General features: G+C 38.5%; 2 protein-coding genes and 1 non-coding gene across 4 annotated transcripts; 1 reads left to right on the forward strand and 2 right to left on the reverse strand.

Moving 5' to 3' along the window:
• Nucleotides 1-5,830: 5,830 nt before the first annotated feature.
• On the reverse strand, nt 5,831-37,557 carry POLE2 (DNA polymerase epsilon 2, accessory subunit). Its single transcript, XM_030319039.1, has 19 exons — nt 37,489-37,557; nt 33,592-33,692; nt 32,359-32,434; nt 29,418-29,495; nt 29,194-29,287; nt 25,648-25,722; nt 22,677-22,760; nt 22,012-22,068; nt 21,541-21,589; nt 20,837-20,909; nt 17,022-17,194; nt 16,072-16,161; nt 15,842-15,896; nt 14,759-14,818; nt 14,594-14,671; nt 12,667-12,775; nt 11,445-11,621; nt 9,701-9,768; nt 5,831-5,944 (listed from the first exon to the last, which is right to left on the reverse strand). The coding sequence occupies exons 1-19, from the start codon at nt 37,554-37,556 to the stop codon at nt 5,926-5,928; spliced, it is 1,584 nt and encodes a 527-aa protein (XP_030174899.1). The 5' UTR covers nt 37,557; the 3' UTR covers nt 5,831-5,925.
• LOC115517505 lies at nt 8,810-8,971 on the reverse strand. The gene has a single exon (XR_003969948.1). It is a non-coding gene; the product is annotated as a U1 spliceosomal RNA (small nuclear RNA).
• A 12,798-nt stretch (nt 37,558-50,355) lies between the features above and the next one.
• On the forward strand, nt 50,356-103,775 carry KLHDC1 (kelch domain containing 1). 2 transcript variants are annotated; one of them, XM_030319042.1, is made up of 13 exons: nt 50,356-50,536; nt 64,853-64,923; nt 65,399-65,516; nt 65,946-66,064; nt 73,682-73,760; nt 75,648-75,731; nt 80,731-80,814; nt 81,315-81,373; nt 86,817-86,929; nt 88,353-88,425; nt 94,163-94,247; nt 96,370-96,422; nt 102,484-103,775. In XM_030319042.1, exons 1-13 carry the CDS (start codon nt 50,441-50,443, stop codon nt 102,668-102,670), a joined length of 1,221 nt encoding a protein of 406 aa, XP_030174902.1. In that variant the 5' UTR covers nt 50,356-50,440; the 3' UTR covers nt 102,671-103,775. The 2 variants fall into 2 exon arrangements, with proteins under 2 accessions (XP_030174902.1, XP_032449600.1); XM_032593709.1 differs by lacking the exon at nt 50,356-50,536 and adding an exon at nt 53,407-53,617.
• The last annotated feature ends 3,998 nt before the right edge of the window (nt 103,776-107,773 follow it).

The following is a 107,773-nucleotide window of genomic DNA, read 5'->3' on the forward strand; positions in this document are numbered from 1 at the left end:
ATTACTCTACATACTGCATTTTTAGATTCCTGTGCCATGGTGCAATTGCTTATGCAGAATAACTGTCATAATAATTGTTGTAATTTCCAGTATTTATGTAAGTTATTGTTCACAACACTTCAAGGTAGACCTGATCACCATTTCACAAAGACTATGGGACCTGAGAAGTTACCTGACCAAGGTCACTTAGCTAGTATACTGGCAAGCTGTAATTCAGTTTAAGCTTATCTACATTTTTTTAAGTTTATTTATTTATTTTGAGAGATAGAGCAAGTGGGGAAGTGCAGAAGGGGAGGGAGAGAATCCCAAGCAGGCTCTGTGCTGTCAGCGTGGACCCCACTGGGGGGCTGGAACCCACCAACCCTGAGATCATGATCTGAGCCAAAACCAGGAGTCCCACTATAACAGACTGAGCCACCCAGGTACCCTTAAGCTTATCTACATTTTTTTTTTTTTTTTTTTTACTTTACACCAACATTTCAGATTTCTGGATATGTCACCAGTTTGCCCTATAAACAACTCACATTTGGGGCAAGAGATATGTGCAGGCTATTCGTATATGACCAATGAGCAATAAACATGCAGGACAGTTTAAGTTGATTGATTGATTGATTGTAATCTCTACACACCCAGGGTGGGGCTGGAACTCACAACCCCAAGATCAGAGTCACCTGCTCCTCCAGCTGAGCCAGCCAGGTGCCCCAGGACCTTAATAACAAAAAATGCAACTGTAAGATCCCATATATCACTGATCAAAATGGCAAAGGCAGTTTTTGCAATTACTGTGTTTCCTTGGGGTGGTATAGAATTTAATAAAACCTTTCTAGAGAGTAGTTTGGTAGCTATATCAAAAGCCTTGAGAAGATACATACTCTTTTCATTTAGCAATTTCAAATCTAAGAGTGTGGTCAAGGCAACATTACCCATAATTGTCGAGGTTTGGGAAGAATCTAAGAATTCCAACAATGAGACTGGGTGAGCAGATTTAGCTACTGCCATACAATGGGATTCTGTGCAGTCATTCACAGTGATGTTTTAGAAGAATATTTACTAAGGTAGTTATTAATTGGTAGTTATTAAATCCAGTGATTGTTAGTTTCTGTTCTCATTTTGTTGAAACTGTCCTCAGCATTTAACAGTTAATGTTGGCATTACCTCAGTGGCAACACACTTTACAAGTCTCTCTCCTACCTCATGAGACACTTGACTCTGTATCATGTTTTGTAAATGTTTGCCTCTGTTCTGCTTTGCAGTAGAAATGCCTCTGGGCTGGAACCCAGTCTCTTATCCATTTACATTCTCTCCTTCACAAATACATTTACACTCACAAATACCAGGCTTATATATCAGGTTCTAAACACCGGACTCCTATATCCGGTTATCTATATTAGGTCTCAATGTGAATGATTTAATGTTTAAGTCCCTCAGGTTTAAATAGCCAAAAATCTAACTCCTTTCCCAGCCTCTGCCCCCATCTTACAATCTCTTGGCAGCATTCAAAAACAGTTGACTGCCCCCTCCTTGAAACCTACTTTACTCTTGAAGAACTTCATGCTCTCCCATTTTCCTCCTCTGCTTGTTCTCTCCTGCCCGGTTTCTAACTGTAGGAGTCACCCAAAGTTTGTTCATCAGCCCTGTTATCTAATTGAATTTTTAGGGGACGCCTGGATGGCTCAGTCAGTTAAGTGTCAGACCCTTGGTCTCGGCTCAGGTCATCATCTCCCAGTTCATGAGATCGATCTCCGTGTCAGGCTCTGCACTGACAGCATGGAGCCTGCTTGGGATTCTCTCTGCCTCTCCCTGGCTCATGATCTCCCCGTCCCCCCCTCAAAAATAAATAAACATTAAAAAAAAAATTGTATTTCTTTCCAGATGATTTTTTTTTTTTTTTTTTTTTTTTTTTTTTTTGAGAGGAAGAGGGCCAGAGAGCGGCAGAAAGAGAATCCCAATCAGGCTCTGCACTGTCAGCGTGGATCCCGATGCAGGGCTCAAACTCGTGAACTGTGAGATCATGACCTGAACTGAAACCAGGAGTTGGTCACTTAACTGACAGCCATCCAAGTGTCCCTCTTCACAGATGATCTTAATCAAGGCCACAGCTTTAAATGCCATGTAAGTTCAGATTCATTCTTTGAACAGATATTTATTGCACAGTTGCTGCACCTACTGCTTAGATGGCTTAGGCACTGGAACAAAACAAAATCATTGTGCTCCAAGGATGTGAAGCAACTGACACTCTAGTATGCTGGAAGTATCTTTTGGATTAATCACTTTGGAAAATTTCTGTTGACTGTAATGTCCCATGACTAGGAAGTTCTACTTCCATGTATATATGCAACAGAAACATATCTCTATCAAAAGACATACACTAGAATGTGCATATTTATAATAGCAATATTCGTAATAGACAAACAGTAGAAACTACCCAAATTCTCATCAATACTAGAATGGACAAATAAAATGTGTATATCCACACAATGGACATGAATGAATAATGTGGATAAATGTTATTAACAAGGTCGTGTGAAAGAAACCAGATGCAAAATAATATATATCATATGATCCCGTTGTACAATAGGCAAAGCTTGGCAAGATAAATCTTCCTGCTAGAAATCAGGCTAATGATTGTCCTTTTGGGAGGAGTGGGGTGTTGGCCTGATATCCACTAAAGCAAGTGAGACAGCTCTGACAACATGCCAACTCCTGACTGGCACATGATTGAAGCAATAGTATCATGCAACAATACTTAACACCTTAGAATTTTCTATTCTGCTGTGACCTATTTATTTTAACCCACTGATGAGCTCAACCTTCAATTTAAAACACAGCTCTAGATAGATGATCCTGTATAACTTCTGAAGTGTGGAGTAAAAATTACTGTTTAGTAAGGGAGTAGAAGGGAAACAATACAGGATGGAGTGAGCTTGTCTCTGACCTTTACCAGCTGTGTGACCTTGGCAACTTATTTAATCTCCCTGTTCCTGTCTGTTCACTTACAAATTAAAGGTAATGGTGACCTAACGGAGCCTAAATAGCACAGTAAGCACTTAGCTTAGTGTCTAGCATGGTAAACATTTAACAATGTATTAAAGAATTACAGTGGCAGTTTCCTACCCCTTTCCAAGCCCGACCACCTTTTTTATTCAGGCTTGTCTAAAAATAAAGCCCAAAGTATAAGAACAATAAAAACGGAGCTTTACTGGTTGAATATGGTAGGAGGGGGCCTACGCTCCATGGAAAACACACAAATGTGCACAGGGTCAGAACTGAAACATTCCATTTTAATTTTACCCTGCCTGTGGCCCCCTCACTCTATGAAAACACAGCAGATTCCACAATAGATTTTAGTGATTGAATGATTGGGACCCAACTCATTTTACCTAATAGGTGTATTTTATAGAACACAAGATTACAATTTCTGTGCTTGTAAGGCAGAGAAAGCAATTCACGGGCATAATCCAGTCTGTAATCATGTCGTCTTTGGTGCAAACTTTGGTGATTTCAATTAGTCACCAGTGCTTGAACACTCGGGATGCTTTTCCTGACAGTACGGATTTCTCCAAAATGGCAGACTGGGCTAGGCTTCCCGTGTGGCCATGACTGGCTGATGGCAGAACAACAGCAGGTGCCGTCCTTAGGTGGGCCTGTGCGCTCCAGTCTGCACTTCCTGTGGATTCCCCACTCGAGACCAAGTGTTCGCTTTTCTCATAGAAGAGAAATCTTACCCACTCCCGTCTTGTGAACTACCTGGCCCCTGCTCGAAGGCACACCTTCCTGTGACAGGGCCTCATACCCAGATTTCTGCAGTGAGGTGGGCCACGCTCCAGCTGAGTAAGCACCAAGTCGGGGAGCACAACACCCCTCTGATTTTCCCCAAAGCAGCCCAGGATGCCCTTTGAGTGCTCCTCCTCTACTGCTCCATCTTTCAGACTTCTGCTTTACGTTTCTGGACAACACTGATTCCCACCTGGTTCTAGTTACTATCTTATTCTTGTTGCCTGGTTTTGGCAACTTCTCTGCTCATAGTTAACTACCCTGCTTCATTTCACTTCACCTTGCTAACTCCTAAATGCACCCTGTCTTTCTAGCCATTAAATGTAAAAAGATCTCAAAAAGTTCATTTTATTGAAACAATTATTTGTTAAATGAAGGAGTTAATGAATGAGGGAACACGTATCAATTTCCATTTATAACTTTCGACCCATCGTCTTTCATAGGTAGCTCTCGTTCTCATAACTGGACCAACAACCTTACAGTGTTTATTTTGCTACCACTTTTAAGGCCCAGATTGTACATTTTCCAAGCAATATATATATAGCTTTTGACCTTATGCCTTGATTTCTTCTTTAACTTTTTCTAGGTTATTCTTTTTTTTTTTTTTAATGTTTATTTTTTGAGAAATAGAGTGTGGGCAGGGGAGGGGCAGAGAGGGAGACAGGGGATCTGAAGAGAGCTCTGTGCTGAGAGCAAGGAGCCCGATGCCGGGCTGGAACTCAAGGGCCATGAGATCATGACCTGAGCCGAAGTTGGACAGTTAACTGACTGAGCCACCTAGGCACCCCTCTCTAGGTTATTCTTGAAATTAAAGCTAAATCTTGCTCTTCTAACATCAGGCCTCTACTAATGCTCTCCCCAAATTTTCCATCTTCAAACCACTTCTTAAGTTGCCACTTCACTCTTAACTACTAATTCACTTATCACTACGTTCAGATTAAATTTCCTTGAGGAATTTTCCTTTCAGTATGTCATTTTTATTTTTTATCAGTCTCTATTCTCCCAAAAGCTAATTTTCTTTCAAAGAAATGTCTTCCATTCCAGGCTCTTTGTAATATCAAGATACTCTCACATTTGAGAAATTCTTTGTACCTCTAACAACTTCCTGTCATTCAGATTCATTTCTAGGCTGTTATTGCAATGCCATAAACTAAAAGGTAAGTGAGGGGATGGTATTAAAATAAACACTGTGTCTTCTAAATGTAAAATCTAGGGGGACTATGTGTTTTTAAATTTCCAGTGCCAGAAGATAATTATGAAATTATCATAGTAATATCCTGACACAAAGGTTTTCACTATTAGAATAAATTCTGTGACTTGAAATTTAAACAGTTTGAAAATTGCTGAATATACCATTAGGACTCTTATGGTGATAAAAACCTAAGTTAGACTAAAACAAGGGTTCAGAAAATTTTTAGTTTTTTTTTTTTTTTAACGTTTTATTTATTTTTGAGACAGAGAGAGACAGAGCATGAACAGGGGAGGGGCAGAGAGAGGGGGAGACACAGAATGGAAGCAGGCTCCAGGCTCTGAGCCATCAGCCCAGAACCTGACGCGGGGCTCGAACTCACAGACCGCGAGATCGTGACCTGAGCTGAAGTCGGACGCTCAACCGACTGAGCCACCCAGGCACCCCATAAAAATTTTAAATATTTGTACTTTTCTTAAAATGAATATTGGTATATGGCTAGACAATAAATAATTAAACCTTAAAAATTTTTTTTTAATGTTTATTTTCGAGAGAGAGAGGGAGACACAGAATCTGAAGCAGGCTCCAAGCTTTCAGCACAGAGCCCAAAGCGGGGCCTGAACTCAGGAACTGCGAGATCATGACCTGAGCTGAAGTCAGACGCTCAACCACCTGGGCCACCCAGGTGCCCCAAAACTTCAGTTTTTAACCATAAATGTATAATCAGATTATATCTTCATACATACTTTCACATGTTTCTTAAGACTATGCAGAAAATATTTTTGCTATAAAACCTTGTAAAGTGTACCATGTTTATTATAACTTAATAACAAAATTCCATAAAATACAAATTTAAGAACATTCTAAGTTTATCATAATTTTATTGTAACTTATCAAAATTACATAGATACAAAATTAAGCAGAAACTGATGAATTTTCTGTCTTCAGATGGTCTTAGAATCTCAGAAACCTTGAAGTTTGCTGAAAATAGAAATTCATAAAATTAGTTTGGAAACCTAATTTATTATACATTTCTTAATATTTAATTGTAGTTCATTTTAAAAATAGGTCATTACATGCACATTGTTCCAAATTTAGAAGGGGACACAGTGAAAAATCAGTCTCACACTCCGTCTCTGCTCCCAGAAGCAATTATTTGTCCTTATAAAGATAATGTAATTATATGTAAGCATGTATTGTGGGGGTATATGCTTTAAAAACACTTAAGTGGTAGAAAACAATAAGCACTATTCTACACCTTTTTTCAATTAGTAACAAGTATATTTATAATTTTTAACCTAATCCCTTCCTTTAAGGCTTTGGAATTTAAATTCAGAAAGTTCTGAAGAAGCGCGCACATTTAAATGGATACACGTTTACACTGTTTGTTTTGCTATTACAAAACCTACAGTAAAGTGCTAGTACCTACTTTTATTTTTTTAATTTTTATTTTTTTAATTTTTTTTAAAACATTTATTTATTTTTGAGACAGAGAGAGACAGAGCATGAGCAGGGGAGGGTCAGAGAGAGAGGGAGACACAGAATCCGAAACAGGCTCCAGGCTCTGAGCCGTCAGCCCAGAGCCCGATGCGGGGCTCGAACTCACGGACCGCAAGATCATGACCTGAGCCGAAGTCGGATGCCCAACTGACTGAGCCACCCAGGCGCCCCTTAATGTTTATTTTTGAGAGAGAGAGACAGCATGAGCAGGGGAGGGGAGGAGAGAGAGGGAGACACAGAATCTGAAGCAGCCTCCAGGCTCAGAGCCTGATGTGAAGCTCGAACTCACGAACGGTGAGATCATGACCTGAGCTAAAGTCGGACGCTTAACTGACTGAGCCACCCAGGCACCCCACCAGTATCTACTTTTAAACATAAACCTAAGTATACCTGGAGGATAAATTCCTAAAAATGGAATCGCTGGTATATATAGTCTAGGTGTTAAGAAATCCTGTCAAATTCCCTTCCATAAAAGTTTTTACCACTTTTTATTCTAGCCAACTATGTGTGAAAATGGGTATTTATTTCTCCACTACATCACCAATACTGTGTTTTAAAATAAACAACTGTATTTGAGAGTACATATGGAAACAGGGTTAACCTTATCTACTTTGACTACAGTTTCTGTGATTAAGTCTACAGTATGATTTCACAAATAATCTACTAAACGATTTCTTCTAAGGAGAAACTAAAAATAGCAGGAAGACCAAATTATTCCACCGTATCTTCAAATTGTGTTCTGTTCTCTTGAAAATAAATGTACATCAACCTGTTTGAGCCAGCACTGAAAAGATTCCTTCAATTATTACTACTAAATTATAGTTTGGAAATCATGTCAAAACTTTTCAGCAGCTGAGTCCATAGAAGATAAAGGAGCCAACTATTTCAACTCAACCAACAGTGAGCATCAACTGCAAGTCAAAGGCTATGCTAGAAGCTTTTAAGGAAGACGGGTACACACATGACTTCTAACACAATAATGTCAGGAACTGTCAAAGAGTTCTGCAAAAAGTGCTTAGAACGCAAACAATTCTGCATGTCAATCGGGCAACGTTACCAGAAACAGCTGAAGTCTTTGCCATCATAATTAATACATCAGTTCATTTCCTGTTGTGATTTACTTACTTGTATCCTGACTCATTTTTTAAGAAAAGAGTATAAAATGGCTTGCAGAGATGTCATAAAAAGATAAAAGTAAATGAGGAAATTCAAGGGCAAAATACATGGGAGAGAAGATGAAGCCAGAGCTGCACCCAAAATTTATGCTAGTAATTCCTCTGCTGCTATTAAAGTGGGCTACACATCTGGTTGTACTTCCTAGCAGCTAAAGCAAAGGGAGCTTCTCAGAAGATTCACAGTCTCCCCTAAGATAAACAGTTGCTTGGGACAGACACAGAATTCTCTTGTCCTGAGACCTACTGAAAGTTCCCGGTACTGGTTTTCACAGCAGAGTAAGTTTCATATCAAATCGCAGTTCAGTAAAAGTCATCCTGAAGGTGGACAAAATATGCCCCTGGCAGACACCCCTCAGAGGTGACTTAATCCTGGGATCACAAAATCAGATGCCCTCAGGGGCATCCAGGTGTGACAGTAGGGAGCCATGAGACTGGAGACAGGTGCTTCCTCTTACCTAAGGGCATTCCAAATCATGTCGGGGGTGCGCAGTTTAGGATTCAGTGTGGGTTAGGTAGAGTCAAACATTTGTTGGGCTTATAGAATAGACTAGAATATCTGCGACCTTAATGAGTATCTGTCTGGCTGTATTCATTCCACAAATTAAGCAGTGTCTGGAATGCCGTAAGAGTCAAATATGTGTCAAGTGAGTGAATCCGAGAATAAAATTTACAGTATCTCAAAGTGAATGGACTTAAATCCTCCATGAGTTATTGAGCAGCAAGAACAATGCATTTTTTTTTTCAAGAAATATGTAAGAAACTGTTAATCACGGTTTCAGGGTTAGGAAGCATATGTATTTTTCCTTTCCAATTTTATACTTTTAAACATTGAAATTTTTATAATGTACTCATGTTTGTTTTTATTTGAGTAAATATGTTAATTGCCCCCAAAAATGAAAGACAACTGGGCTGTGTGTTCAAGATTATATTCTCTGACAAGAACCCAGAAGGCAGTTACTTGCTCACTTGGTCTTATCTGAATGTGGGAGCATTTTCAAAATATGATTAACTGAGAAATCGCATGTTAGGATGCCCGAATCCAAGAGAAATAGGGTCAATAATGCATATTCTTGGGCCCTAAACTAGAGACATTTGATAGGTCTGGAGCAGAATCCTGGAACTTAACAGGATTAAGTTCCAGCTTAATCCTGGATTAAGTTCCCGCCTCCAGCAGGGAACACAAAAGCAGTTCCCCACTGCCACAAATTATGCAGCCGGCCTTCCCACATTCAGGGACATTGCAGGGGTTGCCACACCTGGAGTGCAATGGATAAGCCTTGCCCTGGGAAAACCACTTTCATGACCATGGTATCTCCTGGGCCAGGGTAAGAAACTTTTTTGTTTTGTTTTTAAGTGTTAATTTATTTTGGGAGACAGAGAATCCCAATCAGGCTCTGCGATGTCAGCACAGAGCCCAATGCAGGGCTCAAACCCCCGAACCCTCAGATCATGACCTGAGCTGAAATCAAGAATTGGTCACTTAAACCAACTGGGCCACCTATGCTCCGCACCTCAGAAACATAACATTTTTAACAAGGATCCCAGAAGATTTGGATGAGAGTGGTCTATAGATCACCCTTTGAAAACCACTGCCCTCCCAGGTCATTATTCTTTTTTCCCAAGACAGCCTCCCAACCCCAACCCCTCACCATCACCACACACACATCCAGTCCCCGCCCCCCCCCGCCCCCCCCACACACACTTGTTTGCTGCCAATTTAAGGCAGATAACCTAGGTTTTGAGAATCAACCATGTGGAGGACAGGGCTGACCTCTCTGAATAATGATGTCATCAGAAGTCAGCCTATAAAAGAACTAACCCAGCTCCAGAGCTGTTCTGAGATATTCCTCAGAAAACAGTTCTTAATCTGTTTTATCGCAAATGTGCCATCAAGTACATACAATTCTATGTCCCACAGCATGACCAGAAATTCAGCCTAGAACATTCCAAAAGACAATTACAGATATTTTTAAAAACCTCAGCACACCTACAGGACTTGTGATTTTCAGCAATACACTACTAAAAGACACCTCCTTCTTGCTGTTTCTGGGGGTACACTTACCTGTCTTCTACTATCTTACTGGATGGATAAAAAACTTTGAATGAAAATCCACTTCTTGGAAAAGATCCCTTTGGGAGAAAAAAATGCCTGTAAGTGAACACTCAACTGTCCTAAAAAGAATTCCTACTTTTAAAATCAAACTCCTTGCTCATGACTTAAAAAGAAAGTTGTAAGATGTGACTATAAAGTAATGAGGCAGATGTCCCCCCCACCATCTTTGCTGAGAGAAGATATTACTATAAAATGGCTCCACCTTGGGGCGCCTGGGTGGCGCAGTCGGTTAAGCGTCCGACTTCAGCCAGGTCACGATCTCGCGGTCTGTGAGTTCAAGCCCCGCGATGGGCTCTGGGCTGATGGCTCAGAGCCTGGAGCCTGTTTCCGATGCTGTGTCTCCCTCTCTCTCTGCCCCTCCCCCGTTCATGCTCTGTCTCTCTCTGTCCCAAAAATAAATAAACGTTGAAAAAAAAAAAAAAAAATGGCTCCACCTGAAGCAAAAGTCTTTCAAGTTGGCTAGACTGTCTTCTACTAACATGTATCTGGAAATGCTTAGGGTGGCTCTACCTAGCCTAAGAAATGCTGTACTGTGCAATGCTATATACACCTATAAGACACGTAAACATCATGTTGAAGAAAGTTTTCCTGCCCCTGTCTCCCTCCAGTGAAAAATCTAGGTTGATGCCCCTCTCAGGTGCCCCCAAAGCAACTGAGCAGTAATCCCACAATGCGTCCACTACTAAACTCTAGGGCAGAGATGGTCTTTTTGTTTCAGTCTCCGTGTGCCTGCCACCAACTCAGTGTCTGGCCCGTTGCAGGCATTCGTTAGTGGAAGTGTCAAGAAGGGATGGAGCAATGTCAAAGGCAAGTTTGGGGCTTGCCCAAAAGGTATAAATAAGGTAAAAAAGGACAGAATGATGGTGTAGAGAAGGCTGTTTACTGGCCTACCGGATGAGAAAGTGGAAAAATTCAGAAATAAGGTGTTATCAAATAAAGCATTAACTATGAGAACACCCAAAGAGTAAAATTTAAATAAGAAATAGCCTCATTGTGAAAGAATATTGGAAGAGTGAATAAAGGTTCTAAAAAAATCAGGCCACAAATTTCAAACAGTGAAACCAAACTGTTGATTGTTGTATAAATGAGTAACCAATAGTAAGTCATGATGTTTCTAGAAATGGCCTAGACAAAACAAAAAAGTATTAAAATAGGTCTAACATTCATAAGAATCAATGAAGAATACAAAGTAAAAATCACTACTGAAGATAGTTTGTATCACATCAACAATGTTTATGCAGTAATTCCCCAAATATGAAAAGGCAATTCTACTTCTGTAGAAATTGTGTCCGAGTAAGAATTCCCACATTCATCCAGCTTAGGTTTCTGGGACTTGCACAAATTTCCAAAAGTCAAAATCATCCACAAAGGACATTAAAATATTTAAAGAGAATGAGATACAGGCTCTGAAAGCAATTCCCAGAAAGGAATCCTAAGGTAAGTTACCTTGAAGGGGAAAAATACTCATTTGGATGTATAAGCTTTGGTGTATTCTTTTTTTTAAGTTACATTACTTTACAGTCACATGCTATCCTGAAAGTTGAAGAACTTTCTGTGTGTACCACATTAATTCAATGTTTCCTTAATAGCATATTTTTACTCCTAACAGTGATTTTACTAAATTTTTTAATTTAAAGAAATGACACTCCAGTCTTGACGAACTATGCCCATATAAGGTCGATGACGTTCTTACCGGGTTCATACAGAGGCACTCTGTATTGGTCACAGTGAAAGGATCGTATTTGTCTGCAATGACCAGGAGATCAGGCACAGGGTACACTCTCAGAGCATAGTCATATGCCCAGTACACTGGGCAGACATAGAGGGGGAGAGGGGTCAGGTGTCCTTGGGATAAGATCGTCTTTACAAACTACAAAACAATGATATAAAACAAACTTCAGCTCATTTGTAAAAGTTAAAATTGCTAACAAATAACTTTACATTAAATATCAATTACCAGAAGGACTTAGAAAATTTGAGAAACAATTAGAAGAAGTTTAAATCACAGAACTTTGAGAAACACTGATATGAAATGAAATTAGCTATCCTGTATTTTAGGAAAAAAATCTGTAAGTTTTCATTTAACACCACTAATCATAAAAGCTACTCCCCCAAAGTAGTCACACTGGAACAGTTGTACTTTTAACTGTATAATAAACTCAATTATTAATTATGTTCATCTAAAAATAATTCCACAGCTTGAGTAATGCCAAGAATAAATACGTAGCCCACATAAACTTTAAATATTATAAAATAAATACTAAAAATGCTCTGTAAGATGTACCTCCACATTTCCCAAAATGGTATATGGGGATCCATGTACCACTTCAGGGAACCCTGAAGCTACAAGATCAACATTACATACCCTCCCGATGTGGACAGATCATATAAAATAATGAACGTGATGAGGTAAACATTAAAAAAAAATTTTTTTTAATGTTTATTTTATTTTTAAGAGACAGAGAAGGAGTGGGGCAGGGTCAGAGAGAGGAGACACAGGCTCCAGGCTCCAAGCTGTCAGCACAGAGCCCGACGTGGGGCTTGAACTCATGAACCGTGAGATCATGGCCTGAGCCGAAGTCAGACGCTTAACCAACTGAGACACCCAGGTGCCCCGAGGTAAATACTTTTTAAAATAAATACATATGTATTTTGAAGTACAACGTAAGATTTATGAGTTTTAAGGCAAAATGGGAAGACTCAAAGAAATTTCTGGTTCATTCTGGGCTTCCCTCTGCCCATTAGGGGATACTTCAGTGAGAAAGTTGAGAAACACTGACTTAGTAACAAAAATTAACTTACTGGCAAAAGTACTTTGAACCATAAACATAAAAGGTCAAATTATTAAGTGACTTAACAGTATTTTATATAATGCAACACTTATGATAGCTTAATAAAGAAGACTCTTAACTTACATGATTAGGAATATCCAAATTGCTACTAGGGAAGCGGACACAGTTTCTGCACATTTTATTCACTAAGTCCTCACGGAAGACAATAATTTCTTGTGTACAGTACTGAATTCTGAAATGAAAGCAGTAGTTGAATTTGACTTCCTCAGCAAAAAAAAAAAAAAAATAAATAAAGGAGATAGTTTAAAAGGCAAAATGTTTTATGATACAAAGCTATTCCCACTACCCATCGTTTACCACAGCAAAAATTCAGCTGGACTCTATCCTTCCATTCATTCGACAGTAATTTACTGAGCTCTCCGTATGTGTCCAGCACTATCGTAGGGATGAGTGAACAAAACAAAAAGATCCCAGCCCTGATGCAGTTTATATTCTAATGGAGGGAGGGCAGTCAGAAAAAATATCAATAAACATGATAATTATATGGGATGTTGGGAGATGACTAAGTGTATGGGAAAAAGAAAAACAGGCTATCAGGGATCATTTGTGAGGTAAGAAGGGCTAGATGGCTGGAGGATTAAACAGGATGATGAAAATAGGTAGGGCTGATAACGGAGTCTGATTTGAGCACAGACATGAAGGAGGTGAGAGAGTCAAGCAGATATGCAGAGGAAGAACACTGCAGGCAAAGGAGGAACACAGGACAGGCAGAGGGAGCGGCTACAGCAGAGGCCCCGAGACAGAGCATGGCTGGCATGTCTGAGGAACAGAAAGGAGGCTGTGGTGACTGGAATAAATGAGGAAGAGAGGAGCAGGAATAGGAGGCCAGATCATGCTGGGCCCTGACTACCACGGCAAGGATATGGCTGTTACTGAATGGCACAAGGAGCGCCCAAATTTCAGGATCAGTAAGGCGGAGGTGACATGCTTATGTGTCAGAGGATCACTCTTAACACAGCACTAAGAACAGACTACCGAGGGGCAGGGGTAGACACTCGAGACCAACGAGGAGGCTATTACAGTAATCCAGGCTAGAGCAGATGGTAGAGGGTCACAGAGGCGGTGACAGGTGGCCAGATTCTGCATATATTTTGGTCTTCCTTCACATTTTTGAAGGACTGCCTGAAACACTACATGTGAGAGAAACCCAAAAAGTTTTGGCCCGAGTGACTGGAAGGACTAAGGTGCCATGAACTCTGATGAGGAAGAGTACAGAACAGGTTGGGAGCTGATAGGTGGGAAGTAGATGAGAAGCTCAGTGTGAGGTTGTCTACTAGACACATACGGGGGATGATGAGCAGGCATCTGGATGCATAAGTCTGGAGTCTGGAAGAAAGGTTTGAGCTGAAGATGTAAATGTGGGAGTTGTCAATACACAGATGGCACTGAGAGCTTTGGGAGTAGCTAAGGTCACCAAAGGAGTGAATGCAGGCAGAAAAGAGAGAACCAAGGACTGTAACCTCTGACTATAGTAAGTGGCATGTGCAGTAACACATAATCTGTTTCCCTCTTCCATTGTAGCTTTTCTTAAAGGATGTGTAATGAGAATATCGATTTTTAAATCTCCATCTGTTTTTCAGCTTCTAAATTCATTATCAGTGAATTCAATAGTGATAAAATATTTTTAATTTTATTTTTTTAAGTTTATTTATTTATTTTGAGAGAGAAAAGCATGAGTCAGGGAGGGGCAGAGAGAGAAAAGGAGAGAGAATCCCGAGCAGGCTCGTCCCTGACAGCAGAGAGCCCGATGTGGGGCTCGAACCCACAAACCGTGAGATCATGACCTAAGCCGAAGTCAGAAGCTCAACTGACTGAGCCACCCAGGTGCCCAGTGATAAAATATTTCTAAAGTTTTGAGAAACCTAAAATAAAGAGAAATTTTCTCTTTATATTTACCTCATAGTAGTCAAAGTTCGGAGACAAAGTTTAAGAAGCAAGTTAGTTTTGAAATGAAATGAAAACAAGCATAACACAAAATGGTAATATTTACCTGCAAGGATTGGTAGTAAAAATTGAAAATGGTACTCTTTGTCTGAATTCATCAGTGATGCTTTCAGCAAGTGGTGGCCTATAGAAACAATTTATGTGGTGTAGGATAGATTTTTAAATTTGACAAAATATTTTTAGCTGTTAGAAAAATCTAAACACAACTTACCTTGGTAAGATGGAACCAAATCCAGGATCCTCTGGACCAGGAACAAACACAAAACGACTACTATAGCAAAATTCAATATAATTCATTAAAAAAAAAAATTATTGCAACACTATCCAGTAGTCTAAAGTCGAGTTACTGCCTTGAATTAAATAATAATTTTTAATATTTTTTAAATTTCATGCATTTTTTTTTTTTTTTTTTTTGGGACAGAGAGAGACAGAGCATGAACGGGGGAGGGGCAGAGAGAGAGGGAGACACAGAATCGGAAACAGGCTCCAGGCTCCGAGCCATCAGCCCAGAGCCCGACGCGGGGCTCGAACTCACGGACCGCGAGATCGTGACCTGGCTGAAGTCGGACGCTTAACCGACTGCGCCACCCAGGCGCCCCTAAATTTCATGCATTTTAATAAATGAACTAAGTCTCCAGACTACCACTGTCCAGCAGACCTTTCTGCAGTGATGGAAATGTCTCTATGTGCACTGTCTAGTTATTGAGTGCTTGAACTGTGGCGAGTATGAGTGAATTTTTAATTATATTTAACTTTAAAGAATTTCACTTTAATTTTTTTTGAGAGACAGAGTGAGAGAGTGCTAGAGAGAAAGTGCTAGAGAGAAAGTGGGGGAGGGGTAGAGGGAAAGAGAAACTTAAGCAGGCTCCACCCCAGCGCAGAGCCACAGGGCTCAATCTCGCAGTGGTGAGATCATGACCTGAGCCGAAATCAAGAGTCTGGACACTTAACTGACTGAGCCACCCAGGAACCTCTAAATAATTTAAATTTAAAGAGACACATGTGGCTAGTGACCATCATATTGAAGAGTACAGCTCTAGACAAAGTACTGTCACCAAGAACTTAAAAATATAGTTGAAAGTATCACTCTTTCCTTTTCAATATTTTTCACTATAAATCTCTAGTACAGTATAACATACATTATCATGATATGAGGATAATTTTTTCTTCGCATACTAATCTTCTCAAACTTTTGTTCCATTCATTTCGTAATAATCATGGATATAAAATTTAGAATTCATTTTTTGTTTGTTTTTTAAAAAACTTTTAAAAATATAGCAATAGAAATCATTACCTTTGGTGGATATTTGGATATTCACATATTATGTCTGCCAAAGTTTTTAAGGAATCTAAAATTTTAAAGGGACATTAAATTTAATTTGCATTTAATGCACATAAAAGTCAAATTATATTTGCTTAGCTACAACTCTACATCTTTTAAATGAAATTAAAATATTATAGATCATTTCTTATCAATTTCATTTATATAAATGTAGAAACATTTATTCAATAGACCTTCAATACCTTTCAAAGCTTGAACTTGATTTTTTCCATATGGTGCAGATGAAAAATTACCACACAGAATAAAGCAGGTTGGAGGTGCTGGTGAATAACCTAAAAATAAGAGAATAAAATGAATATCACTTTTCTAGTCTAGAAATCAGATTAAAAACCCTTTAACCATGAGGTTTTTCTTTTGTTTGTTTTGTTTCCTAAGTAAACTTTGGGCCCAACATGGGACTTGAACTCAAAACCCTGAGATCAAGAGTCACATGCTCCACTGACTGAGCCAGCCAGGAACCCCTAACCATGAGTTTTTAATAACAAAAACTTACTAGTTTAATAACACCTTATTTTAATAACCAGTATTTTTAAACAATAGTAACAATATTGCCCATTTATTGAACACTTACTATATGCCAGGCCCTGTAATAGCTTGATTCTCACAACATCCCTATAAACTGAGAGAGAGATTAAGTAACCTGCCCACGTTATCAGGCTGCAATTTAAACCCAGTTCTGAGTGGCTCAATCAGTTGAACATATGATTCTTGGTTTCAGCTCAGATTATGATCTCCAGGTTCATGAGATAGAGCCCTGACTTGGGCTCTGCACTGACAGAGTGGAGCCTGCTTGGGATTCTCTACTCCCCAACCTCAAAATAAATAAATAAAAAAACATTTAAAAAATAAATAAATAAACCCAGTTCTGTCAGACTCCAAACCCAAGCTCTTATCCATTCTTATGCTATACTTAGGACTAATTCTTAGCTCTCATGAACACACATACGCATGCACAATTATTTTTCAAATGTAAAAATTTAAGTTTTTTAAGATGGGCTCATTTAAAATATCTCACTGCTGAATCAACATTTACAGGAAAATAGACTACTCAAAAAGATACATTTGTAACAATTTAGTTTTAAGACATGAACCCTCGTTCGAGTTTAAAAGGGTAGAAAAGAACGGCACCCACCAGAAAACATGGTGTGAAGTTTTCCCAACACTTCTCCTTGGTCTAACCAAACGTCAGATATAAACACAAACATGGCATCTTTATTCTCTTCTTCTAGTTGTTTTAGTTTTGCAGAAGTCTTCACAGATGTATTAGAAGGCCCTCCAAAAAAATTAATATTTCCATAGTATGCCCTAGGTAATTATGACATAATTATTAGCTTCTATCCTATATTCTGTTGGAGATGTTTTTCTTTCTTTCTTTTTCTTAAAGATTTTATTTTTTTTAATTATTTTTTCAACGTTTTTTATTATTTTTGGGACAGAGAGAGACAGAGCATGAACGGGGGAGGGGCAGAGAGAGAGGGAGACACAGAATCGGAAACAGGCTCCAGGCTCCGAGCCATCAGCCCAGAGCCAGACGCGGGGCTCGAACTCACGGACCGCGAGATCGTGACCTGGCTGAAGTCGGACGCTTAACCGACTGTGCCACCCAGGCGCCCCTAAAGATTTTATTTTTAAGTGATCTCTACACCCAGCATGGAGCTCAAACCCACAACCTCGAGATCAAGAGTCAGGTGCTCTACTGACTGAGCCAGCCCCATGTTGGAGATGTTTTTCTAATAATTTTACAAATTTAGTTTCTTTCTACCTAATGAGGTTATTTTCTCATCATTGTAAATAGTGCCATGAAAATGTACTACTTGTAGCACTTAAAAAGCAAATAAGTTTATTTAAATGCCCTAAAATAAGAAAAACAGAAGCAGTGAATAAATACTTAATAGGCTGTTTCTGTGTCTTTTAAAACCGACTAAAGCAGGGGCGCCTGGGTGGCGCAGTCGGTTAAGCGTCCGACTTCAGCCAGGTCACGATCTCGCGGTCCGGGAGTTCGAGCCCCGCGTCAGGCTCTGGGCTGATGGCTCAGAGCCTGGAGCCTGTTTCCGATTCTGTGTCTCCCTCTCTCTCTGCCCCTCCCCCGTTCATGCTCTGTCTCTCTCTCTCTGTCCCAAAAATAAATAAACGTTGAAAAAAAAATTAAAAAAAAATAAAATAAAACCGACTAAAGCAAACATTAAACTTCCTATGTAATTGAAAGTAGGAGGAATGCACATTTGATTTAAACAATATCTAATAAAAGTGCTCAAAATAAGTACTAACCATTTAACCGAACAATTCCATGTTTAGAAATTTGTTCTAAGGGATTAAGGAGGTCTACAGAGACTAACATACATGGCAGAATTATAAAAATTTGGATGTTACAAAGCAATGTATGTGTCCATTATTAATGTCAAAAAAAAAAAGGATATAAACATGCGTAGTCACACATAAAAAGAAACTCTCTCCTTGGATGGATGGATGGATGGATGGATGATGTGGTTCCTAAGTAAATTATGTACATATATAAACATATCTCAGATTACAATCTTAAATCCTTAAAAAACCTCATTTTAGGAGATTTTATTTTCTTTATTTTACAAAAGAGAAAAAAAGGTTCAGGAGGGTTAAGTGATTTGCCTGCGGCCCGTCCCAGTTAACAGATGCAAGTGCTCAGTTTCAGACCCTGTCTGAGAGCCAGGGCCAGAGCTTCGTGCACTACTCTGCACTGCCGCCTATCGTCTCCACTGCCTGGCAGGCTCTGTATGAGGCTGAAACCGAAGGGTTACTGCTCACGGCCAGCTTCCTTGATTATACCTCTCATTCCAAAGTAGTAATTTTGAAGCCTGTATGGAAATAAAATGTCAAAAGCGACAGAAATTTTGCTCGAAATAATATCCCAAAGAAAACCTACCATGTTGTAAAAAGCCACAAACTGGCACTAAACGCATTCACTTAAAAGTGAGTTGGTTTGATGAGGGCTTGTGTCCTCATTTGCATGAACGGCACTTTCCCCTAGGTTGCCTCAACAGGAAGAGAAGTTGCCCTGACAGTAACTTCCAGCCAGCAAACGTGGCCTGTATACCTTGATTTTGTACAGGTATACTAGGACTAGAATCTTAATTCTTACACTTCTTGAAATCACTTTCACCACAGACAGAATCTCAAGATTAGGAGGCAACTTTAATTCCCCCAAAGGTGGCAAACTCAAATGTTCACAGGCTTCAGGAAGGGAACACTGAATAAGGAAGCAGCAACCAGCTGAGGCCTCCTAGGTATGAGCTAGGGTGCACTGACATGTCCTGCCCAAAGCGCCATCACTGCAGTGGAGTGATAGTTGGGGGAGAATTCAGGGACCATGTTGCCAGATCTGTTGTTCAAGACGACTCAGAAATCTAGACTTTTATGAGAAATCTCTTAATTTTTTTTTTTCAACGTTTATTTATTTTTGGGACAGAGAGAGACAGAGCATGAACGGGCGAGGGGCAGAGAGAGAGGGAGACACAGAATCAGAAACAGGCTCCAGGCTCTGAGCCATCAGCCCAGAGCCTGACGCGGGGCTCGAACTCACGGAACGCGAGATCATGACCTGGCTGAAGTCGGACGCTTAACCGACTGCGCCACCCAGGCGCCCCAGAAATCTCTTAATTTTTAAACAACGGAAACAAAAGGTACCTCAAAGGGAAATACCTCAAAGGGGAAAAAAAGAAAGAAAGCTCTTCAGACTACATTCAACCCACAGGCCACCAGCTACAACTTTTACACCATCGTTTAGCCTCTGCTCAAAAACCTGAGTGACAGGGGTGCCTGGGTGGCTCAAGTCAGTTAAGCATCCGACTTCAGCTCAGGCCATGATCTCACAGCTCGTGAGTTTGAGCCCCGTATCAGGTTCTGTACTGACAGCTAAGAGCCTGGAGCCCACTTTGGATTCTGTCTCTCCCTCTCTCTCTGCCGCTCCCCTGCTCACACTCTGTCCCGCTCTCCTTGAAAAATAAATAAACATTAAAAAAAATAAAAAAAAACAAAAAACAAAAACCCTGAGTGACAGGGAACTCTCTCTTCTCAGAGAAGGTCCTTTTGGAATGGCTCTAACATTATGATGCTTTTGCTTACATTAAAGAGCTTTTTCATCTGCCTCTTGTAACCTTTTTTTTTATGTTTATTTATTTTTGAGAGAGACAGAGAGACAGAGTATGAGTGGGGGAGGGGCAGAGAGAGAGGGAGACACAGAATCTGAAGCAGGCTCCAGGCTCTGAGCTGTCAGCAGAACCCAATATGGGGCTCGAACCCACAACTGCGAGATCATAATCTGAGCTGAAGTCAGCCACTTAGTTGACTGAACCACCCAGGTGCCCCTGCCTCTTGTAACTTTTAATCATTAGTAGAAAAATAAGGCTTTATATTAACATGAAAATTATATTCTTCTAAGTGTCTTCCTATCTCTTACCTCAGTTGAACTTCTAATCAACCCCATAGATAAGCGAGACAGGAAGACTGGAACACGTGCCCATAAAAGCCAAGGTAGGGAGATACGAATACAACTAACCAGGAATCAACGTGCTAGTTTTCAGATGCACATATAACCCAGTCTTCCAACTCTTTCTATTACTCTTTGCATTCTTTTTTTTTTTTAATTTTTTTTTTTCAACGTTTATTTATTTTTGGGACAGAGAGAGACAGAGCATGAACGGAGGAGGGGCAGAGAGAGAGGGAGACACAGAATCAGAAACAGGCTGCAGGCTCTGAGCCATCAGCCCAGAGCCTGACGCGGGGCTCGAACTCACGGACCGCGAGATCGTGACCTGGCTGAAGTCGGACGCTTAACCGACTGCGCCACCCAGGCGCCCCTACTCTTTGCATTCTGACACAAAGCCTGAGTAACCGACAAATGATACACACTCTTAAAACCACTACTGCCAGTATTATGAAATTCTTGTAGGGCTTCAGCCAAACATTTTATACCTAGTAGTACTAGAGGGTTCAGTGGGTGGAAATCCGAAGGCATTGACATGAAACACCTGATCTTCAAACCAGCCTGAAAAAAGATAAGTAACAAGTCACTTTCATTTGTCCAATTCTTCTTGTCTGAAAGGAAGAAAGTTATGGAAGACAAAGCAGTAATGCTAAGTTGCTGTCTCATCTTCTGTCAACTAACTACAGAGGTTGCCAGTCCCACCTAGCTACAGATCCAAAGGTAGTCTCAGTTCTATATTTTTAAAAAGTCATGAAGTAGAAACAGACTCAGAAGTAAAACTTTTCACTTTTTAATTTCACAATACATGTTAGAGTACGGAGACATGAGGTACAAAGATTAGGAAATGTCTCACTTTATGACCCTAAGTAAAATCTGGTTTGTTTGGGTTTTTTTTCAATTTTATTAAGACATCATTCACATATCCTTACACTTCACCCTTTAAGGTATACAATTCAGTGGTTTTTAGTATATTCTCAAGTTGTATAACCATCACCACTAATTTCAGAATATTTTTATCACCCCAAAAAGAAACCCCAGGCCCATCACCAGTCTGAGTTTTTTAATGTTGTCAAAAGTATGCTCTTATAAACAATGTTCTCCCAAATGATACCATGTTAATACATTTTAACCAATGTAGAAATGGTTTTACTGTAGAACGATGAGGAGGACAGCAAAAGGTATACTGACTTACCTTCTGCTAAGACAAAGCATGACTCTGTGTATAAACCACTATGGAACTGGTATACAGCAGTTGAGGAAAATAATTCTATTTCTATGCTTGAGGTGGTGATAAAGTCAACATAAATTCTGGGCTCAAAGGACTTCTGACTAATAAATTCAAAGACTTCACATCTGAAACTGTGAGTAGATCATAGCTTAAAAATTTTTAGGTTTAAATTTCCCCATTCTAAGATGTAGCTTGGTAATAATGTCAGTATAGATCATTCTTAGCATGGTATAAACTTCCTCACTGACTTGTTTGGATTCTCCAAATAAGGGAGAATTACAGTTTCTTTTGTCTCTGGCTAGAATTATGTCTCAATTCCTGCATCATCATCATACGTAAGTTACAATAGGAAACCAAATAGGTTAACTTAAGAATGATGTGTAATCAATATCCCCAACTCATATAACATAATTTTAAAAAATATATAAAGGATATAGCTTTACTAATATCCAGTTGTACGGTTCCCGTAGGATCTTCCAGAAAAAATTTTCCCTAAAAAAGTTAAAAGAAATATGTCCACATTTATGTAAAAATGGATACTCTGACAAAATAATTAAAATACTGACAACTTTGACAACAGAATACAGTAGAGTACAGTGGATTTCTCAAAACTAGCAATTCCTGGCCCACGTGTTTCCATTTGCTAGTCTGGTAGCCTCAGATTAATCACTTGATGGAGACTGAGACTCCTAAGAGGGACATGGAGAATGACCTCTGCAGATCAAGAGACGGCAAGAGGGATGCTCGGTGGTGGCCGTATGGGCCTCACCAGGTGCCTCCACCTAAGAGAGCCAACAGTGTCCTTCTCTGAGGGAGCAGGATGTGGTCTGCAGCCTTGCTTGTTAGAAACTCAGTACTCTCAGTTCCAGCAGAGGTCACTGAGGACTAATTTCAGGCTATGCAAACTGGCGGCCTGTCAAAGACATTCCCTGATGACTACTCAGGAAACCAAATGCAGATGCAAAGGCTACTTGGTAACTGAGGCAGGAGCCTTCAATGAAGAATACATCCCTGTACCCTCTGCAGAAATGCTATACAGAACTGACATTTCATCAGTCCAAAGGCTGAAAACAGTTTGATGCTTATTAAGTTTAACTTACCTCTTTTAACTGGGTTATCATTCCAAGAACAATCACATCTCCGATTTTGGTTGTACTGCCCAATAGGGTTTCTACCGTTTTAAGCTTAAAATGAGACAAAATAAATTCTTAAAGGTTGAAAATTTGTCCTTTGAAGAAACTACTCTTTTTATAAATAAGTGAATTTTTAGTGTGCATTTCAGTATTTTCACCTACTTTAGAGTAGAAAATCAGATAAAACTCAGATATAATTTATCCTATAAAAAGCTAAAATACCAACTCAGGCTCTTAGCAATGAAGTCTCATCTCATATTACAGGAGGTTCCGCCTTATCCAGTTTTGCTTTTCATAATTTCAGTTACCCTCTGTCAACCATGGTCTGGAAGCAGATGGTTTTCCTTCTGATGAATCACCAGAAGGTCAATAGTAGTCTAAAGCTATGTCATGTTTACATCATTCACCTCCCATCTCATCATGTAGCCATTTTATCATCTCACATCATCATAAGGTGAGTTTGGTACAGTAAGATATTTTGACAGAGAGACCACATTCACATAATTTTTATTATAGTATATTGTTATAATTGTTTTACTTTATTATTATTGTTGTTAATCTCTCACTGTGCCTAATTTATAAATTAAGCTTTATCACAGGTATGTACGTAGAGGAAAAAACATAGTATATACAGGTTTTGGTACTATCTGTGCTTTGAAGCATCCACTGGGGGTCTTGGAACATATCACCCTTGGATAAAGAGGGACTACTGTATTCTGAATAATGATAAGTACATTTACCTTTAAAATATAGAAAAGAATATAAATTTTATTTATTTGGTCAATACATCTTGCAAATTAGTAGGCTATTTAAAAAGTTATACTAGCATTTCAAAAGGTTGTCATTATTATTTATTTACATCCTCAATCTGACCATTATATTTTTATCTTTAAGTTAAAGGTAGTAACAATTGGGGCACCATTTTAAAAAATCCTTTCTGATGCTTTTCTATACACAGTCTTACATATGTATATGTATATATATGTATATACCATAATATACCATTTCTAAACACATACAGTTTTTGTTTTATTTGCAAAGATTAAACCATATTATTACTAATATTATACAACTTAACTTTTTAAATTTAATATCTCTTAGAAATCGTTTTATTTAACTATGCATAGATAAACTTCATTCTTTTTAATGGATATAGATATGTACAGTACATATACAAAAATTTATGTTACCAAGTTCCTATTAAAGGACACATAAGGTGCTCAGTTTTCTGTTGGTAAAAACAGTGCTTAATGTTTCTTGCACCTCTTGGCCTAGTGCATGGGTATAACTGTTGCACATACTTCTACAAATTCCAGAAACAGAATTGCTGAATGAAAGGGTGTATAATGTTTCATTCTTAGAGGAATTACCAAGTGAAGCTTCTTTTTGTCTGTAAAATTTTTTTTATTACAAATACTGCCTGTTTACTACTCAAAAATTTTAAAAATATAGAGAAGGAAAAATAAAGTCAGATATAATCACATTAACCCATAACATTTTTTTTAATGTCTATTTATTTTTGAGAGAGAGAGAGACAGAGTGTGAGTGAGGAAGGGGCAGAGAGAAAGGGGGACACAGAATCTGAAGCAGGCTCCAGGCTGTAAGCTATCAGGACAGAGCCCGATGCAGGGCTCAAACTCACGAACTGTGAGATCATGACCTGAGCCAAAGTCAGACACTTAACCAACTGAGCCACCCAGGTCTCCCAAATAATTTAGCTAAGTCTTAAAGTTAGTTTGGGAAAAAGGAGAGGAGAAATAATGCTTCTGGGCTGTGGGCAACTAAGTTGCCACAGGAAACCTAATATATATAAGAAAACACATAGATGGTCTTTGGTAGGGAAATATAAGTAATGTCAATTTCCAAAAGTGAATACAATTTTTTCTCTCATAAAAGTTAAAAGCAGAAACTGTCAAACACTATAAATGTTTTCTCCTATGTTGCTACCATCGAACCTTAATTTGTGCATTGTGTAGTATTATATTTTAGTATCAGACTACTCATCATGACTTCTGATCTGTCATGGCAGAGAATGTAATGAACCTTAAAAGAGGCTGGGCCTCTTCAGAATCTATACGGAACCTCAGAGAACTGGCAGGGCCTAGAAGTAGCAAAGGACTGTCTCCCGGCAGGACTCTGTGTGCTAAGAGAGGAATAAAGCCACAGCCGGGCTGACAGTGACTAGGTGTGTGGCTGGAACAAGTAAACAAAGGGCATAGGAGTACAAAAGTGGAAGGAGCCCATGTGACAAAAAACATTCTCCCTCCCACCTCTTCCTCAGGCCCCAGCAACCCTGTGGTCTGTCTGTGCTGTCTCATTTATCCTATAAATGTTATTTCCTTAGTGCCTTAAGTAAACTTTTTACTCCAACGGACAAAGCACATTTTAGATGAGTAAGTGTGTGGGCTAGACAAGGACCAGGATTTTGGAGTTTGAGTGAGAGCAGGAAGGGTAATGTTGAGAGTTGGTCAGAAAGCCAGTGTCGTATCCAGCAAATGGACCAGAAGGACCAGGGATCTGTGTTGGTGGCCAGTGACAGTCTGGGGGCTACCGTAGTCTCAGGGCCTTCCCTCCCTGCTGCCTTTTTTTTTTTTTTTTTTTTTTTTTTAAGTAAGCTTCATACCCAGTGCAGAGCCCAATGCAGGGCCTGAACTCATGACCCTGAGATCAAGACCTGAGCTGAGATCAAGAGTCGAACACTTAACCGACCAAGCCAGCCAGGTGTCTCAGGGCCTGTCCCAAAGAAGGAAGTAGTAGCTTCTATTAGAGATTTGCAGGGCCCAGGACACAGACAATGGTCTTTCTCAACAGTGAGAATGCACAGGTCAATTAGCTAGCTAAACAGTTACCAGCGGTCCATTCTCATTTAAATTTCAATAAGTAAGAATTAAGCAATAAATATTTAACTTGTACACTTAACGCCTCCTAAATAACTAACCTGGAATTTGCTTCCGGTTTCATCAGGATGAGAACCTATCACTGGAGGAGTAAATAATTCATGTCTGTGTGTCCTCTATAAAAAAGACAGATTCACATGAATTACTGAATCAGACATTTTAAACTAAAATTCATTAAAACAGTACTCTGACAAAATCTTGTCCTTAAATGAATGTTAATATTGCCTATTCGCAATAAATTTGAAAGCCCACATGTTTTAATATACAAATACCCAGAAGTGTAATTTGGAAAATAAAAAAATTATTTCAAAGAATTTTTTTTAAAGAAAAAGCTCTATCGTATAGCTGCCAGCAGCACACTCTGGACTGAGTGTCAATACAAAGTATGTATGAAGACAACAAACCAAGGGTCACCCTCAAAGCACAGGGGTTTGTGAGACAGGAAAGTAGAGGGCCACCATACTACGAAGGACCCCAGGCAAAAGGGGGCATTTAACGAGATCCTAAGTGATAAATAAGACTTTGCTAGTGAGAAACCATACGAGGCTGAGACAAGACATTTCAGGCAGAGGATGGGATGTGTCACAAGAAAGACTTACAAGAGTAAAGGAGTGTTTGGGAAGTGACGCAAAGTGTAGTATAGTTGGAATCTGAGGTACACAAAGCAGAATGTCAGACAGGGCAAGAGATTAGCTGGAGCCTCTATTTGGGGAACCATATCCCCTGCCCCACTGTGGTCCATGTGGTTTAGGCAAGGCTGGTGTCTCTTCCCCCTTCTATAAATAGGCCTAGTGAATAAGTACCCCACCTCTTGGCCAGTGAATGGTCCAGGCTCAAGCTAAGAGCCACTAAGAGACCTTTGCTAGAACTACCAGAAGAGAGGAACTTTCTCCAAGTGCAGCTGAGGCTACTAGGGGCCTCTGTCATCTCGTGTTTGAAAGTAAAATCAATTTTTATAAAATTGCCAAGAGATGGAGACAGGTAGATGCCTCAAGACGTGGGATATCCTGGATCCAGCCATGCTTGAAACTGGTGGACCTCCAGACCTCTCCACAAATCAATAAATGCCTCTTTCTGTTTTAGTCAGTTTGAATTTCTGTAACCTCCAATAAAAGAGCCCTGACGATACCGACTTTACATGCTAAGTCAGGAAATTTATCTGGTAGACAATAGAAAACAAAGATATTGAAATAGGATAAAAATAACATCAGATTTGCTTATAGGAAGATAACTGTGATAAAATGTGAATGGACGAAAATGCAATGCTTTCATTTCACAGATAAGAAAAAATGAGGCTCAGAAGGGTTACGTGACACACCCAAAATAATATGATAGGCTTTAAAATCTAATTTTTAAAAAGAAAGAAAAAAGAAATGTGGTATTTACTTGGGCATCTTCTCTGTGAACAGCATTGTGCCAAGCAAGTGTGGCAGGGGAAATACACAAGGAGCATCTCATAACGGGGATAAGCACCCCGAAGGCAAGGCAGGGCCAACTCCAGTAAATGATGCACAAGACAGACTGACATAGTCAGTGCTTTAAGGCAGAAGGAGATTGCATCCGACTCATCAAGAAGAGTTTCAGAAAAGAGGAGGAATTTGAGAAGGTTAGGAGGGTTTCAATAGCAGAGAAAAGTGGGAAGGGAAGAGCAGCCCAGAGAGTGAAGAATAAAAGCAAAGTTACAGAAGAAGAAATGAACAATAGTTATGTTTCATTTTTCGCTCTAGTATGGTACAATTAGAGGAAAAGTAGAGATTTTGGCCAAAAAGGTGCGATGGAAGATCTTAAACACTACATATATATAGTTTGTATTTAATTCAATAGGCAATAAACCTCCTTGAAAGACTGCAAAATCATGACAATATCAGAGCTACACATCAAGGAAGACTGATCCGGCCACATTACGTAGGTGATGGAAGGAGAGGACAGGCATCCTCAGGGTTCACTTTCTTCATCCTTTTTCAGAGCTTACTCGCGCTGACCATCCTGTCCTTAAAACCTTCTCCCGTATACCACCACCCTGGCCTGGCCCCCACATTCTCCTTTCTTCCCTTCTCTCCCCACCACCCCATAGGGTCTCACCCATCCCTGCAGTTCCATCCACTCCTCTGGGCAGATGCCCCCTAAATCTGTCTTCCCACATCTCTTTCTTTAGCTCTATATGTACTTTTCACCTGATTTCCCACTGACAACCTTAATTCAAAAATGTTTAAGACAGTACCTGTGTCATCTGAATCATCTTGCCCAAACATTCCCTTTTTCTTATTTGTTACCATGTTATTCTACTGTCCTACTCTCTGACTCAAAACCTTAATCATCTCTGAGTCTTTACTCTCTGCCTTCCCCTTCACATCCACTCTGTCACCATGAATGATGGCTTCCACTGCTCCAGTGTGGTCCCCTGTCTACAACCGTTGCCACTTCCTTCCCCCCAGCTATCATTTATGGCAGGACTAATAACAGACTCCTCTAAGGCTTCTCTTCCATTCTTTGTTGTTGTTTTATTTTTAATGTTTATTTCTTTTTGAGAGAGAGAAACAGAGCATGAGCAAGGGAGGGGCAGAGAGAGAGAAGGAAACACAGGATGTGAAGCAGGTTCCAGGTTCTGAGCTGTCAGCACAGAGCCTGACACACGGCTCAAACTCACGAACTGTGAGATCATGACCCGAGCTGAAGTCGGATGCTTAACCGACTGAGCCACCCAGGCGCCCCTTCTCTCATATTTTTAACCCATCCCCAAATCTGCTGGTAGAGAAGGGCTCAAAAAACCCAGCTGTGATGGAGTCTCTCTGGTATTCCAAGGCTCCTTGTACCAAGAAAACAGAGTCCCAAACGCCAAGAGTGGCATCCACAGCACTCTGACCACCTGGCTCCCGCTTGCCTTTCCAAACCAATCCCATGCTGCTCTTCTTCACGAGCCTTCCTCTACACACAAAAATGGACCCACTGCTTATCATTTCCTGCAGAGTTCACTCTTTCCCTTTGCTGTGTCTTTGTTCACACTGTTACCACTACCTTTTCCCCGTTTCACAAGATCAAAGCAACCAAGACCCTGATTTTCCCAATGAATACATTCTGTTTATATCTCTTTTACAGCACATAAAACTCTACTTTATATCTTGTTTGTGCAAATGTCTTTAACTTCATAGACTGTAAACTGCACAAAGCTAGCATAGTGTAGTAGGTAAAGGCCAGACTCCAGAGTCAGATGAACTGGGTTCAAATCCGGTCTGTACTTACTATATGTGATCTTTGGTAAATTTCCTAAATTTATCTAGGTCTCAGTTTCCTCATCTGTAAAATGAGGATAATAGCTTTTATACCTACACTGATGTTGTGATGATTAAATGAGGTAAGTAATGTCTGTAACATACTGGACACAGTGCTCAGCATGTTAAAAACCAGTAATAAATGTTAGCTATTTTTATCATCACATTTGTTAATTGTTAATTGTATCCTCCATCTGGTCTCAAACACAGGCCAATAACAGTCTATTGAACAAGCTTTGGGCCACAAAATTCCATCCTTTAAATTAACTCTGAGTGTTACCTAATTTTAAACAGTCTCATTTTCTACCCTCAGCTTACCTGGTGCAAAATAGTATATCGTTCACGAAACAGCTCTGCTTTATCTCTTGCGGTCCCAAATAAATTTGGTGCAGGGTGGTTGGTCATTAATAGACTAGAAAAAAAAAAGGAATGCTTATTTATAACTATCATAGTACACAAAGGTAGGCCAAAAATGAGCCATGGGCTGTATGCCTTCTCAAAGAAATGTCCATCTGAAATTAGCTTAAAATCAATATACTTACGGAAGAAATTTTTTTCTTTCTGAACTGTATACAAAGCGTGGAATATCAAATGCTCCTATGATATTGAAAATATGTTCCCTGAAAAACATCCCACAAAAACACAGATCTGATTTACTAACACATACAAATTCTAGGTGAGCACAAAAACTTGTATTACAATCTTATGGCATATAAATTAAATATACTTTCCACAGGTCATATACACAATTTCTTTTTTTTTTTTAAGTTTATTTATTAAGTTTGAGAGAGAAAGCGAGTGAGAGAGTGGGGGAGGAGCAGAGAGAGAGGGAGAGAGAGAATCCCAAGCAGGCTCCACAGTGTCAGTGCAGAGCCCAACATGGGGCTCGATCCCACGAACTATGAGATCATGACCTGAGCCGGCACCAAGAGCTGGATGCTCAACCAACTGTGACACCCAGGCACCCCCACAATTTCTTATAGTGTCATAATATGGGGGTAAAATTTTCCTTTCAGAGACAAGAAAGCATTGCCAATACTCTCAAGAAAAAAAAATCAAGCTAACTTTTTTTTTAATTTTGAGAGAGAGAGAGCACAAGAGCACACACAAGTGGGGGAGGGATACAGAGGCAGAGTGGGGGAGAGGGGGACAGTGAGTGAGAGAGAGAGAGAGAGAAAAAGAGAATATGAATCTTAAGCAGGCTCCAAGCTTAGTGCAGAGCCCCACTCGGGCTCAATTCCACAACCCCAGGACCATGACCTGAGCCAAAATCTAGAGTCAGAATGCTGAACCAACTGAGCTATCCAGGCGCCCCTAATCAAGTTAACTTCTTTTTCTTTCTTTCTTTTTTTTTTTTAGTTTTCTTTGATTTCCAAATCTCTTTCTTTTGCTTTCATTCTTTTTCAAAACATCTTTATTTATTTTTTAATTTACATCCAAGTTAGTTAGCATATGGTAAAATAATGATTTCAGGAGTAGAATCCAGTGATTCATCCCCTATGTATAACACCCAGTGCTCATCCCAACAAGTGTCTTCCTTAGTGCCCCTTACCCATTTAGCCCACCCCCCACCTACAGCCCCTCCAGCAACCCTCAGTTTGTTCTCTATATTTAAGCATCTCTTATGTTTTGTCCCCCTCCCTGTTTTTACATTATTTTTGCTTCCCTTCCCTCATGTTCATCTATTTTATGTCTTAAATCTCACATATAAGTGAAGTCATATATTTGTCTTTCTTTGACTAATTTCACTTAGCATAATACCCTCCAGTTCCATCCACGTTGTTGTAAATGGCTAATCAAGTTAACTTCTAATTAAGAATGTCATCTGTTGAAAAAGAACATGTACGTATAAAATAGTTATGTCTTAAAAGAAGTCTCTCCCCATGGGTACTACTTTTATGAGCTATAATATTAAAGAATATCATTTCCAACAATTTTCTAATCCAAAATTATGCAATGTTATGCAAAAGTGTCCCAGGAACCAGGTATAACATAGAAAAAGAGCCCCCCCCCTCCCAAATACTGGCATATTCTTGACACAGTGTTAGAGAAGGAAATTCAACAAAATAACTTCCTTTCAGTGTTAATAACATAACCACATTTGAAAGAGGTTTTAAAAAAACTGACAGCACTATTGTAGAAACAGTCCAACCTAAAAAAACCTTCCCTAAAATTTTATGTTAATCTACCAGATTGAATATGGTCAAAAACGTTCTTGCTGCATTGGTGGCAGTACCTAGCGTAGAGCAGCCTAGAACGGGTGGACGTGAAGAAAACCTAGATTCCAGGTACAGTGCTGCTATTTTCTAGCAGATCGATCTTGACAGGTTACTGGGCTTGTCACGCCACCTCTTCATCTATAAAAACGAAAGCCTCTCTTCTGTGATAATTAGTAACTTTCTGACAACTGAAATTGCAAAGACTGTTTACCTTTTAGTCCCACTGGACCTCCACATTGGCTAACTGTGGCATATAAAGGGCTAGACAGAAACAACAGTTAACTCAATGCTTATTTTATGATTATAATCCTTACACTTCCATACAGTCATTTTGGATTTCTGTTGATGGCTGTACCCGAGTATCTTAAATAATGAGTTTGCAAAGTTAAAATTAAAATTCTTCAGTTTTCTTTGTTCTTAGCAGCTCTACTATGGTAACGACTCTTTTCAATGATCTCCGTTGCCCCAAAGAGGAAAAAACTGTTAAAGTTATTACTCTGTCCATTTCCCCAGTTGTTTTCCTCCCAGTTAAACCCTGTGAATCTAGAAAGAAGTCATATTCAAAAGAGGAAAGGGAGGGCACGGGCTCGTTTGTGGTTCAGTCAGTTAAGCGACCGACTTTGGCTCTGGTTGTGATCTTGAAGTTTGTGAGTTTGAGCCCCTCATCGGACTCTCTACTGTCAGCACAGAGCCCACTTCAGGAACTCTGTCCCCATCTCTCTTCCCCTCCCCCACTCTCTCTCTCCTTCTCTCTCAATAAACATCAAAAGAGGAAAGGAAAGATGGACGCTTGGAAATAAAACCCAGAAAAATTACTGCCATATGAATTTATCAGCTCTAATAGCATGACTTAGTGGCAAGAATAAAAAAACTAAGGTTCCACCCTCTTTGCTATTCACCATGTGACCCAACATAAGTCGCTGAACTCTTCTGGATGCAGCACTTTCCTAAGAGCAAAAGCAAAGTATATGTCTAAATATTCAATTCAATCCAGGAGTAGCATGCAGAATATAAAGTCAGATCAGATGGGTAGTGGCAAAAGTTGGTAATGGCATAAACAAGACTCTAATCTCAAATCTTAGGGAAAAAATAGTAAAGATGAGTCATTTAATGAGGTTTATAATGCAAACTATCAATTAAAAAGAAATACCAAGAAATAACCACTGTACAAATGCTGACCACTAATTATTTCCCCAAGAAAATAATTTAAAACAAGATTCATAGCATCTCCGGCAGGGGGGAAGAGTTCATTTTATCCACATACATAGTTTCATCTACAGACTGACTGCATTCCTGGACTGCTGCTTCCACTACAGATCGTTCAATCATGTTTGATGACACTGAAAAGAGAATTTAAAGTCAAATTTTAGAAACAGACAAAAAAATTACTTATTTCCACAGGTAGCTTTTTTCTTAAAAATAATCTGCAAACACCAACCCTGAGATTCTCATTACCTAGTTCTTATGACAAAGGGTTAGGTCAGAACAATAACAAAAGCCATATCTCAAAAACCTTAAATCTTCTACACCCAAAGACACTTGTGGTATCATAATACAAGTCAAATGCCTTACTTTTCTAAATACTGTTTACTAACAAATTCAGTTATGCAAACACTTCTGTAAACTCCTAGGATTAAGAAGGTTACATTAGTATAACTTTCTTTTTTTTTTTTTTTTTTTAAATTTTTTTTTTTCAACGTTTATTTATTTTTGGGACAGAGAGAGACAGAGCATGAACGGGGGAGGGGCAGAGAGAGAGGGAGACACAGAATCGGAAACAGGCTCCAGGCTCTGAGCCATCAGCCCAGAGCCTGACGCGGGGCTCAAACTCACGGACCGCGAGATCGTGACCTGGCTGAAGTCGGACGCTTAACCGACTGCGCCACCCAAGCGCCCCAACATTAGTATAACTTTCTATCACAATTGCTATGTTTCCATAGGCACGATAGTAACAATTATAACAGCAACCACTTATTAAGCCCTTAGTAAAACGTGACACTATGCTCAGGACTTTACAAGCATTATTTCATTAGATTAGATGTCCTTATGGATAGATTGTTGTTTATATGCTCATATCTTAAAAGGGGGAATGGGTGCCTGGGTGGCTCAGTTGGTTAAGCGTCCGACTTCAGCTTCAACTCTTTGTTTCCCCCAAACTTTTAGGAGTACTGAATCTAAGTAAGACAAAGTAGAAAGCACACAGAGAGACAAAAGTGACCATGAGGACTAGATCAAAATCAGGAGTCAAGTGCTGGAAAGCTGGCAGTAACACAGCTCCTTGAGTGGGAAGAATTTTAACAGCCTGGGGGGGAAATGTCCTGAGTTCCAACAGAACTAGAGGTTACCCCTTGGGAAGAAGTGCTACCTACCATGCATGTGTCTCATAACGCAGGAAAATTTTAATAGGGAATCTTCAGCTTCCACTTAAATCCATAAATCTAACTGAGGACATAGAACTCTAGAAATGATTTAAGAGCTATCGGAAAATGTTACTTACAGGGTTGCTTTTCAACTGCATCAATGATCTTTTCCAGCACATCTTCAAGTTCTATTTCACTGATAGGTGTAAGAGCTTCTGTGAGGTACTTAACAGCTTCACTGAGAAGGAAAGAAAAGATGAGGCATGTCATTGGTAATTGAGGCTACAAGTTTGATGCCAAAAACTGGCACTTATCAATCTAGCACTGAAATTAAGATCTACTCACTCCTCTCTGCAAGTAGTGCTCATCTCTCCTGCCCTTTCTGAACAAATTCTTCCTTCTATCCCCTGCCAACAAAACCATTCTTAAAGCCCCAAATCACAACCTTCTTTTAAGAATGCTTCCTAGGCATGGGGTGCCTGAGTGGCTCAGTTGGTTAAGGGTCCAGCTCTTGATTCTGGCTCAGGTCATGATCTCACAGTTTGTGAAACTGACCCCCAGATCAGGCAGGCTCTGTGCTGACAGCGCGGAGCCTGCTTGGGATTCTCTCTCTCCCTCTCTTTCTGTTCCTCCCCTGCTCTCTTTCTTTCTCTCTCAAAAATAAATAAACTTAAAAAAAAAAAAAAAGGCGGCTTCCTAGGCCAGCTCTCTCTGCTGCAATCTCCCCTTCCTTCTGAATTGTTAAAATTCCTATACATCTCAGGTCTGATACATCACATTAGCTTTGTACTATTTATCACCTGACATTTTTTTTAATCTCCTTAGATTTAAGGAAGACTTCATTTGCTTCAATGTCCTGAACACAGCAGACACTTAAGCATATATTTATTAACTTGATAATGCATTTGCTTAAATTCTAGTAATTTCATCGTTGTTTTCCATTTTAAAATTTAAAAATTAGACTAGAAAAAATTATGATATATGACTAGTCATAGAAGCAATGTTCATATTGAAATCACATGAATCCCCCCCCATGACTCCAAAAGAACTCAATAAAGCTGAACTTTAAAAAGAAAAAAAAAATCTGCATGAATCCCTGATTTAGATGCCAAGAGGGCTCAGAATGAACACTGTCTAAACAGTTAGCTAATTGCATGCCATTCTGTGTTTGTAGCACACAACTTCACACTTCACATCAATGTTATTGTTATAGTCACCCCACTAATTGTTTTTATCTTGGGTTGCTTATTGATTGTTTCATGTGTGGGTATTACCTCTCCAATTTATCATAGATAAATTGGTCCTTGAAAACTGGAACCATGCCATCCTTTGGCAGAATGCCAAACAAATTTGAAGGTGATCCATTAGATATTTAATGACTAAGTCCCTAAAGTCACACACATTTTGGGTGAATTGGGACAGCTCTTAGGATAGCTCAAAGCCTATAGACCTATAGAGGACCTGGCCCCTGCCAAATCTTGTTAGGCTCCCTCAGTGCTCTCCTGCCTCAGAGACTTTAAATGGTCATTTCTCCCCACTCTTTTCTTCATCTAGTGAAGTCATCTTGAACAGTCAGCTCAAACCACTTCCTTAATGATGGACTTCTTTAACTCTAGAGTAGTTACCTTGTTGTACATTATCAGAGCGCTACTTTCCTGGGATCTTTTTAAAGTTGAAATTAAATAACTGAATTATTTAATATCCATGGTAGAAAGACTTCTAAGACAACCCCTAATAATCCAGGCCTCCTGGTATTCACATCCATGTGCAACCCTTCCCCTTGAGTATGGGCTGGACCTCGTAACTTGCTTCTAACAACAGAATATGGTAAAAGTAATGGAACATTTTACTGTATTGCAGTTTAAAAATTTTTTTTTTCAACGTTTATTTATTTTTGGGACAGAGAGAGACAGAGCATGAACGGGGGAGGGGCAGAGAGAGAGGGAGACACAGAATCGGAAACAGGCTCCAGGCTCGGAGCCATCAGCCCAGAGCCTGACGCGGGGCTCGAACTCCCGGACCGCGAGATCGTGACCTGGCTGAAGTCGGACGCTTAACCGACTGCGCCACCCAGGCGCCCCTGTATTGCAGTTTTAGAAGAAAAAATTTTAAAGCAACAAGATGTCACAAAACTCTCTCTTGCTGGCTTTGATGAATTAAGCTGCTATACTGGAGAGGACCACATGGCAAAGAACTGAGGGTAGCCTTCGGCCAACAGGCAGCAAGGACTGAGGCCCCAAGTCTAATAGTTCTGGAGGAACTGAATCTTGCCAACCACTGAATGAGCTTGGAAGCAAATCTCGCCCAAATGACCTTTGAGATGAGAGACTGAGAGGCCCTGAAGCTGAGGACCCAGCTACGCCTACCTGAATTCCTGACCCACAGAAAACGTGAGTTAGTAAGTGTGTGCTGTTTTAAACCTCTAAGTTTTGGGGTAATTTGTCACACAGCAATAAATAACTAATACACTATCTATCCCCCAATTTCCACAGTGTCTTTCTCTTGTACTCCTTGCTCCAGCACAGTGATCTTATGATAGACTAAAGCCTGTAAAGCTATACAGATCTGGCCCAGATCCTGTACAGATAGCATTTCAGTGTATTTCCGACTAAATTCATTAATGAATGACAGCTTAATATTCTAAGGGAATAAATTCTAAGGGGTCAAATTCTAAGGGAAAAGAGAACAGTTTATTGATCAATTGCTCATATTTTCAAAATGTCAGAGACGAACTGAACAAAATTCATTATTTTCTCTCCACCCTTGCCCTTGTTCACCACTAATCCAAAAGCAAAGTTAAAGTCTCGTAAAAGTCGAGGTGTCTGGGTGGCTCGGTCAGTAGCGCATGTGACTCTTATCCTTGGGTCTTGATTTGAAGTTCCTCCATGTTGGATACAGAGCCCACTTAAAAAAAATTAATTAATTTAAGAAAAAGTCTCATAAGGGGCGCCTGGGTGGTTCAGTAGGTTAAGCGTTGGACTTCGCTCTCAGGTCATGATCTCACCACGGTTTGTGAGTTCAAGCCCCACACTGGGCTCTCTGATACCGCGTGGAGCCTTCTTCGGATCCTCTGTCCCCTTCTCTCTCTGCCCCTCCCCTGCTTTTCCTCTGTCTCTCTCAAAAATGAATAAACATTAAAAAAATTTTTTTAAGTTTCATAAAACTCATTATTCCAAAACCAAAAACTTTCCACATACAGCAAGAGCGATCAAAGCCTGGTACAAAAAAAGTACATTCTATCCAGCAGGTATTTAAATATGTCTGTAAAAAACATTGTATTCTAAAAGACAACAACAACAAACAGATTTAGTGAGGAAAATCTTAACAAGAGTGCATTCTGTAGGGACTAGAAAACATGATTATGGACAGGAAACCTGACTATCGGAAAAGTTCCAAAGGAAATGTTCAAGGGGGTTGGAGGAGGAAGACCTAGGAAAAGATCTAGTAACATGCTTCAAATTTAAAATTTAGCCACTTCTTAACTCTCTAGGAATTGTCACTCAGGAGTAATGCCTAATCCAAAATTTAGAAAGGGGAGGGCTCACAATTTTCTCAAAACTGTAGGTTGATAACTACGGACACGCATGTGGGCTTTCCCAGGTTGCTCAACTGACGACTCGGTAACTACGTGTAGTCGCTCTATTATTCCCATTTTGCGGAGGCAGAGACTAGGCGGGACGCGTGGGGGGAGGGGTGGAGAGGGGAGGGAGACGGATACCGAGAGGCGCTCAAGTCACAATGCCAAAAAACCGCTGCTGCGACACAGCCGCTTCTCCGGCTCCTTGTGGCACTTTGCAGGAGGAGACCGTGTCCCACCGGGGAGTAACGTTTCGATTCCACGCGAACGTCGGGAAATCGAAGTCCTCGAAGCCTGTAAGACCCTGCCAGATAGATTTCACTCCAGACTTTTTCAAGGGTCTCTGTAATTTAAGGCCAAGCCTACGATCGGCGCGCGGCGCGTCCCTCTGCCCGGCGCGGTCGCCTGACCCTGGCCCTCCTGGTCCTTCCCGTAAACTGCCCCCAGGGAGACTCACCCCCGGAGCAGCAAGCCACGCAGCTTGAAGGCAGTTACTGCCCGGTTCCTCAGCCGCTCAGGCGCCATGTTCGCGTTTTGGCGCCACGGCCGCTGCCCCGCCCCTGCCCCGCCCCTTCCCGGGATCGCCCCGCCCCCGCGCGGCCGCCTCCCAGGCTTGGGTGCCGCAAGCCCAGCCTGGGCCCCAGCCCCCGAGCCGAGAGCTCGGCGCCCCCGTCCTGGCGCGTCGCAGCCCGTGACCCTGTAGGCTAAAAGAAGAGACGACCCCGCACGCTTTTGTTGCCCAGAGACTGAAAGGAGAAAGCGTCCTTTCCTGGTGTCTGGTTGGTAGTGTGCTTCCCTCCCCCACGCGCGGTATTGACCTACCGTCACATCGCTGCCCTCATCGCTGTCATCTTCCGGGACTCCCATCCGGCTCATCCCAGACCCGGGAGCCCTGTGTACTCCTGCTCTCTACTTCACACGGGTTCTGGAAACATTATAGGGTTTTCCCCAACATTCACTCGAAGCTGCTACAAAAATCACCACCATTGCCACCCACCCCGCTTTGTATTAGAGAACTTCCTTTGTTCCATGCAATGTCATAAGCATGAAGTATATTAACTGTCGTATTGCTCCTAAACCGAATGAGCTGTGTGCTATTTTTTCAACACCCTCATTTTACAGATGAGAAAACTGAGACGCAAAAATGGGAGATGCTTCCCTCAAGATGAAACCTTCACTAAGTGGTGATGCCAGGATATGAACTTAGTCTGATTCCAGCAAGCGAATTTGCCACACTTTAAAACCACTTGTTTCGGGGCGCCTGGGTGGCTCAGTCGGTTAAGCGGCCGACTTCAGCTCAGGTCACGATCTCACGGTCCGTGAGTTTGAGCCCCGCGTCGGGCCCTAGGCTGATGGCTCAGAGCCTGGAGCCTGCTTCCGATTCTGTGTCTCTCTCTCTCTGCCCCTCCCCCGTTCATGCTCTGTCTCTCTCTGTCTCAAAATAAATAAACGTTAAAAAAAAAAAAAAAACACTTGTTTCAGTGAGTTGAACAAAACCATAGAGTGCTTATAAGTGAACACGCAGCCTTATAAAACACGAGAACAATTTCTGAGTACTGATATATAGTGACTTCCAACGTACATGATTTACTTCTTTAAAGGTATAGTAAAGGAGGGGCGCCCGGGTGGCTCAGTCGGTTAAGTGGCCCACTTTGGTTCAGGTCATGATCTCACAGTTTGTGAGCTTGAGCCTCACGTGGAGCTCTGTGCTGACAGCTCAGAGCCTGGAGCCTGTTTCAGATTCTGTGTTTCTCTCTCTCTGACTCTCCCCTGTTCACACTCTGTGTGTGTCTCTCTCTCAAAAATAAACATTAAAAAAAATTTAAGTATGGTAAAAGGAGAGAAAATAAGAATATATACATGTATATGTATTTACTTGGGTTTGTATTTTAAAACTCTTGAATGTTACACTAGACACTGAAAAAAATGGTTAACTGTAAAGGAAAGGAGGGTATAGGATAGAATGAGACTTTCTTTTTGGTAAGACTTTCAACTGTAGACCCATTTATATGTCTTACATATTTAAAAAAATATAAAGGAAACACGTAAACTTAAAATTGAAAGCACACCCAAATCAATACACTTAACTGTGCATTAAATTGGAAATATAACATCTTGGAGAACACTGGTTATTAAGCACAGTTTCCTGTATATTTTCAATAAAATATATTCTGAAGGCAAAAAAAAAATTGCAAAGAAAAATTGAGCTCTTATGTAAGAAGGGAGAAGAAATAAAAATAGATAAACATACAGTCTGATTCTCATTATTTGAGGTAGTTATGTTGCATAAAGTCACCACCAACACTGAATTAGCAAATAGTTAATCATTGCTACCAGAGGGAATATAAAGCCTCTGGTCATATTTTCATCAATGGTTAGGTACATAACCTTGTTTGATGGATGCTTCCATTTCAAGACACTTTTAATACATATTATTGATGCATTGACATTGAACTCAAGACCAACAGCACTATTATTCATGCCTGAAGGAAACTTATCTAACACATGTATTAGCCGCTCAGGCGCCATGTTGTGCCTTGAAACACCAGAACGCACTTTAGCACTATGCTTGGAGGCCATTTTAAACAGCAAAATCACCAACAAAAATCACAAAGATGCAGAAAATGTAGCACTAAATATACCTCGAAAAAGACACCTGTTTATATGTGAGAGATGAAAAAAGAAACCAAAGTGTCGTCTTGTTCAGTCTCAGCCACAAACGTGTGTGATGGGCAATGAAAATTTTGCACTGCTCTGTGCATGTCTTCGAATGACTGTGAAAGCCCCCAGTATGATTTAGGAGTTACAAATAAATTTTATCAATTAGGTAAATTCACAAATATGAAATGTACAAATAATGATGACTGTATCTGCTTAACCACTAGATAGATAAACAGAAAACAAATGGTTACCTATGGGTAGTAAAGTGGAGGGAATAGGGATATAAAATGTTAAAAACATCAGATAAGAGTTTTAGGGAACAGATATTTGTTCGGTCCCAAAGTGTTACCCTACAGGTTACTAGCTAATAATACAAAGGATAGAACTTACCTTTTACAATGGATCATTCAGAGGTTACCACTTTAACCAAGTATCACACTTAGCATCATTAATAGTGGGCTACTTTGAAGTTTTGTTATTGTTATAATGCAGCATGACATATACAGTGTTACCTATGAAGCATGCTTGCCAAAAAGGTTAAGCTAAATTTAATCAAACCTAGATCTAATTTCTGGCTTAAGGAAATACAGAGAGGGAACTAAGCCAAATTACACCATGAGGACAATCAGACAAATCCAGAATGTGGGACAATCTAAAAGCCAACTGGCCTATTCTGTTAGTGTCAATGGAGGAAAACAGATGAAAGCAACCATTCAGATTGTGGATAGCCCCCCAGTGATTTTTGCTTCTGGGTGTTCATAACTTATATACTTGCCTCCCACACTGAAGAGGACTGACCCATAACACTAAAAGGATATTGTAGAAAGGACAGCTTATAGCTTCCAAAACCAGGTCATAAAAGATATTGCTATTTCCATCTTGCTTTCTCTTGGGTCACTAGCTCTTGGGGAAGCCAACTGCCCTCAAGAGCCTTTATGAAAAGTCCACGTGTTAAGATATCAAGGTCTCCTGCCACAGCCAGCACCAATTTGCTAACCATATCTCCTTCACCTGGCTACCTCATAAAGTCCTGATACTTCAGTGAACAACTCTATGCTGATGACTCCAAAATCCGTATTTCTTATTCCTCTCTGCTTTAAAACCAACTCAATATGCCCGCACGTGAACTCACCATTATCCCTTTCAAATCTGTTCCTCTTCTCTTGTTCACCACCCGAATTCATTACCTTTTCATCCACTGACCAAGCTAGAAAACTAGGCAGCATCCTTTCCTCCCTCCTCTGCTTCATCCCCCATAAACCAATCAGCCACCAAATCCCTTGAGTTCTACTTTTTTTTTTTTTTTAAGTAATCTCTACACCCAACATGGGGCTTAAACTCACAGATCTCACTCTGATATCAAGAGTTGTATACTCCGCCAACTGAGACAGCCAGGCACCCCAGGTTATACTTTTTAAGTATTTCTCAAACCTGTCCACCTGTATCTCCGTGAGGCCTCATTCAGGACACCAGCCTCTCTAGCCAGCAGCGCCTGACCTGCCAACTGGTCTCTTTGTCTCCAATCTTGCCATCAGAATAAACTTTCTAAAAATAATTATTTCACTTCCCAAGTTAAAACACATCAAACTCTTGATGTTAGGATAAAATGAACAGGACATCTTTCTTTCTCCTCTCATGTTCCATCTTCCAGGAACACTTCTCTCCCTCTTCCCCTCTGTTTGCCTGAACAACTTCTGCTCATCCTTCAGCTTCTAGCTTAGACTGTATGTTCTCTCAGGAATCTTCCCTGACTCTCCCAAACCTGAGTTAGTGGCTTTCCTATGCACCTCCAAGGTGCCCTTGACTTTGGCTATCATCACACTTTCTACATAGTATGATAGTTGTCTGTTTGCTGCTCTATAGCCCCCACTGGACTTTAAGGTCCAGAAAGACAAGTGGGACATTTCAAAAATACAATATCAATATTACTAGCAATAAGAAAATGATAGAGTGAGGACTTTTAGAAACTATTTTTTTTTACATACATTGCACATATGGGAAGAGTGCTATTCAATGAGTTTTGATGAATGCGTAAACCCATGTAACCATGATCCCAACCAAGATATAGAACATCTCCATCACCCCAGAATGTTTCCTTATACTCCTTTTTACAAATCCCCTCTCCTTACCCGCAAACACCCACTTTCCTGCTTTCTATTGACATAGATTAGTTTCGTATATCTTAAACTTCATGGAGATGAAATCACATAACATATTTTTTTGTGTCTTGCTTCTTTCTTTCCCTCCAGATTTATGAGGAATTACTGACAAATAAAAACTGTACATATTTAAGGTGTACAACGTGATGTTTTGATATATGCATACATTGTGAAATGATCATCACAATCAAGTTAATTAACATATCCATCACCTCACATAGTTACCATTTTATGTGTGTGGTGAGAATGGTTAAGACCTACTCTCTTAGCAGATTTCAAGTATGTATTACATTATTATTATCTTTAGTCACAATGCTGTATATTAGGTCTCCAGAGTCTATTCGTCTAACTGAAAATTTGTACCCTTGACCAACATCCCCTCTTTTCCCACACCCCTTAGCTACTGGTAACCACATTCTACTCTCTGTCTCTATAAATTAGATATTTTTAGGTTCCACATATAAGTGAGATTATGCAATACTTGTCTTTCTGTATCTGGCTTATTTAAATTAGTATAACGTTCTCCAGGGTCACCCTTATTGTTACAGTGCAGGATTTCCTTCTTTTTTTTAAAGCTGAAATATATTCCATTGTATATATATTTATATATCACAGTTTTTTTATCCATTCATCCATTGACAGACACTTAACACTGTTCACATATCTCAGCTATCGTCTAATACTGCTGCAATGAGTGCAAGAGAGCAGATATAGCTCTTCAAGATAGTGATTTCATTTCCTGTGGGTAGAAGTGAGACTGTTGGATCATAAGGTAGTTCTATTTTTAATTTTCTGAAGCACATACATATACTGTTTTCCATTATAGCTATACCAATTTGCATTCCCAAAAGCAGTGCACAAGGGTTTCCATTTCTCCACATCCTCGTCAGCACTTATCTTTTGATGTTTTGAAAACAGCCAACCTATTAGATATGAGGTGATGTCTCATTACATTTTGATCTGCATTTCCCTGATTCGTGATACTGAGCACCATTTCATATACCTGATGGCTATTTGTATGTCTTCTTTGGAAAAACGTTTATTAAGGTCCTTTGCCCATTTTATAATAGGTTTTTTTTTGTTTCTTGCTCATTTTTGCTATTGAGTTGTATGAATTCCTCACAGATTTTGCATATTAACCTTTATATTGGGTATATAATTCGCAAATGTTTTCTCCTATTCTGTAGGTTGCCTTTTCATCTTGCTGATTGTTTCCTTTATTGTGTACAATCTTTTTAGTTTGATGCAGTCCTCCTTGTTTATTTTTGCTTTTTCTGCCTGTGCTTCTGGTGTCATCTCCAAAAAATCACTGCCAAGACCAATGTCAGAGAGCTTTTCCTCTATTTTTTTCCCTAGGTATTTATGGTTCGGGGTTGTGTGTTTAAGTTTAATCCATTTTGAGTTGATTTTTGTATATGGTGTAAGTTATGGGTCTACTTTGATTCTTCTGTATGTGCTGTTCAGTTTTCCCAACACTGTTTGTTGAAGAGATATACTTTCCCCATTGTATATCCTTGGCTCCTTTGTCATAAATTAATTAGCCATATATGCATGGGTTTATTTCCAACCTCTATTTTGTTCCATTGATCTACATATCTATTTTTATGCTAATACCATATTGTTTTCATTACTATAGCTTTGTAATATAGTTTGAAATCAGGAAGATATACTTTTTTATAGTTATCAGATCGGCAAAAAATTAATAAGGTAGATGATATCAAGGATTAAAAGCAATTGGACTTGTTATCTGCTGCTGATGGGCATATAGACTGTTACAATTACTTTAGAAAGCAAATTAGTATTAACCAATAAAGTTGAAAAAATAGCTACTTTGTTACAAAGAAAGAGTTGAATAGTTCTGACAGATACTTTGTGGTGCACAAACCCTAGAATATTTACTAATAGCCTTGTTGTTATAGTAAAAATGAGGACGAACTTAGGTGACCTTCAACAGTACAAAGGACAAATATATTCTGAAATGTTCATACCATAAAATGTGATAACAATGGAAAAACAGAATTACACCCCTACACACATGAAGTAGCCTCAGGCGTATTTTGGGTGAATAAAACCAAACCATAGAACAATATATACAGCATGATTCCATTTATACAAAGTTCAAAAAATAATCTATGTGGTAAACTATAAAGAAAAGCTAGGGAATAAGTAATGTGAAATTCAGCCTAGTGATTATGCTGGGGTGGTGGGGGCAAGGGGCTGAGAGGAAGAGACAGCAAAGGGGTTATCTTCTTCTTCTTCTTCTTCTTCTTCTTCTTCTTCTTCTTCTTATTCTTTCTTTCTTTTTTTGAAAGAAAGTGGTGAATACAGAGATGCTCATTTTTGTCATTTTTTTTTTTGCTTTAAAATATTGTTTGCCGTTCTTCATTATTAAATACAAGCCATTAAAAATTGCAACAGCTCTGAAGGGAAGTTGGGTCTTGTTCATGCCTTTTTGTTGTCCAATATTGATGGGGTTAGTTAGACAAGGAAAGATGCTCTTAGACCCAAGTTTGGGAGTTTGGGAGAGGAGTTTGGAAGCCTGAGTTCATCTAAATAATAGAGAAGAATTTAGCATTCCTTGGGGACAATCTTGGAGGGAAAGAATGTAGAGAGGAGTCAGCAAAAGGTTCTGAGGCTGGGGACTAAGAGAAGGCCAGGGCAAAGGTGATCAAGTCTCTCTTCTTTTTTTTTATTTTTTGAAGGTGGGAGAGGGACAGAGAGAGAGGGAGAGAGACACAGGACTTGACCCACAAACTGTGAGATCATGACCTGAACCAAAATCAAGGGTCAGTCACTTAATTGACTGAGCCACCCAGGCACCCCAATTCTCTCTTTTTCTTTTTCTTTGAAATATTTATTTAAATTATTTTATTTCATAGATAATCACAATACCCCCCCCCCCCCAAAAGCAGCATTACTTTGAAGAGTTACCAAAATTTAGGAAGAAACAAAGTTCTTATTTATTTATTTATTTATTTATTTATTTATTTATTTATATTTTTAAATATATATCCAAGTTAGTTAGCATAGTGCAATAATGATTTCAGGAGTAGATTCCAGTGATTTTTCCCCTATGTATAACATCCAGTGCTCATCCCAACAAGTGTCTTCTTTAATGTTCCTTACCCATTTAGCTCATCCCCCACCCACAACCCCTCCAGCAACCCTCAGTTTGTTCTCTATATTTAAGAGTCTTTTATGTTTTGTCCCCTTCCCTGTTTTTATATTATTTTTGCTTCCTTTCCCTTATGTTCATCTATTTTATGTCTTAAATTCCATATATGAATGAAGTCATATGATATTTCTCTTTCTCCGACTAATTTCACTTAGGATAATGCCCTCTAGTTCCATCCACATAGTTGCAAGTGGCAAGATTTCATTCTTTTTGATTGCCAAATAATACTCCATTGTGTGTGTGTATACATACATATATATATATACACATACATATATACACATATATAGTATTTATATGTATATATATGTACAAATTGTATATATACATATATACACAAATACATACATACACACATACATATACATATATATGTATACATATACATCCATACATACATATAGACATACACACACACACAAATATATATATACCACATATTCTTTATCCATTCATCCATCGATGGACAGTTGGGCTCTTTCCATACTTTGGCTATTGTCAATAGCACTGCTATAAACATTGGGGTGCATGTACCCCTTTGAAACAGCACTCCTGTATCCTTTGGATAAATACCTAGTAGTGCAGTTGCTGGGTTGTGAGGTAGTTCTATTTTTAACTTTTTGAGGACCCTCCATACTGTTTTCCAGGGTGGCTGCACCAGTTTGCATTCCCACCAGCAGTGTAAAAGAGATCCTCTTTCTCCGTATCCTTGCCAACATCTGTTGTTGCCTGAGTTGTTCATTTTAGCTATTCTGACAGGTGTGAGGTGATATCTCCCTGTGGTTTTGATTTGCACTTCCCTGATGATGAGTGATATTGAGCATCTTTTCATGTGTCTATTGGCCATCTGGATGTCTTCTTTGGAGAAGTGTCTATTCATGTCTTTGACCATTTCTTCACTGGATTATTTGTTTTTTGGGTGTCGAGTTTGAGAAGCTCTTTATAGATTTTGGATACTAACCCTTTAGCTGATATGTCATTTGCAAATATCTTCTCCCATTCCGTCGGTTGCCTTTTAGTTTTGCTGATTGTTTCCTTCTCTGTGCAGAAGGTTTTTATCTTGATGAGGTCCTAATAGTTCATGTTTGCTTTTGTTTCCCTTGTCTCTGGAGACAGGTCAAGTAAGAAGTTGCTGCGGCGGGGGTCAAGAGGTTTTTGCCTGCTTTCTCCTCTAGAATTTTGATGGCATCCTGTCTTACATTTAGGTCTTTCATCCATTTGATGTAATCCATTTTATTTTTGTGTATGGTGTAAGAAAGTGGTCCAAATTTGGTTTCTCTGCATGTCGCTGTCCAGTTTTTGCCAACACCATTTGCTGAAGAGACTGTCTTTATTCCATTGGATACTCTTCCCTCCAAGACCCTCTTCTTGACCAAATTCTAGGCAAGTTCTCCTGAGCACTATTCTCAGCTAAGCTTCAACCTTGGCCGATGGAAACTGCTTACTCTCTGCAGAAATGATTTCATTCCCCACCCCCACATACATACACTTAGAGACTTAACACTAGCATAGTTTCTAATAGCTCAAGGCCATACCACCTAGAATGACCCAGGACCCCTTAGAGTGCCTTCTGGGGGGGGGGGGATAGCTCAAGGCTGTCAGGAGATTTTGTTTGTTCCAGCCCCAAAGCTGGTGATAGGCAGACAGATCCCCTCATAAAAGCCCCCTCTTGGAGCAGTTACTTTGGAAAGTTTGTGATTATAAATACTTTCTCTGCCTTTAAGATGTAAACCTACCACCCAAAAAATGTTTCTCTGAAGACCAGAGAGCTGTCTTTTTGAAATGCAAACATTCAGGGAGATAACTGTCCCTCTCAATCCCAGTTCCTGAGTGGGGAAAATAAAGGCTTATCTTTGGTGGGTGTCTTGCTTTAACTTGCACCAAGATAGAAGTTTGTTTTCTTCTCTGGGTAGGCTCCAATTAACAAGCCCAGAATGGCTTAGTCACATGGCTTAGCACTTAGCACTCCATGCCTTCCCTTAGCAAACCCAAGCCCTTCAAAAGTCTCCTGCCTTCTGTTTCCACAAGTTGATTTCAGGTCACACTGGACCCTCTTCCTTATTGCAGTAGTTTACTACTGGGGGGAAAATAATCTATCTTCACCTCTGTAACTAGTGTCTGACTTCATCTTTGACAAAGGCTACAATGATGGCGTGGCTAGTGGAGTTTTAGAAACAAGGGTATACGATGTTCCATTTGAAATGATTTCTTTCGGGGCGCCTGGGTGGCGCAGTCGGTTGGGCGTCCGACTCAGCAGGTCACGATCTCGCGGTCCGTGAGTTCGAGCCCCGCGTCGGGCCTCTGGGCTGATGGCTCGGAGCCTGGAGCCTGTTTCCGATTCTGTGTCTCCCTCTCTCTCTGCCCCTTGCCCGTTCATGCTCTGTCTCTCTCTGTCCCAAAAATAAATAAACGTTGAAAAAAAAAAAATGAAATGATTTCTTTCTATGCTATAAACCCCATCATTTTTTTACTTTTACCTTTTATGTCAGTAAAATTTAGTAGAAATGCAAATGACTTTGTATTGCTCTTGAAATGACTTTTAAGAGTGGGCTTTTATCTTATTTAAGTTTTTTTGAAGGAGATGGGTTTACGCATGTTCTTACTTTTTAAGAGTAGGCCTTTTCAAGAAAATAAGGCAGCGCTTCTGATTTTCATGTCTGGAGTGATTGCGTAGAGAAGAGATGTAGCATGCTCCAGCGAAGAAGATTCATGTATCTGTGAGTGGAATTATTCTGGTAGCAGTAGGAGTTTTTAAAGCCAGAAGTGACTATGAGATTATAATCCTTGTAAGAATTCATGGAAATCCTCGAGAGGGCTTTGGAATTCCGCTGCCGGTGGAAAGAGGGTTGCTGGGACAAAGACCACCAGTAGGCATGTGGGTAATATGGTAATAACAACAAGCTACTACTGCTAACACCATTTACTGAGGGCCTACTTTACACCAGACCTGTGCGATGTGCCGTCCATCTTGCTGTCTTCAGTCCTGACTTCCCTGTTTGCCCCACAAGCCAAAGTAAATGTTCTAATAATTAAGTTATATTGTTTACTCCCTGCTTAACACCCTTTGGGCCTTAAAGTTGAGACTCCTTAGCATCAGCAAGGCTGTGTGATCGCCTGTCCCACCTTTATCCTTGGCTAGTCTCTACTCTCTAGAAGTATTCTAGTCATCCTCAACTATTTACACAACTTGTAAGAAAATGCAAGTGTCTCTCTTTGTGCACTCCCTTCATCAATAGATCGCAAATTTCCTTCCCATTTTTCTGCTGTATTTTGTCCACGTTTCTACTATACCACTTCTCCTCCCACACGGCATTCATTTCTTTATGTATCTTTCCCTCTGATTGGATTTTGAAGCCCCTGTGGTAGAACTATGTCTTATTCATCTTAAAATTCACTTTGTCTTTTTGCTCATTTAATCCACAAATATTTATTTAGTACCTACTTGGTATCAGGGTCTGGGGAGTCAGTAATAATAAGATGCCTTCAGAGTTTCCCATCTAATAGAACCTGAGAACCAACTATCTACATTAAGCAGGTACTTAATGTGTACTGAATAAATGAATAAGTGAATGGAACTTGCTCTGAGTAATGGGCATTCACAAGTTCTTCAAGCGCATTTATAGACACTGGTAGAATTATCATCTTCCCTCCTGACTGTAGTTTTACTTCGGTAGCATCATTTACTAACAAGGGTTAGCCAGCTTTGTCTGTAGGAGGTCAGACAGTAAATATTTTCAGCAGTATGGACTATATGCTCTTTGTTGCAACTGCTCAACTCAGGCTACTCAACCCTGCAATTATGGTATAAAAACAGCCATAGTCAACACTTAAATGAATTAGGGTGCCTGTGTGCCAATAAAACTTTATGTACAAATGATGAAATTTGAATTCTTATCATCTTCACAAGTCACAAAATGGCATTCTTCTTTTGATTTTTCTCAACCATTTTGTTTGTTTGTTTATTTATTTAGAGTGCATGAGAGCGGGGAAGGGACAGAGAGAGAAAGGAAGAGAGAATCCCAAGCAGGCTCCATGCTGTCAATGATGAGCCCAAGGCCAGGCTCAAACTCACCAATTGGGAAATCATGACGCGAGCCCAAATCAAGTGTCCCAGGCTTAACTGACTGAGCCACCCAGGCACCCCTTTTTTCCAACCATTTAAAAATGTAAGACCATGGGAATGCAAGCTGGTGCAGCCACTCTGGAAAACAGCATGGAGGGTCCTCAAAAAAACTAAAAGTAGAACTACACTAGGACCCAGCAATTGCACTACTAGGTATTCATTCAAGGGATACAGGTGTGCTGTTTTGAAGGGACACATGCACCCCCATGTTTATGGCAGCACTATCAACAATAGCCAAAGTATGGAAAGAGCCCAAATGTCCATCGATGGATGAATGGATAAAGGAGATGTGGTATACACACACACACACACACACACACACACACACACACAATGGAGTATTACTCGGCAATCAAAAAGAATGAAATCTTGCCATTGCAACTATGTGGATGGAACTGGAGGGTATTTGTAAAATTAGTCAGAGAAAGACAAAAATCATATGACTTCACTCATCTGAGGACTTTAAGAGACAAAACAGATGAACATAAGGGAAGGGAAACAAAAATAATATAAAAACAGGGAGGGGGACAAAACAGAAGAGACTCTTAAATATGGAGAACAAACAGAAGGTTGGTTGCTGGAGGGGTTGTGGGAGGGGGGATGGGCTAAAAGGGTAAGCGGCATTAAGGAATCTACTCCTGAAATCATTGTTGCACTGTATGCTAATTTGGATGTAAATTTAAAAAAATAGTAAAATAAATAAAATAACATGAAAAAAATAATAAAAATGTAAAACCATTCTTGGCTGTGGGCTATACAAAAACAGGCACAGACTTACTTTGGACCCCAGGCGGCAGTTTGCTAGAATACGTTTCAGAAAATCCCTAATTAAAAAAAATATATCACACCCCCCCATTCTTATGGATAACCATCTTTGCTGGAGGTTGAGTGGAAAAGGAAACCCACACGAAGCATTAATTAATATACTGATTTATGTCACAGCAGCATCAATAGACCAGAAGCCTATTTATCCAGCGAATAAGAGACAGAGTTAGATTGTACTGCCAAAATCACGCGATCCCGAGTGGGAAGAAATCAGCAGGTGGCAGGGTTCCGAAGCCACGGCACCTCCCTCACAGTTCAGCCTAGAGCATCCCTAACGGGCGACGCCACCCCGGGCCAGGCTTCCCGGGCGGGCTGCGGGACGGCGCAGACGCACTCGTTCCGCCTTCCCACCAATCTCGGCCCTCGACGCGTTCCGTTCGTGCGTGGAAGAGCCCGGCGGGAGGAGAGGCCGCTCCGTGGGCAGGGGCCGAGGCGCGCCCAGCGGCTGGACCGGGCGACGGCGCGGATGGCGGACTCGCAGCCGTTCTGCGTGGCGGAGGAGCGCAGCGGCCACTGCGCCGTGGTGGACGGAAACTTCCTCTACGTGTGGGGGGGCTACGTGGTAAGGGGAAGAGGCGGGACGGGGCGGACTCGCGCTGGGAGCCCGCCCGGCCTCTGGGCCCGAGCGGACGCCGAGCGCCCGCCCACACCGGCCCCGAGACGGGGGTCGGTCCGCGGCCCGGGCTCGGCGCGTCCGGCGATCCCCTCGCCCGCCCGCCCCTCCGCCGTCGGCCGCTCTCCCAGCCGCGCCAGGGCTTGACGCCGCCCCGCCGTTGCTTCCACTTTGAAAGCCTTCAAACCCGCGTTCTGGGGCTCTTCCCACTGTCCGCTCCCCACCCTCCCCCCGACCCCCCGCAGCTGTCCAGTAACCCCCGGGCTGACCGGCACTAAGTCTCTGCGCGATTAATTATCTTTAAATGCTTGCGCAGACTTAAAGGCACCACGAGGACGCCGCGCTGTATTGTTTTGTAAATATTTCCTTATTGCAAGGTTGCGATTCGGAGTATTGAAATCGCTGAAGCATTTGACTATTTCTAAGCGATTTTTAGTGGCATTCCTTTATCGGTGGGTAATTACGAAGTTTTTTTCGAGTCTCAGAATAGACTCGTATTAGCAACAATTTAGTAAAAATTGCTTAAATACGCTTATTACGATGGAGGTTTGAATGTGTGTATTTGTTTTGTTTCTATAATCATAAGATTATAGAAGCAAAGATTCTAAAGCCAGAAAACAGTTCAGGAGTATATGCCAACCCCATCAGTTTACAGTTTTTGGTTTTTTGTCTTTTTAAAGAGAGCCATCTGGAAGTTCTTTTGCAAGTAGAACCCACATTTTCTGACTGTCTCGATACGATTATATGACAGATGTAACATTACTGACTCACTCACTGAAATAAAGTACATACTATCTATGTTAAATGATTCTCAGATCCAAGTTGGTTTTTGTTGTTTTGTTTGTGTGTTTATTTTTAATTTGGTGCAGTATCAGGACGGGAAAATTAGAACTGACCTTTGAGTGCCTACTATCCTGGCATGTGCTAGGAACTTCATATTCCTAATCTTATATAATCTTTACCGTGCCTTTGTAAGGTAAGTAATACCCCGTTAAAGTAAGGATGATGAGTCAATGGGAATGAATGATGCCATTTGACCTCAAGGGTAGGAGATTCCAACCTAGGTATATTGGATTTCTAAAGGCTATTTTCTGTGATAAACTAAGGTAAACTAGATGACTATGTTTCTTCATGTCTAATCCTTACACCATTTGTTCTTTATGAAAAAGGAGCCTAGATCTATTGATGGTTTATGTAGAAGAAATATTTTGATTGTTTTTTTTAGCTCTGCACTTGAAGATGTAGAGGTGTCAAACTTCATCTGCTATATTGATTCTTAATATTGTAAAGTTAAGTGAAAAATCTAATTTAACATAGTAACTGCAATATCTCGTATCTGGTGACAGTATACATTTCTTTTGGGCCTATAAATGAAAATGTCTGAATATTTTTATCTCATTTTAATCTTTTTTTTTTTTAATTTTTTTTTCAACGTTTATTTATTTTTGGGACAGAGAGAGACAGAGCATGAACGGGGGAGGGGCAGAGAGAGAGGGAGACACAGAAATCCGAAACAGGCTCCAGGCTCTGAGCCATCAGCCCAGAGCCTGACGCGGGGCTCGAACTCCCGGACCGCGAGATCGTGACCTGGCTGAAGTCGGACGCTTAACCGACTGCGCCACCCAGGCGCCCCTATCTCATTTTAATCTTGAAAATTATGTAATTAATTAGATTCCAGGTGTTCAGGTGGCAATCAGTGAATAGAATCACTTTGTTTTCTACTACTTACCGATTCAATGATACGATGCTGTTAAGAACCACTCTGAAAAGTGCCATGCAGATTTAGAAAGAGTTTGCTACAGGCATACCTTGGATATTGCAGGTTTGGTTCCAGACCACCACAATAAAGCAAGTCAAATGAATTTTTTGGTTTCCCAGTGTATATAAAAGTTATGTGTATGCTATATTGTGGTCTCTTATGTGTGCAATGGCATTATGTCTAAAAAATGTACATACCCTAATTTAAAAATACTTGATTGCAAAAAAGTGCTAATTATCATCTGAGCTTTCAGCAGGTCCTAATCTTTTTGCTGGTAGAGGGTCTTGCCTTGATGTTGATGGTTGCTGACTGATCAGGGTGGTGGTTGCTGAAGGTTGAGTGGCTGTGGCAATTTCTTAAAAAGAAGATGATGAAGTTTGCAACATCAATTGACTCTTGCTTTCATTAATGATTTTTTTTATAGTATGTGATGCTGTTGGATAGCATTTTGCCCACAGTAGAACTTCTTTCACAACTGGGGTCAATACTCAGACCCTCCTGCTGCCTTACCAAGAATAGAAAATGTCATATTCTAAATCCTTTGTTGTCATTTCCACAATCTTCACAGAGGCCTCACCGGCAGTAGATTCCACCTCAAGAAACCACTTTCTTTGCTCATGCATAAGAAACAACTCCTCCATCTGCTCAAGTTTGATCATGAGACTGCAGCAATTCAGTCCCATCTTCAGTCTCAACTTCTAATTCTAGTTCTCTTGCTATTTCCACCACATCTGCAGTTACTGCCTCCAGGGAAGTCTTGATTGAATCTTCAATTTGTAAAAAAACAAAAAAACAAAAAATAAAAAAACAACACAGTATCAAGGGGGACTTGGGTGGCTCTGTCGATTGGGCGTCCGACTTTGGCTCAGGTCATGATGTGGCGGTTTGTAAGTTCGAGCCCCACGTCGAATTCTGTGCTGATCGCTCAGAGCCTGGAAACTGCTTTGGATTCTGTGTCTCCTCCTTTCTCTGTCCCTCCCATGTTCATGCTCTGTCTCTGTCTCTCAGTAATAAAATAAACGTAAAACAACAACAACACAGTATCTGTGAAGCAGTAAAGCAAAGTGCAATAAAACAAGGTATGCCTGTACTTTTTAAATTCCAGGAATTATCAGCAGCTAACGAATGTCTAAGGCATGAGTGGAAGGAAAGAGAGTGGGAGGCAAAAAAGAAGACCTAGCATATCTCGAGGAAAAGTAGAATCCTTCCAACAAGTGTTTTATTGAGACCCTTCTGAAAAGAAGATAGCTGAGAGCCCTTGGAATCTGGAGGTAATCCAGTAGTCAGTAGTTAAGAATAATCCAATAATTTCAGATTGTATGTTCTAATCACAGTTTTCTTCCTTATTTTTTTTCTTTTCTTTAAGTTTATTTTGAGAGAGAGAGTGAGCACAAGTGGGAAAGGGGCAGAGAGAGAGGGAGAGAGAAAATCCCAAGGAGGCTCCACACTGACAGCACAGAGTCCCATGTGGGGCTCAAACTTAGGAACCACGAGATCATGACCTGAGCCGAAGTCAGATGCTTAGCTGACTGAGCCACACAGGTGCCCCAGTTTTCTTCCTTATCACCAAAAAACAATATGTTGAAATTCATGAACATACATCCTAAAACCTGAATAGTCCACAGATAACCATCTAGATTAACTCATTATTATCCAACATATTCTATAGGACATTGCATCTGAAAACAATTCTACCTCTCTCTAGAGATGAGAGTGGCAGTGCTGAAAAAAGTAAGTGGCAAATTTTAATTGGTGCCAGAATATTCTTTTTTGTAATGTTTATTTTAGAGAGAGAGCGAGTGAGCATGAGTGGGGGAGGGGCAGAAAGAGAGGGGACAGAGGATCCAAAGTGGGCTCTGTGTTGACAGCAGAGCCTGTTGTGGAACTCGAACCCACAAACCAGACTGTGAGATCATGACCTGAGCTGAAGACAGACGCTCAACCAACTGAGCCACCTAGGTGCCCCAATACCAGAATATTCTTTTGCCTCTTCTTCCATATTCTTTCTGTATTACTGAACTTCATGCAATCTTTAGTGCTGCTACTGGGAACACTGAAAAGTTATGAGCAGTTTCCCCAAATTTTGGAGGAAAAGTGCGGTGTTTTAGCATGTTTGTAGCTGGTATGCTTTCTTCTTAGGGCTTAATCATATGAACAATTTTATTTTCATAACACAGTTATGTTAATACAGTTGATGTTGATACATTTTCCCCTAAACTTTTCCTTATAGAAAATATCTGCACAAGTATGCTTAACTACATATTTCTGTTTTGGACATAGACTTAAAGGGAAGAAGACTCAATTTAGAATATGTTTTCAAAGAAGCAAGGTGGGAGGTTTACAGTGCCAGATATTAAAACATACCACAATATTACAATACTTAAGTCAGTGCTCCTGATGCAACATGAGATAGCATGATGGAATGGAAATGAAGTTACATAAACAGCCAAGCAAACCAAACATTCAAAAGGTAGCATTTTAATTCTGGAAAAGCAATTACTCATTCAATAAATGGTCCAGGGATAGCTAGAGGAAAATGATAGTAGAGCCTTAGGATTGAAGAGTTAAATGTAGACAAATTAAGCTATATCATGCCAGAAGAAAAACAGTGACTCTTTTAAAATTTTGAGTTGGGAAAATAAAAATGAATTGGGTAAAACTATGAAGGAAAAGATAGGTAGATAAAACCTTTTTAAAAATTTAAAACTATGTTTTTTAAATACCATAAAGTGAGAAGGCAGATGAAAGACTGGAGGAAACATTTGCAACATCTAGGCAAAAATAAAGATTAATATCTGTAAAAGTAAAAGTATTTCCATAGAAAAATGAGCAATGAGTATGTACAAGAAATTTACGAAAGAAGAAATACAATATGAGTCGTAAGAAAAACCCAACTGAAAAAAAAAATGAGATTTTCTTCTCCTATTTGCAAATATTAAAAAGAATTTTTGAAAAGAGCATGGGGAAATGAATTAGTCTGGTAATGGGAATACAGATCTGTGTAACCTTTTTAAGGAGAAATGTAGTGATGTGAATCAAAAGCCTTAAGTGCATATTCTCTTTAACTTAATAGTTTTGTTTTACATATTCATATATGGTCACATAGGCCATCCATGTCACATGGAAGACATTTGTCCTTTTTAGATGCCCCAAATTTGGACCTCCTTCTTTTATTGTAATATCACCCACCAAATGAGTCTATTTGGGGTATTTATTGTAGTTGTCTACCTTCAACCTAGCCCATATAATGTAAATTCTATAAAGATTGAGATTTTGTTCCCTGTTGTATCCCCAGTATCTAGAAGGGACATAGCTTATGGTAAGTGACCAATAAAAAGAACCTGAGTGCCGTGTACTGTACTCACTTTTCCAGCCTCCCTTGAAGCTAGATTGTGGGCAGGTGGCTTGGACCCAGTTAGATGAATCTGTGCTAGATTTGGACTCACAGTAATACTAAGTAATACGTAGTAAGATGCAAAAATGAGGACCTAAAGAGGATTCTTACCCAGCAATAGAATCTGTAGGAAGAGCAAGGTCCTTGGCATAAAAGGTGGTGCTACAAGTTGTGGTGTCATTCTCCAGTGACAGCGGCAATTAGCTCACCAGACCTGTCCTATGACATGCTTTCAGAGCTTGTCCTAACTCGTGTGGATCAGAGGCTGGTTCTCCAGCTTCTTTGATGACTTTGTGAGTAACTAGTCATTTCTGAAAATTTTATTTTCTTAATTTTAAAGTTTGAAATGTATATACAGAAAGAATGTGTAAAATAAGTATCATTTAAAGGTAAACACCTTTAATTGCCAGTTTAAGAAATCAACTGGAACCAGTACCTTAGCAGCTTTCTGCTTGTCTTTCACTGATTACAGTGCTCCTTCCACCCCACAGGGTACCAGGATCTTGATTTCTTGTTAATCACTCTTTTCATTATGATCTTACCACACATGCATCTGTCTCTAAACAATATATTATTTGGTTTTGGAGTCATAGCGTATGTTTTCTTTTGTGACTTAATTCTTTTAGTAATGCATGTTTTTTAGATTCACACATTGCTTTTATTCAGCTAGTGTGCCCTTGCATGGCTGTACCTGTTTTTAGCTGATGTCCATTCTGATTTGTCAGTTTCTGTGCTATCTGGTTATTAAATATTTTGAAAATCATCCCTGGATTCATTCATTTGATATATGTCCTCTCTAATATTCTGTTGTGTGAATTTACTGCAATTTATTTATTCTGATGTTGAATGTTTGAATGGTTTTCTTTTCTTTTTTTGGTATTGTTAAGCAATGCTACATGGAATATTCTTATAATACATCTCCTATTATACCTGCACAAGGGCATGCACTCTCTCTAGGGCATATACCAAGAGGTGGACTGCTCGGTCACTTGGTATACACATCTCCAAATTTACTCGGAAATGTCACTGCTCCCAAAATATTTGTATCGATTTACACTCCCACCAGCTTCCTCCTTGTTGCACATCCTTAATAACATTCAGTACTATCTGGCCTTATTTTCCCAATCCTGTGAATGTGACGTGATATTTCATTGTGGTTTTGTTTGCTTTTCCGTGATTACTAATGACGTTAAATGCCTTTTCATTTGAACAATTATGAACTATTTGTGTTTCTTCTTCGGTAAAAATGCTGGTTCATGTCTTTTGCTCATTTGTCTGTTGGATTATTTGTTTTTTTCTAACTGATTTATAGGAATTCCTTAAGTATATGGCTGTATGAATTGAATATATCTTCTCAGTTTATAGCTTGTCTTTGTGCTTTCTTGATGATTGTCTTTTGTTCAACAGCATTTCTTCATTTTAATGTAATTTCAGTCTTTTCCTTAAAGCTTTATGCTTTCTGCATCTTTAATCTTTCTCAATATGGAGATCATAAAAATGTCCTATGTTATCTTCCAAACAACATTCAGTCTTGCCTTCCATGTTTAAATCTTTTGTTATCTGAATTTTTTGTTTGTTTAAATGGTTTAGAATAGGGATCCAATTTCATTATTTTTTCAATATGGATAACCACTTGTCCTTGTGTCATGTATTAAATAGTCCCTTTCCCTGTGAACACGCAAACTCAGTCTGTCACACATGAAGGTTTCATGTGTGTATGATATGTTTCCAGGTCCTTTATTAGGTTCAGTTGGTCTGTTTATTTTGACAACCACACCGTGTAAATTGCAACTGCTTTACTAGAAGTTTGAAAATGTTAACATATAAATTTAAATCCCCACTCTATCTTGTTCTTCAAGAATATCTTGTGTTTTTTTAGAGCCTTTTGTGCTTTTGTATAAATTTTCTTTACTATTTTTATTTTGTAGTAAAATATGTAAAACTTATAATTTGCCATTTTTGCCATAGTTTAGTGCACGATTCAGTGGCATCGATTACATCACGATGTTCTACGATGTTACCACTATCTGGTTCCCAAACTCTGTTTCTCCAAATGGAAACTCTATACCCATTATGCAATAACTCTCTCTTAGTTCTTTCCTCAGTCACTGGTAACTTCTAATCTTTTTATGCATTTGTCTTTTTACAGATATTCTAAGTAATTGGAATCATACAATGTTTGTCTTTTTGAGTCTGGTTTATTTTACTTACCACAATGTTTTCAAGGTTCATCTATGTCATAGTGTCAATCAGAACCTCATTCCTTTTTATGGCTGAACAAGATGACATTGTGTGTAAATACCATATTTTGCTTATCCATCATCTGTGATGGGGTACTGGGGTTGTTACCATCTTTTGTGTATTGTGAATAATACTGCTGTGAAATTGGCACAAATATGTGAGCCCCTATTTCCAATACTTTTCAGTATGTAGGAGTTGCAATGCTGGGTCATATGGTTATTCTACATTTAGCTTTTAGACGAACTGTGTAATTGTTTTTCCACGGTGCTTCCTCGTTTGTATAAACTTTAGAGTCAGATTGGCAAATAAAGTTTCTGTTGGGATTTTTTGTCACTGTATTCAAGTCTTCAGATCTTTCGAGGGTGATAGACATGTTATGAAATTGAGTATTCTCCTCTAATTATATAGTATATCTATTTAGGAGGGTTTTTAAAAACGTCTTTTGATAAAATTTTACAGTGTCTTCATAGGAATCTTGTACATCTTTTGTTGTATTCTTAGTTTCTTTATATTTTTTAATTTCTATTGCTAATTTTTTACAAACTAAATTTCCTGATTGTTGCTGGTGTTCTGAAATACAGTTTTTGAATACTTTTGTTTCTTCCCTCCTACTTTTTATTTGTTTTCTTTTCTTTACTGCACTGGTGGATCCAAAGTACAATGTTAAATAGAAGCCTTTTTTTTTTGGTCTTGTTCCTAATCTTAGAAGGATAGTTTTTGACTATTAACCATTAAGCTTGATGTTTGCTTTGGTTTTTGTTTATTTGTTTGTAGATAACTTTTTTCAACTTGAGGAAGTTTTCTTCTATCTGATTTTCAGTGAATGGCTGTTGAACTTTGGAGAGTGATTTTTCTGCATCAGACTGAGACAATCATATTTTTTCTCCTTTAATCTCTTAATGGGATAATTTATACTATTATATAAATATTAACCAATGATGCATTTTCTAGGTTAAATGCAAGTTAGTATAATAGGTTATCTGTTTTATACATTACTGGATCCTGTTTGCTAATTCTTGGGAGGGGCATTTTTACATCTGTGTTTATAAATGGATTGGGTATTGTTCTTTCTCTTTATATTCTGAAGTGGGTTTTTGTAAGATTGAATTAATTGTTCTTTGAATGTTTGGAAGACCACATCTGTAAAGCCATCTGGACCTTTGTAGAGGAGGTTTTAAATCTCTGATTCAATCTTTTTTAAAGCTATGGATGTTAGGATTTTCATTTTTTCTGATGTCAAGTTTGGTAAGGTTCCCCTCACCCCACCTCCAATCTCTATCCATTTCCTTTAGGTTTAAAAATTTCATGGCATAAACTAAAGTTGTTCATAATACCCTCTATTTAATCTCTGTAGTAGCTATAGGTATGTCCCTTTTTTTCATCCCTATATTTATTTAGTAGGTCCTTCCTTCTTTCCTTTTTTGAATAATTTTGCCAGAGGTTTACCAGCCTTCTGAAACACCAGCTTTTGGTTTACTTAATCTTCTCTGTTGTATTTTTTTATTTCATTAATGTTTGCTTTTTATTGCCTCCTACTTTTTTAAATGTTTATTTATTCTGAGAGAGAGAGGCAGAGAGAGAGAGAGAGAGAGAGAGAGAGAGAGAGAGAGACAGAATCCAAGCAGGCTCCATGCTGTCAGCGCAGAGCTGATGCGAGGCTCTATCCCCCAAACACATGAGATCATGACCTGAGCTGAAATCAAGAGTTGGTTGCTCAGCTGATGGAACCACCCAGGCACCCCTTTCCTCCTACTTTCTATGGGTTTATTATGCTGTAATTTCTTGAACTTCTGAAGTTGGATGCTTAATTCATTTTTTTTTGAGACTTTTAAATTCTTTAAGTGTGTTAGACTATATATTTTCTTGTAAGTACCTCTTTAGCTCTCCTCCTCCTTTTGATAAGCAGTATGTTGTTATTTTACAGTCTTAATATTTTATACTTTTCACTATCATTTCTTATTGGCCCATAAGTTGTTGGGAAATATTTTAAATTTCTGTGCTATTTTTGTAATTAGGTTTCTGTTACTAATTTCTAACTTAATTGTGTCATACAGTGTAATCTATGTCTATCTATGTCTATCTGTTGCCAGTCATTTCAAATATGTTGAGACTTGCTTTAAGGACTAGCATATGACCAGTTTTCATAAATATACCATTAGGTCTTAAAAATATATATATATTCTAATTATCAGGTAAAGTGTTTTATTTATGTCTATTTTATCAATCTGCTGATTGTGTTGTTCAAAGCTCCTTTATCTTTTTTGATTATTTTATTTCCTGTTCCATCAGTTACTGTAACGGTCTTTTAAAACTCATACTCTGACTATAGATTTGTTAATTTCTCCCTGTGATCCTGTCAGTTTTTACTTTAATGTATTTTAGGCTGCCTCTTTATATGTATATGAACTTAGAATTATTATATCTTTCTGGATAATTGAACATTTTATTATTTTGTAGTGATCCTCTTTATCTGTAGTAATATTACTTTCCTTAAAATGTATTTTCTCAGTACATCTATACCAATTTTCTTTTGGTTAGTATTTGCATGGCATACCTTTTTCTACCTTCTCATGGAAACTTTGTATATATCTTTATATTTTAGATGTGTGTCTTACAACCTGAAAATAGCTGGATCTTGTTTTTGTCTAGTCTAACATTTTGTATATTTTATCTGAAGAGTTTAGCCTATTTTCACTTAATGTGATTCTGATATACTATTTCATCAAATGTGTTTATATGTTTTATTTTCCCCTCCTCTCTCTTTTCCTCCTGCTTCTTAACTTTTTCATTTTGAGGATTGTTTAAGGAGTTTTTCGTTCTCTTTCCTTTTTTTTTTTTTTTTTTGGTCTTTGCTTGTGTAGAAATTATATGATTTATTTCTAACCATGTGGGAACTACTCTCTTTCAACATGAATACTTCACAAAGTTCAAAGTTAATAGTTTTCCTTCTTCCCAGAGAGTTCAGTTACTTAAGAAGGTTTTAAGTCCAGTCACCCTTTTCCCTAGGTAGTCCTTTCCTGTTTCCCTCTCCTTAAGCATAAAAAAAAGTTTAGCCCATTTTTGTGGGTTTAAATTTACCCATACATTTACTAGTATCTCATCATACTATTTCTTATGACATTTCAGATCTTTAATTGCATATCATTTTTCTTTTGCTTGAAATAGCTGTTAGAATTTCTTTTCTTGGGGTGCTTAGGTGGCACAGTCAGTTGAGTATCTGACTGTTGGTTTCAGCTCAGGTCATGATCTCATGGTTTGTGAGTTCGAGCCCCTTATTGGGCTCTGCACTGATGGTGTGGAGCCTGCTTGGGATTCTCTCTCCTTGTCTCTGAGCCTTCTTGTGCTCTCCCTCTCTCTCTTGCAAAATAAATAAACTTAAGAAAAATTTTTTAAATTTCATTTATTTTTTTTAAGTAGGCTCCACACCTACTGTGGGGCTTGAACTCACTGCTCTGGGATTAAGACTCTGGTGCTCTGGGGGCGCCTGGGTGGCTCAGTCGGTTAAGCAGCCGACTTGGGCTCAGGTCATGATCTTGCGGTCTGTGAGTTCGAGCCCCGCGTCGGGCTCTGTGCTGACAGCTCAGAGCCTGGAGCCTGTTTCAGATTCTGTGTCTCCCTCTCTCTTACCCTCCCCTGTTCATGCTCTGTCTCTGTCTCAAAAATAAATAAACGTTAAAAAATTTTTTTTTTTTTTAAAAGAGTCTGGTGCTCTGGGCACCTGAGTGGCTCTGTCAGTTAAGCGTCAGACTTGGCTTAGGTCGTGATCTCATGGTTTATTAGTTCGAGCCCTGTATCTGGCTCTACAGAGCCTGCTTGGGATTCTTTCTCTCTTCCAATCTCTCTGCCCCTCCCCTATTCTCTCTCTCTCTCTCTCTCAAAATAAATAAATAAACTAAAAAAAAAAAAAGTTGGATGCTCTACTGACTGAGCCAACCAGGCGCCCCTAGAATTTCTTTAAATGAGGGTCAATTATTGGCCAGCTGTCTCAACTTATGTTTGTCTGAAAATTTCTTTATTTTACCTTGGTTCTTAAAATATATTTTCACTGGGTGTAGAATTCTAGGTTGACAGTTACTTTCATTAAGCATATTGGCTAATACTTAGTCTTGGTTGTTAATGGGAATTCAGTCATTAGTTGCCATTTTGTTTGAAGGTGATTTGTTTTTTATCTGGCTCTTGTTAAGAAAATATGTTTTTCTTTGATACTCTGCAGTTTTACTGTGATGTATCATGGTATGGATTTCTATTTATCCTGCTTGCAACTTGTTAGGACTTCCTAGATCTCAAGGATTGATGATGTTCAATGATTTTGTAAAATTCCCAGCCTTTGTCTCTTCAAATATTGACTCTTATTCTATTACATGCTAATGAAATTCTGGTTAGACTTAGTTCTTCTCTCTCTTTTTCCATGTCTGTTTTTAAAAAAATATATTCCATCTCTCTGGGTCATATTTCTGGATAAATCAGTTAACAAATTCTCTTTTTTAGGGTCATCTTCACAGAGCAGTTTTAGTGAAAAGATGGGCTCAGAAGCCAGATTAATCTGGATTGATGAGAGAATGTGAGGTGAAACAGGAGGGACATTCACTGTAGTTAACATGGAAGTTTTATTGTGGAGGGAGCCAAGAAATAGCAGATGGGGTTAAGGGAGAGTTTGTTTGTTTTTAAAGATGAGGGATATCAAGGCATGTTTGGACATCAATAGGAATGATCTGGTAGAGAAGGAAAACTTAATGATGTAGAAAAGAGGGGATAATTTAGGAATGAAATCTCTGAGAAAATGAGAGGGAACTAAGTCCAAATTTTTCACTTCTGTGATTCATTTGTGTTTTTGCACCACCCCATTTAAAGATTAGTGAAAGGGATATATTTTTAGGTTTACTTATTTTTTGAGAGAGAAAGAGTGTGAGCAAGGGAGGGGGAGAGAGAGGAGGAGAGAAAGATATTCCCAAACAGGTTCTGTACTGGCAGTGCAGGGCTCGACTCATGAACTGTGAGAACATGCCCTAAACCGGAATCAAGAATCGGACATTTAACTAATTGAGCCACCCAGGTGCCCTCAAAGAGATTTTTTTTTTCAATCAGGCTAAGGTGAGTCTGTAGTCAGTTTAACAAGTATTATTCACTTATCCATTCACTCCTCAATCAACAAACATTACATTTGCCTTTTATGTGCGAGGTACTGTGCTCCACTCTCAGAACAGAATTCTAACAAGATAAACATGACCCATACGCTCATGCTCATGAAGCTTATAGGTTAGTGGTAGTGGTGGGTGGGTGTGATACAAAGGACTTGGAAGTGAAGTACAGTACTGCAGGAGAGCAATTAACTGGGACCTTAATCCCGTAACCTTATTCTGGGAGATTAGAGAAGCAACATTTAAACTGATTTCCAAAGAATGAGCAGCTATCCAGGCAAATTCCGGAAGAGCATTCCAAGAAGAAAGATGAGCACAGATGAAGGCCCTGTTGAAGCAAGGAATTTGCAGAGATTTAGGAACTGAAAGAAGACTAGAGCATAGTGAGTAAAAGGAAAGATAACCTTTGGAGGGATAGCATGTGCCATATAATGCAGAATCATAGAAATTTTAGACAATCCTGCAAGCAATGGGAAAGCATTGAGGGACTTAAGGAGAATAGTGACAATCTATTTTCATACTGTTTCTGTTGTAAAGGTGTATACATGAGGCTACTGGACCCTGATGCCGTTAAATCTTAGGATCATACAGTTACCACACTCCTTACAATTATTTGTTTACTTATCTATCTAATAGGGCTTCCACAGCCAGACATGAGTGAAAGTTTCCTTGGAATTAATACAATGGTTTTCTTCTTTGTGCATGTGAGTGTGTGTGTGCGTGTGTGTGTGTGTGTGTGTGTCTGTGTGTGTGTGTGTGTGTGTGTGTCTGTGTGTGTGTGTGTGTGTGTGTGTGTGTGTGTGTGAGGTAGGGGGAGGAAGGGGAGAGAGAGAAAGGTGGTGGCAGGGGTCAGATACTTGGTAGTCAAGATACTTTTTTTTTTTTTAATTTAACAAGCCAATGAGAAAACTAACCAACTCTTTTTAGCATGTTAATAATTTACTCATCATACAGTCTTAGAAATTCTTAAACTGCTATCTTTTAAACTAGTTATTTTTGAATTATTTTACAGACTAATAAGTTATGGTGGATTTATGTAAGAATTTGTTTTAATCCCTACATTTTTACACTTAAAATAAGTAAGATTTCTCTATTCTTATTTCTCTTTTCATCACAAATGTCAGAATGTACTATTCTGTTGATGTTATCTGCTTCTTTAGAGATTATTTGGATTCTGAGTTGTCATTTTGACTAAATTTATCTTGCTCCTTAGATTCTATATTTAATGAACACCTAACACTATGCCTTGCACATAGTAGGCACTCAAAAAATATGCTCAGTAAATCAAAATATCTGTTAGAGTCGTCTTAATTATAGGTTATAAAAATTTACTTCCTTATTTCCTTCCTTTCATCCAAAATATATTGCCCTCTTTTGATATCCCTTTTCTTCCTGACTTTGTAGTCTTCAGTATTCTGCTCTGAATGTTACTATTTTGCCATTTTCCCTTACTCCAAATCCCTTTTTAAGGTTTAATTGCCCTGAGTCTTTTTCTTGAGACTCATATACTTGCTATTTTGTATTCTAAACCTTTCTTGTTTGCCCACTTTCTCTTAGAAAATGTCTTTTTTTTCTCCTTTTTTTTTGACCTATCTTAGTTTAAAGAAACCTTCTCGGAGCCTGTTTATGATTTTGTGTCTTGCAGCATTTTAATCACAGATTTCCCATCTTGAGGAACCATTTAATTGTTACTGTGTAATTGGTAAACATAATTTTATGTATTCTGTTTTTAGTCAATTGAAGACAATGAAGTATATTTGCCTAATGATGAAATTTGGACCTATGATATTGATAGTGGGTTGTGGTAAGTAATTTTAAATTGCAGAATGTCCAATCTTAAAATCTGATTTAAATATTTTCATAGACTACAGGGAATTTAAGACCAAACTTAGAACATACTGCAACGTTTAGCATGACCCTTTGCTTTTCTTTGAATGCTTTATTCTCTCTGGCTCTTTCTTTCCCCCACTCCCTTCCTCTCTCTGCTCGTTCTTCATTGTTTACCATTCCTCTCAAGGTTCAGGCAACCCCAGAAGACTTTGCTTTGTTGTACCAGTTAATTCCCAATTCTAGTGCCACCTGAAGATTTTGCGATTTTTTTCCCCAGTAGGTTGAAAAATCTTTACCATGGATTAGAGTTTTTACCGTATTGGCTACCATTGCATTTCAATTACAGTTGTCAATGGCAATTTTCACTGAAAGAGTACTCATGGAGTTCAAAGGGAATTTTAATTTGCCTTTCTAGAAAGTCATGGAATTCCATGTTATTCTTGCTGCAGGACCATGCACCTCATGGAAGGAGAACTCCCTACCTCCATGTCAGGAAGTTGTGGTGTTTGCATTAATGGAAAGCTGTACGTTTTTGGAGGATATGATGACAAAGGATACAGCAATCGAGTAATATTTTCTTTCAATTCAGGAGTGCAGCAAAATGTAATATTCAGTGTATCACTTAATCTCGCGTACAAATATTTAAAGGAGAAGATATATGTAGAAAATCTTAAGCTTACAAGGTTTTAAAAATAGAGTGAAAATGCAGCCATTGTGTTCGTCTCTTCCATGTCTTTCTGCTTCAGAGTTCGCTCCCTGCTTAGTTGGTGTCTATAGGGCAGAGCATGATGAGAAAAGATCCATTTCAGTATGTTTTATATGTCATTTTTGCTTCTAAAACACAGCTTTCTTTTTTTATTAACTTTACAATGAAAAATTTTACCTTGCAAAAAGAAAAAAAAAGTTATATTATTAAGTTTTGGATCACATATCCCTCAGACACAGACTTGATTTTTAAATGCCCTGTCTGCTAATGGTGTTCTTCTCTTTTAAAAGCTTTATTTTGTTAATTTGCGAACAAGAGATGGAACCTACGTTTGGGAAAAAATCACCAATTTTGAAGGACAACCACCCACACCACGTGATAAACTTTCTTGCTGGGTATATAAAGACAGGTAATACGGCAGAATCATCTCATTAAGTACACTTTAGCAAGGGTGGTGGCTGAAATAGAGAAAACTTGAAAGTCTGAATTTTTTCAAGATGTAATTATAAACTTGTTTTGACTCTGTTGGTAATGGCAGTTCTGCATCCTGGGTAAGAGCCATGTCATAAAAATAAGCATTGTGGATGCAACTATTTTTTGTAATAAATTTATTATTTAATTAAAATTTCTAAATAGTTAACACATTCACATGGTTCAAAACTCAAGACCATATTAAAAAGTCTACAGTGAAAGGTCTGGCTCCCACCCCTGTCCCTATCCACTCTGTTCCCCCCCCCCCCCCCTGCACAAATAGCTGCTTCAATTAATATCTTTTGTATTCTTACATCAGTGGTTCTCAACCTTGTCTGCAATTGTAATCACCTGGGGATTTTTTTTTTTTTTAATTTCCAAGCCCAGGTGATACTTTACACTAATTAAATGATCATCTCTAGGGTTATGATGTTTTGAAACTCCTCAGGTGATTCCAAGATGCAGACAGGTTTGGAAGCCACTGCCATCAGTGTTACTTTATGCAAATAGAAGCAAATACGTAGGAGTGTGTGCATGTATTCCTTTTTTCTCTCTCTTCCTTACACAAATAGCAGTGTATTCTGTACACTCTTGTGCACCCTGCTGCTTCCATTAGTTAGCAGTGTACCATGGAGATATTTCATCTTTCTGAATCCCTAGTTAGAAAGCTGATTTTCTTCCTCCCTCCCTTTTTTCTTCCTTCCTTCCTTTTTTTCTTTCGTAGCTGCATAGCATTCCCCTTTGAGGATATACCATGGTTTATATAACCTTTCCCCTGAAAATGAAATAACACTTAGATTATTTCTGTTCCTTTGCTGTTACAAACTATGCTTTAATTAATTTAAATGAAATTTATCCATTGGATAAAATTAGATTGCCTTTATAATTCTGACAAATGTTTAGTTTGCCAAAGCTGTTTTAACAAAGTACCATAAACTAAGGGGCTTAAACAACAGAAATGTGCTTTCTCATGTTTCTAGAAACTGGAAGTACGAGATCAAAGGGTCAGCACAATTGGTTCCTTCTCTAGGTTTTGAGAAAAAATTTATTCCATGCCTCTCCCCTAACTTATGGTGATTTGCTGGCAAACTTAAAAAAAATTTTTTTTTCATGTTTTATTTATTTTTGAGTGACAGAGATGGAGTGTGAGCAGGGGAGGGGCAGAGAAAGAAGGAGACACAGAATCCATGAAGCAGATTCCAGGCTCTGAGCTGTCAGCCCAGAGCTGATGCAAGCCTTGAAACTGTGAACCACAAGATCATGACCTGAGCTGAAGTTGGAGGCTTAACCAACTGAGCCACCCAGGCGCCCCATCTTTGATGTTCTTAGGCATGTAGAGACATCACTCTGATCTCTGCTTTCATGTTCACATAGGATTCTCTCTATCTATTCTTATCTGTCTCCAGATTTTCCCTTTTTATAGACGCCAGTCATGCTGGGTTAGGGCCTTCCCTAATGACCTCATTTTAACTTGATTGCCTCTGTAAAGAACCTATCTCCAAATAAGGTCATATTCTGAGATACAGGGGCAGGGGGCAGGCATTAGGACTTGAACATGAATTTTGGAAGAACACAATGAAACACATAGCAATAGATTTTGCCAATTTTTCCTCCATATAAGTGGGCCATTTTGCATTCTCAACAATGGAATGCTTATTTCTCCGTAGTCTTGCCAAGCGTTTGTTGGCAAACTCAGATTGTTTGTTTGCCATACTGATAGATGAGAAATGTCTCAGTCTTATTTTCATTTTTACTGAAACAATTTTTGTGAGTTTGAATGTATTTTCATATATTTAAGGGAAATTTTGATTTCTTTTTCTCTGAACTATTTGTGTCCTTTGCTAATTATTTTCTATTTGAGTTTTGCTTTTATAAACTCAGTTTCTAGGAGTTATTTATGTATTAAGGAAATTAGTGTTTGACTCTGATATGATATGGTATGAATATATTTTTTCCAATTTGTAATTTTCTTTTGAGTTTGCTTATTACTATGTGTTCTACATGCATTAAGCAGATTTTTAAAACTTACTTAGATAAATTCATCAATAATTTCTTTTTTTACCAATAATTTCTTTTATGGCTTGTTGATCTTGAATCTTGATTGCAAAGTTATACATTAATTCACCAATGTATTTTTCTCTAGTACTTTTGTCATTTTATTTTTTACATTTGAATTGTTGATTCATTTGGGGCTTATTCTGAGAATAGTATGAGATATGGATCCAGGTTTATCTTTTTCTGAATGGCTACCTGTCTGTAACTCAGTTATTTCAGATGCTACCTTTATCATGTATTTACCTAATTTTCATTGGTATTTGGATCTGAGTTTTCTATTCTGTTCCATTGATCTGTTAATGCATAAATACTTCACTAGTTTAGATATTGAAGCTCTACAGAGCATTCTTATAGGACTATTATAAATCATAAGTGTATACCTTAAGTAGTTATCACAAAATGACATACTTATGTAACCACCACTCAAGTAAAGAAAGAACATCATCAACACTGTAGAATCCTTCATTATGTCCACTCCTAATGAGTATGCTCAGCCCCCTTCCTAAAGGAAACCATTATCCTGACTTCTGGTATCCTAAATTAGTTATTGTTTTTTATATTTTATATATTTTTGTTTTTTATGTTGATATGGCATCCTATAGAATTTATACTTTAACCAAAATTATATTTTTGAGATTCATTCATGATGTTGTATGTACCTATGGTTTGTTTTCTTTCCTGCATGTTATTATATTAAATGAAATACTGCAATGTATTTATTCATTCTGTTGTTGATAGACATTTGGGTCATTTCTATTTTTTGACTCTTCAGAATAATATAGCTATGAGCATTCTTCTATGTATTTTGGTACATAAGCGTTAACATTTCTGTTGGGCATGTATCTCTTTATTCTCAATGGTATAATCTGATTTCAATATAGTCTAATTTATCATTTTTTCCCTCATGGTTAGTGCTTTTGTGTCCTAGACTTAATTGATCCTAACCTTACAAAGTATGTTTTTGGTCCTTTGAAGTTTTTCTTGTTCACATATACAAGGAACTGGTAACAGTGGTTGCCCCAGGCAGGGAAATTGAGTGACTGAGAGTAGGAGAAGGACTTACTTTTTACTACACCTCTTTAAAAAGTCATGATAAAATACATGTAACATAAAATTTGCCATTTTAACTATACGTAAGCATCCAGTGCAGTGGACAATTACATTCACAGGATTGTACAACCATCACCAGTACATCAAACCTTGGATTGCCAGTAATGTGTTCTGCAAGACAAGCAAACGTTTCTAATAATTTAAAAAAAAATTTTTTTAATGTTCATTGATTTTTGAGAGAGAGAGAGAGAGAGAGAGAGAGTACATTGGAGAGGGGCAGAGAGAGAGGGAGACACAGAATCTGAAGCAGGCTCCAGGCTCTGAGCTGCCAGCACAGAGCCCAATGCAGGGCTTGAATCACGAACTGCGAAATCATGACCTGAGCCAAAGTCGGACGCTTGACTGACTGAGCCACCCAGGTGCCCCTCTAATAAATTTTAACTTGATAAACAAGCAGTGTCTTGCAATACGAGTAGTACATGATGCCGATTGTCCCATAATCACAACTAAGCCAATGGTTCTTGAAATTTGCTTTGATATACAAGTGCTTTGGATTACAAGCATGTTTCTGGAATGAATTATGCTGTCAAACCAAGGTTTTCTGTATTTAGTTAAAAAATTTATCATCACTCCAAACAGAGACTCTGTAGACATTAAGCAATACCTCCTCGTTCCCTCTTCGCCCCAACTTCTGGTAACCTCTAATCTACTTTCTACCTGCATGAATTTGCCTGTTACAGATATTTCATGGAAGTAGAATCATTCAATGTTTGTTTTTTAGTGTCTGGCTTATTTCACTTAAAATGTTTTCAAAGTTCACTATGTTGTGTGTATCGGGGCTTCTTCCTTTTTAAGGCTGAATAACATTCCACTGTATGCCCTGTTACATATTTGTTTATCTGTTCATCTGTTGATGAACATTTGTTTCCACCTTTTGGTTATTGTGAATAATGCTGCTATGAACATTGGCTTACAAGTATTGTTTGAGTCCCTGTTTTCAATTCTAACAGAATTTTCAGGTCATATGGTAATTCTATGTTTAATTTTTTGAGGAAGCACCAAACTGTTTTTTACAGTGACTATGCCATTTTATATTCCCACTGGCATTGTACATGGGTTCTAACTTCTCCATATCCTTGCCAACACTTGCCATTTCTTCCTTTATTTCTTTTTTCTTTTTCTTCTTCTTTTTTAAAAATAATGGGCATGGGTACCTGGGTGTCTCAGTTGGTTAAGCATCTGTCTTCAGCTCAGGTCATGATATCACGGTTTGTGGGTTTCAGCCCCTCATCGGGCTCTTTGCTGACAGCTCAGAGCCTGGAGCCTGCTTTAGATTCTGTGTCTCCTTCTCTCGCTGCCCCTTCCCTGCTCATGTTCTGTCTGTCTGTCTCTCTCTCAAAAAATAAAATAAAAATTAAAAATAATAGGCATCATAGTGGGTGTGAAGTAGTGTTCATTGTGGTTTTAATTTGTATTTCCCCAGAGACTAGTGATGTTGACGATTTTTCATATGCCCGTTGGCCATTTGTAGATCTTCTTTGCAGAAATGTCTATTCAAGCCCTTTGCTCATTGTTAAAAATTGGGTTGTCTTTTTGTTGTTGAGTTATAGAAGTTCTTTACTTATTCTGGATATTAATCTCTTATTGGATATATGTAGTTTTCTTTTGTTGTAATGTTTTTGGCTGGCTTGCCTCATAGAATGAGTTAGGAAATGTTCTTTCCTCTTCATTTCTTTTTAAAAAGACTTTGAGAAGGTTGGTATTAATTATTCTATAAATGTTTGATATCATTTATCACTGAAGCCATCTGGTCCTGGGCTTTTCTTTGTTGGTGGGTTTTTTGATTACTGATTCAATCTCCTTATTATAGTTTTATTCAGTTTTTCTATTTCTTACAAGCCATTTCTGATAGTGTCTTTCCAGAAATTTTTCTATTTCATCTAAATTATCCAGTATGTTGGCATAGTTTTTTGTAGTATTCTCTTAAAATCCTTTTAATTTCTGTAATGTTGATAATAATATCCCCTCTGTCATTTCCAATTTTAGCGCTTGGAGTTTTCTCTTTTTTTCTTTGTCAACCTAGCTAAAGATTTGTCAATTGTGTTGATCTTTTCAGAGAACCAACTTTTAGTTTGTTGGTTTTTTTTCTATTTACTATTTTGCTTATACCCTTTAATTAAACTAAACCCTTCCTTCTGTTATCTTTGGGTTTAGTTTGCTCTTCTCTTTTTTGTTCCTTAATGTGTACAGTTCTGTTATTGATTTGAGATCTTTTAAATAAATTGTAGGCATTTACAGCTATAAAATTCCCTCTGAGTGCCATCTTCATTGTACACCATAAGTTTTGTTTTATTGCATTTTCTTTTTTGTTTGTTTTATTGTGTTTTCATTCATTTCAAGGTAATTTTTAATTTCCTTTGTGACTTTTTTCTCTACCCATTAGGTTGACAGGTTATTTGTTTGTTTGTTTGTCTTTTCCTTTCAGCACTTTAAAGATTTTATGACATTGCTTTTGGCCTCCATTTTTCTGGTGAGAAATTCACTCTCATTCGTGTTTTTGTTCCCCGGTATATGTCTTTTTTACTCTGGCTTTTCTTTATTTGTTCTTTATTTTTGCTCTTCATTGATTTGATTAAAATGTTCCTACATGGGGGAGCATGGATAACTCAGCTGGCTAAGCTTCCAACTCTTGATTTCGGCTCAGGTCATGATCTCCTAGCCCCATGTTGTTGTTGGCACTGAGTGTGGGGCCTCCTTGGAATTCTTTCTCTCTCCCTCTCTCTGCCCCTCCCCCACTCATACTTGTGCACATGCTCTCTCTCTCTCTCAATAAATAAATAAACTTTTTTTTTTTTTTTAACAAATATTCCTGCTTGTAGTTTCCTTTGTATTTATCCAGATTGGAGTGTGCTGAGCTTGGGTTGGTGGGTTTATATCTTTCATCAGTTTTAGAAACCTCTTAGTAATTTTCAAATATTTCTTCTACACATTTATTTGTCTCTCCATCTTCAAGGGCTCCTGTTTAGTGCACATTAGGCCATTTGATATTGTTCCACAGAGCTTGGGCTCTCTGGGTTCCCCCCCCCTTTTCTTCTCTTTGTTTTAATTTGAATACTTTTTATTAACCTCTTGACCTATCTTCAAGTTCACTGGTATTTTCCATTGCTATGTCCAGTCTCCTGTGAAGCCTGTTTATTCAGGTCTTTATTTCTTACATTTTCCCCCATTTTCAGCATTTCCACTTAGTGGTTATTTTTCATCATTCTGTGTCTCTGCTGGAATTGTTCTGTTCTTCCTGCATTTTGTCCACATTTTACAAACTAGGTCTGTTATCATCTTTATCATAGTTTATCATAGTTATTGTAAATACCATGCTGACCACCTTGTGGTCAGCTTATATTGGCTCTCTGCTCTCTTGATCATAGGTTATTTATTTATTTATTTATTTTACCTTTTCATGTATCTTGTATTTTTTTTTTACCACGTGCTAGACATTCTGTGTGAAAGAATGGTAAAGATTGGAAAAAATGATATTTGTCTTCAGAAAAGGACATGTCCTTTATGTTTTTCTCAAGCTGCTAGAGTGGGAGTTCAGTCAGTCTCATTTGTAGTTGATTTGTGTTTGAGGCTGTTATAACTTTAGTTTGATTCCATTGTACAACTGGCTTCAGATGTTTTGAGGCAAGATCAGGACTTTCCTTTGCTAGGACCCCATGTTTGAGCATCGCAGATTTTCCAAAGATGTTCTGCTGTGCTTCACAGAGTTCCAAGCCTCAGAACCGTGGAAGGTCTCTCCCTGTTTTGTAGCCTCATTGGTAGGTCTTTGGATTACTAGGGAGTTCTCTTTGCTCTCCAGTCCCCCCTTTCGCTTTCCATACCTTAGGAGATCATTTTCAGCCTTGTATGTCCTCCTCTGGGCTTTTGAGAGCAGGCATCCTGTGTGCTGTAATGGCTTGGTATGCTTCTGAGGTATTTCCGTCAGCTCTTCTGTCCTGATCTCAAATGTTAGAAGACTCAGTTTAGTAGATTATTGCCTATTGGTGACCAACCATGAGCTCTCTGAAGACTATGTGAAAGACTTGTCGAGTGGATTCAATCTCCCACTGTGCTGATTTTCTTAAGATTCTAATTTGCCATGCCAGCCTACATGCAGCTATTACAATTTTGGGTGTCTTTTACAAAGCCTATCTGTCCCGGATTCTTCCTCCTCTTGCTATTGCACCAGGAATGAAAGCAGCTGTGCGCATGTCTCTTCTCTCCTATTGAGAACTCATCACTTTCTGGCATTAGTTCATTTAGGATTCTTCCCTTCTCTCCTTGATTTTTTTTAAACTGGTTTTGTAGTTTATTTGGCTTGTTTAGATTACTAGGGGGAGAGAGAGATGAGCTCCTTTGCAAACAGACTGGAAATAGAACATCTGAAATGTGTTCTCTTGTACTTGTTTTTCAGATTAATATATTTTGGTGGCTATGGGTGTAGGAGACACAGTGAACTCCAGGACTGTTTTGATGTTCATGATGCATCTTGGGTAAGACAGTAACCACTGTTTACATTTTCCTCAAATTTAGTATCCCCTTAAAGTCTCTAGACACAATGAGCCCAATCTTTCTCAGTTTAAATTGCCATAATTGACACTGTGGAAAAAAAATGTGTTTTCTTTCTTTTGGATTTAGATTCAGTTGGAGGAAGTTCTCTCACCTACTGGTATTAGCCTTCATGGCTACTGGCAGAGTAATTTCTTACATTCATCACTCACACCTGCTTCTGTTAGACAAGTGGTGACTTTAGCACAACTTGGAAAAACTTTGTTCATAGATAACCAGAATGGCTGTTGCCGATACACACCTCCTTTTAGGTATGTCCACCAGAACTATTCATAGCTCAGACTGGCCTCTGTAATGCAGTAAGTTGATAGTGACTTTACCTTTCCTACGTCTTACTGGTTAGAGAATAATCTATTACTAATGAAATAAGACATGACATAAAAATGAAACCTTTTAAGAGATAACTTAAAATTTTTTTTAATGTTTATTTATTTTTGAGAGAGAGACAGAGACAGAGAGAGACAGAGGGGTAGGGGCAGAGAGAGAGAGGGAAATAGAATCTGAAGCAGGTCCAGGCTCCGATCTGCCAGCACAGAGCCCAATGCGGGGCTCGCACTCTTGAACCGAGAGATCATGACCTGAGCTGAAATGGGACTCTCAACCAACTAAGCCACTCAGGCGCCCCTAAAAGATAACTGTAAAAACCATTGATCCCAGGGGTGCCTGGCTGGCTCAGTCGGTGAAGCATGTGACTCTTAATCTTGGGTTTGAAAGTTCAAGCCCCATGTTGGGTATACAGATTACTTAAAAATAAAATCTTAAGCTAAACCAAACCAAACAAACACAACATTGATCCCAGCACCAAGATACATAGTAACTCTTTGGTTTTACCTTCTACTAGCATATAGTATTTTTGTACATTATAATATAAATATATATGTACACTTCATGTATATGTTTTTGTATATGGGTATTTAAAAAGTTCTCTGTGTATTTCCATGGTTTTTGAGTTTTAAAATAAAATATGTGTAAAGCTTTGCTACTTATAGTATTACTGATAATTTTCAGAACTATACATCCCCATTACTTCTATCTAATTTTTTTACTCATTTTTTTTTTCTCCTCTAGTACAGGTTAGGCTAAGGATCATGTCCTGAAGTTTCTGGTGTACCAGTAGATTTTTTTCTCTTAGATTTTAAATTAAGTAAATCATTTAGTTTGTTTAATTTGTTTCACAAGTCCTGCCAAAAATGAATGATGTATTTCTGGCACAGAACATAAAACCAACACAGTGGTAAGCTAGAGTAGTAACAGAGGATTTCAACAATCCAGAGATGCTAAATATAGTATAACTGCTAAATGGGTACCTCGCTGACAGTTTTGTTTCCTAGAAGACAAAGAAGAGAGTGAGCACAAGTTTGACCTATGCGAACAAACTGCTTGGTTAAATAGAAGTGGTTGGAACTCTTTGGAAACAAGAACCATGGTCCCCTAAAGTTCCTAATTGCAAAGATTAGGAATTCTGAGCATGTACTCTAGGAAAACAGATTGCAAAATATAAATGTCATTCTGTTCTTTGCAAGTTTAAAAGAGACAATCCTTGAGAGGATTGGCAGGTTATCAATGAGTAAAGTTATGATTCACTGGAAGCAATGCTATGAGAGGACAAGTTGCCAGGTGGTGGCTGTTACTGGCCCGGAGGCGACACTTTGTGAGCCACTGCTGTACGCGTTAGCTTTATGACTATGCTAACACTTAACTCTATGTTTGTAATGGTGCCTATTATTTCACTGGTAAATATGCAATTAAATTTATAACATTAATCTAAAAATTATAAAAGCTTTTAAATATTTAAAAAACTTCTGTTTTAGGAAGAACAGATATTCTGGGGGTGGCATAATGATGTTCAGATATTTGATACAAAGACACGGAGTTGGTTCCAACCAGAAATTAAAGTAAGTATTGTAAAAAGTTACCTTTCTTTATATTGATATATCCATTGATAGTTTAAAAGGATACAGTTTTGCTAAGTTATTTGGATTTTAGCAATTGAGTTTATATTTATATATTAAGGGGGTCCCCGAGTACTGTCACTAGTAGTTTTTTTTTAATCACCTATTTTTCTCCAGGTTAGCTAAGGTTTTCTAGAAAAATCTTCTAAAGAGGGTTCCATCATCATTCTTTAGCCACAAGTGTGATGTCCTTATTTAATAATGGCACTTTTAAAATGTCCTTTTATAATGAAGTCCACAATTTTAAAAAGCCCATATTTCATAAACTCTTGAAATCTACATGCGGTTATAGCATGACAAAAAATACATTATTAATACTCTTTCAAGTGCTGGTGAACAAACACAAATTCAAGTTGGTTTAAGATATAACGAATTTTCACATGGGGAGAAGTCTGTTTTGGAGTGGCTCACACAGTGGAAGAGCTGCAAGGGCTTGAGCCTCAGGAACTTGCCCAAGTTACTCAACAGCAACAATGTTTTCCATCTCTGTTAGTTTCTCTCTGCTTCTCTTTATATGCTAGCTCCATTCTGTCTACTGCAGACAAGCCAGCTCTTTTAGGAGGGAATATGGTCCTGGCTATCCAAACAGTCTTTTCTACTGGTGCTGTATTCTTTCAATGTCTACAAATAAGTCTTAGAAAAGGACTCTGGTTGTATTTGGGCATGTTCCCACTCTCTACATTGGTCCCTGTTGCCAAGGGGATAATTGGTTTAGGCCCAAGTCTCAGGCCTACCTTAAGGGAGCAGGATTTTGTGGCTGACGAACTCACCAGAACTGTGCAGAATGGAATGCTGAACAGGCAAAACCAAAATTGTCCACTAATATGCATATATGACATACATACATTTGAATTTTAAGATTTATGTCTTTTGTTAATGAAATAAAAGCATTTTATCTCTGTTCACATAATTATATTGGAACAAGCAAGTGCAGAGAAAATTGTTGAGAATGGATCTACTGAAACTCATCCTAGATCTTTTTCAGGCATCTGTACCCTCTATTTAGAGAAAAATCAGGGATCTATAGCTATTGAAGGCGAATTTCTAGAACATGCTCCTGTAGGGGCACCTGGCTGGCCCAGTTGATGGAGCATGCAACTCTTGGTCTCAGGATCATGAGATCAAGTTCCATGCTGGGCTGGAGCCTACTTAAAAAAACAAAAAAAAGGATGTGCTCCTGGGGATGAGGGAGCTGAGGTACTTATATTTGAACTTCAAGTCTTTCTCTGGCTCCTTCTTTCCCTTCTTACCTCAGTTCATAGCCCTCCCTTCCTGCTATAGTAGTCTTACATGCACATGTCCCTAATTTAGTTCATAATTACCAATATTTTCACTGTAATTTCTCTGATGATTTCTTCAAATAAGTTTTTATATTATTTATATTTTATCTGAAAGTTTTTCTGACATGGTTGTAGCTGGAATCCACTCTCTTCATTTTTTAGGGACACTCTTAAATTACTTTATTATTTCCAAATATCAACATCAAAAGACAAGGCAGCATGGTAGAGTGTACCAATTATTGGTGTAAAAGTTGAAAAAAATTGGAATTGCATTCTAATTCTGTCATAAAAGAGCTATGTCCTTCAGATAAGCCATGTAATGTGTGATCTGTAAAATAGAAGGGTTGAAGGTGTTTTTCCTACATGGGATTTTTATCCCTTAAGAACAGTATGTTAGTAATTGGGATCTTTGAGTTATTTTCAGTATTTCAAGCAACTTAATAAGCATTGTGCATTATTTATGCAGTTACAGATTAATGCAGATGCCATTTCTTTGTTTTTGTTTAGAATTATGTGAACTCATTCAGAAGTTTTAGGTGGTTATGAGATGTATTTGATAAAAATTCAATATTTGTTGCATAATAGATATGTTTATAGTAGAATAATTTTTCCAAAATTTCAGATCAGGGGTGGGGTAATAATAAAAACTATGTTTTGCTGGAATGACTGGGGACCACATTTCAGAAGGTTCTCTCTCATTTAAGTGTTAAATTGGTAATATCTAAATAATTTCTTACTGTATTGGTTTCGGGACAGTGATTCAAGTAAGCCTGAAAAGTCGAGGAAATTCTGATATTGAATGTAGAGTTTAAACTTCCTGTGCCCACATTCAGTAGCCAATGTGCTGAAAATGTTGAAAAGGTTCTTTTAGAACTTGGAATGAAATGCATAAACAAAGACTCCTACCATGAACACGTGGAAATTATGCAGAAAAATTTCCCTTAGAATCTCATTAATTCATCTACCCATTATACTCTGTCTTTACCCACGAATACAAAACTTCTCCACAGAAAAGATCTGCTGTATTTGTTCAAAGTAAAGTATGGAAAAGTGTTATTAGTTAATGGGAAGAGTTTTAACAAGCTACAAAGGACTGTTTGGCTTAAAGCAAGAGTGAAAGTTTTACTGTGGAATTTGAGATATCAAGAGTTTTAGGGGGGCAGATTTAATTTTTCAGGGTCTCTGAGATTATCACACTGTGCACTGCTTGCTCACAATATTACCTCAGGGGTGGGGGAGGCAGGGAAAGGGAAGTGAGGAAAGAATAGTTTAAATTTGATTTTTAAATATTTATAATTCAAGGTGAAATTTACATGAAATTTTATTTTGCCAAATAGTGTCAGGCATTTAAGAAAAACACTTTATTCATTTTTTTTTATTTTATTTTTTATTTTTTAAAATATACATCCAAATTAGTTAGCATATAGTGCAACAATGATTTCAGGAGTAGATTCCTTGGTGCCCCTTACACATTTAGCCCATCCCCCCTCCCAAAACCCCTCCAGCAACCCTCAGTTTGTTCTCCATATTTATGAGTCTCTTCTGTTTTGTCCCCCTCCATGTTTTTATATTATTTTTGTTTCCCTTCCCTTATGTTCATCTGTTTTGTATCTTAAAGTCCTCAGATGAGTGAAGTCATATGATTTTTGTCTTTCTCTGACTGACTAATTTCACTTAGCATAATACCCTCTAGTTCCATCTACGTAGTTGCAAATGGCAAGATTTCATTCTTTTTGATTGCCGAGTAGTACTCCATTATATATACATACATACGTACATACCACATCTTTATCCATTCATCCATCGATGGACATTTGGGCTCTTTCCATACTTTGGACTTTTGTGAATTATTGAATTATAGTGCTGCTATAAACAGGGGGGTGCATGTGTCCCTTCAAAACAGCACATCTGTATCCCTTGGATAAATGCCTAGTAGTGCAATCGCTGGGTCGTAGGGTAGTTCTATTTTTAGTTTTTTCAGAAACTTCCATACTGTTTTCCAGAGTGGCTGCACCAGCTTGCACTGCCACCAACAATGCAAAAGAGATCCTCTTTCTCTGCATCCTCGCCAACATCTATTGTTGCCTGAGTTGTTCATTTTAGCCATTCTGACAGATATGACGTGGTATCTCATTGTGGTTTTGATTTGTATTTCCCTGATGATGAGTGATGTTGAGCATTTTTTCATGTGTCGGTTGGCCATCTGGATGTCTTCTTTGGAGAAGTGTCTATTCATGTCTTTTGCCCATTTCTTCACTGGATTATTTGTCTTTTGGGTGTTGAGTTTGGTAAGTTCTTTACAGATTTTGATACTAACCCTTAGCTGGTATGTCATTTGCAAATATCTTATCCCATTCCATCAGTTGCCTTTTAGTTTTGCTGATTGTTTCCTTCTCTGTGCAGAAGGTTTTTATCTTGATGAGGTCCTAATAGTTCATTTTTGCTTTTGTTTCTCTTGCCTCTGGAGACATGTTGAGTAAGAAGTTGCTGAGGCCAAGATCAAAGAGGTTTTTGCCTGCTTTCTCCTCGAGGATTTTGGTGGCTTCCTGTCTTGCAGTTAGGTCTTTCATCCATTTTGAGTTTATTTTGTGTATGGTGTAAGAAAGTGGTCCAGGTTCATTCTTCTGCATGTTGCTGTCCAGTTTTCCCAGCACCACTTGCTGAAGAGACTGTCTTTGTTCCACTGGGTATTCTTTCCTGCTTTGTCAATGATTAGTTGGCCATACATTTGTAGGTCCATTTCTGGGTTCTCTATTCTGTTCCATCATTTTATTCATTTTTTAATGTTTGAGAGAGAGAGAGAGAGCGCGCAGGGGAGGGTCAGAGAGAGAGAGAGCGGAGACACAGAATCTGAAGCAGGCTCCAGGCTCTGAGCTGGCAGCACAGAGCTCAATATGGGGCTCTAACTCACAAACCATGAGATCCTAACCTGAACTGGAGTCAAATCTCAACCGAGGGAGCCACCCAGGTACCCCTAAGAAAAACACTTTAAAAAGTAAAGGGAAACAAAAATAATATAAAAACAGGGAGGGGGACAAAACAGAAGAGACTCATAAATATGGAGAACAAACTGAGGGTTACTGGAGGGGTTCTGGGAGGGGGGATGGGCTAAATGGGTAAGGGGCATTAAGGAATCTACTCCTGAAATCATTGTTTCACTATATGCTAACTAATTTGGATGTATATTTTAAAAAATAAAAAATAAAAGAGAAAGTAAAGATCAGGGTGAGTAAATTTCATTCTTGAAGAGCAGTATTTATCTATAATCATTACTATTTACAATTAACTTTTTTTTAATGTTTATTTATTTTGAGAGAGAGAGAGAGAGCAATTAGTAGGGAAGGGTCAGAGAGAGAGGGAGAGAGAGAGAGAGAGAGAGAGAGAGAGAATACCAAGCAGATGTTATGCTGTCAACACAGAGCCATACGTGGGGTTTGTTATCACCAATCGTGAGATCATGACTTGAGCTGAAACCAAAAGTCAGGTGCTTAACCAACTAAGTCACCCAGGCGTCCCTACAATGAACTTTTGCATCAGGGTGTTTATCGAATTATAGGGGTAATGGTGACTAGGTAGTCAGGTATTTCTCATACTGAGCATGAGTGTGACTTCCTTAGAGATGTTTCAAGTTTTGCACTCTGTTTCCTCCTCTCTGCCTGCAGGGTGGAGTCCCACCGCAGCCGCGAGCCGCGCACACGTGTGCAGTTCTTGGAAATAAGGGCTATATCTTTGGCGGACGTGTTTTGGTTAGTGTTTTTCATGAAAATGATATTTTTATGTGTGCTTCTGCTCACAAAGATTATTGTCTGATTTGGGGGAACAACTGAACATTTAAAGTATCTAGGTAAATAAAATACCATTCAATAATAAATTTTATTTATCTTCCATCCCCTAAACAGACTATACATGAGTAATCACACATGATTTATAAATCATATTTTAATGAGGAGAATCCTTCACTTCTGTGCATAACCATAAAAGCTTAATGTCTTAACATTTAAATCCTATTAGTTTAAGGCCTTTTCTTCCTTTCTCCCTTGACACATTAATTGGGTAGCTCTATAGTAATTTGATTAATGCTTAGCATTGTTTCTTCATATGTAAACTTCTGATGCTAATAAGTAAAAATAAGTAAAAATAAGTAAGATGGAGATAGTCTATCTTTAACCTGAAGTAATTTTAAAACCAAAATTTGAGTCCATGAAAAATGTGAAACAGGGACTAATTTAACACACTTTTATTTTAGCAAACTAGGATGAATGATTTGCACTGTCTGAACTTAGATACCTGGACTTGGTCTGGAAGGTACGTTTGAAATTTAAGTATGTTTTAATCAAAAGGCATTTGTGTGTGTGTGTGTGTGTTTGGGATCATAATCCAAATTTGAGTTTCTAAAACTGAATTAGTATCTTTTTCCTTCAGATTATATGTCTAAGCAAGGAATATACAGATTTAAATGCAGAGTTTGTTCTTAACCAAATTATATAAAACATGAGAATACCAGAGTTTGAAACTTGATTATGTAAAAGTACTGGTTTTATTCTAAGTATTCTTGAGAACTGGCCAGTAGAGGAAACGAAGGAACAGTTTGTTGGTGTCATCACAAGTAAACAGATAATGAAGTATGTAAAAGATTCTTTTTTGTGGTTCAAAATATACATTTAACAATAGAATAAATATATTTAGGTATCACTTCAGCTGTTCATGTAGTGATATGGAATCAGAGCCATATATTATTCCAAAATAGAAATACCATTAAAAATGAAACTCCAAAAGTGCCAGGAAAAAAATATAGCAGATTGTCTTTAAAATCTTGGCATGGAGCAATCCCTATCAAAAGAACACCAACATTTTTCACAGAGCTAGAGCAAACAATCCTAAAATTTGTATGGAAGCACAAAGACCCCAAATAGCCAAAGCAATCCTGAAAAAGAAAACCAAAGCTGGAGGCATCACAATTCTGGATTCAAGCTGTTTTATAAAGCTGTAATCATCAAGACAGTATGGTACAGACACAAAAACAGACACCCAGATCAATGGAACAGAATAGAAAACCCAGAAGTGGACCCACAAACGTATGGCCAACTATTCTTTAAAGCAGTAAGGAATATCCAATGGAAAAAAGACAGTGTCTTCAGCAAATGGTGGTGGGACAGCGACCTGCAGAAGAATGAACCTGGACCACTTTCTTACACCATACACAAAAATAAACTCAAAATGGATGGAAGACCTAAACATAAGACAGGAAGCCATCAAAATCCTCGAGGAGAAAGCAGGCAAAAACCTCTTTGACCTTGGCCTCAGCAACTTCTTACTTGACCTGTCTCCAGAGATAAGGGAAACAAAAGCAAACATGAACTATTAGGACCTCATCAAGATAAAAACCTTCTGCACAGAGAAGGAAACAATCAGCAAAACTAAAAGGCAACTGATGGAATGGGATAAGATATTTGCAAATGACATATCAGCTAAAGGGTTAGTATCCAAAATCTATAAAGAACTTTTCAAACTCAACACCCAAAAGACAAATAATCCAGTGAAGAAATGGGCAAAAGACATGAATAGACACTTCTCCAAAGAAGACATCCAGATGGCTAACAGACATATGAAAAAATGCTCAACATCACTCATCATCAGAGAAACACACATCAAAACCACAATGAGATACCACGTCATATCTGTCAGAATGGCTAAAATGAACAACTCAGGCAACAACAGATGTTGGCAAGAATGCGGAGAAAGAGGATTTCTTTTGCACTGCTGGTGGGAATGCAAACAGGTGCAGCCACCCTGGAAAATAGTGTGGAGGTTTCTCAAAAAACTAAAAATAGAACTACCCTATGACCCAGAAATTGCACTACTAGGTATTTGTCCAAAGGATACAGGAGTGCTGTTTCAAAGGGGTACATGCATCCCAATGTTTATAGCAGTGCTATCGATAATAGCCAAAGTATGGAAAGAACCCAAATGTCCATCGACAGATGAATGGATAAAGAAGATGTGGTACACATATACAATGGAGTATTACTTGGCAATCAAAAAGAATGAAATCTTGCCATGTGCAACAACGTGTATGGAACTAGAGTGTATTATGCTAAGGGAAATAAGTCAGAGAAAGACAAATATCATATGGCTTCACTCATATGTGGAATTTAAGATACAAAACAGATGAACATAAGGAAAGGGAAGCAAAAATAATATAAAAACTGGGAAGGAGACACACCATAAGATACTCTTAAATACAGAGAAGAAACTGAGGTTTGCTGAAGGAGGGGTGTTGGGTGGGGTGATGGCCTACATGGGCAATGGGTATTAAGCAGGGCACTTGTTGCTATGAGCCCTGGGTGTTATATGTAAGTGATAAATCACTAAATTCTGTTCTTGAAATCATTATTACCCTATATGTTAACTAGTTCAGATGTAAATTAAAATAATAATAATAATTTAAAAATCTTGGCATGGAGAAAGTTTTCCTAAAAATGGTTATAAACCCAAAATTATTAAATAAAAAGACTGACTTATAAGATCACTTAAGAATTCAATTTTTCAGGGCGCCTGGGTGGCTCAGTTGGTTAAGCGGCCGACTTCGGCTCAGGTCATGATCTTGTGGTCTGTGAGTTCGAGCCCCGCGTCGGGCTCTGTGCTGACAGCTCAGAGCCTGGAGCCTGTTTCAGATTCTGTGTCTCCCTCTCTCTGCCCCTCCCCCGTTCATGCTCTGTCTCTCTCTGTCTCAAATATAAATAAACGTTTAAAAAAAAATTAAACAAAACAAAAAAAAACTACTTATAAGAATTCAATTTTTCTGGGGGCCCCTGGGTGGCTCAGTTGGTTAAGGATCTGACTGTAGGTTTCAGCTTAGGTCATAATCTCACAGGTTTGTGAGTTTGAGCTCCGCGTAGGGCTCTGCACTGGCAGCTCAAGCCTGCTTGGGATTTTCACTCTCCCTCTTTCTGCTCTCTCTCTCTATCAAAATAAATAAATGAATGTTTTTAAAAATATTCTGTATGTAGTTTTCTGTATAGAAAACTATACCAAAGCTAAAAGAAAAATTAAACAAAAAACAAACTGGAAGTCATATTGCAGTGTTTTTAACAGGGCCTAAATCCACAAGAACTCAGAAAATCAGTAACAAAAGGACAAATAATCCAGCAGAAAAATGGACAGAGAACATAAATGAACAACTCACAGAAGAAATGGGCAAAAATTATTTTAAAGAGACGTTCAACTTCAGAGACAATCAAAGAAATGGAGCTAAAAATAATTACAAATGCCCAATGTGTGATGAAGTTGTAACAACATAATTAGTGAGAGCATAAATTGGTACAGTTTTTCTGGAAGGTAGTTTGGCAATATATTTAAAATGTAAAATGGAATTTCTGCTTTGATTCAGAGTTTCCCCAAAGACAGTAAGTGTGTGTGTGTTACAGCATTATTATAAAAGCAAAAACTAGTGGTCAACCTTCATGTTCACATTTGGGGATTATTTAAATCATGGTACATTTGGCCAGTGGGCCATCATGCTTCCTTTACCAAAGAAAGTTACACTTCATAGAAATATTCTACAACATATTAGTTGAATGAAAAAAAAGTTGCAGAATAGAATGCATGATCCTATTTATGTATTTTTAATAAACATGTTTATATGTGTATTAAAGCCTAGAAAGATTATACCAAATTATTATTATTTCTTATTGCTAGAGGACAGGATTATAAGAGAACTCTCCTTTTTAAAAATACTTTTGGAGCACCTGGGTGCCTCAGTTGGTTGAGCGTTCGACTTCGGCTCAGGTCATGATCTCACAGTTCGTGGCTCGAGCCCCGCATTGGGCTCTGTGCTGACACCTCAGAGCCTGAAGCCTGCTTTGGATTCTGTGTCTCCCTCTCTCTCTACCTCTCTCCCACTCACCTCTGTCTCTCTCTCAAAAGTAAACATAGAAAAAAATAATAATAAAAATAAAAGTATTTTTGTTGGGATGCCTGGGTGGTCAGTCAGTTAGCGTCTGACTTCAGCTCAGGTCATGATCTCACAGTTCATGAGTTTGAGCCCCATGTCAGGCTCTGTGCTGATAGCTTAGAGCCTGGATCCTATTTCAGATTCTGTGTCTTCCTCTCTCTCTGCCCCTCCCCTGCCCACCTCTGTCTTTCTCTTTCTCAAAAATAAACATTAAAAAATTTTTTTTAAATATATACATATTTTTTTAAATTTAATATTTATTTATTATTGAGAGACAGAGAGAGACAGAGCACGAGCATGGGAGGGGCAGAGGAAGAGGGAGACACAGACTCCAAAGCAAGCTCCAGGCTCTGAGCTGTCAGCACAGAGCCCAATGGGGGGCTCGAACTCACAAACCACGAGATCATGACCTGAGCTGAAGTCAGTCACTTAACCGACTGAGCAACCCAGGTGCCCCTAAAAAAAAAAATGTGGTTGTTGAATGTTTTGTAACCAAAACGATTCTTATAATCAATACAAAAAATAAAAATATTTCCATTTTAGAAAAAAATATCTTCCACAAATGGCGCGTATTATTCTGGAACATTCCAGAATGCTGAAGAATGATGCCTTCTCACCTCCTGCATTATGAGTTAAACTTTTGTACTTATGTTTGTAATTTTCCAAGAATAGGACAGTATTTTTAAAAAATCTTCAGAGGTTTGTCCTGGATCTGGAATGGCTCGCATGCTTTTATTCTGAAGCTAGAATAGCTAGCATTTTAAGGCAAAGAAACTTTGGGAAATCGTACAGCAAGTAAACCAGAGTAAAAGGAACAACAACAAAATCCCATAATATCCTCAAGGAAATCAGCTGAAAATATAAAACTAAACATGGGCCAACAGTAAAAAGTTACAGACATGGGGCGCCTGGGTGGCGCAGTCGGTTAAGCGTCCGACTTCAGCCAGGTCACGATCTCGCGGTCCGTGAGTTCGAGCTCCGCGTCGGGCTCTGGGCTGATGGCTCAGAGCCTGGAGCCTGCTTCCAATTCTGTGTCTCCCTCTCTCTCTGACCCTCCCCCGTTCATGCTCTGTCTCTCTCTGTCCCAAAAAACGTTGAAAAAAAAAAAAAAGTTACAGACATGAAAATGGTTATGTTGAAAAACTGGGGAAGTTATATTGATTAAACAAGAATGATGTTGAGTATGCATTGTGAATTAACTAGGACTTTTTAATTTTCAGTATGTGTTCTGTAACCAGGTGGAATAGACACTAAGTGGAAAGATTATTTAAATTCATCTAAGAATTTAAGAATATTTTTAAAATCTTAATGCAGGTGGAGTTCATAAAATCAGCTGTTTTTAAAAGTAGTGAAGGCAGTTTTTTCCCCTTTAATCTGAGATGATCAAAAACCTTTTTTTTTTCTTCCATTTGTTTTTATTTATTTTTTTTTATATATGAAATTTATTGACAAATTGGTTTCCATACAACACCCAGTGCTCATCCCAAAAGGTGCCCTCCTCAATACCCATCACCCACCCTCCCCTCCCTCCCACCCCCCATCAACCCTCAGTTTGTTCTCAGTTTTTAACATTCTCTTATGCTTTGGCTCTCTCCCACTCTAACCTCTTTTTTTTTTTTTTTTCCTTCCCCTCCCCCATGGGTTCCTGTTAAGTTTCTCAGGATCCACATAAGAGTGAAACCATATGGTATCTGTCTTTCTCTGTATGGCTTATTTCACTTGATCAAAAACCTTTTTATTTTGACTTTTTATTTGCCTAACCTAGATTTTTCTATTTTTTTTCCCTTGCCACAGGATTCCTGTTAATGGAGAAACCCCCAAACATCGGTCATGGCATACTTTAACACCAATAGCTGATGATAAACTTTTTCTATTTGGTGGACTAAGTGCAGACAATATCCCATTAAGTAAGTCAACTAAAGTGTAGCCTACAATTATTATCTCATTCTTTTTTCTTAATTGTATTTGATATTTAAGGTGTCTCTTTTTCAGATTTTCTGGTTTACCTTTATCCCCAACTGTATGATTGCATTAAGAATTAGAAAAACCTTTCTTTTGTATCTTTGGCTCTCCATGTTCTCCTGTTTCCTAGATATATAGAAAAGAAAGGGTAGTTGAACCTAGATGAATTAAAGCCCCTTTCAACTATAATATTCTGTGATTCTGTGCCTTCCTGATTTTTGATCCCAGTACAGTGTAGGCTGGAATGGGGATTAGAACAGTCTTCCCCAGAAGGCTCTGGAAATATAAGGTGGGAAGGCAGTTGCTTCTCTTTCTGTTCCAGAACTGTAAAGAAAGTGCTTAGCCAGAATTTTTAAACTCCTGTCACTGCTGATCCCAATAGCTATGGTTTTGTAATGCAGGTTTTTTTTTTTTTTCTCAGCAGTAAAACTGTGGCATCAGGAAAGACAAATGAATAAGTATCCACTTCCTAGTTTGACATAGTTGATGTTTCATGTTTTCTTAACCCAGAAGTTTTCCGTGGCTAGAGGTGTTTTCATAAGAAACCTTATATACCATTAAACTCATTTATATAATTCCATATGGGATCTGGAAACACGTATTTATTTTTCAACAAAAATGCCTCAAGCATCAGCTTTGCATCCAGCAGTCTGCTGGACAACAGACAAACTCCAGAGGCTGGTTAGAGAAACAGGGATTTCTAGCAGGGGATGTTAGTTATTGCAGATTATTATGCTTCTCCAATCTGAAGGTTCGTAATTAAAAGAGATTTGGAATCTAATAACTAACATCTATTTTTTCATTAGGGGTTGTTTAATAGAACATCTTTTTGAGCTCTATTGTTTCTAATTCCTATTTGCTGATTTTGGTCATTGACCTGTGGGAAATTCTATGTCCTAACTCTTAGTCCAGTCAGTTTCCTCCTGTATAGATTTAGTGTAACATACTGGTATTACATGATACTTAGAAGTTATTTTAATCTTGTTGACTATGATAATGGCATTGTGATTATGCATGTGATAATGCCGTTGTCATTCTGGAAAAATATGTCTCCTTTTAAAAGCCATGTTTAGTGAAGTATATATGGGGAAAATGACAGGAGATCTAGGATTTGGTTTAGAATAACTGAGCCACAAAAGTAACAAAAAAGAGAGAAATGGAGAACATGTAGCAAAATCTTGATAGTTCTTGAACCTGAGATATGTGAGGGGTCATTATCATGTTCACTCTACCTCTCTATATCTTTGAAAATTTTTGTGAGAAAATATGCATACACACAAAAGATAGTTGCATAAATATAGCATGATAAATTTGGGGGGAAATGTACAAAGACCTAATCTTAATTTCTTAACTGTCATAATATTGCAGGTGATGGTTGGATTTATAATGTCATAACAAATTGTTGGAAACAACTTACACACTTACCTAAAACAAGACCCAGGTAAATATAGAACTTAAAGAATAGTAAAATAGTTAAGAATTAATCAAGTATTAAATATAGCACTGATTTTATAGTGTTTGCCTTTAAAATTGTAAATCATCAAGAAAGATATCTTTCAAATAAGCTTGATGTTACCCAAATAATTTAATAATCATTTCAAATTATATCTGATTGTTAAAAATGGTCTATTCTGTTTTCATCCATATTTGCATATTTGAAAATGTTACTCTTTTAGGTAACTGTATAATCTTGCCTCATAAATATGAAAAGCCTAAGAAATTGGAGGTATCATATAATGTTAATATTTTTAATAAGTAGACAAGAATGGATTTGGCTTTAGTAGTTATTTGGTTTTGGAAGAGGTTTATTGCAATTTAATGAGAAAATAAGTTTCATGTTAATAAAATAGATGGCAGATATTTATTTTTATTAACTGATATATTCACTTATATGAATTTTTAAAAAAGAAACATGTTAGTTATTTGTGACATATTATAGAGAAAAAAATGTAGAAACAGCATATTATTATCAGACTACAGTTGATCCTTGAACAACACAAGTTTGAACTGCATGGGTCCACTTATTATATGGATTTTTAAAATAAATAAAATACTATAAATATATTTTCCATATGATTTTCTTTTTTTCCCATATGATTTTCTCTCTTTTTTTTTTTTTCTAAGAGAGAGAGAGAGGGAGAGGGAGAGGGAGAGGTGCGTGGGGAGGGATAGAAGTTGAGAGAGAGAATCTCAATCAGGCTCCATGCTCAGCAGGGAGCCTGACGCTGGGCTCAGTCACACGACTGTGAGATCATGACCTGAGCTGAAATCAAGAGTCAGATGCTAAGCTGACTGAGCCACCCAGGTGCCCCATCCCGTATGATTTTCTTAATTACATTTTCTTTTTTGTAATTTGAGTGTACTCGACACATGATGTTACATTAGTTTCAGTGTACAACATAGTGATTTGTTAAGTGTATACATTGTGTTACGCTCACCACAAGAATAGCTACCGTCTGTCACCATACAATGCTACTACAGTGCCATTGACTATATTCCCTATGCTGTACCTCTTATTCCCATGAGTTATTCATCTATTACTGGAAGCCTATATCTCCCACTTCCCTTCACCCATTTTTTTTTTTTAATTTTTTTTTCAACGTTTATTTTATTTTTGGGACAGAGAGAGACAGAGCATGAACGGGGGAGGGGCAGAGAGATTGGGAGACACAGAATCGGAAACAGGCTCCAGGCTCTGAGCCATCAGCCCAGAGCCCGACGCGGGGCTCGAACTCACGGACCGCGAGATCGTGACCTGGCTGAAGTCTGACGCTTAACCGACTGCGCCACCCAGGCGCCCCTCCCTTCACCCATTTTTGAAAAATACTTATTTATTTATTTTGAGAGAGAGAGAGAGAGAGTGGGGAAGGGGCAGAGAGAGAGGAAGAGAGAATCCTAAGCAGGCTCCATGCTGTCAGCACAGAGCCTGATGCAGGGCTTGATTCCACAAACCCATGAGATCCCGACCTGAGCTGAAATCAAAAGTCAGAGGCTGAACCAACTGAGCCATCCAGGCACCCCATCCCTTCACCCATTTTGCCCATCCCTCCATTCCCTTTTCCTCTGTCAGTCATCACTTGGTTCTCTGTATTCATAGGTCTGATTTTGGTTTTTATTAGTTTGTTTATTCATTTGTTTTGTTTTGTTAAGTAACATTTTCTTTAGCTTACTTATTGTGAAAATACAGTGTATAAACCATATAACATACAAAATATGTATTAATTGACTATGTTATTTGTAAGGCTTCTGGTCAACAGTAGGCTATTAGTGGTTAAGTTTTCAGGATCCAAAAGTTACATGCAGATTTTCAGCTCTGTGGGGTATCAGTGCCCCAAACCTCGTGTTGTTCAAGGGTAAACTGTACAGAGAAAACAACATTAGTATTGTAATTCTTTTTTTTTTCCTAATTTAAGTGAGTAGTATAATAAAGATATATTCATAGGAAATTGATAGAACATTTATAATCATTATAGTTAGTAATAGATTTTACTGTTTTCATGCCATGTATTTAAGGATTTTTTTTGCTACAGATTATGTATACTAGTGTGAAGTCAACTTAATGACATGCATTTCAGAAGTTTAATAAGTGACAATGAAGTAACTTACTTGAGAAAAAAGCCTGAAAAAAATTGTATATATTTCAATGTGTACATCTATATTAATATGCACAAAAAATTTAGAGTTTATCATAATTACATAAGTGATTCTTATATTTTCATGTGTAGAAATTCATTGCAATGTATTGTTTTAGCAATTTGGATCTTTTGAAATGTATTTTTTAACTTAAAGAGTTTTATATTAAGATATGGGAGCCCAGAGTTCTAGTCCTTGCTCAGCTACTACCTAGCTTTTTGGCTTTGGGAAAGTTACTTAAAGAAACTGAGCATTAATTTCTTCATCCCATGAAATGAGGAAGCTGGACTAGAGATGTTCTTAGTTCTCTTACAGTTGTTTGATTGCATTAATATTGGGCCAAAGTGGTATTAAGAATATGTTTAATTTTTAAATTGCTCCTATTTTATAATTCTATCCTTAATAAGTAATTAGAGCAACACAACTATTATCAATAATATATTAGTTAGAACTGAGCTATGTAAAGACATTTCTTTGAATTCAGCTGATGTGTCATGTAAATAATATGCTTTATTAGAATGTTTAGGTGATAAGTTTAGAACAGCTGTGAGAGGACATAAACTATCAGTCTGTAGACAAAACATCAGGTTGCAAGCTAGATGTCACCAAAATCAAGGCAGGAAAGGCTTTCCAGTGTTCTTCGATGATGAAGTCCAGGCCAGAGTTTCCCTAAGGCAGATAAGACAGAGGCAGATCTATCTTCAGGTATGAGGTGAGGAGGATACAGTTTAGTGTAAGGAGAACATATATATGTGGATGTATACTAATTTTTATGAGTGAGAGTTTACTTAACATCTGAATACGTTTTGTGCAAACTGTTCCAAGTTATACTTTAAAATGTGAATGGCCCAATTCTCCTCTTGTAATTCTATGCAGGATTTCTCAACCTCGGCACCATTGACATTTTGGACCAAGTTATTCTTTGTCATTAGTCCTTTGCAGTGTAAGATGTCTAGCAGCATTTTTGGCCTTTACCCACTAGATGCCAATAGTATTCCCCCACCCACCCACCCACCTGGAGTTGTGACAGTCAAAAACATTGCAGATATTATCAAATGCCCTGTGGGGGCAAAAATCACCCTTGGTTGAGAACCACTGTTCCACAGTGTACCACCCTCTCCTCCAGGTCTCACTGTGGTTAGAGCAACGCTTGAGTGAAAGGCCAAGTACAAAGCCGTATCTAATTGCCTGTGTCAGTGGCTGTCAACAAGGACCCCTTTTTTTTTTAAAAATTTTTTTTTTCAACGTTTATTTATTTTTGGGACAGAGAGAGACAGAGCATGAACGGGGGAGGGGCAGAGAGAGAGGGAGACACAGAATCGGAAACAGGCTCCAGGCTCTGAGCCATCAGCCCAGAGCCCGACGCGGGGCTCGAACTCACGGACCGCGAGATCGTGACCTGGCTGAAGTCGGACGCTTAACCGACTGCGCCACCCAGGCGCCCCAAGGACCCCTTTTTAAATGTGTCTGTGAAAGAAGTCCAATAAAGTATTGGCTTATAGAGCCTTAGGTATTTACTGTTGGGTCCCATGACTGTTGCCGAGGTTATACATGGCCTTCTCTCCTGGAAATTAAGCATTCCTTATATTCCATTTCCTTTATCCAGTCCCCATCCCCGACCCCACAATATAACCTGGGTGTTGATGAAGATTTATGTCAATTTATGTTCTAACATATAAGTTGGAGAATTGGGCAGAGTGTTTCCTAAATAAAATCTCTTATGGCTCAGTTCTATCCTGGGTCCCGAGTGCAACTGTCCTTGAATGTGTGAGTGATTGTGTGAGGAAAGTATTTGATTTAACAAATTGTGCATAACCCTACTGTTTGCACTTGCTAAAGTTAAGTGAAAAGTATTAATGTACTAAAAATAAGTTATGTGGTAATAAGGGGTAATATGTAATTGTTTGGGATGTCTTTTGCTGCAGCAATTTGGTCTATTAAGAAAAGTCATCAAAATTCTCTAAGAGTCAAAGCGATGACTTTGTAAATTTCTTGATTTAGCTTCTAAAATTGAGAAATTTATGTGTACTTTTTTTCCTGAGAGAGCTCCCAGAAATCTTGAATTTTACAAAACTTAAGATTATTCTTTGTAAATACTGTGAAATTGGAGATGACTATGAGCTATCAGACCATTTCAAAAAGAACATTAGATGCTCTACTCTTATGAAATAACTTGTTTATTTAATAATTGAATATGTAATGCTGGTTTTTGTATTTGCTTTTGTTAATCAAGAGTTTTGGAGCACCTTCTGTGTGCAGAACACAGTGTTTAGGTATTTTTAAAGAGAAGCATAAAATTAGATTACCCAGGTTCCAGCGGTGTGCTGGTAAAGGGTTAACAGCTGCTCTCCAGGAAAAGTAAAACCAAAAAGCCCAGCTTTGTAGCATTTTCTGGTTTCCATCATGGCCAGTTTCAAGCTACCAGCACGATGGCACTGAACATGGATTGGAAGAGGGATAGGCACAGTTGGTTTCAACTAGCTGCTAAGCCACTTCCAGCACACCACTGCCAAGATTTGACCTAAGGACCTCATGTGTGGACCTTTAGAAGACCCACACATCAAAGAATTAAAGGAGTGTATAGGGCAGTTTATCTTCAAATATAAGTCAGAAGATTATAAAATGTGTACATAAATGTTGGAAGGTGCTGACCAGAGAAGGTAACAGCCAGTTAGTTTGGGGATTTGGAACACTTCCTGGGGATATTGAGCCTGTGTTTAAGGCACTGCAAGAACGATTTATCATCCTAAGCATAAGAAATGGGGTGAGCAAAAGCCTAGAGATAGATAAACTTTTCTCTTAGGGGATGAAAATAAATGAACTTGGATGAAGTAGAGGGTTCACTGCAGGGGGGGAGGGGCCAATAATTAAAACTTGTGGGAAAAAAATAGCTATTGGTTATGAATATTAGGCTAAGAAAAATGGCACAGATGCTTCCTGATCAGGACATGTCCATGGTTAAAAACATTTGAAAAATGTTATTAATCAGCTAAATGTAGCTGAGAGAGATTAGAGACAGAAAAATGAAGAACATGTTATGGTATTTTGTACTCAGAGCGATAAGTAGTATGACAGTCTAAATGTGAAGGGAATGCCAAGTTGGGTTTGTCAGATGATGGGAACAGAGAACAGGAAAGAAAAGTAAAAAATGATGAAAACAGTAACATGGCAGAGAGTCCTAAGAAAATTAGGGAAAGTGTCCATTTAGCAACAGGATGGTCAGTTCCTTTCTAACTAATTTATTTCAGTAAGAATATCTATGAGATAAAGAGGCTAGAAAAAGGTTGGGGGGGGGTATAACAGAAAAGAATTATTGGGTGGGGGGTCATTTTAATTGACATGATTTAATGAGGATCTAATCTTTTAGTGATTCTCGAGGAATCTTCAAAATCTAACCTCTTTTAGGATATGCCAAAGTTCAAGTTCAGTCATGCCCATTTTGAAATAGATTAAATGTGAAAGTGTGCAATTTAAAATTGATTTATATGTAACATATGGTTTCGTTCTTCATAGTATTTTACTCTCCTTATAATTTTCAACTATAGGTTATGGCATACAGCCTGTTTGGGGAAAGAAAATGAAATAATGGTATTTGGTGGGAGCAAAGATGATTTACTTTCCTTGGATACAGTAAGAAAATTTCCTATCTAAATATTTCCTCTGAGTAGTTTTGTTATTTAAACTAAATGGCTATTTAACAAGATTGTTGATGTTCCCACATTGCAAAATATGGAAGAACATGAAATGTTACTCTGTGGTATGACTAATCTTCAGAATGAGTGGCTTTTGTGTAGCATTTAAGGATATTTTGAGTCTACAAATCAAAATAGGTCTATTAACCTCATTAGCCAAGTTATTTTTTATTTTTATTTTTTTATTTTAAAAAAATTTTTAATGTTTATTTATTTTTGAGAGAGAGAGGAAGACAGAGTACAAGCAGGGGAGAGGCAGAGAGAAAGACAGAATCTGAAGCAGGCTCCAGGCTCTGAGCTGTCAGCACAGAGCCCGACACGTATTTTTTTAATTAAAAAAATTTTTTTAATGTTAATTTATTTTTGAAGGAGGGAGAGACAGTGTGTGAATGGGGGAGGGTCAGAGAAAGAGAGAGAGAGAGAGGGAGACACAGAATCTGAAGCAGGGTCCAGGCTCTGAGCTGTCAGCACAGAGCCTGATGCAGGGCTCGAACCCATGAACTGTGAGATAGTGACCTGAGCCGAAGTTGGACGCTTAACAGACTGAGCCACCCATGCACCCCTTTGTTTTTTAAAAAAAATTTTTAATGTTAATTTATTTCTGAAGGAGAGAGAGAATCTCATTGGTCAAATTATTAAGAAGACCTTTTAAAGGATGACTCTTCCCTTTCTCTTTGAGTCTCACCATAGTATGGATGTTTATAATTTTATCGAATTAAAAGATTTGTAAGGTATAGTTGATATTTTATAAGAATGGATATAATGTATACGTAAACTAAGTAGAGTAATAAGTACCCATGAAATTTACTACCTCCCTCGGTAACTAGAACATCAATGCTAGCTTCTCCCGTCAAGAGGAAACTAGTTTGAAATTTTTAAGTGTATTTTCTCTCTACTTTATGTGTCTTTTGCCACTGCTTCACTCATTTTAATTTTAAGATTAAAGCATTGTCATTTTAAAATCTGATAAAACTAAGGCCAAAGAAATAAATGAATAGCATTTGGAGAGTGTTGTTCTTTCACTCCTAGCACCTCGGGAAGTTCAGAGCGAGGTGGCCATGCTCATACTGTGCTGTGTTGGGACGGGAGTTGGGCATTGGTTGCTCTGGTTTATATAGGACATTTGGGAATCGAGGGACTTGGAGCCATCAGGAAGAGTGTGCTCCGGCCAGAATCAGCCAAGTTGGTGCCAGCTCTCTGGTGGATATCTCTTCAGACTAGTTCTCTCTGGAGCTGCACCTGCCCAGTGGCAAACCCTGAAATGAGCTGGTTTCTCTCCAGGGGGGTTGGCTGAGTTTGCAGTTTTGGGGCCTCCAGTTTGAACGTTATGTATATTGGAAGTTTTAGAACTTTTTGGCTAAGAATTCAGTGCTTCAACAAAAGATCAAAACCACGACTTGGCATTTAATTAAAAAATAAACTTTGTGGTTTGTCTTCTTTTTCTTGGCACTAGAAATCGGTAGGATACAGAGTTTATCATTAAAACAGGAATTCTGATTAAAATCATCATAAATTATGGAATTCTAAAGACTTATTTGAAAGGATTAGGGACATTTTCTGCCGACTCTTCCACATTACTTTCAGATGAAAGAATCATTATTCAAAAAATCTTCTGGATCTGAGATTTCCAGACGGGACCCTTTGCGAAAGAGAGACAAGAGAAAGAGATCTTAAAATAAGAGTAATTTGGAAGAGAAAAGTTCTGCTTAAAAAACAAAACTTGAAAACCACTACTTTTCTCATTTTGAACTCACTGTTCTAAGAGAAAAACATGTTTCTGAGTTTTAAATTTGCAGTTGTATAGGTTGTGGTTAGGTAGAAATTTGGTCACTGAAAAAAGGTAGCAATGTACCCTAAGTTTGTGTGGATAGCAGGTGTTTATATGTATATGTATGGTGTGTGTGTGTGTGTGTGTGTGTGTGTGTGAGTAAATAGCTAGAGGGAGATTTTTTTGCTGCTTTACGTAATCTCTGTTACATTTACAAAAAGAAAATATTTAATTATTAATGCAATTTTATTATTTTGAACACCTTTATAATTCTTTTTTTTATGTTGATTAGGGCCACTGTAATGATTTATTGATTTTTCAAACACAGCCCTATTCACTACTCAGGTAAGTATTTTAATTATATATACATATTTATAACGCTATTAATATAGGATAATTTCTTTCGTCTTCCTTTTTGGGAAGCATTATAATTTTTCAGGTAGATTAGGATTTGAACTTAATAAAATATTTACATCTTCCGAAAAGTATAGTCAAATTTGTAACAGTGAACCATACACCAATGTGATTTTTAAAAATTAAAATATGCAGTATAATCATTTTTATTTTGTGCATAAAATTGCATTTAGTTCATATAGAAGTATTAAACACGCTGTATTTCCTTGATTTAAGTCTGAAGTTTTTCATATTTTAACTCTTAGCAAATCAGTGTGTCCAATAATAGACACACATACATATATATGCATTTACTTAAGTAGAATTTCTTTTTTAACACCAAATCTGTTATTAAGTTGATGGTCTGACGTGGTGTCTTAATTCACACACGCTTGCTTGCTTATTTATTTATTTATTTAAATTTATTTTGAGAAAGAAAGAGAGTATGTGAGCTGTGGGAGGGGCAGAGAGAGAGGGAGAGAGAGAGAGAGAATCCACACTCAGAGCAGAGCCTGACTCGAGGTTTGAACCCGTGAACTGTGGTATCATGACCTGAGCCAAAATCAAGTGTTGAATCCTTAACTGACTGAGCCACCCAGGCACCCCTCAAATATTCTTGCTTTAAATTTTTTTTTTAATGTTTGTATTTATTTTTGAGACAGAGAGAGACAGAACATGAGCAGGGTTGGGGCAGACACAGAATCCAAAGCAGGCTCCAGGCTCTGAGCTGTCAGCACAGAGCCTGACGCGGGGCTTGAACTCACAGACTGTGAGATCATGACCTGAGCTGAAGTCGGATGCTTAACCGACTGAGCCACCCAGGCGCCCCTATTCTTGCTTTAAAAGGAGTACATACGAGGGATAGTTGGAAGATTGGGGAAGAAGCCCCTGTCTCTGTCTGAGAGTCAGGAGGAAGGTTCTGAGCGAAGTAGAAGTGGCCCAGTGAACAAGTGTGGTGTTTTATGCAGGAGGAATAACACGGGTGAAGGCACATGAGAGAGACATATGTGTTGTATGTCAAGGAGTAGGCTGTAACTTCCAGACGTTCTACAACTTGGACCACTTCAAAACCATTGGACCAGCTCAAACTGGACCATCCTAATATCTTTCATAACTGCTCCTTCTCTTATTTCAGTGGTTCCTTCTGTTACTGCACATTAGAATCTCATAGGGAACCTCAAAAAGTATTGATGCCTGTGTTCCATGCCCACATGTTATGATTTAATTGATCTGGGGTGTGGCCTGAACTTAGGAATTGTTGAAAGACCCCAGGATAATTCTAATGTGCAGGCAGAGTTTGGAAGTTGCTGATGTAATGATTATACTGCCTTGTATTGTTACTTACCTTTTACTGTGAACAGAACTACTTTCCCAAAGTAGATTGCAAGTTCCTTATATACAAGGATCAAAAAAATACAGTATCGGAGTGCCTACCATGGGCAGGCACTGTGCTATAAAATGAAAAGTCATGATCTTTCCCTTGAATTGCTAATAATACAGAAGGCAGGGTTTCAACAACTATAAAAGAAAAATAATGTTGCTTTAAGAGTAACATATACGAAGTTAATGAGACTCGTGGAAGAGAAGGCCCTCTGTCCACGTGGTTAAGATGGTGAAGGTTAGGGGAGTCTTTGTGTAAGAGGGAGGGTTCGAGACAATTTGCTATGAACAAGCAGTGCATGGGGGTTAGTACAAGATATGCGAGTGCAGTATGTTCTGGAAACTGAATTCCTGAATATTCCTGAGACAAACATATGAGGTAGGGAGTTGGACAAGAAATCAGCAACCATATATCATCCAGAGCCTTGTGTTTCATGAAGATAAGTTTACATTATCTAGTAGATCAAGAAGCATTGACTAATTTGGAGCAGAGGAATGAGATGTTAATATTACAAATTAGATGTTATACATACAAAAATAGATGTTAATTGACTATGTCATCTGTAAGGTTTCCTATCAACAGTAGGCTATTAGCAATTAAATTTGGGGAGAGTCAAAAGTTATATGTGGACTTTCTACTGCATGGGACCTTGCTACCCCAACCCTCTCACTGTTGAAACTATATTTATTTATATGCTGAGGAGAAGAACCAGCTGTTGGAAACACAAGAAAATGGGGCGCCTGGGTGGCTCAGTAGGTTTAACCTCTGACTCTTGACTTTGGCTCAGGTCATGATCTCAGAGTTGGTGAGTTCAAGCCCCGTACTGAGATCTGCGCTCACAGCACTGAGCCTGCTTGGGATTCCTACTCCCCCCTCTCTGCTCCTCCCTAGCTTACTGTCTATCTCTCTCAAAATAAATAAAAATAAACTTAGAAAAAAAAAAACACAAGAAAATGAAGGAAAAATTGGTGCAGCGGGGTCTCGAGGAGGTGGGTTTTAGTGAACAGGTAATTGAATTAGTCGTTGAGTAGAGCAAAAATACTTTTTAAATAATGAAGAAAGTAGGGATGTAGAGGCAGATGAATTTGTTGGCTGGGGGGCAAAGCACTGAGAAAGCGTAGTTGGTAGCAAGGTAAGAAAGAGGAGAGGTGAGGACATGGACTTAGGAATGGAGAAGATTTGAAATCACTGCTGCAGTGGCTTTGAGAAGATACCGACTGGGGCTGTATAACACAGCACTGCAGAACACTCAGGGGGCTTAGCTGAGACCTTGGAGAATTGAAGGGATGGGCCCTGTCTGCAGAAGCTGGTTTTCTCCAGCCGCACTGAGCAGGTGGCTGCTGCAGAAAGGAGCTGGCTGACTGAATTCTCCCATGGTTGGAGTTTAGCCAGGGTGATGTAACAGAGGGACAGCAGAGACGGGGATGAAAGTTTCTGGCAAGAGAATGAAGTGCAGATGGGCCGGGCTGGGAAGGAAAGGAAGCTGAGAACAGAGGGGACTTACTGTCTGGAGAACTGGGAAGAGCGAAGGGAGTGCACATAGGAAAAGGATGTAAGGCTTCTGGTCCCTCCTAGAGGAGAATCTGGAAGTGGAAGGTTTTAGAGGCAGAACTGTCCTGAGTGAGGTTATAAAGACTCAAAAGAGTTTTCCACACAAAGTTCTCAACAACAGGGGCGGGGGGTTGGGGGGGGGTGGGGGGGGGGAAGGGTGCACCACCTGCAGGTGAAATGACAGCAGCCTGGAGCGACAACAAATACTCGAGTAGCTCCTGGACTGTGTTAACGGAGACACGGGAGAAGCAGCACTCTTTTCTCAAGAAAGCTGCAGGCTACGCACTTTTCTTAGATTTCAGTTAAAGCAAGGGCAGGAAGTCAGAGGAAGCGGAGGTGTTTGCGGACACAGCTGGTGTTCTAAAAAGCACAGAGTTTGGAAGGAAAGATAAACAATGATGGGGAAGGTGGACCAGCATAGAAATGAGAGAAAGGCACAGCACAGACTGGATGGGCTTGTGTTTGGGGCTGGGACTGAGTGTGACTATCAGTCAGGCTTCTTGGTGTCACCCTTTGCCCCTAGCACAGTGCTTCTGGGAATGCATACACACCCTTTCACACCCTTTTCATGCTGGGCTCATTTTGATGCATCAGAACTTGAATTAAAAACAAAAACCAAAAAACCCGTTGACTATAGCAGGAATTTAGTGGTATTCTTGCGTTGAGGTGTATTCACCACAACCAGTGGCCCACAGTGCAGCCAGAGCAATCTTTTTATTTTAAATTATTTAATAATAAAGGATTCCTTTTATTTTAAATTATTTTAAATTCTATTTAAATTTTAAATTTAAGTCAGAAGGCGTTTGGCACCTACTGTGTTGAGGCAGTGGAAACAAATAGGAATTTGCCGCAGAGGCTCCTCATCTAAAGATACTTGTCTGATCTAATGTATTTGTGGGATCATGCTCATCGTACATTTGGATACCTATATAGGTTTAAGATGAAATACCACTGGTGCTTATTCTGATAAAAAAATAAGATGTATTTACCAAGAAAACTCACACAGTATGAAAGGTATATGGTAAAAAAAAAAATCACCTTTGAGCCATCGTCCACAATGATCTTTGTTAAGAGTTTGCTGTTTATCCTTCCACACTTTAAAATGAAAACTGTTGTGGTTTTAACCATGCTAAGAGGCCACTGGAACCTTGAGAGCAGTATACATATGCATGTGTATGCTCACGTGTGCATGTGTGTCTAAAGGGTCAAAGTATGCATCCTGTTTATAATCTGCTTTTGAGACTCGTACTGTGGGTATCTGTCATGTAAACATATAATCATTTATAGACCTATATTTATGTTCGTAATGGCTGTCCAGTGTTCTGTTTCATAGAAGTACAATTTCTTTACTAGTGTATTGATATTTATTTAGGATATCTCAATTGGGGGCTATTATTAGAAATTTTGTGATGTCATATTCCTGTATATGCTTTTGGAAAACTTGCATGTCTCCTCAGGAGAAACTCCTAGAAGGGCTGTTGGTGGATCAAGGCACGTGCACATTTTATACTGTGATGATCACGCAGTGGCTCCCATTGCCTTAGGCAAACCGCACATTCCTTACTGTGGTGTTCAGGGCCTCCACCTGTCTCTCTACCTCATTTCCCGCCATGTCCCGCTCTCGCCATTCTCTAGCTATATTTGAACCACTCAGTTCCAGTTTCTGGAATAAATCTTATATCTCATTTCTAGGGCTTTGCAGGTGTGTGTCCTCTATCATGAATAGTTTGTTGAGACTCTCAAGGTCTTGGTTTGGACATCCCATCTGGAAGGTTTCCCTGGCTTGCAGGGGTTGTCTTCGCTATTCTCCCTGTCTCGTTCCCCTAGAACCCTGTACCTGTCAAGGCCATTTCATGTTATCCCAGTCTCAACATTGTTTATCCTCACTAAATTGTAATCTGCCTGAAAGCCGAAATAGGGTTTTTCTCAGTATTGGATTTCCTGCTCTTAAATAAGCTCCTAAATAGTGCACACGAATAAATATTTGTTGAATCAGTGAATGAATAGCAATGACAGAGTCCATCTCCTCATCTGACTTGTCCCTTCTCCCTGGTGGAAGGGACACAGGAGCTATTGTGTTAACATAGCCGCAGAGTTAAACTTACATCAAGTGTAAGATTTGTGTCATTCACCTGCACATCTCCATGTCTGTGTACAGCGTTTTCACTCTCCTTGCTTAGAGTTTTCACAGAGAGAAAAGTCTTCCTGAAAGTATGGAAGATATAAATATCTAAATCCTTGTAAAAATGACAACTGAGGTTAAGTACAGCAGAATCAAGTGAATTCATTTTTAAAACTTTTAAAAAAGATTTGCTTCCCTGTTTGATTTAAAGCTTATCAGTTGAAATAGATGCTTTTTTGATAGCTCATCAAGTTTCTTTCGGTTTTAAAATGCAACACGTTCTTCAAAGTAGCTTAAGATAAAAAGGGAGTTGGAATCCTTCCAAATAGGAAGGATTCTACGAGGTAGTGGAATCAGAGGGGAAAAATGACCACCCAGACTCCCAGGACGGGAGAACCTCAGGTGGGCTCTCATTGGCTCTTTCTGCATTGCTGTTCCATTCCTCTCTTCAGACCTGCTCTCTCGGGGTCAGTGTCAGTCACTAAGTCACATGTGCCAGTGAAGTGAGTTACAGTGGGGGGGGTGGGGGGACCAGGTCACTTGGCTTCAAAATGGATGTTAGATGCTTCATCTTGGGGCAATGGAAGAAAAAGACAGTTCTCAGAGAAGAGTAAGTGGTTATTGGACTAGGAGGATAAATGAAAAATGGTCTGCTGCAGACTAACATGCTTTGAAATTAAATCTGAATCTTTTCTGTTTAAATAACATTATGCATGGTGCATAGTAAGTTGAAATTTCTGTTTCCATGGGCTTTTGGTCAGATTGGCCTTGAGGCTATAAAAATATACAATTATTGTGGTGCTCTGGAAAGAACATGTATCCTATCATGTTCCAAACAATACAGAGGAAATATGTTATCATGTAACAATTTTATAATAATTTTTTTAAGAATACTTACCTATAAATATTTTATAAGTTCAGATTCAAAAACTAATAATTCTGTAATATTTTATTTACAGGTCATGCCTAGACTGCATTGGTAAAAATGCTATAGTTTTAGAAAGTCAGGTATCTTTATTACCTCCTAAACTTCTGCAACAAGTGCTCAAAAAAATAACATTCTGGACTGCAGCTAATCACCGAGAAGAACAAAGAATCCAAAAAGAAGAAACTGAAAATAAGTATCAGTGGATCAGTAGCAATTAAGTTGTCATATACTCTCTATATTTAATATGTGTACACATTTTAATTAGATTGTATATTTACACCCCCCCCCCCAAATTGGAGGATTTAGAAGATAAAATTTGAAACAAAAATGCTATGTCCTGGTGATTATAGGCCATGGAATATATGGGAATAAGATGTTAATGGAAGATTATATTTTATATTTGTAAACTAATTTCCTAATTAGCTGCAGGAAGAAATATACTTTCTGAAAGTACGTACAATTGTAAGAGATTTTAACTCACTGTGTACTCTTTACTGAAAAGTTTATATGAATTTGAGGAGAATGAGAAATTAGCCCAAGGACTTAAGAAATCCCCCAACATAATAATAGATAAAAATACTATACATCAACTTTCAGAAAGAATGGATTTTCTCAAGCCACTTAAACATTATCTAAAGTTTCTCATTAAGTAACCCAGTAATTTAAAAACTTCTCTTTCAGTAACTGATGCAGCTGGGCAAAATGATAAAATAGGCAAGCGCCAATATGGATTAAATAGTGGACTCCTACCCTTTAGCCCTTACCTAGTAAAGTCTTATTGAGCTTCATTGTAACTTGTCCCCACCTTTATTTGAATAGCAGAATAAATGCCTTCAGTTGTCTTTCATTACTCCTAAGTTACTAGCTAATCCAACTTTATAAAGACCATGTTTTAAAGTGTCTAAAGTGGAGATTAACTTATCATACAGACTTTGAAATATGGGGAAACAGTAGATATATTAGCTTTTGAGACCCATCAAAATATATTTTTGCCCTGGAAGAATGCTTCTAAAGTAGTTTCTGCAAGTAATGAAATGGGATGGTAGCTTAGTAATTTGCCTTTATAGCAACCCTGCTATTTGGCCCATAGGGAAATATGTTGTCTTCCTATTTGTTTTCAGTATTACCTGCCTATACAGAAATAGCATCCTATATTTATATTCCTTTAGCCAGTACTTTTGCCATAATTAAGAAGTTACTCATATTATCACAGTTATACGCTTTCATTGAATTACTAATAACAATGAATTATTAAGAAGCTCAGTATATAAAATTATTCTCCTTAACACCACCATTCAAGTTATCTCTAAAATTTAAAATACTAGAGAGAATATATTTCTATATTGAAATATATATGTAATTTATAATGATAATTATAGTAGTTTGTAGTATCTCATTAAATTTTAGATATATTTTATATATATGTACCATATTTTGGATGTGTAAAGGCTTCTATTTATGTATTGAAGTACTTTGTGCTTACATTTTATTTATTATACAAACTCTATAGATATACTATTTTCCTAGTTTTGTTAGTGTAAACCAGTCATTAGAGTTGATTGTGCAAACAAGATTTCAGTATAAGTTTTCTTTTTCTTTTCTTTTTCTTTTTTTACTATTTTTAGGCTGAAAACAGATTTAGAAAAAGGATCTCACAGGCAATATACATCCTAGAAGTAATTATTACCATGAACTTCTGTTATCAGCATTTTTTAAGGGGAAAAAATATGAAAACCTATTGGATAGGGATACATGACATTGAATTGAATGAACATCTTTTAAAGTGTAGATTATGGGAATTTAAATTCTAGATTAGGCAGACACATCTCTAGCCTCTTAGAAAAACACTTCTGGTTTTATATGGTTTACTTGGAATGTTAAAAGTTGGAGTCGGCCCCTGGAAACACACTGGCGTTTAGGCTTCAAGAGAAATCTGTTGCCTGTGGCACACAAAACCGGTGCTGCTCTTTTTTGACTTAATATACTGTGCTGGTTCAATAGTAGGAGTGGCAGGAAATTCTGATCCTTACCTGCAGGTTCCACAAGTTGACTTCAACCAGGTTTTGCTTCTCTTCTGTTAGGAGCTGTAGAAATTCTGGGAGCCTGCAAAGCTCTTTCAAAACCTCAAAGCCAAGCATTATTAATCCTTCACTTCTCACTAGCTGATGGTTTCCTATCAACTCTTGTGCTGCTGACCTCCATGGTGTAGAGGAGCCAAAGACACTGACAGCCTCAGAACTTTCTCTCGGAACTCCCCTTGTGGGCTCTCTGTTCAGAAAACAATTCTGCAGGGGTTGATAGTTTTTTTCAGGTGGTTCACAAAATAGGTTTCCAATCTCATCCTCAAGGAAAAAGGATTTCTGGCCATCTTTCTTTTGTCTTTCAGGATATTTTTCCAGTTGTCAGGAAGGATTCTTTTGAGTATTAATCATCTTTAGTGTGATACAGTAAATAGCCCATCTAAGTTAGTGTACATTTTTTTTTCCAAACAGTGTCTTTGCACACATACCCTTAAAAAACGATTAGCCTTTGGATAAACGCTTAAAAGTATTCTTCAGAACTTTTTACTTTCAGTCCAGGATGAAGTGGTGCTTTCACTAATTCCTTACTTATATTGTACATGTATGTGAGAGAGAAATAATATAAAGTCACGAATTTTCGGGGTAGTATGTACTGTCTGACAAAAAAATTTTGACTTCAGAAAATTTCAAAAGAAGCAATTTTAAGAAACAATGCTCCCTGTCCACCTTGTGTATGTGTGTGTGTATGTGTGTGCGTGCACATGCATATGCACACACCTGTTTTTTCATTGTATTAATGTGATTCTACTGGAATTTCTGGTTTGATGAGGTTACCATCCAGTCCAGCATGTGGGTACAGCAAGATCATTCTTTATCACCCTGTTGCAGACTGAATGTGTTTCCCCCAAATTCATATATTGAAACCCTGCTCCTCAATCAATGTAGTAGTATTTGGAGGTGGAGTCTTTGGAGGTAATTAGGTTTAGATGAGGTCATGAGGGTGATGACCCCATGATGGGATTGTTGTCCTTATAAAGGGCAGAAATCAGAGCTCACTCTTCTCCTGCCATGTCAGGATGCAAGCCCATGAAAAGGGCTCCCACCTAGGGTCGAATCTGCCAGCACCTTGATCTTGGACTTCCCAGCCTCTAGAACTGTGAGAAATAAATGTCTGTTGTTCACACCATCTGGTCTGTGGTATTTTGTTGTATCAGCCAAGCTAAGATGCACCTGCGGTCCAAAACTTACACTAGGATTCATTCACTCTTGGTGGTATACATCCTACAGGTTTAGACAGAAGTATAACAACATGTATCTACCATTATAGTAGCATATAAAATAGTTTCACTGCCCTAAAAATCCTCTGTGCTCTGCCCATTCATTTCTCCCTCCCCACTAACCCCTGCAACCAGTGATCTTTTTGTTTTCTCCATAGTTTTGCCTTTTCCATATGTTATATAGTTAGAATCCCATAGTATGTAGCCTTTTCAGGTTGGTGTATTTCCGTAGTAACAAGCATTTAAATGTCCTCTGTATGCTTTCATGTTTGAAAAGATCGCTCATGTCTTTGCACCACTGAATAAGAATATTCCATTGTTTGGATTGAACCAGAGAAATTTTTTAGGATCTTCTGCATAGACAATCATGTCATCTATGAACAAAGTTTTGTTTCTTCCTTCTTAACATTTTATTTCCTTTCCTTACTGCATTGGTGATGACTTCCAGTACGATGTTGAAAAGTAGTTGTGAGAGGGGACATCCCTGCCTCATTCTTGATCTTAGTGGGAAAGCTTTGAGTTTCTCATAGCACTAAGTATGATGTGAACTGTAGGTTTTTGTAGATGTTCTTTATTAAGTTGAAGTTTCTTAGTTTGCTGAGTTTTTATCCTGAATAGGTGTTAAATAATTTTTCTGCTTCTACTGATATGTTCATTTGATTTTTCTCTAGCCTCTTGATGGTGGATTCCATTAGTTGATTTTTGAGTGTTGAAGCAGCCTTGAATACTGGGGCTAAGTCTCACTTGGTCATGGTGTATCTCTCTTGGTCATGGTGTATAATACTTTATTTTTTTTTTGATTTGATTTACTAATATTTTGGTGAGGATTTTTGCATCTGTCTTCATGAACAATATTGGTCTGTCATTTTCTTTTCTTGTGATGTCTTTGTCTGGTTTTGGTATTAGGATAATGCTGGCCTCAGAATGAGTGAGGAAGTATTCTTTGCTCTATCTTATGAAAGAGATTATGGAATATTGATATTTCTTTAAATGTTTGTTAGAATTTACCAGTGAACCCATCTGAGCCTGTTGTTTTCTGTTTGGGTAGGTTATTTATTATTGATTCAACTTCTTTAAAATTTTTTAGAGAGACAGAAACAGCATGAGCAGGGAGGGCCAGGGAGAGAGAAGGAGACACAGAATCTGAAGCAGGCTCCAGGCTCTGAGCTGTCAGCACAGGTACCTCCCGAACCCATGCAAGATCATGACCTGAGTCAAAGTCCGCCGCTTAACAGACTGAGCCACCCAGGCACCGCTGGTTTTATTTCTTTAATAGATACAGGCTTATTCAGAATGTCTGCTTTTTTCTTACGTGAGTTTTGGCAGATTGTGTCTTTCAAGGAATTGGTCCATTTCATCCGGGTTATCAAATATATGAGCAGAGGTGTTCATAAGATCTCTTTATTATTCCTTTAATGTTCATGGGATCTGTAGTGTTGTCCCCTGTTTCACTTCTGATATTTGTAACTTACATCTTCTCTGTTTTTTTCCTTACAGAGCCTGGCTTAGAGGCTTACTGATGTTATTGATCTTTTCAAAGAACCAGCTTTTAGTTTCTCTATTTCTTGTTTTCAATTTCATTGATACAGCTTAAAAATTTTTTTTCTTCCATTTGGGTTTAACTTGCTCTTTTTCTGGTTTCCTAAGATGAAAACTAGGAGGGTTGATGTTACATCTTTATTTTTGTCAAATATGTATACGCATTCAATGCTATTAAGTGTCCCCCTAAGCACTGCTTTCACCCATCCCAGAAATTCTGATAAATTGTAAACATAGTGGCAGTGACTAGGGAAGGAGTTTTAGGCTATGAAAATCTGAGTGAGGAAAGCCTGTGTTAATTGTTCAAAGTATCCCTTCCAAGCAGTGGTAGCAGCGTGAAGATGGGGAAGAGACAGGATAATAAAGCACACTCCTCTCACCAAACGCATCCAAGTAAAGTGGCACCATTACATTAGGGATTTAAGATGCATTCAGGTACAACCCTATTTTACAGGTGACTAAGTTTAGGTTGCAGTAATTCTTT

Source organism: Lynx canadensis, chromosome B3 (assembly GCF_007474595.2).
Source record: "Lynx canadensis isolate LIC74 chromosome B3, mLynCan4.pri.v2, whole genome shotgun sequence".
NCBI lineage: Eukaryota > Metazoa > Chordata > Mammalia > Carnivora > Felidae > Lynx > Lynx canadensis.

Bases quoted from the DNA above. Each gene is read 5' to 3' on its own strand.
- KLHDC1 (XM_030319042.1), top strand. From the start codon at position 50,441: ATGGCGGACTCGCAGCCGTTCTGCGTGGCGGAGGAGCGCAGCGGCCAC. The intron at 75,732-80,730 runs GTAAGTATTGTA...CTCTGCCTGCAG, and splicing joins GGTTCCAACCAGAAATTAAA to GGTGGAGTCCCACCGCAGCC. The intron at 81,374-86,816 runs GTACGTTTGAAA...CCCTTGCCACAG, and splicing joins ACCTGGACTTGGTCTGGAAG to GATTCCTGTTAATGGAGAAA.
- POLE2 (XM_030319039.1), bottom strand. From the start codon at position 37,556: ATGGCGCCTGAGCGGCTGAGGAACCGGGCAGTAACTGCCTTCAAGCTG. The intron at 22,069-22,676 runs GTAAGTTAAACT...TAACTTTTTTAG, and splicing joins TGATAACCCAGTTAAAAGAG to GGAAAATTTTTTCTGGAAGA. The intron at 15,897-16,071 runs GTATTGAAGGTC...TTAAAATTTTAG, and splicing joins TCAAGTTCAAGCTTTGAAAG to ATTCCTTAAAAACTTTGGCA.